This window comes from Cetorhinus maximus, chromosome 27 (genome assembly GCF_964194155.1).
Source record: "Cetorhinus maximus chromosome 27, sCetMax3.hap1.1, whole genome shotgun sequence".
NCBI classification, from domain to species: Eukaryota; Metazoa; Chordata; class Chondrichthyes; order Lamniformes; family Cetorhinidae; genus Cetorhinus; species Cetorhinus maximus.
This window is the reverse complement of record NC_135905.1, coordinates 8,553,140-8,696,845: the sequence shown is the minus strand read 5'-3', so window position 1 is coordinate 8,696,845 and position 143,706 is coordinate 8,553,140. Positions and strand designations below refer to the sequence as shown.

General features: G+C 43.4%; 3 protein-coding genes and 1 long non-coding RNA gene across 9 annotated transcripts; 2 read left to right on the top strand and 2 right to left on the bottom strand.

The window, feature by feature from the left end:
• Positions 1 to 19,528: 19,528 nt before the first annotated feature.
• On the top strand, positions 19,529 to 36,057 carry ncoa4 (nuclear receptor coactivator 4). The gene is made up of 11 exons (XM_078530677.1): positions 19,529 to 19,808; positions 19,980 to 20,120; positions 20,940 to 21,028; positions 22,614 to 22,722; positions 23,227 to 23,304; positions 24,367 to 24,480; positions 27,373 to 28,554; positions 30,420 to 30,500; positions 31,936 to 32,022; positions 32,508 to 32,594; positions 33,740 to 36,057. Exons 1-10 carry the CDS (start codon positions 19,659 to 19,661, stop codon positions 32,559 to 32,561), a joined length of 2,085 nt encoding a protein of 694 aa, XP_078386803.1. The 5' UTR covers positions 19,529 to 19,658; the 3' UTR covers positions 32,562 to 32,594; positions 33,740 to 36,057.
• Positions 36,058 to 40,642: 4,585 nt separating this feature from the next.
• Positions 40,643 to 74,382, bottom strand: timm23a (translocase of inner mitochondrial membrane 23 homolog a (yeast)). The gene is made up of 7 exons (XM_078530680.1): positions 73,658 to 74,382; positions 65,452 to 65,510; positions 57,239 to 57,332; positions 56,218 to 56,302; positions 47,798 to 47,856; positions 46,674 to 46,784; positions 40,643 to 42,205 (listed from the first exon to the last, which is right to left on the bottom strand). The coding sequence occupies exons 1-7, from the start codon at positions 73,776 to 73,778 to the stop codon at positions 42,090 to 42,092; spliced, it is 645 nt and encodes a 214-aa protein (XP_078386806.1). The 5' UTR covers positions 73,779 to 74,382; the 3' UTR covers positions 40,643 to 42,089.
• A 612-nt stretch (positions 74,383 to 74,994) lies between these two features.
• Positions 74,995 to 141,816, top strand: LOC144668532 (uncharacterized). Its single transcript, XR_013573516.1, has 6 exons — positions 74,995 to 75,119; positions 100,583 to 100,632; positions 110,583 to 110,618; positions 110,727 to 110,857; positions 135,527 to 135,630; positions 140,146 to 141,816. It is a non-coding gene; the product is annotated as an uncharacterized LOC144668532 (long non-coding RNA).
• On the bottom strand, positions 77,562 to 129,739 carry LOC144668530 (elastase-1). 6 transcript variants are annotated; one of them, XM_078530661.1, is made up of 6 exons: positions 129,598 to 129,739; positions 91,868 to 91,977; positions 85,677 to 85,771; positions 81,337 to 81,617; positions 78,375 to 78,538; positions 77,562 to 77,846 (listed from the first exon to the last, which is right to left on the bottom strand). In XM_078530661.1, the coding sequence occupies exons 1-6, from the start codon at positions 129,662 to 129,664 to the stop codon at positions 77,667 to 77,669; spliced, it is 897 nt and encodes a 298-aa protein (XP_078386787.1). In that variant the 5' UTR covers positions 129,665 to 129,739; the 3' UTR covers positions 77,562 to 77,666. The 6 variants fall into 6 exon arrangements, with proteins under 6 accessions (XP_078386787.1, XP_078386786.1, XP_078386789.1 ...); XM_078530660.1 differs by lacking the exon at positions 129,598 to 129,739 and adding an exon at positions 98,683 to 98,816; XM_078530663.1 differs by lacking the exons at positions 85,677 to 85,771; positions 91,868 to 91,977; positions 129,598 to 129,739 and adding an exon at positions 98,683 to 98,840.
• Positions 141,817 to 143,706: the final 1,890 nt, after the last annotated feature.

Here is a 143,706-nt window from a genome sequence, read left to right as displayed (position 1 = left end):
TGTTTAACATTACTTTTCATTTTAGTTTCTACATCAGGGATACTTTACATGTGACGTGAGTGTTTCCACTTGTTTAGACTGCAAACCACTATTGGAAAATTCAACCACCCACTCAGCCTAACTTGTATGTTACAATTGCCATGGGACTGACTGTTGCGTGTCAATTTATTCATGTTAATTTCAGACAATTAGAAGGACTGGTACCACCACACCCAACAACATCAGATGGCAAGACATTTCAGTTGCTTCAGTCTTTGGGATATTGCTAGAGATATAGGTAGACAGAAACAACTTAGATTTATGTAACACCTTAGGACATTCTAAAGCACTTTACAACCAATCAATAACTTTTAAAGTATTGTCACTGTTGTAAGGAAACATGACAGTCATTTTAAGTACAGTAAAATCCCATATTTGTTTATTAAGGTGACAGCAAGGCTTTTCTGGGACCTGTGAATACCTTCATTGCTGTCAATGTTTACACACAAAGAATAAACTGTATTCAGCAGACTTGTGTTACCAACCACTGGCCTTAGCTAATCTTGTGGGTTATCATCAGCTCGACCAGAACCACTTTTCAGGGACCTGAATTTTTAGCACCCCACAACTCCCAACATATAATCTGTATTTATACCAGATGTATCATTTAACATCATCATGTGGGATGTGAGGAAGCTGAGGTAGAGCATGAAAGCCAGCATGGACTGGCTGGAGTTGAATGACCTATTTCTGTGTTGCATGTTCTATGTAATAATCTCAACCCTAGTCAATTCAGCCTGGAATTGTCAGCTGCTAATTGAATCAAAGTGCTTTTCCTCATTCCTGTTGTGATGATGTAACCTGGTGTGGTCTGCTGATCCAAGCTAATATGAGCTTTGCGGGGATCAGAGTCTGTTTATAGTCTGGACTCTTCTATTTCCAAGACAATTTGCAGACACCACAGGCCATAGTTCAGGTCATGTCACTGACCACGATAAAGGATATCAGCATCTATTCAAGGCCACAAAACTGCATTGCAGTCGGTGATGTTTACAGTTGTAATGCAGTTTTTATTTTGTTATTTGTGTTTAATTTGTTTCGGAATTCCAGTTAAGGGGGCTTGTGGCTATAACCTCCCATTGAAGCTATATTTTTCAGGTCTTGTGTGCTGCTGTGACAAGTCAGTGGAAGTCTGTGTGTTGAAGACAAAATCCTACTTGATATTGTAAAAAAAAATAATGAAAGTTGGTTTTTGTAGGAATATTGTCTGTATTCCATGAACAATGTTCCCTTTTAATCTAGTTTAGCTCATATTGTTTGAATTGGGCAACAGTGCCAAGTGGCAGCTATTTTCGTTTTCATAAACCCCACTTTGCATCTATTAAGAGTGTACAATGGCGGCAAGCGAAAATTTATCTTACCAGATTATCTTAAAAAGTTGTAATAATAACATGAAATCGGTCTCTCAATCACCACTAACACTGTGAACAGTCTGGTTGCTGGTGAAATCTTTAATGCTTTTAATCCTTAGGAACATAGAACCACTGGCAATTGTTTGGTAAACTTCTGCAGTGAACAGTTTGTCAGTTTCAGTCACTGTCCAGTGTTTAATTATAAGCTGGAGTGAACCTTTATCTACTATATTCAAAAATGTGTATGCTGTCTGTGGAACTCCAGTGCTTCAAAAAGTGGGGTTGTGGCGTGAGCAGTTGGGTTTTTCCTTTATGGGCCATTTAGCCCAGTGAAAAGTTTCCGTGCCTCTAATGATTATCTAAACATCTTGTTTGGCTTCGTGCATTGGTCATTCTGGCTCCTGAGAATTGGACAAACACGTTGGTGGTTATCCAGTGAATGTGATCCAACTGTAGCATGATTCTGCTCTAGCTGCACAGTTAGCTGCCAGAGAATTCTTCTTGATACTTATTGAATGAAAATTAGAAGTTGCCACGCTGTAATCTTATTGAGGTTAATGTCGAGCATTAACCTCTTCAAACTTATGGACAACAGTACAGGGATTCCTTCATGGTTTTGTCAAATTTAACTTCCTGGTCTTGGGTGATTTATAAATTTCCAAAATGATTATGCATCTCGAAAATAGCTACCTTGACAAACAAGATTAACTTGCTCACCAGCATCATCAGATTGTGTGTCATTGAGTGCTTTTTACATTTAAGCAAGGGTGTCACAGAAGGACAGTGGAGACTGCGCACTGATATTTAACTTTGTTCGTACTGCCACTCCAGTCAAGGCTGTTGAGGTAGAAGTGAGTGGGGTTTAGATGATTGCCATCCATGGTTAAACCTCGGTAAAGGAAGAAGGAGGACATGTCAGAGGAACTGTTTTTGAAGGTAGCATCATCAGAACAGATGCGACGGAGGCGAAGGAACTGAGAGAATGGGATGGAGTCCTCCCACAACTCTTTCTCCGGTACATCGATGATTACTTCGGTGCGGCTTCATGCTCTCGTCGGGATCTGGAAAAATTAATTAATTTTGCTTCCAGTCTCCACCCCTCCATCATTTCCACATGGTCCATCTCTGACACTTCCCTTCCCTTCCTTGACCTCTGTCTCAATTTCTGATGATAGACTGTCCACCAATATCCATTACAAGCCTACCGACTCCCACAGCTACCTCGACTACAGCTCCTCACACCCCGCTTCCTGTAAGGACTCCATCCCATTCTCTCAGTTCCTTCGCCTCCGTCGCATCTGTTCTGATGACGCTACCTTCAAAAACAGTTCCTCTGACATGTCCTCCTTCTTCCTTAACCGAGGTTTTCCACCCACGGTGGTTGACAGGGCCGTCAACCGTGTCCGGCCCATCTCCCGCGCATCCGCCCTCACGCCTTCTCCCTCCCAGAAACATGATAGGGTCCCCCTTGTCCTCACTTATCACCCCACCAGCCTCCGCATTCAAAGGATCATCCTCCGCCATTTCCGCCAACTCCAGCATGATGCCACCACCAAACACATATTCCCTTCACCCCCTACCTGGCGGCATTCCGTAGGGATCATTCCCTCCGGGACACCCTGGTCCACTCCTCCATCGCCCCCTACTCCTCAACCCCAACCTATGGCACCTCCCCGTGCCCACGCAGAAGATGCAACACCTGCCCCTTCACTTCCTCTCTCCTCACCGTCCAAGGGCCCAAACACTCCTTTCAAGTGAAGCAGCATTTCACTTGCATTTCCCCTAACTTAGTCTACTGCATTCGTTGCTCCCAATGCGGTCTCCTCTACATTGGAGAGACCAAACGCAAACTGGGCGACCGCTTTGCGGAACACCTGCGGTCTGTCTGCAAGAAAGACCCAAACCTCCCTGTCGCTTGCCATTTTAACACGCCACCCTGCTCTCTTGCCCACATGTCTGTCCTTGTCTTGCTGCATTGTTCCAGTGAAGCCCAACGCAAACTGGGGGAACAGCACCTCATCTTCCGACTAGGCACTTTACAGCCTTCTGGGCCGAATATTGAATTCAACAACTTTAGATCTTAAACTCACTCCCCCATCCCCACCCCCTTCCCGTTTCTTCCCCCTCCCTTTTGTTTTTTCCAATAATTTATATAGATTTTTCTTTTCCTACCTATTTCCATTATTTTTAAATCTATAACTGTAATACCCTGTCGTCAGTCTTTCCACCCCACCCTCACTAGAGCTGTACCTTGAGTGTCCTGCCATTCATTCTTAATTAGCACCTTTTCTTAGATAATATCACCACCTTTAACACCCCTTTGTTCCTTTTGTCTGTGACATGTTTTGATTATCTGCTCCTATCACTGCTTGCTTGTCCCTACAACCACCCCCCCCACCCAACTTCTCTCCACCCCGCCCCACCCCATCAATAAATTTATCTGCAGGATAGAAGTGAAAAGGATCTTCCCAGTTGGCAAGTTCAGCAAATCAGATAACTTTATCCCACAGTTTCTTACCAGCTGTGTAAGAACAGCAGCACAAAAACTGCACTGACACCAATATAAGAATTAAAAACAAAGAACTACTGCGGATGCTGGAAATCCAAAACAAAAACAAAATTACCTGGAAAAACTCAGCAGGTCTGGCAGCATCGGCGGAGAAGAAAAGAGTTGACGTTTCTAGTCCTCATGACCCTTCAGCAGAACCAATATAAGAATTTCTGGTTCTGAGAACATCATCAAAACAATCTCTTCCTTGTGCTGCTGTTTACACTTTGCTTTCTTTGGCTTATTTGGTAAAAGGAGATTGGTCTTCCATGCAGAGGAGGAGAAGACGGGGATAGTACAGACAATACTCCAGTTTGAGAAGACAATGTTTGATATGCCTTTTTAAAGCAGTGGTGGGTTTGGGAGCATACCCTGTGCTGGTGCAGCATTTTCCACACACTCACTCACATTGTGCAATTTTTACATCCTGGTGCAAGCAGGCTTGGCTGATTGTACCACAGGCAGCTGGGAGTTTTGAGGGCAGACAGAGATTCAATAAGGTGTTGCTCATATGGAGGCCAATGAGGTGTAGGTAGTTGAAAATAGTGGATTAAGGTTTAATTACCTCTTAGCTTTGTGTGTCTATTAATAACAGAGCCTGTGTAAATGATATTTCTTGTAGTAACTAAATGGACCATTAGTATCTATTTTTGCTGGAGGAAGCTGCCTCAGAATATCTGATTAATGTCGGGCTGTTTTCTGTGACAGATTAAAACTGAACCGAGAATCGCTTTATAAAAGAATAAGTGCAGTCATAGTTAACTGGCGCTGCTGTAGTAAATTATTATTATTTCGAACCTGGAACAAGTGATGCTGTCAGTCTCTTGGAGTGATCAGATCATAAATTGCCTCAAACACAAAAGCAGCTTGTATTTAAAATATACTTTATTCCCAAGCTGCTTACAGGGGGAAGAATATCTTGACACTGGACAGAAGTTGAAAGTAGATCACAGAAGGTTTTCGAAAAGCACGGTATTGAGAAGCTTTAGGAAATGGAGAGAGGTGAAGTAAGGTGTGAAGGTGTTTTGGAGCATAATGGAGCAATTGGCATAGCAGATGGTGTGACCTATGACCAGGAACTGGGAGATCTGTTGGAGCTGGGGTGCTAATGGAGGTTGGTAAGTGAGACAGATCCAGTATATGTTGAGATGCAGGGAGCAGCATATTCGAGCAGTTGGATGTATAAGATCCCATGTCACCACTTTTGAAGAAGAGTAGTAGCTGTCTGTCTTGGGAGACAATGGACTGCGACAAGGATGATGTCACTTCTGGATTGAATGTTGTCCGTTGTGGCTGTAGAGGCTGACTCATGAGCGTCAGTCCCCTCCGTAGCTGGCGCAGATGAATAGTGGTGGCCAAGTTGACTTAAGTTTCCACCACCCCACCCCCGTGGTGCTCTTTTCCGCCACCTGGTCGTTTCTTTTGTCCTCTGCTTTTTCCACTTTGAAGAGGAACAGGGGAGTCACCCCGGGTATCCTGGCCAATGTTTACCTCTCAATAAAAGGAGGAAATATAAAAATAAATGTAGAGGTGTTCTGTTTATTAAATCATTAACATTTACAAAAATGGTGCAATAATTATTTAATATCCAGATAATTATTTTCACCGCATCAGTTGGAGTCTTTATCCCATTGGCCTCAAAGGAATGAAACACCTTTGTACACGTGGGGCTTCTCTGTTACACTAAAATCAACCTCTTTGTAATCCAGAACAGATTCACCGGTAGTTAAGTAGCAGGAATCAACAAGGCTCAAGACTGCTGTAAGTCTGTGCTTCCACATAACAGTAGTGTAAAACAAAAACAAAAATACCTGGAAAAACTCAGCAGGTCTGGCAGCATCTGTGGAGAGGAGCACAGTTAACGTTTCGAGTCCGCATGACTCTTCAACAGAACTAAGGAAAAATAGAAAAGGGGTGAAATATATATTTCCTTAGTTCTGTCGAAGAGTCATGCGGACTCGAAACGTTAACTGTGCTCCTCTCCACAGATGCTGCCAGACCTGCTGAGTTTTTCCAGGTATTTTTGTTTTTGTTTTGGATTTCCAGCATCCGCAGTTTTTTGCTTTTATAACAGTAGTGTAATACTTGACTGTGTGTCTCCACTGTTACTTGCTAAATGTAGAAGAAAAAGAGACTAAAATTTGGATGTAACAAACACTTGTGCTCCAACTGATGTAGACGCAACTAGTACAGAAATTGTAAATAAAACGGATGTTGGAAATCTGAAACAAATCTGACAAGAATACTGGAAATGCCTAGCAGGTCAGGCAGCACCTGTTGGGGTGCTGGGGAAAGAGTTAACTATTTAGGTATCAAACTCTTCACCTGAACCTTTTCTGACAAAAGATTATAGATTGAAATATTAACTGTCTTCCATTTTTTCACAAGTGTTGCCTGACCTGCTCAGTGTTGTTTAGTTTGAGTTGCACATTGGCCCTGAGATTTTGAAACGTGCTGAGTATAAGGGGATCAAAGGGGTGAATGAGTGGTGGTCGCATTTTCTCTCTGCTGCTTTTAGCAATGAGAAAGCAGGATCAGGCATCATGAAATAAAAGCAAAATGCTGCAGAAGCTGGAGGTGTGAAATAAAAACAGTGCTGGAGAAACTCAGCAGGTCTGGCAGTATCTGTGGGAGAGAGAAACAGAGTTAATCCAGTATGAATCCAATATGACTTCAGAACGTTCCAAAGAAGAGTCTTACTGGACTCAACATTAACTCTTAAGATAAAAGAAAAATATTGCGGATGCTGGAAATCTGAAACAAAAACAGAAAATGCTGGGAAAACTCAACAAGTCAAACAGCATCTGTGGAGTGAAAAACAGAGTTAATGTTTCGAGTCCGTATGACCCTTCAGCTCTGAAGAAGAGTCATATGGACTCGAAACGTTAACTTTGTTTTTCTCTCCACAGACGCTGTTTGACTTGTTGAGTTTTTCCAGCATTTTCTGTTTTTGTTTCAACATTTAACTCTGTTTCTCTCTCCACAGATGCTGCCAGACCTGCTGAGTTTTTCCAGAATTTTGTGTTTTTATTTCAGGGATCACTGGCCTTTGCTGAAATGTGGGCTTCTGAGAGGTCAGCACCAGTTTTAGTGCGAAATGGGACGTCCAGTTTCGCTTTGAAATTATGAAGAGTATGCAGGTCTGTTCTGACAAAGGACGGTTTAACTTGGTTGAAATGTGACCTCCCTTTTCCTCGAATTCTGAGTTTGGAATGCAGGCTAGAGCTTGTCAGTGCCAGGTCAGATGGCTGCATGTGTAGACTTGGCAGTGGATCTAAAGCCCTGAACTCAACAATTTCCTTGCTGCTTAATCCCTCTCTGCTGATAAACATGAATTAAATAACCAGTCTACTCACCTGGATTGATCACATCAGGTTTCTGTTTAAAGAAAATACATGACATGGTTTCAACAGCCTTATATCTAGGTTGTAATTGAGCTTTTACCGCTATCTAAACCACAATCCAAAACTTCTGATGCACTCGGTCTATGTTTCAGCAGAGGTGTGATGCTATCTAACTCTTTGCTTAAAAAAATTGAATTATCAGGTAATTTAAATAAAACAACTAAAATTAAGACTAAATAGATAAGAATTTTTGTGCGTATGTAGTACCAATGTTATTTGTATTGCAAAATGTGAACTGTTGGATAATTCATATATTTAGTGGATACAAACCTTTGAATTACCAGGAGTACGTTCTATAACTTTCTGTCAACATAAAATTATTTTTCCTCCCTTGGAGCAAACTTTGAAACTGATGATCTTTTGTATTGGTGCACTTCTTCGCAAAGGTTAAAATATGTTGCCAATATCAGTGTTTGTTTTGTAGAATATTAACTTGTGAACCTAATTAAATTGATGATTTGGGGCCAAAATCCAAGCAGTTTGCTGAGCTGTGCTTTTTAAGAGAAACCTTTACCTCCTGGGAGGTGGCTGTAAAGCGTTGTGTACCTTGTGATAGCTACTGAATTAATGTCACGTTACCTATTTTTGTTGAGAAACCTAGGTAAGGGGTCAAGGCAGGTGATGAATATTTTATCGTATTTAGCAGCAAAGCTATAGATATTGGCTTAGGGAAGCAGGTTCCGAGAAGGGTTGATGTGTCTATCCAAAAAGAAAGGTTGGAAGCTAAAGAGGAGAGGAATTACCTGTTAGATGACCAACAATTATTTGTATCTTGTTATACAAGAGAATATAAGAATGCATTACAGTTGTATTCAGGAAAGACTGAAGAAAGAGTCTGGTGCACTTTTCAGAGAAGACTGAGGTGTGACCTAATAAAGGTCTTTAAAATTATGAAGGGGTTTGATAGGGTCAATTATAAGATGGTTGCTGATAAATCCAATAAAAACTCTTTAGTGTGGAATGTGGAACTTGCTAATATTTGGAATGGTTGAAGTGAATAGCATAGATGCATTTAAGGCGAAGCCAGATAAAAAATGAGGGAGAAAAGAACAGAAGGATATGCTGATAGTTTGAGCTGAAGTAAAGTCGGAGGAGACTCCTGTAGGCCATAAATACTCCCTTAGAATGGTTGGGCCGAATGGCCTGTTTGCTGTCGATTCAATGGCATCCGTCCGTCTTGGGAGACGATGGACAGCGCCTGGGGTGTTTGTCACTTCTGGATTAAACATCGTCTGTTGTGACTGGAGAGGTCGATTGTGAGTGGAGGTCCCTTCCGCAGCTGGCACAAATGAATAGCGTTGGCCCGAGCCCAAACTGTGTCAACATAAACAACGAAGGTGTGTGCTCAATGATGTGATTAAAGCAGGAGTCTGCAAGAGGTTCTGACCTTTTGAGAAGCAAAGACTTTTGGAGAGAGTGTTAATGATGTGGAAAGATACATTTGGATAAAGAAGGAAGCTGAGCTGCCTGAATGAGCTATCTGGCTTTGAAATGACAAGATTGCTGGTATTTAAGGTGGAGTGGCTTGATTTTAGTTTGGAACTTTTCCTTACATGACATCATGACTGGGAGTGTCAACCTTAACCCAACAGTTCACACCATGATGTTGGAAGGAGTTCCATAGTTGCATAGAATTGTATAAGGAAAAGCCTTGCACAGCACAAACAGTACTGGTCGGCCTTGTACAGCCTGCTGGAATGCATTTTTGATAATGTCTAGTGTTATTTCAGAGGAATCTAGATTGGGGATGATTGTTTTAGATTGAAAGACATGGAATAATACTTGGGAATGATGCACATAAAGGGCTGCCTCTGTGTACCGCCTACATTGCTCACATTTTACACTGTTTTAGCCTGACAGCAGTATATTAGTATGGACTCAATGCTGCTTTCATATTGAGGGAAAGCTTTACTTGTCTGATGAAAATATCAGTTACTGTACGTGTTGGATGGCTGTTTTGATTCCCACAAACTCTGTTCTCTGGAGCAGGGGGATGTTGCAGTACAGTTTGGGTATTATATTCCGTATACATAGTTGGACTTTGCACAAACTTGTTGGGACCTACCCTGTAATGCAATCCAAGTGTAATGTTTTAAAGCAGCCGGTATTTCTTTTTCTGTGGTGCTTTTTGAGAATGTAACAAAGGGCGTGCAGGGGTATATACCGTGGATTTTTAAAGTCAGGTTCAAAGAGTTGACGCATACCTGGAAGCAGCTCACTCTTTTGGTTAAGCTGGTATGTGTAAGTTAGCCAGGTGTTCTAAAGCAGCAGCAGCAAGATTGGGCTTGGCTGTGATTTTTCCAACTCTTCCTCTTATCCTCCCTTTCTGTTGAATATACTGATTACAGCCCATCAGACTTGCACAAGGCACCACCAGACAGTTAATGCCCATAGAACAGTATCTTGTGGAGGCATCAATATTGTTAGGTTAGGAAATAAGCTCCCACTTAGGTCACCACAATATTCATGATGATTTAAATTTAAATAGTTAAGTATCTCAAGGTGCTTTACGGGAGCATTTTCAAACAAACGTTGACACTGAGCCACATGAAACGTTAAGACAGGTGACCAAAACTTGATCAAAGGGATGAGTTTTAAGGAGCATCTTGAAGAAGAGGAGTTTTAAGGGTGGGAATTCCATAGTTTGGGGCCTAGGCAGCTGAAGGAATGGCTGCCAATGATAGTGGTTTAAATCAATTAGCATTGGAGGAGTACAGATCTCTGGTTCTAGGTCTGGAGGAGGTTGAGAAATAGGGAAGAGGTGAGACCATTAAGAGTTTTGAAAATAATGGTGTAAATTTTAAAATTAAGGCATTGCCAGACTGGGGGTCAGTGTAAGTCAGTGAGGATGGGGGAATGGGACTTCTCCTTGGCATAGAGGATCATATTGTTACTTGCAGTTGTCCACAAAATGGCAACTTGCAGACTGTCTGTAACCAGAATTCCAAAGCATAAAAGATCGTGAAAAAGAATAAATAAAATGCAAAAGTACACATTTGTCCTTATGACACTTAGAATTGTGGGTCAGTTCAAAAGACTGGCTTCGTGAGCATCCCCTGTTTTAATCTATCCACCATTGATGGTAGCGCCTTCAGCGGTCAAGGCCCTAAACTCTGGAATGCTGTCCCTAATCCTATCTTTCTCTCTTTCCTCCTCCAAGATACTCTTTAAACTCAGCTCTTTGACTATCTGCCCAAAGATTGCCTGATGTAGCTCAGTCACCTTAAGTTTGATAATGCTACTGTGAAGCACTTTGGGATGTTTTACTAATTTAAAGGTGCTATATAAATACAAGCTGTTTTCCTTTCGTGGAACATTACAGCATCGAAGGAGAAAGGAAGGAACAATTGCATTTATATAGCATCTTCCAGGACATCCAAAAGTACTGGCTGAAGTACTTTTGAACTGTCGTCACTATTGGAAAGTAGGAAATGTGGCAACCAATTTTCACACAGTAAGCTCCCACAAACAGCGATATTATAATGACTAAATAATCTGTTGTTTAATAATAGGAGGACCTGCCCAGCAATTCTCAATCTCCCTGCCCTTTCCCCAAGCACCTTCAATTTTTTTCTTTCAAATATTTAAGATGCTTTGAAAGATTATTATGGACTCTGTTTCCACCACATTCTTATGCAATAATGAAACTGCTAACCACTTTCTGTAGTCCTTTTGGTGATGACCTTAATTTTATGCCCTCTGGTTACTGGCCCACCAATTTGTGGAAATTGTTTTCATGATTTACCTCATAATTAACATTCTCTGTGTGTGTGTGTGTGTGTGTGTGTGTGTGTGAAGGATTTTTCAGCATTAAAGATGCTCAAAGAAGGAAACATAGCTGAACTGGGCAGTGGCCATGCAAGAGCTGCATTAAAGTTTCAAGGCACAGGTTTTAATTCCTGTTAGCAAAGCATCTTATGCTGCTACAATTGGGAGTTGCATTGCAGAACTGCTCTAGCCTGTTGAGAATTAATGTGATGTTGAAAGACTAGTTTTAATACCTTTGGTAGTATTTAATTTTTGCCCTTGGGAGATTGACACAATGTCATCAGTAACTTTAATGCAGCTCTTGCATGGCCACTGCCCAGTTCAGCTATGTTTCCTCATTTGAGCATCTTTAATGCTGAAAAATCCTTCTCTCACATGCACACGGCATGTTAATTATCTGGGTGGGTTACCTTAAGGCATTTTTGACCGGCAAGAATCATGTGACTGCATCACTTTCTAAAATTCTTATTGGCTGGTCACATGTCCATTCTGTTCATTCCATATTTGATTTACAGGACTCTGGATAAGTGCTGGTAAAGGCAGTGCAGGAGATGGGGATTTAGTGGGTTAAACTTATATACAGTACTAGCAACCTACATAAATACTCATTCAAAAACCTAGTCCCAAGTTATTTTGCATGATCTTTGCACCAGGCTGTTCAGTGTTACCAATATCTTGCTATTGGTGAGTCTCAGCTGGTCTGCGTTGGGACTGGGTAAAGAGCTCACTACGATGAAACGTGAACCCAGCAATTTGAGAATATTAACATGCTTCCTTTGAATTAAGTCTGCAGAAATAACGCGAAATGTAAACGTGACAATTTTATAACTTTGCAATGCCAGAGTGGTGCCAAGTGAGGATCGATTTGGCCTATTGTGAAAGCTGTTGCCTTTGTTAAGCATCAGATCAAAACTTGGGGGAGGTATTATCATTTGAGTTGTTTTCTTTGCTGATAACTCATTGAAATCCATAATACTATAACTATTTGAAAAGCCACTATCTAATTTTGTTTCTCTCCAATCAGTCTTTTAAAAAAAAATCAAATGATGCTTTGCTGAGTAAATAGTATTCTTTCCTGAGTCAGAACGTTCCCAGCCCCAGATTTGAACCCCTGATCTAGGCTGGCACTTAAATGCAATACTGCATTGTCAGTGATGCCAAACCTGTGACCTTATGTTACCTGTTCAGGTGTATAGAACAGTTTGGAGTTGTGCTCTTTCTGCTACCATTCTTCCCATAACTGCATTCTGGTGAGGGCAGTAAAGTTGAAAGCAAGAACAGAAACTTTTGACAACATTCAGCGGTTCAGTTGGCATCTGTGGAGACAACCAATGAATTAAGGTTTTAGGCGTAATACCGTATTTTTGTTGGTTCAGAATCCCAGAATCTGCAGTTTTTTTTTAACACTTAAAATTAATTCTGACCAGAAATGTTAACCTTGCTGATGGAGATGCAGCTTGTTTCGAACATTTGCTCTGTTTGTAATTCAAAGAAAGTAATTGTGCATGAAAAAATTGGATATTTGAGAACCATGATAAAACATTTTATCTGATTTTGACTAATGGCTGAGTTTAAACCAGGCATTCCTTCAGTATTTGGGCGGGGAGTTACAAAATTTGACACTTTTTTTTTCATACTTGGGAGTATTTATAAACTTTTGATAACTTTGACCTTAACTCAGCCCCAGTTTGCGTTCTCCCCCTTGTTACACCATCCCCACCGCTCGAGCGGTCCTCTACCTGGGTAATGAAGAAAGCTGCAGCATTTAGTTGTTGCCCCACCCCGCCCCCGGCAGACCACTACCTCGGTATTGAATGCGGCAGCAATTGCCTGTGTTGCTCCACCCCCCTCACCCCCAAGGTGACTCTCTCTTTCTCCCCCCCGCCTCCCTGAGGTGTCTGCTCCCCCCCCACCCCCCCAAGGTGTCTGCTCCCCCCCCAAACGAGGTGTCTGCCCCCCCCCCACCCCCAAGGTGTCTGCCCCCCCCCCCCCCCCCCGAGGTGCCACCTGGGGGGTGGGGGTGCCACCTGGGGCATGGGGGTGGGGAGGGGGGGCAGACACCTTGGAGAGGGGGTGGCAGACACCTTGGGGGGGGGGTGCAGACACCTCGGATTGGGGTGCCACCTGGGGGGTGTGGGTGCCACCTGGGGGGTGGGGGTACCACCTGGGGCATGGGGGTGGGGGTGCCACCTGGGGAATGGGGGCGGGGAGCCACCCGGGGCAGTGGCACCCCCCCCTCCCCCCGAGGTGTCTGCTCCCCCCCTCAAGGTGTCTGTCCCCCTCCGCACCCCAGGTGGCACCCCCACCCCCATGCCCCAGGTGGCACCCCCACCCCCATGCCCCAGGTGGCACCCCCATGCCCCAGGTGGCACCCCCACCCCCCAGGTGGCACCCCCACCCCCCAGGTGGCACCCCCACCCCCCAGGTGGCACCCCCACCCCCCAGGTGGCACCCCCACCCCCCAGGTGGCACCCCCACCCCCCAGGTGGCACCCCCACCCCCCAGGTGGCACCCCCACCCCCCAGGTGGCACCCCCACCCCCCAGGTGGCACCCCCATCCCCCAGGTGGCACCCCCATCCCCCAGGTGGCACCCCCATCCCCCAGGTGGCACCCCCATCCCCCAGGTGGCACCCCCATCCCCCAGGTGGCACCCCCACCCCCATGCCCCAGGTGGCACCCCCACCCCCATGCCCCAGGTGGCACCCCCACCCCCATGCCCCAGGTGGCACCCCCACCCCCATGCCCCAGGTGGCACCCCCACCCCCATGCCCCAGGTGGCACCCCCACCCCCATGCCCCAGGTGGCACCCCCACCCCCATGCCCCAGGTGGCACCCCCACCCCCATGCCCCAGGTGGCACCCCCACCCCCATGCCCCAGGTGGCACCCCCACCCCCATGCCCCAGGTGGCACCCCCACCCCCATGCCCCAGGTGGCACCCCCACCCCCATGCCCCAGGTGGCACCCCCACCCCCATGCCCCAGGTGGCACCCCCACCCCCATGCCCCAGGTGGCACCCCCACCCCCATGCCCCAGGTGGCACCCCCACTCCCATGCCCCAGGTGGCACCCCCACTCCCATGCCCCAGGTGGCACCCCCACCCCCATGCCCCAGGTGGCACCCCCACCCCCATGCCCCAGGTGGCACCCCCATGCCCCAGGTGGCACCCCCATGCCCCAGGTGGCACCCCCACCCCCATGCCCCAGGTGGCACCCCCACCCCCCAGGTGGCACCCCCACCCCCCAGGTGGCACCCCCACCCCCCAGGTGGCACCCCCACCCCCCAGGTGGCACCCCCACCCCCCAGGTGGCACCCCCACCCCCCAGGTGGCACCCCCACCCCCCAGGTGGCACCCCCACCCCCAGGTGGCACCCCCACCCCCAGGTGGCACCCCCACCCCCAGGTGGCACCCCCACCCCCAGGTGGCACCCCCACGCCCCAGGTGGCACCCCCACCCCCACGCCCCAGGTGGCACCCCCACCCCCACGCCCCAGGTGGCACCCCCACCCCCACGCCCCAGGTGGCACCCCCACCCCCACGCCCCAGGTGGCACCCCCACCCCCACGCCCCAGGTGGCACCCCCACCCCCACGCCCCAGGTGGCACCCCCACCCCCACGCCCCAGGTGGCACCCCCACCCCCACGCCCCAGGTGGCACCCCCACCCCCACGCCCCAGGTGGCACCCCCACCCCCACGCCCCAGGTGGCACCCCCACCCCCACGCCCCAGGTGGCACCCCCACCCCCACGCCCCAGGTGGCACCCCCACCCCCACGCCCCAGGTGGCACCCCCACCCCCACGCCCCAGGTGGCACCCCCACCCCCACGCCCCAGGTGGCACCCCCACCCCCACGCCCCAGGTGGCACCCCCACCCCCCAGGTGGCACCCCCACCCCCACGCCCCAGGTGGCACCCCCACCCCCATGCCCCAGGTGGCACCCCCACCCCCATGCCCCAGGTGGCACCCCCACCCCCATGCCCCAGGTGGCACCCCCACCCCCATGCCCCAGGTGGCACCCCCACCCCCATGCCCCAGGTGGCACCCCCATGCCCCAGGTGTCACTCCCCCCCCCCCCCCCATGCCCCAGGTGTCACTCCCCCCCCCCGCCCCAGGTGTCACTCCCCCCCCCCCCCCATGCCCCAGGTGTCACTCCCCCCCCCCCCCCCATGCCCCAGGTGTCACTCCCCCCCCCCCCCATGCCCCAGGTGTCACTCCCCCCCCCCCCATGCCCCAGGTGTCACTCCCCCCCCCCCCATGCCCCAGGTGTCACTCCCCCCCCCCCCCCCCCCATGCCCCAGGTGTCACTCCCCCCCCCCCCCCCCCATGCCCCAGGTGTCACTCTCCCCCCCCCCCCCCCCCATGCCCCAGGTGTCACTCTCCCCCCCCCCCCCCCCCCATGCCCCAGGTGTCACTCTCCCCCCCCCCCCCCCATGCCCCAGGTGTCACTCTCCCCCCCCCCCCCCCCATGCCCCAGGTGTCACTCTCCCCCCCCCCATGCCCCAGGTGTCACTCTCCCCCCCCCCCCCCCCCCCCCATGCCCCAGGTGTCACTCCCCCCCCCCCCCCCCATGCCCCAGGTGTCACTCCCCCCCCCCCCCCCCCCCATGCCCCAGGTGTCACTCCCCCCCCCCCCCCCCATGCCCCAGGTGTCACTCCCCCCCCCCCCCATGCCCCAGGTGTCACTCCCCCCCCCCCCCCCCCCCCCCCCCATGCCCCAGGTGTCACCCCTCTCGTGTATGTCCGGCCGGACGAAGCGCTGGTGGCGGGACTGTCGATGCGCCGGCAGGCTGTGCGGATGACGTCAGCGCGCAGGGGGGGTGGGTGTGGGTGTTGGGGCGGGGGGCGGGGTTGGTGACGTGGCCGGCCTGATATAAGGAGCGGACCGGGTCGGCGGTCGGACGTTACTGGAGCCGGGCTGTTGTCAGGGTGCTGGTGGTGGTGGTAACGGTAGCGGTTCGGAGGCCCTTCACTTGAATCCACCTCGGAGGTACGGTTCTCAGTATCGGTTCCGGTGTGTGTGTGTGTACCGAATAATTGCTGTTGTTGCGCACTCGGTGTATTGACCTGGCACTGAGGCGGGATGATGGCGGCCAGAGAGCGCAGGCCTGGCAGCCATTGCTGCAACTTGCCGATTTGGAAGGCACCTTGGAGGGTCGATTCAACCCGAACATCCTTTATCTTAACGTAAACCCTCATTTTCGCACAGTTTCTGCTTCCTTCTTGTTGAAACTTTTTTTTTTCTGTTCCATCGACTCATTTGTGGGTTGGTGGGGAAAGATTGAAGGTTAATGGTTTCCATGTGGACGTAACCTACGTATGGCTTTGTTCAAATTGATCTGTCCATTTCTCTTTTTTTTTGTTTGTTTGGGTAGGATTATTTCGTTTTAAATTTTGTGGTGCTGGTGCGTGATAAATTTAATTAGACGATGCAAAATGGCAGCGGGTGTGAGAAATTCCCCCCCCTCCCCCCTCCGGATGTTAAATGTTATTCCAAAGATGTTTGTTTCGGTAACTGTTTGCATTATTTCCACTCCCACCAGACGAGCAATAAATAGTACCCAATTCCCCTCTTATCAATACCGCAATTTAGTGAGTGGGAGGGAAGCTTGAGGCTGAGAGAAAGGAAAATGAATGCAAGATGGGAGAAAATTATGCTGCAAGATTATGCAGCTCTTTTGAATTGAGTGATAGAATCTGCTGCTGTGGTTGTGACAGCTGATTTCGCATAACGAGCAGTGCATGTTTGTTTCTGGCACTTTGCAGGCTTTTCATATGAATAAGATGGGCAGAGCGCTGCTGCTCATAGTCAAGTGGATTTCAGGGATGGTGGGGGGTGTAAGTGAGGTGTAGAATGCATCGTATCCCTACCCTGCTGCAGCTGTCCAAGAAGGAATGAAAAGCATTATTCATTTTGTTCCCCGAGGCATTTGATTTTGCACCCATGGCCAAACCTCTCCTAAAGCTGGTTTATAATCCCTGCATTCTACTGAAGAGGGCTTGAGTTTCAGTGCTATGCAGTTTGTCTTCATAGCGTGAACCTATGGACAATCATATCACAAAGGACCAGAGTTGGGTGAATTGTAAGCATACCATCTGTGATGCCATAACATGAACTGAGCAGTACTGGAAATGGGTGAAGGATCAATTATGTGAGGAGTATGCACACTTAGGCAGGCTGTAGTTCCAAGTTTTATTTGTGCTGTGAACCCTCAAGGGATTTTAAAATACAATTTATCTATGTCTTGTATATTAAAGAGTTTGTAAGTCCTTTCAATATGGTAATCTTTAACATTGAAGCTTAACCAAAATTTCAGAACAACCTTTGCTGTTTAATAAATCCTAAACATATTTATTTACCCTCTACTTATACGGGACTTTATGCCAACTTAAAATTTGCAAGCCACGTTTAAACATCATTCTTATAATGAGGAAGACTTTTACTTACAGTAAGTCATCTACCAATTTGAGATAAGTTTGCTAAACAGGGAAATGCATTTTTTACTGCTGAGTGCAAATGCTGGAACAATAGTTCTCCACTTGGAGCTTTGCATCAGCTTTGTAATTTGCACGTTTTAACTTGAGCCTTGCTCTCAATGAGGAAGTCTTTACCTACAGTAAGTGACCTTATTTAAGATGGGGTTGCTAAACAAGGAAATGTTTAAATAAGGCATTCTTTACTGTGGCTGCAAATGTTGCTGCAGAAACAGAGTACAAGTTCCAGGCAGACACATGGACAGAATTAAAGGGATCTGATTGGAATGTATTTTGAGTCTCCGCTTTTCCTACGGTGTGATTTGTGATTTTCCATTTTAAAATAAAAACACTTCATGTAAAATACCGATGCCATATGCCTGTAAGATAGATTTGAATACAAAAAAAGAAGCTTCAGCCCTTTCGATCTCTGCCTTTCAGAATAATAACCACATCGTCTTCCCATTGTAAATTTAGCTGTCCGGCACTGTGGCTCAATGTTTTCCTTCTCTTCCTGCAGCTGTAAATCAACTTCTTTGAAAAACAAATTTCCTATGACTTTCCTAAATTTTGAGATCCACTTATGAAATGCACTAATTTGTTGTGTGAAATCTGGATTGTGTTTTTCTTTTTAAAAAAAAAGAAAGACTTGTAGCTGTACTAAAATAAAAATGTTAATTAAAATTGTAAAGCTATCTTTAATGTTGGTGACACCCCTTAAGGTCCAAATCAATGAAAATTATTCACTAGAAATCATATAATTGAGACACCTCATTTTGGCTCCATGCATTTCCCCTCATTCAGATGCTCCTATTCATCTCCTCAGATCTGGATTTAATAGCGTCAAATTGCCTGTTCTTTATCTACTCGTCTGTTCTATTGAAGAAACTATAATATGGGCTAACTAAAGCTTTTGTGAATTAATGGATACATTAAAACTCCTGAATGCAGCTTGCACCTCCTGGAAATGTTGCACTTCCTGCAATTCTTTGTTGATAATGCCCCTATTGTTATAAAACAATGTATTCTCAGCTTCACTCTGAACTGTGCAAAAAGATCTGCCGCATATAAATAACTCAGTCTCTCATTTTGTGTCCCGTGTAAATTCCTCTTGTGTTTGTACTTTGTTTAGTCAAATTATATTTTCTTAAATCTGGAAAATTGTAGCTGATGCAGCAGGGAACCTGCAGGTTAAATGCAAGCATAGAAAAACTTTGAGGACATGAAGCAAATCAAGTGAGAGCAGTGGGAAAAATCGACCAAAGAAGCAAATTTATCTGCCATTTTCCTTTCTCTGCTAAGCTGACCACTTGTTGCACGATATACATTTACAATCATTAAACTTACCTACGCATCAGGATCAACTTAAAGAATTTTCCTGAAAATAATGAAGGGTTTTGTCATAAATTAAAATTTAGAAGTGCAAGCTAAAATGATTAGAACAGTTGCCTTCCTAGGAGGAGTGTACCATATTCATAGAATCATAGAAAGCTTATGGTACAGAAAGAGGCCACTTGGCCTATTGTGTCTGCGTTGGCCAAAAAGCGAGCCACCCAAAACTTGGAGTATTCAAGTTTGAGAAACTTTTTGGCCATACTTGAATTTAAAGTAGTTTACCAATAGATTTTGCTTAAATATATTAAAAATAGTTTGTTTCCCTTCTTCCTTCATGGGAGGAAGGATGTATATTTTTCCCCCCCAGCTATACATTTCAGTTCTCCCTCCTCTGCAAAAGCAAAACCTCTGACTTGTCATGTGCAACACCAGAGGATCTCTGCTTTAATTTAAAATAAAATCCCCTTTTGGATTTACTTTAAATATGTTGTGGAATAGCCAAGTGCTTTGAGGATCTGAATTTAAAATGGTGCTCTTCGGGATGTTGGTGAGAGGTCAGGTTGATAAGTGAACTAAAGTAATGTAAAATCAGCCAGAATTTGAACAGTCGATGTTTGGTGTTCTTAATGTTAAGTTGCTTTTAAGTTAACGGCATTTATTGGGTGTTGAGTGTCAGCCCTGCTAATCTTGCATGTCCATGGCTATGTTTATCTTAACAACCTTCTTCTTTCAGCAGAGACCAAGATGAATCCAACACACAACCAGGGTGGGGAAAGTACCAACTTCCAACCCAAGGATTTGATAACGAATTGTATGCAGGCCAAACGAGATCTGGAGATGGCCATTAGCAGCATCATTAAGGCCGAACAGGAGATAAAAGCAAACAGTAAGGAGGTAAGCTTTGCTTGGACCATGTTGAGTGCTGGATGAAAACACTCAGGCCAATTTTAAGTAAAATGAGGATTTTGTTAACATGACAGCCTGTAGGCTATATTTGTTGTAGTATTGGTGCATAAAATTTCCTGGATAAGGAATGCCATTGCTTAGTTTCTTGATCTTTTGTAGGTAAAATTTCAAATTCACAGCTGCATCAGCCGTCACTTGGAGTGCCTGCGGAGTAGGGAGGTTTATCTCTTGGAGCAGATTGACCTTGTGCAACAGCTGAAGGAAGAAGCCCTGCAGCAACAGATTCAGCAGCTTTACTGGGTAAGGGAACGGTTGTACCATTAGAGCAACAATTCTAGAGGTTGGCCTTAGATTAGAAAAGCAACATATTTGGATCTTTGGGTGTGCATTTCATTAAAAGGATGATGCAATGTTTGTGCTTGTTTGTTGTGAGAATTTTGTGAATGATATGCTTTATAAGATGCCAAATTAGGTATGTTGATAAATTTTATATTAATTCCTGCTCACAAGTGCAGCTTATTAGTGATAAACTAAGCCAATGTATGAAATAATTCCTGGAGCTAGTGCATTTCAGAACTGAAACAACCAGTGTTTTGTCTTCATTGCCTATTCTGTTTCCCCAACATTGCCTGCCGTCAACCTATCTCTGCCCGTCTACCTCTAAAATCCTTAGCTTGATTTTTATAATGTCCAGACTTGATTTTACTATGATCTCTTATGCCCCATAGACACTGCATGACCTAAAACTGCTATGCATCCCCTGTCTACAGTAAGTCCCATTTGCTCATCATCATTGACCTACACCAGCTCCCAGTCCCTCCCCATCAAATGTGATGACTTTAGATCCTTATTCTCATTTTCAGATCCTTCCATGACCTAATTGCTCCCTATTTCTGCAGCCTCTTTACAACTTTATAAGCTTTTGAGTTTCTGGCTGTCCTGCATCTCTTTTTTGAGATTCCTCCTTTTAACGAGTGATTGATCTCTGGTATATGTAGGATACTGCTGGCGCAGAATGGCTGCCACTTTTGGCCATACAGGAGACTAATTGAATTGTACAAAGATTTTTTTGAGGTGTTCCATAATATAAGTATAAAGGCAATTTTTATTTTCCCCCAGCTGCTGGGTCAGTTCAACTGTCTTATTCATCAATTGGAACATCCCCAGAGTAACCTTCCAACTGATCAAATTATAACCTGCCTGGAGAGGTGAGACCTGCCACGCTTTTATGTTTTAAGAAAATGCTTTATACTCATTGCCAATATATATCATGAACTTGAAATCAAAATTCAGTTAGAGTAACTTCAATTCAGCAATGAAAGCCTTTCACTTTGTGCTTGTGATATGGAGGTCAAGTATCCTTTATCCGAAACCTGATTGCATTTCGGATTTCAGATAGTTTCAGTTTTCAGATGCTGCAGACAAACCTACATTATGATAGTCTAAGCCTAAGCTAGCTATGGTCTAAAGTGTATAAAATGACTAGCAAAGTAAGATGTATCACTGAATAATAAATACAGGGTACCTGAAATCATCATCTTGACATGTTCACCACAAAAATCACAAGATGAGCAATGCAGTCAAACAACTGGATGTGCTAAAGGCCGAGGGGGTTCAAAAACAGTGTGGTTTTTGGATGATATGTTCGGTGTTTGGATTTATGGATAAAGGATACTTAACCTGTAATAAATGGTCCTTAATGGGCTGTAATTTGTAGACCAGCTCTGTTCAGTGCATAGCTGCGTGTGACTGATTAGCAGGGGTGTGGGATTCTGTTACTGATTAGGAAGGGTGTTGGACTCAGCAACATTGTTCCAAATAATGCCACATTCATATTAAAGGTATTTGGAGTTAAGAAAGAGCAGCAGTGTTTTTGAAATTGGGTTATATGGATGTTGAGAGCTTACCTTACACCACTATCCCAACCTGCAGTGATCTCCATATAAACAATAGCCACTGTCGTTGGAGGGACAGGTGAGGAATATATAAAATGGCTGCTTGGTACTACGGAACTTGAGTATTGATTGAAAAAAAGAGACATACTGTCAAGGCTTCTCATCTTGCACTCATGACAGATTAGTTTTGAGATTTGGCATTCTTGTGATCTTGTCCTGATGAGTACAAGACAATGTATGTCCCTTTTTGTTTTCAGCAATACAGAATGGCCTGAAGCTCAACAGAAGCTTGGGGCAGCACCTCATTTTTTGATTAGGCACTTCATAGCCTTCTGAACTCAACATTAAGCTTAACAATGTCAACCACACGGTTGGTAATGACTCTGCTATTGCCATTTATACCACCTCAAGATCTGTCTTTTGTTTCTTTGGTTGTCCCGATAACATCTCCTTTTGCCTTGCACCATCACCCTTTTTGTCATTTAATATCTCCTGCTATCCTCTTTTTCTCTCTCTCTCTTTCTCTCTCTTCTCTCCCCCCCCCCCTCCACCCCCAAATCATAGACCTTCCCTTTTGTTCTTTCCTTTCCTGCTGTCATATACTTTTCCCTGCTTCTGTACAGCACTTGCTTAAAATCTGCTAGATCTTTACTGTTTCCAGTTCTGATGAAAGGCCATCGACTTGAGAAGTTAACTTTGTTTCTCTCCACAGACACTGCCTGTCTTGCTGAATGTTTCTAGCATTTTCCATGTTTATTTTAGATTTCCAGCATCCACTGTGTTTTGCTTTTATATAGAATGGCCTGCGTGTGTTAAGTGATGTTTCCACAGCTTTCCTCAACACTTAAATAGGAAAGCAGCACAGCATATTACTGATTTAGCACATGTCCCATTCCAGATTGAAGAGCCTGACTCTGAAACCAGAAGAATCTCCAACCCTGAATTTCGAGGCCGACATCCCTTCACTCCGCCGAGCCATTACAAGCTTTGGGGCCATCAAAACGCTGGTAAGAATCTTAGCCTATCTGTTAGTTCAAAGAAGGTTTATTTTTCATAAGCGTTTATGGAATGGAGCAATTAAAGTTCTTATTTATTGGTGGAAGGCTTGTAGCCATTTCAATAATGCAACTGAGAAGTATCATCTATGTCACAGGAAAGTTGCTTTAGTGACCATGGAGTTTGGCAAGAGGTCACCATTTCCTTATTGCCATGGTGGCGAAAGATTGATTGGAAGGATTTGGAAACTGCATTAGGTTTCAAATCTAGATTAGAAATAACCGGTTTCTTCCTCTGAAGGAAGGCCATCCTTATTTCTGGGCTAAATTTAAACCTCTGCTTTGAAGTAAGAAGGCAGGTGACTAACACAGCTCCAAGTTTTGGGATAGCAAATGAATTAGTATTTACACTGAGTGAGCGATAATGTGTGCAGGTGTATTTTGCTAAGTGTGATGCGTAGGACCCTGTGTATGTTGACTACAGGAATGATAAGAATTATGTCTGATCTGGTGTAGGTTTCAGAGACAGAGTGCACGAGTTCTTGCACCATGGCAGCTGATCTGGATTACTGCTTTGTACCACTGCTGACAAAGGTAAGCCTTTTTTACTTTTAAAATGTGGCTTATCACGTCCCTTGCAGTTGAAAGTGAAGTGATTTTAGGCCTGATGTACTGTGCTTTGTATTGTTTGAAAGCTGCACTATTTTACTACTTTCTGGAATATATGTATAAACCGGTAATAATGCCAATAGTTGCATGAAGACTCCACACAGCGCTGAGAAGTCATATGAATTGAAGTGAAATTCCAGCAAGGTTTGAGTATAAAATCAGGCTTTGTTGGTCTTTCGTACAACAATTGAAAGGCCGTTCCGCTTTTGGTGAAATTTGTAGTTCCCAAAGAGTCACACTTTAAACTTTCATCACCTGTACTGTTGCTAAATGTTTAGGAAGTTCTATGTGCCAATTTAAATCCAGATGTGACAGGTTTTCTGAAGTATTGGCTGCTTTGTAATAGTTCGTAGCAAGGACCTTTATTACCCGAATGACGATGAATTTATTTGCTGACTTTCATGTCAAAAGCCCTTGATTTTGGTCTTTTTCAATTGTGACTTTGATCTTTATAACACTGTATTAGCTCTCTGAAACTCATTGGCCTTAATTACATGTACAGTATTAATGTTTTGTAATTAAGCAGATGTTGCACAAAGCAAAATATGTAAATGCTTTCACCACTGAATTTTGGCTTTGCATGCGTGTAAAATTTGTGGCATTATAGAATTATGCAAAGTGATATTCAGCTTTACCCTTAGGGCTGTAATGTGTTCTTGGCACATTTGAGCATATTGTGGGGCTTATTTGGTGGCGTGTACACTATGGACTGAGTATATTGTGCACTTCATTCACCTTGTTGTAGGTCTCAGCTTGTGAGAAAAGTAGTGTCTGTTCTGCTCCCATGATAAATGACCAGTGGTCTCAATGTCCCATTCACATGTTGAGCCGTATATTTATTTTTCATTTGCATTTCTGCAGCATGCTGCATACATGACAGCCTGGAGCATTGGGCCATGCCATGAACCGTATGTTGTGCACTGCTGCTGTCTGACTTTATATCCTTCACTTAATGCAGTAGTACTAATGCTGGCTTTCTTCTTACAGAAATCATTCCCCAATGGGAAGGAATGCCCACTTGCTGACTGGTTGCGTACTCCACCTCCTGTGCGGATGCCAATCTTGAACATGCAAGATTGTCTGCTGAAACAGTCTGGCCAGGTGGGTATCGATAGACTGCCTGGAACTGTAAATTCTGAGTACTGATGATTTAGAGTTTTCCATTTAGGGTTAAGTGGTTCGTGTTCCCACTATTTCTACATAGTTTGCTAGTACTGTTAGTCAAGTGTCTGTCACTGCTAGGAACAACTTGAGATAATGAATTAAGAACTTTGCACAATACGAAAATGAGTTTGCCCCCTCCTGTCACAAATAGCACCGATTTGATTTATCGGTATGTGCAGATAGCATCCTGAACTTTAAGTTGTGACATTTGTGGAACTGTTTGTACTGAGGTCAGTGAAGACTGTAAGTCACATGCTTTTTTTTTTACATCTAATTCTATATAATCGACACTCTGAACTAACCTAATCCTTTTGAATTCAAGAGTAATTGTGATACAGATGGCTCCTTTTTTATTTAAAGGCACTAAAGCTTGAGTGAAAGAATCCATTTGTATTTCTGTCCAACTTTGTAGATTTTCTGGTGGACCATTGCAGGGTGATGTTTCACAGTGAAAATGTAGCGTATGGCTCTTGATCAGTTGTCCAGGACTTTGATATAAGATTTGCTGATAAGTGATTATACATCCTTGAACTCTGGTCCATCTAATCATTAATTAGCAGGATAATTTATCAAGCTATAATGCTCATCTTTGATATAAAATTTAATTAGATGTGCTTAAGAGAAAATATGAAAATGCCTCCAGTTCTGTGCTTCACACATGTTAGATTATAAAGTTAGAGGGTTACGGAAATGCTTGTTTAGTAGGTGGATATTCATTTACCAAATCAGGCAGCAGAAGACATCCTGTGAATCACAACTGTACAAATACCAGTTTCCACTCTTCTCTTTGGGATCCTTTCCCTGTCCAGAAGCAAAAACCCCTGTATGGGGCGGAAAACCTAGCTCTTAAGTACAGGCTTCAATGAGCATCACCTGCTCACAATTCATTCTGAAGCTTGCCCTGGTTTGCTGTTAAAGGGACCTGCATTTCTAACATTGTCAATGCTTGAAGGCAAGTGAAATAAAGCGAGTTTTATATTGCTTCTAATCCAGGGGTAACCTAAAAAGCTCACTGGTTTGAAATCAAAGACGTAACTGTTTGCTACAGTGCTTGAATTGGAAGTGCTGAAGAACATCAGTTAATATCGTTCTTTAGCTGCTGAGGCTAAAGCTGCTTTTAACTTGATGTAAATTTGCATGTTGCTGTTTTTTTTAGTATATAATTTTTTTTATTTGTTCATGGGATGTGGGCGTCGCTGGCAGGGCCAGCATTTATTGCCCATCCCTAATTGCCCTTGAGAACTGAGTGGCTTCCTAGGCCATTTCAGAGGGCATTTAAGAGTCAACCGCATTTGCTGTGAGTCACATGTAAGCCAGACCAGGTAAGGATGGCAGATTTCCTTCCCTAAAGGGCATTAGTGAACCAGGTGGGTTTTTACGGCAATTGACAATGGCTTCATTGTCATTTTTATTGAATTCAAATTTCACCATCTGCCATGGTGGGACTCAAACCCAGGTCCCCATTACCCTGGTTATCTACAGCAGTAGTCTAGTGACTCTGCCTCCCCCTCCCCTTGTTTTAATCTGTATTGCTTTAATAGTGAAATAAAATGGGATGAGATTCTGTAGGTGTTAAAGTACATTATTACGCAAATGTTTTTGCTTACTCAAAAGGTTTTCAAGTGCTGATATGTGATTATACATCCTTGAACTCTGGTCCATCTAATCATTAATTAGCAGGGCAGTTTATCAAGCTACAGTGCTCATTATTAGATACTTTTCTGTAACTAATTTAAAACTATAGATTTGACCCCAGGATGAACTTTCAACCACACATCCACATTATCACAGACCATCTATTTCCTCTTCAGTAACATCACCCAATTGCAACCCTGCCTCAGCTCATCTACTTCTGAAACCTTGATCCATGCTTTTTTGTTGCCTCTGGTGTTCACTATCTAATGCACTGCTGGCTAGCCTTCCATGTTCAACAACTGCGAAACTCGACTGCCTGTGTCCTTAACTCTTACCAAGTCCCATTAATCCATCAGCCCTGTGCACACTGTGCAATGTGAGCACCTGGTTAAGCAGTGCTTCGATTTTAATGTTCCTTTCCTTGTTTTCAAACCCCTCTCTGGCTTTGCCCCTCCTGTGCTTCTATAATTCTGGGCTTCAGCATCATCCCCAATTTTAATTGCCCCATCTTTGGTGGCTGTGCCTTCACCTGCTCTTGGAATTCACTCCATAAACACTGCCTCCCTACCTCGCTTTCCTCTTCTATGACACTACTTAAAACCTACCTCTTTGACCAAGCTTTTGTCATTTGCCCTACTATCTCCTTTTGTGGCTCAGTGTCGTTTTTAAAAAAATATAATGTCCCCTGTGGCGATCCTTGGAATGTTTTATTGCATTTATATAACACCTTTAATGTAATTTCTTGTTAATTCTACAATTGGGTGACAATCTTACACTTACTGATGTTTAAATGTGTGATGCAGTTGAGCATTAATGCTCACCCCTGTCGAATGGTCTGGAAGGTAAATTGACCCTGTTTATACTGCAGAATGGATTCAGCACCAACAGCATAACTTTGCATGTCATTAGCAAGTTATTTTTGCAAGCTGCTATTGATCCTGGTTGTGGAGCTGAGTAGGTGTTCAATAAGGCCTATCTGGGACTATAAGCCTGCTGAAGGAGGCAGCCCCATGAGATACATGGAAGATGGTTCATGGGTAATGGTAGTGCACAGGTGTACTTGGAATTCTATGCTTGGCTAATGTGTGTGCGGATCTCTGGAATGGATTAATGTTGGGATTCAGTGCTGAGGTCTGGGTGATATTCTGCATTGGAAATATCTGAAATTGACCGCTATGTTGAATTTTTCCATAGGGATCACCACCAAGTCCCAGTGCAAAGGATTCCGACCCCTACAAATTGCCAGCCTGGGGGCATCAACAGGGCCTTAAAAACTGGCTGCTTCCTAACAAGCAAAAGAATCAGCCAGCTGAGAACGTTGCTGCTCAACAATCTACTCAAACCTCCACCAGCTGTAACCTGAACCCAAAAGATCCAGACTACTATAGGATGCAGGCCTGGGGTCATCGGCAGGGCCTTGAGCACTGGCTGCTTTCCAGCAAGCAGAATGTTGACGTAACTGAGAAGACCACTCCACAGCAATGCCCTAATTCCACTCATGAGAATCCAGTCGATATGAATTACTATAAATTGCAAGCCTGGGGTCATCGTCAGGGTCTTGAGCACTGGCTACTTCCTGAGAAGCAGAAATCCAGGAGCGATACCCCTCCACGCAAGCATTCCGAGTCATCTGATGGTTCTTCCACTTTTGAGCTAATAGAAGAATTTGACATGGAAGTTGTGGACCAAGAAATGGAAGAAGTGAGCCCATCTTCTGGAAAAATGAGTGTCACTGAAGTGAAGAATGCACATTCTGAAAAAGCAAGTAGCGGCAACACCAATGAAGACAAATGGAAATCCATAACTCAGCCTTTCAGAGAAAAGTATACCACCAGTGAGTGGCTTTTGAAGCCTAGCAAGGCTGAATCCTGTGGTAGCTGCTGTAATGTTCAGAAGAAAGCAGTAGAGATTGAAAACCTTGGCAAGCTTAAGTGCCTGAGTGAGCACCATAGTGCCAAGAAACCATTGCCTGCTTCACCAAACAATTCCCGCTGCCTTCAGCCACCAATCCGAGTGGCAGACGTGTGTAAAGCCAACGAGCAGTGTAGCAGCTTCTCGGAGTGCGTGTGCGGCCGGAGTTGTGAAAAAGAGGCGGTCAACGAGTGGCTACTTAAACAAGCAGGGAGAGACAAGAATGGCGTGCAGACAGGCCAGCCAAGCAAACGCGATACAGAGCAGCAGAAGACCGATTTAGTCCAGTGGTTGCTGCATCCCCAATCGAAGTCCACAAAAGAGCCAGAGCTCCCTGTCGACAATCCTGTGAAGTCAGATGAAGCCCTGAAGTCAGAAACTCCTGTCAACACTGCATCCGAGGGCATAGAGAAAGGAGCTGAGCACGAAATAGAGAATAAATTTTTGTTGCGCAAGAAAGCACATGTAAGAATCTCCATCTCTTCCTCAGAACTGTACTTTTAATTCTATTGCTTAGTATATCTGTTATTTTAACCATTCAACATATCTTTGTCATTTGACGATGTGGGCAGATAATGAACTAATTCCATTCAGATAAAAGCAAAATACTGCAGATGCTGGAAATCTGAAACAAAAACAAATTGCTGGAAAAACTCAGGTCTGACAGCATCTGTGGAGAGAAAGACAGTTAACGTTTCGAGTCCGTATGACTCCTCAGAACTCTGAAGAAGTCATATGGACTCGAAACGTTAACTCTGTCTTTCTCTCCACAGAAGCTGTCAGACCTGAGTTTTTCCAGCAATGTTTGTGTTGAACTAATTCCATTCCCCAGGTTGCTCAACTCACTTCTCAAACTGGCCATATTGGTTTTTTTCAACCACTGAGCATTCATAACAAGAGAGATAGAGCTTTCTTTGAAATGTAAGTAGCTATAAATATCCTTGCTGGGTAGCTGAAGGCACATTGCCTAGGATGTAAACAAGAACCAAATTTTTTCAGACCCCGCTCCACTGCTTCCTAAGCCACTGGAATCAAATGTCTGAAAACAATTCCCAGTAGTGGTTCACAGGTTACAGTTTTACCCCTATGGTTTTGTGTGTTATTTATGTACTGTTTAATATGCAGTCTAGTGTTTCATTTGTGAGCATAGGAAGGCTTTATAGCTCATTAGCCATGTGCACGTTGCTTCAAAATCATTTAAATCGGTAAACGATCTTCAGTAATGAATCCAAAGGTCTCTGTTTTATTAGGTCAGTGATTAGAAAGCTGCGCTCTCACCTCGATTGTGGTTCTAAGCTAACAACCAGAAACTCAAGGTTGTACACTCTCGTGAGCTCTCAGGTTTAGCCTCTCCATTCCAATGGGCTAAAAGCCACCCGTCCTTTTGGGAATGCCATGGTTACAAGTTGTTCTACCCTTGCCCATTGTTGGACAGTGTCTACCTCAGACTTCAATTTCCCATTAACCCTGTCAAATCTATTACTGTATAGAAGTTTTGATTATCTGGTTTAGTCACTTACATCCCACTCACAGCATTTTGAGGATGTGCATTTAAATATTGAAGCTATTAAGACGAGTTCAAAACAGCAAGACAGCTCAAAAGAGCATTAAACGAGCCCCAGGTGGTTATTAACCGATGGCATTGATCATAGTAGTTTTTGTGGTTAAAAAAAGAGCTATTTGTATGTCTGTCGTTTGTAATCTCTGGGAGATTTTTGATGTAGTTTTAGAGCTTTCTCGCCAACAAATTCATTGCGCCAAAGAATAGGGCAAAGATCACATGGGATTGAATTGGATATATCTATCTAGGTTAGGGGCTTACAGGTTACAATAGAGTATGTGCATTTTGGTCAAACTTATCCAGTAGGAGCTGCAGCTCTTCAGTGTAAACTCTGAAACTGTATTCACTTGGATGCCTTGAATCTAAAGTGGATTCTTGAAAATTGACAGTGGTGATGTAAATTGATTCTGAATTTGAGCCCTGTGTCATGTGGCACTTATCAGTAATCTGCCATTTTGCTCCGTGATTGGGGTTGGTCTTGGGTGTGGCTGACTCCCCAGCCTGTCCAGGAACCAGCTGTTAATGTACAGGAGACATCTAGTTATAGGTGTCACTAATTGTTTAACCATTTTGCAGAAGTTTAGTTAGCAATTTCACCTATTGTATATGGGCAAAACTTCTTTTGTACAGTATTGCCAGTCTTCCCTGTACTCAGCTAAAGCTGAGGCTAGTGAGGTGCAGCTTTAGTGACAAAGTGGGAATTACTTTGCAAAGTTCAAAGCCTACAAACTTTGTTGCCCAAAACAGTGAATTGTCTGTTTGTCCTCAGGAGCTAAATGGTATACCCGAAGTGTCCAGTCTTCTCTCTAACCTGAACCTTGCTGTTGATCGAGAGAAGCTTCCTGCAAAGGTCAGTATCTGTGCAATGTGGTGTTGCCAGTCTAAGTAGGTTATCTGACTCTCTATTGTATAGGTAAACTGGTTACCGTGCAGCTAATCTTTCATTGAAAGCGCCTTTCCAACAAGTTTTGGGAGGTTCCAATTCTGCCCTGGTCTGGCCTGTTGTTCACAGAAACACCTTGTGGCGGGGATCACTGGCATTTATATTAATTTATGTATTGGTATAGATGCATTAAATTTGAGGATGATGGTTTCACTTGTTGACAAATTCACATGACCAAACATTTGTTGCTAGGGACCGTGACAAAGTATATGAGCAGTTTATCACTTCAGTTTGAAACCGTCCCGGGCTGATGTTTATGTTTGATTCCAATTCCACACCCTCTTTCGCCCCCCCACCTCCAACCCCACCATCTCTACTTTTAACATTAAATTATTGTAGTCGGAGAGACAGATTTAGCTGCTAAGGGAAATTGGTTTGTTACGTTTTTCAAATGAAATCAAAGCATGTTTAATGTTCCACCTGATTTGAGACTGATCTATGCCGAGTAGGAAGACACCAGGTTTGATTCTGAGCTAACAGTGAGACCAGAAATTGATCTTGGTGCTAGGGAGGTCAAAGGTTGATGAACTGTTCCCCACTCCTGATTTGTTGTGTGTCGAGTTCAGGTTGGTTGTGATGCTGCCTCCCTGTTCCCCTATGTGGCTACATCGCCTGCTATCTGACCTCGAGTAAAAAGTCAGCTGCTTGATTGTTTGCACCACAGGAGATGACATGAGAGAACTTTGGGTATTTATCTGGGAAAATAAAGCTTTATCCTGAATCTGATCTATATGGTCAAGAGCTCTGGGTGCTTGCTCCTTATATAAAATTGAGGATGTTCCTTTCTACAGCATAGAAATCTCTTTTTGACACTGCTTCCCATAAGACCATAACACATAGGAGCAGGAATTAGGCCATTTGGTCCATCGAGTCTACTCCACCATTCAATCATGGCTGATAAGTTTCTCAACCCCATTCTCCCGCCTTCTCCCCGTAACCTTTGATCCCCTTACCAATCAAGAACCTATCTATCTCGGTCTTAAATACACTCAATGACCTGGCCTCCATAGCCTTCTGTGGCAATGAATTCCAAAGATTTACCACTCTCTAGCTAAAGAAGTTTCTCCTCATCTCTGTTCTGAAAGGTTTTCCCTTTACTCTGAGGCTGTGCCCTCGGGTCCTAGTCTCTCCTACTAATGGAAACATCTTCCCCATGTCCACTCTATCAAAAGATCTTGTTTTCATTGTGAAAGGGAGGGATCAGATTTGTTGCAGTTAAAGCTGCCGTCTTTTAAGGGTTAGAATAAAGCCTTGGTAAAGTAAACTGCATAAATATTTACAGTGCTATTTCTGACTGCTGCCAGATCTCTCATCCATGAATTCTTTCCTTTTCCCATTGTAGGAGCAACCCGTGTCATTTGGCAACCTATTTGCTCATTTCAAGGAGCCCTTTGACAGAGAGAAGTGGCTGTACAAAGGTCCTCGTCGGGTCAGTATTGGATTTGGACTAAGGAGGGGTAAATTGGGTCATATATAAGCTGCATGCATGAAGGCACTTCCCTCCCCACGCCCAGGATTATTGGCGTCACAGGTTTTAGTATCCTGCTGCTTTGAGGTGGAAACTGAAACTGGTCTGTCCAGGCAGCAGCTAAAGAGTTTGTGCAGTGACTGCGTGCAACATCGATAAAGAACTTGGTTCTGTATAGCCAAATAAAGGCATATTGGGGAATTTCTGGCATGTTGGAGAGGAAATGTCCTGACTGAGCAGTTTTAAAAACTTTTTATCATTTGAAGATTTTTGTTTGGCATGGGTATGAAGGGTGGATAAAGAGTTAATACAGAACAACCATGATTTAGTTGAATGGTGGGGAAGGTTTATGGGCTGATTGACCTACTCGCTTCCCTGGTACTCTGTCTTTCTGAATGGTGAAGGAATAGGTTAAATCTTTATCTAATGATTTGTCTTCAATGTAGATTGAACAAGGCCCACAAGGAGCCTATATCCCAAAGATCAGTGCAGACTGTTGATCAGAAGCGATTGGACAAGAACCCTCAAATTAGGTTAGTAACACGGACAATATTTCTCTGTAATACCAACTAGAGAAGTAGAGTGTACAAGGACTTCTAGCCATTTGCAACATTGCAAGTGGAGTCTTGTGTATTAGTGTTCCTGGTGTTAAAATAAAAGGTAGGAATTGGGACTCTGTCTATTTTATACATTTTTTTTGTACATAATTTTAGGGTATTTTTGTGTTGAGATACGTGTGTGTGTGTGTGTGTGTGTGTCACAGCACAGACACAGTATTGAGACTGATTCCAGCAAACTCCCCTACCAGGAGGTTACTTTCTCAGTCAAGGAATGGAGCAAGACTCCATTTACTCACGCTTGCTAATGTCCAGATCATGAATTTCAGAGACCTTGGGTATCAATTTGTCTAAACACACATCTGAAGGGGGAAGGTGAAGCAGGTAAAGAATGAAGGACCTTAGGGGAAGAACTACGTGCTACTTAATATCTTTGTACAACTTATCAGTTACTTTTACTTTTCAGCTGAAGTGAGGGATCATCAATAAATGATCTTCCTTTAAAGTCACCTATTGTGTTCCACACTGTTTACACAATTTCCCACCCTCCATACCCTGCCCCACAATATCAGACTTATCGATTAATCTGATTTGCAGCATCTTTCTTTCTACATGCCTATCTGATTTTCTGTCTTATGGTTTTGACTTATGGTTCTATAAATCTGCTATAATGAGTACCGGATCTTACACTCAGAACACATTTCTCCAAAAGAATTATCTGGTATTCCAGACTAACTGACAATGTCCTTAACTCAGGAACCATTGCTCAGCAATGGATCTGCCATTTTCTATAGAAGTGTAGGGCCTAATATTTATGTGATACATTGCGTTTAGGTAAACGTTGTACAAAGCAGCCCAACAACTTTCCCTTCAGCCTCTGGTTGCAACTGTCTACCTCAACCTGTTTTAATGTCAGTTTCTGTAACATTGGCACTTGGGGTATTTGTTCAGAACTATTTGTATTGTGGAGCAGTTGACTGACTCGTGCGAAGGTAACAACAATGGAAAAGCTTTCCACTTGTGAAGCGAGGATGCTGACTATTTTTCCTGAAATACAAGACCTTGCATCTGATGAATGATCTTTTACCTTTGTTTTAAATGTATCTTTTATCTCTTTGTAGCTTTGAACCACCAGCGCTAAAGATGAATTGGCTGACTTGCCTTTATTCTGGAACTACATCAGACGCACACTCATCCCCTCTGATGAGATTCTGCTGAATCAATTTCTCGCTTCTGCCTTGAAGACAACTGTGTTCAAATTTTTTCTGGTGTGTGTGTGTGAGTTGTCCTGTGAAATTGGGTAGAGTCAACAAGATAGGGAAATCTATGTAATCAGAAGTGTTTCCTCCTCCCCCTTAAAACGAGATCATTTTCATCTTGGGTGATCTGTAGCTTATCCCACTGCTAAGACCCTCCAGGGCAGGGTGTGGGGTGCCTTTGGGTTATGTTGTCTCACCTACTGTGTGTGTTAACTTGTATTCAGGGCACTCTAGTTAATTTGATTAGCAGTTAGAACACTGTTAGAACAAGGAGTCCAGAATGCAAGAGGATGAAATTGGTGCATTAATAATCTGCTCCTAGATGCCTTTAGTGGTATTTGCTATTATGTAATACTTGGAATAGTATACGTGCCTCAAATTGCCTCACTAGGGTACTAGGCATATAGACACAGTAAATGTTCATCGCAGAACATTGATAGGTACCAGTCTTCATATTGTTGGGCCAAGTACAAAACCCTTGTTGAGGTGGCTCGGTGAAATACCAGCAGAATGTCTCTTAGTGCATAATATAGCCAAACGCCTCGATCATAAAGAGATAATTCAATCCAGTGATTGAACTGTAAACTGCTGCAATACAAGCCAGAGTAAATATTTGCTCCAGAGCAAATGAGTACTCTGATCATTGTCCTGAATCTAGGTATGTTTATATTGAATCTGCCGGTATTCCCAGCTCCTGGCGGGTAGTTGTGGGGTGGGGGGCGCTGGGGGGGCGGGGTGGAATGGTTGCATTTCCATATACCTGCTTACCTGTTTTCCCCATGCTGTTCGTGTGCCAATGTTAAGGTCTGGGACAGAACATTTTAATTTTGGATCTCTCGTTTTGATATGTTGAAATTCAAGTGCTTCAGGATTTGATTTCCTTACCAAAAAAAATAATTTTTTTCCCGAAGGGAGCTGCTTGCAAAGAGTCCAGCCCAGTTACCAACTAAGTTTTAATAGTGTGTGTGCAAGAGAAGAATGCAGGGTAGTTATCCAAATCCCTTTATTTGGGGTGAGAGATAACCTATCTTGCTTGTTTTATTGTTAACCTTTCAATTTAATCCTTAACTGAAGTTCTAATTAGTCCTAATTAGATAACTATTGACCCAAATGGGATGATCCATTTGAAAGTGCATCAGTTGATCCTTGAGCCAGGGGATGATGTTTTGGGGTCGATTGTTTCGATTATAGTAATTGGGATGTTTCAATACAACAATTGTAATGTAACAATAACATGAATGGAACAATTGGAGCAAAATTCAATCCAGCGGTTCTCATAGTATTTTAATGGACTTTGATTTGATTAGAAGATGCTTGTTACCATTGTTGTGATTCTAAATATGTAATTGACCGTGGGAGGAAGGAGGAAGAATCTCTTGCTGTCAAGTCAATGTTGGAAACCCGCCAGTTTCAGTATTGTCTCTTCTGTCACTTACACTGAATGTGGAAGATGACATTGAGCTAACTACATGTTGGGTCGTTCTGCAACAGTTGACAACACCAGCTCCAGTGTGTGACCTTTTGCATTCTGTTGATGCTGTTCAGTTCTGGTGAATGGTTGGATCAGGACTGTTCATTTAAGGGACTGACAATGCTATGGCTGGATCTGTCAATATCCTATGGAGCTGAAGGGCAGATATGCCTGGCAGTGACCCAAAGATGATGGAAGCCACCGTACTGTCACTTTGCACAGGTTGTGGCAGCATCTTACTTTCCAGTAAGTGCATGTTCTGAGTGTACAACATTTTACATTTAATTGACAGATATCTGATTTTTGCCAATTTCAGTATCTAAGTCCTTTTTTCTTTCACCCATTCCCATATCTGCTGTTGGTCAAATTGTGTTTGAGGACTTAACCTTTTACAGAGTCTGATTAATAACCCACTGCCAAGTCTTTGAAGTATGGTGGTGTGATTTTAGAGGGTTACACAAGTCCTTCTGGTGCAACATTGAACCTATATAAGGTCTTAGCTATTATCTGTTTCATTAATGTAGCCACTACTGCTATTTTATAATCAAAAGTAAATGGAAGCTACTGTGAACGAAATTACATTTCTTCTCTTCCTCTTAATTAAAAACCTACCAGGACATTGCTTCCTCAGTTATCCTTATTTATGGATATTGTTTTGATGGTGACCTTAAAATATTTAATCGTCTCAATAAATTGCAGCAAAACTCTGTTTCTCTTGTGTTTGTAATGGATGATTTCTGGATATATTATACAAGCCAGTTTTCTACAATGCAGCTCATTCAAACAGAGTTGTACATAATCATGCCCTGTATATACAATAGATCAGACAGTGTTGCTCACAGTTAAAATTGTCTTTTTCTGTCTCTCCATTGTTGATCGCTCACCTCCATTAGCGACCCAGTCACGCCTCTTCAACAATGCACCTGTTGGGGTGTGTAAGTTCTCAGAATGATAAGGTTCACAACATTCGTGCCAAATGTGTACAGATTTATTCAACAAATAGCTGACTAATTGTGGAGGTAAGACAAAGGTCTTGTGAGTTTTAGCCAGAAAATTCAAACCTGTTACAGCTCTGAACTCGGTATGTTTGGCATGTTGAACCTTCAAATTCCAAAGTATGTTTTAATGCCAACTTTTTAACCTTTTTCCCCTCCAACCTGCTATATGACAATTCCCATATTCCCTAGCATAGTGCATTTGGCTGAATGGCTAGTGTGTTGCAGAATGATGCCAACAGCACAGGTCCAATTCCTATATCAGCTGTGGTAGTTCATGGAAGCCTGCCTCCTTGTCTTGCCCCATGATGATGTGGAGGGATGCCCCTCAAGTTATATATCCTCTAGTCCCCCTCTGACGGACAGGGATGTCTATAATTTTTTGTGGACTATGGCTAATTATCAACCTATTTCATTTAATACTGATTTCATTATTCTGTCCTTGCAACAGACAGATCATACCCCTAATCTGGGTATCACTAACTTTCCAGATGTATGGCCTTAGACAGGTGTTTCTTTCAAAACTAGAGTGGACAAAGCAAACTCTCCTATGTGCAATGTGTTTTAGTCAAGTTTGCTGTCCAAACTTACACTTGCCCTTCATAATACATTAAAATAAATCCTTATTACTTCAACAGTGTAACTGTTTCCCTGCAGGTTCATGCTGACCTGCAAGTTACAGCCTCCAACTGCCTCTATGTTGCTTTGTGTAAGCCTAGCATATGGAAGCTGCCATTGAATTGATGGGATTCCTGGGGCAGCTGACCAGTGCTTTCAGTATTTGTAGTCAGTGACATCGGTTGTGTAATAATTTGGCTGTTCACCCTTGGCTTGAATAGATTACTGATCTATTGGCATTTGCATTGTTAACCAACAAAGCACCTTAGTACCATGACACTCCAGCCTTGCTTGAATGGGTACTTTGACCCTGTAGATATAACACCCATTCACACCAGCATCATTGTACACCATATCTTACTAGATAAATGTAGGATTTACACCACATTTGAGTGCGTGGTGTCAATCTTGTGTCTTCCAGCAACAGCATCTTTATTTATTCTTCCATGGGATGTGGGTGTTGCCAGCAAGGCCATCATTTGTTGCCTATCCCTAATTGTCCTTGAACCGAGTGGTTTGCTATTTCAGAGGGCAGTTAAGAGTCAGCCACATTGCTGTGGGTCTGGAGTCATATGTAGGCTAGGCCAGACCAAGTAAGGACAGATTTCCTTCTCGAAAGGACGTTCTTAGACCTTTTTACAATTGACAATGGTTTCGTGGTCACCATTATGTAGACTAGGTTTTAAATTTTGGATTATTCATCAAATTTATGTTCCATCAGCTGCTGTGGTGGGATTTGAACCCTCTGGCCCCAGAACCTTAACCTAGACTCTGGTTTACAAGTCCAGTGACGCCACCATCTCCCCAACACCCCTACCGCCCCCGCCCTGCTGTTCGAGATTCCCCTTCTCACATTGTAAGTTGCTTGCTATCTTGTCCTTCATTAGCATTCATTACTAGAATTACCCTTTTGGGTTAATTGAGTCTGGGTTCTGTTAAATAGCTTGCTGTTTCAATAATTCCCATCTGCGCAATGGCTCCTTAATTCTGAGGCTACAGTTATTTTCTCCCTCAGTCTTCCAATGTGGAGTGCTGAGTTCAATATCTAAGGAACTAATCTGTTGAATTATTGGAACAACTTCCAGAAAGTGCTAATTAACTCCTATGTTCATTAAATCTTTGTACAATTTCCATGCGCACTCAGACTGAGTTATAACTGCTTCACTTTTGCCACCATGAGTTGCAGTTTGGGTGGGTGGGGTTCCCCTAATGCCAGGCAAAAAGTCACTTCCGTAGGCAGACTTAACTTTTCTAAGCTCTTGGAAACATGACAGTTCCAATTATACAGGGTTAATGGTGGTCAGTGATCATGTCAGATCCCCACTACATTATCCTTTCTCCCAATGGGCAGAAAATAGCAACACACTGGGCAAAGTATACAGACTAAACTATGTGTGTACATTAATGTAGAGAAGAAATAATAGAATATGCTTGTATAGCTCCTTCAATAATGTAAAATTTAGCAAAGCACTTCACAGGAGTGTTATCAAATAAATTTGGGGCACAAGTCCTAGTATCTCATGTAGCTCAGTGGTTTGGGTTTTTAGGGCCTGAGGTAACAGTAAGGGAATGCCAGTGGTGGAATGATTAAAATTAGGATGTGCAAGAGCCAGAATTGGAGGAATGGAGACCTTAGCAGGTTGAAGGAGGGGTGAACATGGCACTTAAAAACAAGGCTTCAAATGCACTTTTTAAAACTTATTTTTTAATGAGTCCTCACTCGCTCACTTTTTTCAGAACCACTTCATCCAATTCAGGGTTGTGGGGAGTCAGCCTATCCTGAAAAGGTAATGGGTGCTAGGTGGGGTATACCCATGACAGGACACCAGTCCATCAGAGGGCACACACTCACCTCACACTAGGGCACAATTTCTCTTAGCCAATCCACCTAACCAGCATGCCTTTGTCAGTAGGAGGAAACCAGAGAACCTGGTAGAAACCCACAGACATGGGGAGAACATACAAATTCCAGAGACACCCATGGTCAGGATCAAACAGTCCCTGCAGCTCCAAGGCAGCAGCACTAACTACTGCAACACCATGCCACTCCCTTAATGAGGTCTAAGGGGGTGAATTCTCTAGCCCCTCTGTCTACTTTCACCAGAGTCTCAAAATCCCCAGGCAAAGCCTTTCATATGGTCACAAATTCAAGTTCCACTCCAGAGATTTGAGCATACGATGTAGTCTTACACTTTAGTGCATAGTCAGAACATGCTGCATGGCCTTTGAGATATGCATTAAACCATATCTTGCTTGACTGTTCACCTAGATGCAAAATATCCAGCGTCACTATTCAAAGAAGAACAGGAGTTCTCTTGCTAGGAAGTGCTCTGGGACATCAGAGGGTACAAAAGGCACTTTATAAATGCAAATTCTGACCTGTAACATTTAGAAAAAATACAATTGTATCTGGAATTGGCTTCTTCATCCAAGATAGCGACTAACAAAAATTGTATCACAGCCCTCTTTCTTGATTGATAACTGGAGGGATGTGTTTCCAACTGGACCATTCAATAGTTACCTTAATACATGGTAACTATGGAAGAAAGATTAATTAGCTATTTGGTTTTTACCCAGGGACCCTGAAAACTTAGATGTGTGGAAATGGAGACAGGAACACTTCAATCGTGAAGGAATGTGCTGCCCCTCAGGAATAAGCCTATTCATAAAGTCACTACATTTTCTCAGCTTGCCTTCCTTGTATAGGCTTTCCAATGCTCTCACCCATTCCCCTTGTTGATTGATCAACTTGTCAATAAATGCTCATGTGTTACATAAGTTTTCCTTATTCACTATTATACTTACATGATTTGAGGTCTCATATCTGCCACACCCATTTTGTTCAATGTTATAGGGCCCATATGACTCATGACTCCAGATGACTTAAAAAAAATACCAGGAAGCACAGAGAATTTCAGACATGTTTCTAAATGGAAAAAAGTAGTTTATACATAGTTTGGTTATCAGGTCATTGGATTCTTATTCAGTTTTAAATCCTCAGTATTTTGACCCTCTTAATGGTTTTTAAACAAGGAATATTACAGAGGCTTGTGCTGGTCAGAATTCAAAGTTACAAAAAAAAACCTCTGCAAAAGTTTTGCTCATTTAATATTAAGGAAAATATTACCTTGAGCTTAATGAGAAAGTAGATACCAGTAGAGTGGAACAAAGATAGTAAAGGAAACATTCCCCATTTCTCTCTTGTGTTTGCTCCTGCCAAAATGGTAGCTCACTTCAAGACTGAAGGCCACTGTCATGGAGGTTTAGGCAGCAGAAGGCAAGTAGATGTTAAACACAGAGATAAAAACAAAAACAGAAATACTTGTTTCGCCCCTCTCCTATTTTTACTTAGTTCTGTTGAAGGGTCATGAGGACTCGAAACGTCAACTTTGTTCTTCTCCGCCGATGCTGCCAGACCTGCTGAGTTTTTCCAGGTATTTCTGTTTTTGTTTTGTCAAAAAGATAACTCATCATTTCACTGCTGTTTGCAGAAGCCTGCTGATAAGCGCAATTGTCATGTTTGCCTATATGACAATCAGTATCCCCAATAAAACAAGATGCTGTGAGATAGTTTAACCTGGTGTTAAAATGAATGTAATTCTTTGAATCTTGTAAACATGAAGTGGTTTTTATTAAGCTCAAAATGTGCAACAATCAGTCCAAAAAAATTCAGAACATCAGTTTATTAAACAATAAATAGCATTTCTTTATTCTGTGCTATGCTTGTCCATACAGTGTGACCAGATTCCTCTAACAGAATAACTTGGAAAAGACAAAACTTCATAAAAACATCACATGGTTAAAGGGCTGTACAATTCTGCCTAAATAATTTGGGTAGCATACAGAGCAACATGTTCTTTCTGCATCCATGGTTTCTGTGCCTTTTCCAGGCACTCCTGCAATGTTAAGCACTCACATAGCTCAGGTCAGCTGTGGGGCTTTGTCCATGTTGGGGTAATCTGCTCAGGGCCCCAATCTCAACATCTGTCTATTCTTAGTTCTCAATCTTGGTTCTCATACCTCAGGTCGCAGTTTTATTCTTTTCTTCAATGCCAAGTTCACATGTACATAATTACTTTTCAGTACTCATAACAGCTCTAATAATAAAGAGAAGTACATCAGTAAAACAGGTGGCAATGCAGGATTTCTCTCCTTTTTGGAAAGAATTTGATGATCATGGTGATGAGTGATGATCGCAAATTAAACAAGCAGGTTGGGACCAGCAACGTCCCCCTCCCTGCCAAACCCCAGAATACAAATATAAACACTGACTATGGCATATAACAATCCACACTCACCGGCAACCCAGGGGGAAGTGCTGGATTTTATTGCACAAATCATGAGGTTAGCCATTTCATTCTCAGCAAGTGCTACAGGATACAGAGAATGAGAGGAAACCATTCAGTTCATATGATCAGTTCCTTTGTCATAATTATTTGCCAGATCATTTAAATGAAAAAATATTTTTCTGCACTGGAGGCCAGCAGAACAATTAGTGTGCAACCAGTCTAATTCCCAAGGTTGTTGTATGTGGATACACAGATCAGGGACACTTTTCTCTGGGGCTCGGGTGGGGAGAACACTGTAGTTCATCACAGAGGTTGAGATATTACCTATCGTCAGAATTTAATATACAATAGATAGCAACTACAGCTCATGGTATATTATCACTATCGAGTTCAGACTTAGAATTGAGAGCAATATTAGCCATTTAAAATAAGTTAACAGGGGTCTTTAACCCATATGACTGGAATCCAATCCAAAATCTGACTGCATTGCTCCAATGTTGCTGCAGCATTTCAGTTCCTGCTAATGGAGGTTGTGACTAATTAGTTTGCAACTGCTCTAGTAAAATCATTGGTTTATTCTGCACTGATCCATCAGAATTATAATTGTTGATCTCACTCCTGCAACTAATGGCATCTCCAACCTCTGCCGACTCTGCTCATCTGCAACGTTATCCACTCATAACATCTGCAAGTGACCTTCAAATCATCACTAAATTTAGGGATAAAGTGGTAGTTAGGAATTTTTTTTTAAAATTCAGATGCGACTCTGGATTCAGGTCTCATTCACTGTACGACACACCTATTCAAATGTTCCCGATGGTTCTTCCCACACTGCAGCCTCAGAGGGAATGCCGCACTGACACACCCTTTATATGGTCCCAGTTGTTGTAGAGAGCGTACAGTCCAGTCAGCACAAAGCCAGCAAATCCTCCCCGTGCTGCCCCACGAAGTCCAGCTGAGGAAAAGGGGGGAAAAAAAAAAATTACATTGGATGTGGACTGCAAGCCTCTTGCTGTTGAGTCACACTCCTTTCTGATACACAATGCTCTCCAGAACTCCAGTAAAGCAGGTCCATGAGGTCACCTGTGGGGGATGGTTATCTTAGTTGGATAGACCTCAGTAGCACACAATGAGTTAAAGTTAGGAGCACTGGCCCAGATGCAGTCCCACTGTGAGATGAATTGTCTTTTGCCAGTAGCACTGCATCTTTGGGCACAACTGGAAAAAGTGTCCAATTATGTGCCCTCCTCACCAGCACCTTGTCAACACTGCCCGGACTTCAACTTTATAGTGTATCCCAAAGTTATTCTCCTTTTGTCCTTTTAATTTAACACTGATTGGGACAGCATACACTACCTTGCAAATGAGAGTCCCTATCACTACTGGATGGGGATCCCTCCAATCTTTGATTGTATTTTTGGCATTATATAACCACAGAATTATTTGGTTGGGAAGAGGGCATGAGTGACCACATGACTGTGCCCCAGTGCTAAAGCATTTTGTTCGCAAGTGCTGGAAGGTGTACTGATGGTGCAGGTACTCAAAACTATGCCATTTCCTCCTTATACATTGCTGTTGCAGAGAGCTGGCACATACACAGTAGGCCAAATAGCCTCTTTCTAAGCTGTGATCCTTAGATTCCATGTTTCTTCAGTCTGCCAGTTGACAGTAATGTTTCTTCCACATACAAGATCAAACACAAGTGATTATCACTGTGGAATTATGATGCTTCTCACTTTATGTTTAAACAAAGGTCCAGCATTCTCCATGGACAGTCACTTCACTGATTCCCCAACCCAAATGGGCAAAAACAAACAGGAACAAACTGCAGTGACCCTGACAAAATGGCTCCTGAGTCAGCACCTCCGGTAGTTTCACTTCCAGCTGTCGAACAGCTGATAGACAAGGTGACGCCTGCCCTTTATCAGAGGAGCATCAAGTAATCAAACCATTTGCCGCTCAGCGTGCCCAAGCTCCTGTCTGACCCACACAATGCGCCATGTTTAAATACGGTTACTTTTCCACAACATACTACAACAGAGATGGTAAAGATCCTACTTTCACCCTTCAAACTTAAGTGCCTTGGTGTGAGGGACCCTTTGTCACTGGACTTGCTGGTGTGAAGGTTGCAGCCAGTGTAATGTTCCTCAACACCCCCCGCCCCACCCCACCCGCGTGCAGGGCAGCAGGAATGACTGGAATTGCATTCTGTTGTACTCTGCCTTCTAAAAATGATAAATGGTATGATTCCTACTTCCTATCACCAGCCAGCAGCCCCTACAGGGAGCACACACGGGAGTGGCAGATGAGGACAGGGCTAGTTGTGATGTTCCCACAGTTGACATCCATACAAAATACCATACACAGTACTGGAGAGTGACCAGCACCTGTGTACAACAGCAAGAAATCAAAGGCTTCTGTTCAGGGGACAAGAGAAAAAAACAACGGGAAGATGTTTTCAGGGCACAGACAGGATGATAGTGAAAAGAACAGAGAACATAAACAGGAGCAGGGATAGCCCAGACAACTCAAACCTGCTCCTCCATTGAATAAGATCACACCGATCACTTGCATTAATTCCACTTTCCCACCCTGTTCGCATATCCCTCAACTCCCTTAGTGCCCAAAAAAAAAGTCTCCCTTGGCCTAGAACATACATTAGCACCAAGATTCCCGATTCTAGTCACATCATGCAGAAAGGCAGTGTGTGGAGGTTGATCACCTCCCTGCCTAGCTTCAAAGAAAGGGGTGGAAAAACAGGGTCACATATGATGATCAAGTCCCATCTCAGACTACAGGGCAGGTTATTTAGGTGCAGTCTGAGAACCCCCTCAGCAATGGGAGGTGGACTGAAAATGGGGGGGGTGGGGTTGTGGGGGTGGAACCAATTTTCAAATGGAATAAAAGATGCTTTGCCACAGAAACATTGAGGGCAACTGATAAATTCTTAACAGGATCACAGAATGCAATCCATTCACCACCTCTACATTTGTACTGCTATGGTGTGGTATACTTCCAGGAACAAAAAGGTAGAGACAAGTTTAAAATTTCAATGTAAAAGAACATATCCTCACCCTTGGCCCCTCTCACTCTGCCTGTTACTGATATGTAATCAGATACAAACAAGCCTGTGCGTGCATGTATCTCTGTTGATAGCTCAGCCAGCAAGGTCAGCAGTTTGCTGTGCAGGGTTGAGATAGATTGTACACACAGCTGTGTATACATCGAGTTACACAAAAATTATCCTTGTATCATAAACGGTGCAGTCTATCTGATGGTGACATCACAAGCAGTGGCAGTTAAGGGCACATTGAAGCATCCAGGTGCTGTCCTCACATAGCCGCACAAAAATTCCACAGCACGGTTAACTAGATGGTGACCGGGAACAGGAACCCTAACTAGTTTATTCCCTCGCTTATCCCAAAAGCATGAAAATAAACTGTAGCAACCGCTTTGCCACACTGGCCGAGATCAGTTAACACAGCACAGGCTGGAGAAAGAATCCTGAACTTGCTGACAAACTGCTCTATCTTCTTTAACATGGCCATGACACTATTGCACTGGGAGCCTAGGAAAATGCTGGAAGTATTTCTCCAGATCTATGCAATACTAAAGTATTCACTAACTCATCTGATAGACATTTGCTAAATTTCATTGTTGCTCTTCAATGCATCAGAAAGCTTCTTCACAACAATCAGTGTGTCTGTTAGAAGACAGCCCCACAGGAAACCTGATTGAGAGCTATCAGATTTGGAAAAGGTTAGTCCCAGATGAATACAGCTATTTAAAATTGGGTTAAAGTCTGAAAATGGCTGGAAATGAATTAACACCAACTGTAAATATGTATTCCCTTAATGGGTCCTTTGGATTTTGGCAGCTTTGAGCAGAGATCTCAATGCCTCTCAAGCTCGCTGCATGTGCTTTGGTGTCCTGATTAACCTAATGTCCTTACTGAAGCTACAAATTATTTTGTCCCCACCTAAATAGTTTTATTTTAAATTTGCCATTCTAAAGAATAGATCAGACTAGAGACTAGGTCAATTAACAATTTCTAAACTGAGATTGATACCTTAACCTAATAAAAAAATCTATCAATTGTTATGGAACCAAAGATGGAGTCAAGATACAAATCAGTCATGATCTAAAGGAATGGGATAACTGGATTGAGCGGATGATAGGTCTCTCCTGTCTGTGTCTTTATGTATGAAAGCAATGGATCATTTTCCTCATGTCGGAGCCCACTCAGACCAGTTATCTTGACACGTGTGAAAGATTCACCCTTCATGGGCTGCATTCCTCCTGACCATCCCACACCCCCCAACCCCACACCACCCCCAGGAGAATACTAACAGGTAAACGTTTGCAGATTTCTAGATCATTCCTAACCTGCAGCAAATCAGGATTGGTCCTGTGAGCAAAATATTGATCAAAGTGAGCAGCTTTCTTTGGTTTGATATCACTTTTCATCAGTCCTTCACTTGACACAGCATTTGAATATTTCACAAGAGGGAGAGGTGAGCACTTAAGGGTGAAGGAAAGTTCGTTTCAGAAAAAAATCCCTGAACAAAATTTGGATTAGAACAGGTGTGCAGCTCGCACCAGCACTGATGCAGCTGTAAGATCCATGAAAAACGCACACCCATCATTGTCCTGTGATATCGTTTTGACCCATCAGCCTTTTTTTTGATGTATAAATGCTGATACGTATAAAGTTTGATGCATGCACCAGTTTCAAATTTTGTGGCTGAAAATCTAAAAACAAACATCAGGACGCAATCACCTGAAGGGTTACTGCAGAGAAAGATCCAATATTCCACAATACCTGAATATCTATGTAAATGCTGCCCATATGGGGTATCAGATCAATTTTTGCAATACCCCTTAATGTCTCAAAAGTACCTAATTAGATTATCAGTAGACCACCCCACAAGAAGGGATTTTGCAAACCTAATAAATTTCCTGAATTACAAAAAGCTTCATTTCATCTGGAGATTAGACCTTGACCAGTTAATGATTGTATTCATTTCTTATTGCTTCTTTTTAAACAGCAGCATAATGACAATTGCTAAACAAAGATAAATGTTACACAACAAACATGGCACGTTTGAGGACAGCCTTGATGGTCAGAATCAATGAGATTTCAGAGCTTCTTGCAGTCAACACTATAAAAGGATCTCTGTTTCTTTTTACACAATTTTAGAATTCTGATTTGTAAAGTTATTTTTCAAACCAAAAATACTGCAACAATTTGCAGATTAGGGAAGTAGACTCTACAACAAACTGGCATACATCACCTTTCTTCCAACGTATACACACGTAGCTCCAATTCTGTAATAGTTTTGGAGCGCTAACTAACCAGACACAACTCAATGAGCAAACTGAGTCCCAGATTATTGAGACCGTGGATGCCAACACTTACTTACCTGTGGATTTGTAGAGTAGGCCAGTCAAGGACCCCGCTGCCACTGTGTTCAGATCATCCTCTGCACCTCGAACCTTTTCAATGACAACACCGAACGTGCTGTACAACAGAGCTGCATAAAGACACAGTTAGGTATAAGTGTTAGAGCCAGACAGTACTGTACAAACAAAGATGCCAGTGCAGCTTCGAGTACAGCACACAGTGAATGAGTCATGAATATACATGTAGACGATGAAAACATGAAGCAGGACACCACACCATACAGGTACAGCAATGTAATAATTATGGTACTGACTAGTAATTCAAAGACCTGGGCTAATAAATTAAAGGAATGAGAATTCTCAGGCATCGGACTATATTACACAGTCTAGAAGATCTTAAAAGCAATGAAGATTTCTGCCTTTACCACTCTTTCCGGCAGTGAGTTCCAAACACCCTACCACCCTTGGGGGAAAAACATTTCTCAACTGCCCTCTAATCCTCCTAGCAACTACTTTACACCCCCTGGTTGTTGACCTCTCTGCTACGGGAAATGGATACTTCCTATCCACTCTATCTAGGCCCCTGAACTTCATACACCTCAATTAAATCTCCCCTCAGTCTCCTCTGTTCCAAAGAAAACAAACCCAGTCTATCCAATCTTTCCATTAACTAAAATTCTCCATTCCTACTAACATTCTAAAGCTCCCCTATACCCTCTCTGGTGCCATCACATCCTTTCTGTAATGCACTGATCAGGCTATATGCAATAGTCCAACTCCAGTCTAAATAATGTTCTATACAGCCCTAGCATAACCTCCCCAATCTTACATTCAATGCTTAGGCTAATAAAATTTCCTGTATGCCATCTTGAGCACTTGATCTACCTGTCCTGCTACCTTTAGGGATCTGTGGACATGCACTCCAAGGCCCCTCTGTTCCTCTACCGGTCTCAGTATCCTACCATTTATTGCATATTCCCTTGCCCTTGTTTACCCTCCCCAAATGCATTACCTCACATTTCTCCGGATTTAATTCCATTTGCATCCGTAGAGTACAGAATTATCAAAAATAACAAAGCAATTTTTAATCATTTCAGACATTGTGAATTATTCTAATCAGAAAAACAAATGCTTGAACGCTTACCCAAGGAACCAAGTGTGTTGGCCCACAGAGCTCCCTGCCTTGTGACCATGTTCAGAATTCTGCAAAACAAAACATTTTAGATTGAGGCCTTTAAACAATCAAACAAGCTTGCAATGTGCAAATTTATAATTTTTTGAATTATCCTTCTACAAGCACCCTTAAACTAAGCAAGACCTTCCAAAAATGGAGGGGCAGGCCAGCTGAGGGGAGGAGTTAGGGGGCATAATGGGAGGTGTAGCCAGGTTGGTTTTAATAGCTCCTAATGATTTGGATATGAGGCAGGGGTTTGGGCAGAAAATTCCAGGGTTTGATAGTGAGATGGCTGCCAGGATGAGAGAAAAGCAGGATGTATGGAGGAGGAATATTCGCTGTAATTGGAAGGAAAAGGTGGAGTTAAGTCTGAGAGAGGGATTTAAACAAGGGTGAGGATTTTGAAATGAATATCCTGGGACATGGGTTGCTGGTGGACACTAGGCCTCATAGAGCAGAGCTTAGTGAGGGGTTGGACCTGGGCAGCATAGCTCATTGAAAATAATGTAATGCCACTGTTGAAGTCCACAAAAAGGATAAAGCAGGGATGTATCTCGCAAGGTTCCATGAACAGTGATTTCAAAATCATTCTAAAGGAAGCTGCAAAACTCCCAGCAATCATCAGCCTGAAAGGCTGAGTACTCCAAACTGCCCAGGTTAGGCATTTGTACAATCAATGGTAGGCATAGCATAGCATTTAATAAAGCTGATACACACAGATCATGTTAATAAAGAGTTGAACCATTTCAAAAATTAGGTGTACTTGGAGAATTGAGGCAGGAATATTTTACACAAGGTTAACAGATAAATGGAAGTTATTCGAGGAACACCACTGAAGCAAACAGTAAAAATGAGTTCGAGAGGCAACGAAATAGGATTCTGGAGAAAGTGGGGGTACAGTGGGAAGCTTGGGCTAAACTTAATGACAAAAGGGACAGTCTTATTGGGATCAATTTCAGTTACAATCAACTGCAGTGTTTCAGGAACAATTCTACCCACAGCTCAATAGGCCACATATTATTAAGGCACTCCAGCCTATGACAAGAACGTTCTCCAAAGTAAACTCACTGAACCATTATATTTTTCACCAACAGCAGATTCCGTTAACAGTTACATATCTCAAAATGATAAGTTAAAAGTGTGACTACAAATATGGAAACATAATTGCATCACTTTTGTTTAAATAATCAGCGTTTGATAGCAAGACTTAATAATTTATTAAACAAAATTAAAATCAGTAGCTACAGTCAATAAAATCATTCATTTTACCACAGTTAAATAAATGTCAAGGACCAGGTAAACAAAGACAAGGTTCTCAATCGACTTTAAAAGAAACACAAGAATGGCCTCCTACAGTGATAAGGGAACTCCTTTACATTTGGAGCCAAGGTATGGCAGGGATTTCAAGTTATTAACCCAGCCACCTCACACTGTCAGACTCCACAGCAGGCTGCCGATCGTTGACTATCCTGGTTGTTGCTACTGAGGGGATTAGCATCAACTTCAAAGACACGGAGTTAGGCCTTTTTACATCAGTCGGAACAAGCGGTTCCCACTTGTACTTCCCAAAAAGAGAACATTTAATGCACAGTGATTTACTCTTTCAGCATTACTGAAAGCCCAGTTGCACTAGTACCATAAACCTGAAGCACAGATATATTGTATTCAATGGGAGGATGTTCAGGGGTTTAAAGGCCTCAAACACCAGTCTAGGGTTGGTTAAGAGCCTTTTGTTGAGAGTCGTTTTAGAAGATTTTTCTAAAGTTAACCGCAACCCTGGATGTGCATAGCTCAGGGTCACTTTGAACCAAGGGATAATGATTGAGAGTTTTTTTTCTAATGTGCAGCAACCAAAAGTAGCGAGGCAGCTGTGTATGGGTTTTCAACTTAATCTCACTGGCCCTGGGACAGGGGATGATGGGGAGAAAGGTATGGGGTGAGGAGGCAGTGTTGGGATCAGGACAAACACACTAAAAATGAAGTTATGATCCAGAAACAGGTCATCTGGCCCAATGGATATATACACTAGAGATTGACATGTGTAATGGTACACTTATTAGAACAGCTGCACAAACACAGATAATCCTCTGACACAGGACCAGTCTGATAACCCTCTGACACTCATAACCCTCTGACACAGAACCAGGCGACCTTTGAAAAAACAACATTTCTTCCTGATTTTCAGTTTCAGAAATTCTAGGAAGTAAACGCAATTGGACTATAAGCATCAATATTTGCCTTCAGAACCCATTTTACAAAGCACTGACGTGTGAAACATTTACAATCTTCGGCTTTGAGCAAGTGACCAATTTTAAAGTTTGAAGGAAAAGTGACAAACACATTTTAATTCTAGTGGTGTTAACACACTCCACAAGAAAATAGGACCATAATTATCCACTTAATTTAGCCAATGGGTTTTTTTTGGGATAATAGAAATTTTAAAAAGTGTTTACGGGATATTAGATCTCCAATGGGCAGTTTGGCGGAGCACTGAAACGTGACAGCAACCATGTGCTGCTCTCAAGATTTGTAATCGATCAACAGCAGACCTCCTGTGACGATGCTCACAGTGAGTCAGTGGAGACAGTACACAGAACTTCCAGCAAAGAAACAGGCCAATCAGTCCAACTGGTCTGTGTTTATACTCCACATGTACCTCCTTGCCCCTTACTACACTGCACACTCAACTTATCCTTTTATTCCTTTCTCCTTCATTTTCTTATGCAGCTTCCCCTTAAATAAAGCTATGCTATTTATGTCAACTATTTCATGTGGTAGCAAGTTACACATGTTAATCACTCCCTGGGTAAAGAAATTTCTCTAGTATTCCTCATTGGACTTACTAGTGACAATCTTAGATTTACAGTCCCTGGTTTGGACTCCCCACAAGTGGAAACACCTCCAGTATTGAATCCCATCATAATTTTAAAGATGTGTCAATTCATCTGATTCCTTTCTAAAATGTAAGCACTGAAGTGCAGCAGAAAGCAAGTGCAACGCCCACAAGAAATCATACTCATTTTATATAGGAGATTAATTACATGTTCTTCATCCAGCCTCTTCCCTTTATTTCCTTAGACAGCAATTTCAAAAATTAAAAACCATATAAAATCAGATGTCTGCGTTTGGGAGTACAGTGCATTTTGAGAATTGGATTACAACTTCAAAAATTAAATGCTCGTCCCTGCAGTTCCATTACGCTCACTTTCTAGATTATCCAACAATGAGGAAGAAATTTAGTTCGGAGAGGAGAAAGATACAATCAGAAAGGGGATGCTCGGATACAATGAAGTGTTCCTGTAATTGTTATTTTGAGGAAAAGGGCAGGAGTTACTGTCCTGGGTTTGGTGCATCAAATGGATAACAAACTCACTGCATGGTCTGAAGCAGCCTCCCAATGACCAATAACACCTGGTATAAGGTTTGACAACCTTAGGAAAATTATATTGCCTTGCATATTGAATAGCAATGATCTAATTGCTAAGAAATTCTAGGAAGTGATCATTTAACTAGTTGCCAACATTTGCTTTGATAGTTGGATGACCCAGTTCCCAAAGTGCTGTATTCCCAAAACCGTAATGATAGTGGGGACTCTTAAGATATTCCCACCTACAATTGGTACATTATAGACACCAGCAGCCCTCTAGCATCTTGTCCAGGAGGAGGGGAGAAAATAATAAAGCAAGTCTGAGTGGAGCCTAATCCTGTCCTTAACCAGCATCCCACAAGTTCTTTCCAATTAGAACTGCTGAAAAGGGACAAATAGTTTTGGAATCATCACTAATTCTTCCGCACATTAGCCCGAGGCTAACCCCTTAGCTAATAATCAGCTAAATCAGTCCAGAACAAACCAACAATCTTCCTAATCTGTGTAGCCTAACAGTAAAATCTTGTTAACGATGGCCTAAGTGTGACCACAGATCTACAAACATACACATTATGTCCATTTGAACTGTGAAACCAATTTCTAAATAGCATGTGCGCTCATGCGTGCGTGCAAATGTGCACACGTGTATATGTATGTGCGTTTGAGTTTGAGAGATTTTTTTTTAAAAATTCATTAACGGGACGTGGGCTTCGCTGGCTGGGCCAGCATTTATTGCCCATCCCTAGTCGCCCTTGAGGTGGTGGTGATGAGCTGCCTTCTTGAACCGCTGCAGTCTGTGTGGCATAGGTACAACCACAGTGCTGTTAGGAAGAGAGTTCCAGGATTTTGACCCAGCGACAGTGAAGGAACGGTGATATATTTTCAAGGCAGGATGGTGGGTGGCTTGGAGGGGAACTTCCAGATGGTGGTGTTCTCATCTATCTGCTGCCCTTGTCCTTCTAGATGGGATTGGAAGGTGTTGTCTAAAGAACCTTGGTGAATTCCTGCAGTGCATATTATAGATGGTACACACTGCTGCTACTGTGCGTCAGGGGTGGAGGGAGTGAATGTTTGTGCATGTGGTGCCAATCAAGCGGGCTACTTTGTCCTGGACGGTGTCAAGCTTCTTGGGTGTTGTGAGAACTGCACTCATCCAGGCAATTGGAGAATATTCCATCACACTCCTAACTTGTGCCTTGTAGATGGTAGACAGGCTTTCGGGAGTCAGGAGGTGAGTTCTCATCGCAGGATTCCTAGCCTCAGACCTGCTCTTGTAGCCAGAGTATTTATATGGCTAGTCCGGTTCGGTTTCTGGTCAATGGCAACCTCGAGGATGTTGGTAGTGGGGGATTGAGTGATGGTAATGCCATTGAATGTCAAGGGGTGATGGTTAGATTGTCTCTTGTTGGTCAATGGTCTAGATGGTCAATGCCTGGTACATGTGTGGCGTGAATGTTACTTGCTACTTGTTAGCCCAAGCCTGGATATTGTCCAGGTCTTGGTGCATTTGGACATGGACTGCTTCAGTATCTGAGGAGCCACGAATGGTGAACACTGTACAATCATTAGTGAACATCCTCACTTCTAACCTTATGATGGAAGGAAGGTCATTGATGAAGCAGCTGAAGATGGTTGGGCTGAAGACACTACCCTGAGGAACTCCTGCAGTGATGTCCTGGAGCTGAGATGACTGACCTCCAACAACCACAACCATCTTCCTTTGTGTTAGGCATGACTCCAACCAGTGGAGAGATCCCCCCCCCCGCCCCGATTCCCATTGACTCCAGTTTTGCAAGGGCTCCTTGATGCCACACTCAGTCAAATGTGGCCTTGATATCAAGGGCAGTCACTCTCACCTCACCTCGGAGTTCAGCTCTTTTGTTCATGTTTGAACCAAGGCCAATGAAGTCAGTAGCTGAATAGCCCTTGTGGAACCCAAACTGGGCATCAGTGAGCAGGTTATTGCTAAGCAAGTGCTGTTTGATAACATTGTTGATGGCCCGTTACATTACTTCACTGATGATGGAGAGTAGACTGATTAGGCAGTAATTGGCCAGGTTGGATTGGTCCTGCTTTTTGTGGACAGGACATACCCGGGCAATTTTCCACATAGCCGGGTAGATGCCAGTGTTGTAGCTGGAACAGCTTGGCTAGGGGCGCAGCAAGTTCTGGAGCACGTCTTCGGTACTATTGCCGGAATATTGACAGGGCCCATAGCTTTTGCACTATCCAGTGCCGTCAGCTATTTCTTGATATCATGTGGAGTGAATCGAGTTGGCACCTGTGATGCTGGGGACCTCCAGAGGAGGCCGAGATGGAGCAGCCACTCAGTACGCTTCAGTCTTAGATCTGATCCGTTGGTTGTGGGATCGCTTAGCTCTGTCTATCACTTGCTGCTTATGCTCTTTGGCATGCAAGTAGGCCTGTGTTGTAGCTTCACCAGGTTGACACCTCATTTTTAGGTATGCCTGGTGCTGCACCTAGCATGCCCTCCTGCACTCTTCAATGAACCAGGGTTGATCCCCTGGCTTGATGACAGAATGGGGGATATGCCGGGCCATGAGGTTACAGATTGTGGTTGAGTACAATTTTGCTCATGCTGATGGCCCAGATGTTTTAATGAATTCAAATTCCACCATCTGCCGTGGTGGGATTCGAACCCGGGCCCCCAGAGCATTACCCCGGGTCTCTGGATTACTAGTCCAGCGACAATGCCACTCCGCTATCGCCTCCCATTAAAATTCTAAATGGTAATTCTACCATTTAGTTTGATTGCCTCTCCTCATTCTTCCAAAATGCATCACTAACGCTTCTCTGCATTAAATTTTAACTGTCATGTATCTGCCCATTTCACCAGTCTATCTCCTCCTGCAGTCTGCTACATTCCTCCTCACTGTTTACTATATTTCCAAGTGTGTCATAAGTAGTCGGTCAGGACCAACATTTTCTCCAGGTCTCAGTATTTGGAATGAGCAAAGTTAATGTAATTTACTTTTAACTTTAAAAGGATGATTTAAACATCTTGTGCCCACGGTGTCAGCAATAAAACATAGATCCAACTGATAAAGAAACTACCAACTCAGCAACACTGCAAGAACACGAGAACAAGGGGTGAAAACAAGCCCTGCCACAACTTCCTTCTGTTTTGGACAAAAGCTAAAGCTCTCAAAATTCATTTGCTCCTTCCTCATGTTTATTGTTCCCAAATGGGAGTCACAGCCACAATACATATACTGCTTCACCCCTTCAACACAAGGGCATGCAGGCAAATAGCTTATGTTTTCTGCTTCACAGCTGGCCCACAGAATGTGAAATGCAAATAAGCTCAACCTCACTCTTTTCTTCACTCAGGATTCTGTACTGTGGCGATGCCAGAATGCTATACCGTGTAGGATCTCAGTTCCGTCTTCGACTGGAATAAACAAAAGCTGAAGTACTAAAATAAAGGCTAAACATCTCAATTACCGGTCTTACACAACCTGTGAAAATGGACAGGAAACACAAGTTATTTTAAAATGTGGAAAACCAGGGTTAGTTTGGCTCAGTTGATAAAACACTCAGCCGTTTTGGTAATAGGGATTAGCAAACACAATTGGAGGAACAAGAACCTGATTAAATATCAGAAAAACTGTTGCAAGTACACACACAGACCTCAGAGTCAGAAGGCTGGGGGTGGGGCGTTCAACAGATTTGCATCACAAACCAGACTAATTCTGTTCAGTAATGAGAGTGTACCGCATTGCCAAAGATGTTATCTTTTAGATTGAGATGTTAAAGAAGACAAGCTTCCCTGTTCCTGTGGTTTAAGTGGACATTAGAGATCTCATGGCACTACTGGAAGAGTGGTGAGTTCTTCCCCTGTCCTAGCCAACATTCCCCCTTTAACTGACATTAAATGCCCAGTTATCACTTTGGTCTTTGTGGGATATTGCTGTAACACATTACAGAAGTAATTCAACAGCTGTGCAGTACTTAGGACTTCCCATGCATAATAAAATGCTATATAAATACAAGTTCCATAAAGGTGACTCCTGTGTTTTTATGCTGCAAAATATTTGGGCAATTAAGTTTGCAACGTTACTAGGCGGAGGTAGAAAAAGATAGGGTGAGTATGCATTTATCAAGACTGACATATTACACGAGCAAGCAAAAGCAGAAGCCAGATAAACATATAGTTGTGCTCCATAGCATTAGGGTTTTGCTCCAATGAAATGATAATTGCACACCCTTGCCTCACAGATACCTGTGCTTTGCTTGTGGAACTTACGTCCTTGCAAGTCATTCTCGGCACATCTTTCTCATCTGCTCAGAGCAGGCAAAACTGTTTCTCCATCATTTGCTGATCAAACCCATGTCAACATCTTGTAGTTGGACATAATTCAATAGCCACCCTTCATTCAACCAACCACTAAACAGTGTCTATTTTGGTTATGCCAAAAGTCAAAAAATTTCCCAAGAAAAAAATCAAGGGTATATTAATGCAAGAGATTTTCCACACGACCCCCGAGGGATCCCAGATTCTATAGCTGCTAAAAGGTTACCACATAAAAACAGTGGAATTCTCTCCTTCACTGGAGGAAATCAGAACAGACACCAAAATGATACTTTCCAGGCCAACATCAGGGGCATTTTCACCTAGGTTCAGGTTGCTCGCTCTCTTGTCAAGGATGCTGCATGGTACAAGTTATTAAACAGGGTGGTAGAGCAGATACATAGTAGTTTTTAAATAAGCCAATCATCCCAGCTATAAGACAGTGGGGGATATAGCAACTCCAGAACAATTTCAGAATTTAACACTGACGAACAAACAAGTGCTCCTTCCAGCATGAGAGAAATATTACGAGGGTTTCAAACTTCCTCTATATATTGCAAATTCAGCCTGTATCGAGTTAGCTTCACACTGATCTACATACGAACTAGGAGCAGATGTAGCGCAGTAGAAGCAGTACAGTCCACACTCTTGCAGCCTTCCCTCTCCATTACAGACACGAGGGCAGGCAGTCTCACATGAATGGGTACTCACTGAACATTTCTGGGTTTTGACCAAGCCATATCACGAGTCTCCTTCAATCCCAGACGCAGGCCATTTACTGCACCTATAGCAGCACCTGATGAAACAGAGAAGAGCTATAAACTATTACACAGAGGCAACTTCCAGGTTTATAACCAAATGTCAAACTCAGTTTCCCAGAGAAACATTTCAGAGCTGGTACTAAATGCGCAAGAAGTTACCCATTCTCAAAGTGAGCTACTATGGGTATGGGCATGTCCTCTGAGCTGTATTCCCAGGTCAGTTAAAGCACTATCAGATTCAGTGAAAAGCACCCATCTACTGCATCCATCAACGACAAGGGTTCTGTTTGCGAACCTACCAACTCAGAATATCAGGAGCTCTTCTGAAATATGGCATGATTATCACTGCAAACTGGATTGGGATTAAATTAATGCAAGAAGAATCAGAAATTTGGGAGGCTCCTCCTCTTTAGAAAGAAAGTCCATCTTGCTGCTAACCAGAGAATAATGCAGATCTCTTCTCAACTTTCACCTGGAACTGCAAACACTTCCTTCCACTTACAAAATCTTTCCTTTCCTGCCAAACCTGCTATTATGTGGCAGGAATGCAGTGAAATAGTTATCTGTACAGGTTACCACAAGGCGTGTTTTTTTTTTGGGAAAGGTAATAGATTAAATGAGACAGTATAACAAGGTAAAGTCAGCAGCTGCCATGCAATCCCAGGGGAGGGTAGCACAGCCTTGCTGGAGGCCAAGGCTCTCTCATCACAGTGCCCTGAAGTACTCTCATTTAGACATACGCCAGATTTGATGCAAAGTTGTTGCTCAAACCCAACCCAATTCTTGTCCCAGTTTTAAAAGGCTGTCCCTCTTTTAGATCTGCATTATTGTTCCTTCAGTCTTCTTTAGAGCCTCACTTAACGACAACTTGCAGGCAGGACTCAGATCGTTGTTGGGTCCTAGAGACCTTAATTTGTTGTTTGTAGCAGGAATGACTGATCTAATCACAAAAATCTCAACCCCAAACGTACCAGTCATACAGCAGCCACCAATTGTGAAAAAAGCTAGCTCAAATCTTCCTCGAGTCTTATTGGCTCCAGTTGGTAATATAAACTCTTCTGTGTCCTAAAAGAGAAGCAGGGTAAAAGTCAGAATCTGCAGTCTTTACAGTGTAATTTGATCTCTAAAATTTTTGCGAAATCCCAGGATTTAAGGCCCCACTCAAAACCTTTCAGGGTAACCATAACTATTGAAAATGCCACTGATTTCTCCTATCACCTCTTTCAATATGCCAGAGCATCTTTATGCACTTAAGATACCAGAATCACATTGAATAAATCTAACAGAAAAACAATACAGGAATCGCATTGAATAAATCTACTAACAACAGATGTGAAAACACATTTACGAAATGGTTTATCTTGGTTATCAACCTGGACACGCACACAGCAAAGGGAACGGAATATGGTAAAGATAAAGAACTACATATTGATCAAGATAAAATAGGATATAAGCTTAGGACATAAGCATGGGGATGCTTGAAAGTGAGCTGCAATAGCATATATCAAAGCAACTTAAAAAAGCTAATGGAGTGCTGTTAGAGAAGGAGTAAATTTACAAAGTCAAGTACAGTAAGGCTTTATGATGTACTAGTGAAACCATACTCTTGGTCACTTCACAAAATATTAGAAAGGGTACAGAAAGAGTCTGAGCCGATCTCAAGTGATGAGATTAGATAAAAGGTTAGAGAAACAGAAGCTGCAAGACCTGAAAAGAAAGTTGTAAATGATGTGAATAAGGGACCTCATGAGGTACATAAAATATCAAGTGTCTTGATAAAATAAAGATAATTGCTTTTAAAGTAAGAAGTGAAAATTAGTAAGAAATTTAAAACAGATCTAAGAAAAATAATACTGTTTAAAAATGTAGAGCACAATTTAAGAGCTAAGCTAAGGGAGGTAAAATATTGAGCTTAATTAAAATATACTTAGACGCCATGATGGGAAAGTTAATGTATCGTAGGGATGAACTGCTGCACTCAGCTAAGTGATCACTTCTCATCTCTTTTAATCCAAAAACTGACAGATAGCCAGTAGTTGCAGTTCTGATTTTCAGACACCAGATGGCATGGTATGTCAGGCACTCATTGTACAGTGAACCCTGTAAAAATGGACGCCTGCAAACAGACTCTTACTGACTGTCACAAATAACTTGCATCATAATAGGTACAAATTGCCTCTTGAAACCTTTAATAGACAACCTTCAATGAATCGAGTCCATTTACAGATTAAAATATTGGACGTGCATGCAAGCGTTAGGAAGTAGTGGGTAAGAAACAAAATGGCTTTTGGGTAATAGGAATATTTCTACTCAACATGCATCGTGCCAGAGAAATCTGTCTATCTTTGGAAGTGAATGCTTACACAGTTTTACCATACAGAGGGGCTTCTCTGTTGCTATAGATGCTGGGTAAAGAGACCTCCATTACACAAAAGCCAGGAACTGCCCGTGTGTGTGTGTGTGTGTGTGTGTGTGTGTGTGGGGCAGGGGGTGGAATACTACTTTGGGAGACTGCGGAATGGGGGCCAGACTGCAGAGAGATTGGTTTTGCCTTTTCTCTGTTTCTCCTCACTCAGGTGGCTTCCTGGTTTTGGAACTTCTCACAACAGCTACTGCTGCCAAGCTGCAAATAAAGATTCTCAAATACAGAGGTCGCAGCCACCATACCGTAAATTCGAGTGTGTGGAGGTCATGTGATCTGACATCACATGATCAAATCTCAGGAATGTCTTCAACCAGAGTTGGCAGCCCGACTCCACCAGTACATCAGGTGCTGCCGAACATCGAATAGCCCCCTACCCACCCCAAACCCCAACGTGTCAAACGTGAGCAGCTGCAGCACGCAACGGGAGAAGGTTCCAAAGATCCGCAGGACATTTGATCCCTTCCAATATGGTTGGGATCTCCGAGGCACTCCAGCCCTACAGAAGCCACCCCGGTCTGTACAGACTGCCAATGTAGCAGATGCAAGTATCAGGGCAAAAGGATGGAATGGCAATGAACTAGGAAATCCAACTGAAATTACATCTTGCTGGGAGGGTTCATATTTGGAGACAATCCCAGATAAGGGCTAAAATAATTGGCATGTTGGAGGAGATACGGCCATTCCTAGAATATTGGCTTATTTGGTTTTATTGTAAACAAGAACATTAGAAATGAGGAGGAGGAGAGCCATTTTACCCGTCATACCAGCTCCGCTATTCAATAAGATCATAGCTGAGCTGACTGGGGTCTCAACTCCACTTCTTGCCTGTCTGTCCCAAATAGCCCTCGACTCCCTTGTAGATCAAAAATCTAACTCAGCCTTGAATATATTCAATGCCCCAGTGTCAAGAAATTGTAATATTTTTCTTCTGTTAACAACCCTGATATATTTCTTCTGTGCTGGAATACAGGCTGTTGGGGGTATAAATATGGCAATTGGAGTAAGAGCCCGTGTGACTGCAAGAGTTTAAAGCCAACAGTAAAAAGTGGTTTTGCTATGTTAATGAACCAAGAGGAACTTCATTCAGAATTTTGCATAAAACAATAACAAGAGTAGTTTTAAATTGAGCTGTTTAAGTTCAAAAGGGGATACATGCAGGTTGTAAAAATGGTTATGAGGGGAATACATGCAGGTTGTAAGTAAATAAGGTAATGATAGGGCAAGTATACTTTTTTAAAAAGCCTAAGAGTTAAAGTAGGGTCTAATTAAATCTGGGAAGAAAGCATTTTTAAAAAGAGACTGGTTGAGACAATAGAGAAATCAAAGAGAAGGAACGCATTTAAGGGAATACTAAAGCCTATGTGAAGGGGTAGCTGTTTAGATCTCCCAGAAGACAGCAGGATAGCTGGTCACACCTCCCCAGAAAACAATGTGAACAAGGCAGACTGGGAAAACCAGTTGCTGTCAGCCTCAGAGGACACCCCAAGGAAAAAAGCACTGTGTGGTAAAAATTACTGGAATTCTATAGATTTTAAAATCTATAAAGGATATGGATAAATCTAAAAGGATTGCTGAACAGAAAAGGGGAAGGTTAACTGAGGGTAGTTCAGGCAAGACCTTGTGGAACTGTTTTAAAGTACTATATGCTGTGTGAAGCCATTCTTGTGTTTAAGTGTAATTGTGGGTTTTTTTTTTGCTTTATTCTTTTAATAAACGTTTACTCTACTATAAAATCATCACAAGTAGTCTGGGACATCATTTCCTGATTTCAGAACCTCTCCTCATACCGTACAAATTGCAAAAACTGTTTCAAGTTTCCCTTTGGGATTTGGGCAGCTCGGCATTTATCATCAGCCTCCACTGCTCACTGGGGTAAATAATTCCAAGACTAATGACCCTCAAAGAAATTCCTCCTCATCTCCATCTTAAATGGGAGACCCTTGTTTTGAAATTGTGCCCCCCTAGTTCTAGATTCCCCCATAAGGGGAAACATTTCCTCAGCATCCACCCGGTCAAGCCTCCATCAGAATCTTATATATTTCAATAAGATCACCTCTCCTTCTAAACTACAATGACTATAGGCCCAACCTGTTCAACCTTTCCTCATAAGACAAACCCCTTCATCCCAGGAATCAGCCTAGTAAACCTTCTATGCAAGTACATCCCACCTTAAATAAGGAGACCAAAACTGTACACACTATTCCAGGTGTGGCCTCATGCCCTGTATAGTTGTAGCAAGACTCCCCTACCTTTACTACAAGGAGGATGGAGTATACAGGCCAATCTCTTTCTAATTACTTGCTGTACCTGCATGCTAAATCTTAGTGATACATGTACAAGGACACTCAGATCCCTCTGTACTGCAACATTCGGCAGACCATTTTAATAATACTTTGTTTTTCTATTCTTCCTACCACAGTAGAAAGTATCAACCTCACATTTCCCCACATTGTACTCCATCTGCCAAATTTCTGCCCACTCACTTAACCTGTATCTGTTTGAAGATTCCATGTTCTCCTCAAAAACTTGCTTTCCTACCTATCTTGTATCGTCAGAAAATTTGGCTACAATACAGTCTGCCCTTCAAAGTCATTAATATAGATGGTAAATAGTTGAGGGCCCATCACTGATCTCTGTGCTATCCCACTAGTTACAGTTTGCCAACCTGAAAATGACCCATGTATCCCAACTGTTTCCTGTTAGTTAGCCAATCCTCTATCCATGCTAATATATTATGCCAACACCATCAACTCTTATTTTGTCTAGTAACCTTATGTGGCACCTTATCAAATGCCTTTTGGAAATCCAAATACACTGGTTCCCCTTTATCCACCCTGCTTGTTACATCCTCAAAGAACTCCTATAAATTTGTTAAACATGATTTCCCTTTCACAAAACCATGTTGACTCTGCCCGATTGTATTGTGATTTAAGTATTCTGCTACTACTTCCTTAATAATGGATTCTAACATTTTCCCAATGACAGATGTTAGGCTAACTGACCTATAGTTTCCTGCCTCTGTCTGCCTCATTTCTTGAATAGGGGCTTGATTAAAAATCAAAATTTTGCAGCCCCCTCTTTTCCTGACACCCTGCAGCAGTTGAAAATCTGTAAACATAAAATGCTTGAAATACGTAGCGCTGAACAGAATTTGGCAGCTTCCACGAAATGTCACCAGTAATGCTCAATGTTGTGGCAATTGAAGATGACTTGCATGTAGGAAATGGGACACATTTTGTTTTGTTTACCAACATCAAGTATTTGCAGCTCAGAAAGCACAATTTAACAGCAAAAGGAAAGATTCAGGTGCAGAAATTGGCTATTTGGCCTGCTTTCACACTAACCAGAAGTCTAGGGTTGGCTGCTAATTGCTGCCAATATCTGTCACACTTCCAGAGACAGCTCGACCATTTCAGCAGGATTGATTTCAGCTGGCTTGCCCTGCCGACAACAGTCCTTAGACAGGACTCAGGGCGGGGGTCTAAGGAGGATAACAGGAGGTCACTGATCTCAGGCTGGCAATGGGCCTAGAGAGTAACATGGAGCAGAGTGGAGCATTCTTGCTATTCTGCTGCACATTAAACTTGGGAAAAAAGGTGGCAGCCACATGCATGTAATGGAAACCTGGGCAGAACAGGCCCAGCATGAGTTTCAATTTGGGTATTCCAATTTGGCAGAGGGTGGTAAACAGGAGCTACGACCCTCATTAAGGTATGCAAGGTGCCTAATGCCAGCTTTAGGTGGCTGCCAGGGATGTTTAAAAAAATGGATCTTGAATTTAGCACATTTCAGATGCAGGTTGTCCTACAGCTAAATTTGGCAGTGTTGTGTCATGTTTTACACCTCTGAAACAGATTCAACGTATACCAACTTCTGCCTTCCAATCCTTTCACGCAGTCAGCTCAGATATAGCACAGATCAGATGTACAAAGTTATTTCTTTGCTGCCTTTGCAAGCACTAATAAGTCAGACATACAGTAACAGTCCCCAATAACTGCCTACACTAGGATGGCATCTCTCATCAGTTATCCTGTTGAAAAGCAACATGGAGCTCTCTTACAGTGGAATTCTGGACAGTTTGTGGCCTGATAGAAACCAGATTAAAGCTGCCCCACAAATTTCTTCACATCATAACCATACACACAGGCAGATTACAATTCTGCTCCTATAAGTGTTGTCAGGACTGTCCATTCTCATGCTTTCATAAGCCACATAGGTGCATTTTATGAAGCTTAAGAAACCATATATGAAGTTTAAACCCTTTCCCCCCACTAATGTACATATACTTCAAGTTACCAATATTGGTAAATCTTAATCAAAACACCAAATGAGGCAACGGCACTCAGAATACCCCTTCCCAAACCTCCACAGATTCAACAAAACAAACCAGGGAATAAAGAAATATGAACACAGTAGGATCGAGTTGCCTGGGCTTTGAAAGCCAGTTTGCCAGAGTTTCGGAGCTGCACGTGGCCCTAGTTTGTAACTACCGAGCCACCCATATCTACAATCCTAATATTTAAGAAACAGACTGCCACTTTATATCGACTCTAACAGGACAGGCTTTGAAAAAGTATCAGCACAAATTCGTGTCACAAAAAAAAAATACACGGATAACATCCAAGTCTGAAAAAGACAGTGAAAGTCAGTGCCAAATGCTACATAAAGCACATACCGTAGGTCATAGAGTCAGATATTTATGGCAAAGGAAGAGGTCATTTGGCCCATCGAGACCATGCTGGCTCCTTGCAGAGCAACCCAATCAAACCCATTCCCATGCTCCACCCCCAGATCCCTGCAAATTTATTTCCTTCAAGTGTCCATCCAGTTCCCTTTTGAAATCATCAGTTGTCTCTGCTTCCACCACCCTCATAGACAGAGTGTTCCAGGTCATTACCGCTTGCTGTGTAAAAAATGTTCTACCTCACACCCCCACCCTGCGCCTCTTGCCCAAAATATGTTTTTTTTTTAAATTCATTCATGGGATGTGGGCATTGCTGGTTAGGCCAGCATTTATTGCCCATCCATAATTGCCCTTGAGAAGGTGGTGGTGAACTGCCTTCTTGAACCACTGCAGTCCAAGTGGTGTAGCTATATCCACAGTATTGTCAGGGAAGGAGTTCCAGGATTTTGACCCAGCGACGGTGAAGAAATGGCGACATATTCCCAAGTCAGGATGGTGAGTTACTTGGAGGGGAACATCAAGGTGGTGGTGTTCCCATGTGACTGCTGCTTGTCCTTCTAGGTGGTATTGGTCGTGGGTTTGGAAGGTGCTGTCTAAGGAGGCTTGGTGAGTTCCTGCAGTGCATCTTGTAGATGGTACGCACTGCTGCCACTGTGTGTTGGTGGTGGAGGGAGTGAATGTCTGTGCATAGGGTACCAAACAAGTGGGCTGCTTTGTCCTGGACGGTGTCAAGCTTCTTGAGTGTTGTTGGAGCTGCACTCATCCAGGCAAGTGGAGAGTATTCCATCACCCCTGACCTGTACCTTGTAGATGAAGACAGGCTTTGGGGAGTCAGGAGGTGAGTTACTCGTCGCAGGATTCCCAGCCTCTGACCTGCTCTTGTAGCCACAGTATTTATGTAGCTAGTCCCATTCAGTTTCTGGTCAATGGTAACCCCCAGGAATAGTGGGGGATTCACGATGGTAATGCCATCAAGGGGTGATGGTTAGATTCTCTCTTGTTGGGGATGGTCATTGCCTGGCACTTGTGTGGCATGAATGTCATTTGCCACTTCTCAGCCCAAGCCTGGATATTGTCTAGGTCTTGCTGCATTTGGACATGTCTGCATGGACTGCATCTTAAATCTGTGTCCCTTAGTTCTTGTAACATCAGCTTATGGGAACAGTTTTTCTTTGTCTACCTTACCTAAACCTGTCATAACTCTTGCACACCTCTATCAAATATCCCCTCAATCTTCCTTATTCCAAGAACAACTACTCCAGCTTCTCCAACCTAAACTTAAGAACATAAAGAACATAAGAAATAGGAGCAGGAGTAGGCCATTCGGCACCTCAAGCCTGCCCCACCATTCAATAAGATCACGGTTGATCAGCATTAGGCCTCAACTCCTCTTTAATGCCTGCTTCTCATAGCCCCGATATTTTAACTCCCGATATTTCAAAAATCTATCTACTTCCTCTTTAAATACTTTGAGATTTAGCCTCCATAACTCTCTGGGGTAGAGAATTCTAAACATTCACTACCCTCAGAGAAGAAATTGCTTCGCATCTCAGTTTCAAATGAGTGTCCCCTTATTCTGTAACTATGTCCCCTAGTTCAAGATTCCCCACTAGTGGAAACATCTTCTCAACATCTACCCTGTCAAGCCTCCTCAGAATCTTGTACGTTTCAATAAGATCACCCCTCATTCTTCTAAACTCCAATGAATAAAGGCCTAAACTGTTTACATCTTCTTCATAAGTCAACCCCTTCATCCCAGGAATCAGCCTAGTGAACCTCTTTTGAACAGGCATTGGAGGCAGTAGATCCTTTCTTAAATCTTGTAGCTAAGATTTCCCCATCCCTGGAACCATTCTGGTAAATCTCCTCTGCACCCTCTCAAGGACCCTTACATCCTTGTTACACTGTATAGCCAGTTGATTGATCTGATTAACTTGATCGAACGTTATCCCCCCACTGCATTAAAAACATCAGAAGGTCGTCCATCTCAGCTATGAAAGATTATACCCAGTCTTATTCCAACTACCTATGCAGAGCTCTGAATATTTTAAACAAGAAAAATATTTTCTACTCACCTGGATCAAATATCGAGGATCAAGGTTCAGATACGGAGACAAGGGGCTCATTCCAGTCACTGAAAACAACAAAGATGAAAGTTAGCACCAGTAGCATCCTTTGTCTTATTTACATCTTATAGCAGCCCCCAGCATGCTAGTTTCTTTCTTTCACACAACATTCCCAGTTATCCACTTTAGCCAGACCGTCACAACAGGTGTTTACCTAAAGGGAAGGAGAGGAAGATGAGAACTGTGGGATTCAGTGATGTTGCAGTTTAGCACTGACCTTTCACCTCTGGGACTTGGGTTTCAAATCGAACTCAGGCCAATGGGATAAAAGTCTCCTCTTTTGCACTGTCTACTACTTGCCTGAGTGAGGAACGTGGAGCAGTCCTGGTGAGTGGTCAAGAGTCCGCAACAAAAAAATAACATTCATAATATGGCAATCACAGATCACAAGAAGAGCTGCTACAGAAAGAAGAAACAGTGATGCAGTAGGTGGTGGGTTGCACTGTTCAGACAACAGTATTAAAAGGCACTGTTGGCACAATGCAAAGGGAGTTTTATGCTGCACCTTATCCATACTACACTTGACTTGGGAGTCTTCTAATGTGTCCCATTCCCAGATCTCATTTTAGCTTGGAAAGAAATTCACCAGAAATATATTAAATACACAGGAAATGAGGCACCCTCAGGTAGCAACGTGTGGCCTGGTTCAGAAACAGCATTCATGAAGTAGTGGAAATAGGTCAGGACTGAGTGCCAGCCTCGAAAGGCAGACATGAGGGGGAAAAAAGAAAAATTAAATAATGATATAAGATAAAGCTCTGTCAATTCTCACGAGGCACTATTTTGATTATTAGTGAGAGTACGTTACTTGCTACAAAAAGCTATTGAAGTGAAGCAGCATTAACAAGGATTAGAGCTGCACTCAAGAAGCTTTAACAGCCAGTCAACCCAGCAAGGATAAAGGAGTCGTGGGAGTAGATTGCTGCACTGCACAGCATTTGAAACTGGACAGATGGCAGGCTCAGCACCAAATGGACACTTTCTCCTGCAGCATGGGAGGTGCACACAAATTCAGAAGGGGTGACTGTTGTGCACCACTTGCCATTGCCAGCACTGAAAACAATAGCGCAAGGGTCAATTACATGCCACATTTGGAGCTTTCTAGAAATTGAGAGAGAGCGGAAACCATTTCTTTATCCTCTTATTAAAAGATGCATTTCAGAATTCAGTGATAATCATTAAGAAGCAAATAAGCTGCAAAAAGCAGCTCCTTCCCCAATGGGCAGATCAGTGCGTTTGGGAATTAGGAGATTTTCATTTCATTAGTTTGCTTTCAGGATTCAGCTCGAAGCACATTAATGAGAATGGATGGCAATGCAAATCAGTGTCCACAGGGAGCATAGAAAGACTTGACAAAATTAACATGTCACACAGATTTCTTCGAGTCAAATCCTCATCAGTAACAATAGCTAATGGGGTACGTACTTCTGCGTAATTTGGAGTACTTCCAAGCAACAAGACTGAGGAAAAATATTTACAGCCAGTCAAGATAGCGCACATTACTATTGTACTATTGTTATACTATTATAAAACATACATGGTCAGATGACCCTGATGACAAACCAAAGTACCTGCCACTACTGGTGGCAATAGGCATCAAAAGCACCAGCACTAACAACAAACCAAGCCTGGGCTGGCAGCAGTGGAGCATGCTTTTCTTGGGCGCCAGCAAAGTGTGTGAAGCAGTTTCCTGCTTGCCAACCTATACAGATCTTCCAAAGTCACTGGTGTCCGGTTTTTATTTGACCTTGTGATGTTAACGTTGCTGGCAAGGCCAGCGTGTATTGCCCATCCCCAATCGCCCTTGAGAAGGTGTTAGTGAGCTGCCTTCTTGAGTCGCTTCAGTCCCTTTGGTGTAGGTACACCCACAACAGTGCTGTTAGGGAGGGAGTTCCAGGATTCTGACCCAGCGAGACAGTGAAGGAATATAGTTCCAATTCTGGATGGAGTGTGGTTTGGAGGGGAACTTGCAGGTGGTGGTGTTCCATTCATCTGCTGCCTTGTCTTTCTAAGTAGTAGAGGTTCTGGGTTTGGAAGGTGCTGTTGAAGGAGTCTTGACGATTTGCTGCAGTGGATCTTTTAGATGGTATACATAGCTGCCACCGTACGCCAATAAAGTAGTAAGTGAATGTTTAAGAAAGTGGACGGGATGCCAATCAAACAGGCACTTTGTCTTGGATCGTGCCAAGCTTGAGTGTTGTTGGAGCTGCACTCATCCAAGCAGGTGGAAAGTATTTTAGACACTTCTGTCTTGTCGATGGAGGAGGGTCTTTGGGGAGTCAGGTGGTGAGCTACTTGCCACAGAGTTCCCAGTCTCTGACCTGCTCTTATAGTCACAGTATTTATGTGACTGGTCCAGTTCAGTTTCTGGTCAATAGTAACCTCCAAGATGTTGATAGTGATGGATTCAGCGTTGGTAATGCCATTGAACATCAAAGGGGGGACAGTGAGATTCTCCCTTAGGAACATAGGAGGAGTAGGCCATTCAGCCTATCGAGCCTGCTCCACCTGCAATACAATCATGGCTGATCATCCACTTCGATGCCTTTCCCCCACACTAACCCCATATCCCTTTATGGTCATGGATAGTTAGAAATCTGTCAATCTCTGCTTTAAACATACTCAATGACTGAGCTTCCACAGCCCTCTGGAGGAGCAAATTCCAAAGATTCACAACCCTCCAAGAAAAAAAAAAATCTCTCCTCATCTCAGTCCTGAGTGGCTTCCCCCAATTTTGAAATGGTGTCCCCTCGTTCTATACTCCCCAACCAGGGGAAACATCTTACCTGCATCTACCCTGTCTATCCCTTTAAGTATTTTGTAGGTTTCAATAAGATCACCTCTCATTCTTCGAAACTCTAGAGAATACAGGCCCAGTTTCCCCAATCTTTCTTCAAAGTCCTGCCATCCCAGAACAAGTCTGGTGCACCCTTGTTGCACTCTATGGCAATAATATCCTTCCTAAGGTAAGGGGATAGAAACTACACACAGCACTCCAGGTGCAGTCTAACCAAAGTTCTATGCAATTGAAACAAGACTTCGCTACTCCTGAATTCAAATCCTCTTGCAATAAAGGCTTCATTACCATTAGCCTTCATAATTGCTTGCTGCACCTACATGTCCATAAGTCACTGAAAGCTAACAAGGACACCCAGGTCCCTTTGTACATCAACACTTTCTAATCTCTTACCATTTAGGAAATACTCCGCACATCTGTTCCTCCTCCCAAAGTTGATAACCTCACATTTTTCCACATTATATTCCATTTGCCATGTTCTTGCCCACTAAGTCTGTCCAAATCCCCTTGAAGCCTCTTTGCATCTTCCTCACAACCCAAATTCCCACATAGCTTTGTGTCATCCACGAACTTGGAAATATTACATTTGGTCCCCACATCCAAAATCATTGATATATATTGTGGACAGCTGGGACCCAAGTGCTGACCCTTTATGTACCCCACTAGTCACAGCCTGCCAATGCCAAAATGAGCCATCTATTCCTACTCTGTTTTCTGCCTGTTAACCAATCCTTAACCCATGCCAGTATATTACCTCCTATCTCATGTGCTTTAATTTTGCTAACCAACCTCCTGTGGGGGGCTTTATCAAAAGCCTTCTGAAAATCCAAGTATACTACCTCCAACAACTCCCCTTTATCAAGTCTTAACATCCTCAAAAAACACCAACAGGCTTGTCAAACATGATTCTACATTCATAAATCCATGCTGACTGTGCCCAATCAGATCATTATTATCCAATTATCCATTTATCACATCCTTTATAATAGATTCTAGCATTTTCCCTACTACTGATGTAAGGCTGACAAGGCCTGTAGTTCCCCATTTTCTCTCCCCCTCCCTTCTTAATTAGTGGGGTGACATTTGCTACCTTCCAACCTGTAGGAACCATTCCAAAGATGATTACCAATGCATCCACTATCCCCATAGCTACCTCTTTCAACACTCTGGGGTGTAGAATATCAAGTCCCGGGGACATATCAACCTTCAGTCCCATTAATTTCTCCAATACAATCTTCGTAGTAATAAAAATTTCCTTCAATTCCTCATTCTCCCTCGTCCCATAGATCTCCAATTCCAGGAGATTTCTTCCATCTTCCTCAGCGAAGACAGACACAAAGAAATCATTTAGGATCTCTGCCATTTCGCTATTTCCCATTATGAATTCTCCTGACTCTGCCTGTAATGGACCCACATTTGTCTTAGCCAAATGTTTCCTTTTTACGAACCTACAGATGCTTTTAAAGTCTGTTTTTGTGTTTTTGGCTACTTTGCATTCATATTCTATTCTCCCTTTATCAGTTTCTTGATCCTCTTTTGCTGTATTCTAAAGTCCTCCCAATCCTCAGGTTTACTACTGCTACTGGCAACTTTATAGGTCTTTTCTTTCAATCTTATGCAATCCTTAACTTCGTTAGCCATGGTTGACTGACTTTTCATTTTGGGTTTTTGTGCCTTGAAGGAATGCATAATTTCTGTAAACTGTGTAATAATTCTTTAATGACTATCCATTGTCTGTGTACCGTCATGCCTTTTAATGTATTTTCCCAATCCACCTCAGCCAATTTGCTCCTCATACCTTCATAATTTCCATTGTTCAAACCCTGGCTTCAGACTGAACTACCTCACTTTCAAACAATGTAAAATTCTATCATATTATGGTCACTCATCCCTAAAGATCCTTTTACAATAAGATTAGTAATTAGGTCTTTCTCATTACATAACTTAGATCTAAAATAGGCTGTTCTGTAGTCAGTTCCTCAATATACTGATCTAGAAAACCATCCCTAACACACTCCAGAATCTTGTCCTCCACAGCATTGGTGCTCATTCAGTTTACCCATTCTATATGCAGATTCAAGTCACCCATGATTACTGTATTACCCATGCTATGCTTATCCAATCTCCTGATTAATACCATGCCCCACACGACCACAAAGTTTGGTGGCCTATAAACAACTCCTACCAATGTTTGTTGCCCCTTGCTGTTTCTTAGCTCCACCCAAACAGATTCCACATTTTGTTCTTCCAATCTGCGATCCTCCCTTATTAATGTACTGATCCCATCCCGTATTATCAGCACAATACCACCTCCTTTTCCTTTTTGCCAGTCCTTCCTAAATATCAAATATCCTTGAATATTCAGTTCCCAGTCTTGCTCACTCTGTAGTCTTGTTTCCGTAATGGCAATTAGATCATAGACATCTACCTCTATTTGTGCCTTTTAATCATCTACTTTGTTGTGAATGCTGCGTGCGTTCAGGTAGAGCACCCTTAAATTTGTTTTTTTTTTGACATTATTCCACATTCTAAGCCTAGTTGATGCTCACCTGTGTTTTGTCTGCCATCTAATTTCACATACTACACTACTGATGAACTCCAGCAGTGATATATTGGGACTGTGATGATTGTGGTTGTTGAAGGCTGACCACCTCTGTTTGTGCTAGGTATGACTCCAACCAGTGGAGAGTTTCCACCCCCCCCACCCCCGTCGATCCCTCCCACCCCACGTCACACACACACACACACACACACACCCCCCCCCTCCCCCCGCCCCACCCACCCACCATTCTCACTGGCTTCAATTTTGCTAGGGTTCCTTGATGCCACACTCGGTCAACTGCTGCCTTGGTGTCAAGAACAGTCATTCTCACCTCACCTCTGGCAGCCAGCATATGGCAGTTATTTAGACAATTTCAGCCCAAAAGCAACTGCAAGTAATGGGTTATGGAGCTTGTCTGAGAGCGAGCGTGAGAGTGAGCCTCAGCCTGAAGAAGTGACCTTTTGTGAGTTTGAAAATACAGCCAGTGGAGCCAACTCAATGACATAACATTGTAGCATTCCTTTCAACTGACCACATACAATATTTTTTACTCCACCTCTGCACAGTGGAATTCCTTTAGAGCCAGTACAGCATTTACTTACCTGTAACTGCATATTAGTGTATAAAAAACCTAAGTCATTCCTGCAGATTAAAATTTCTCCAGTTTCAAGTTAGAAAGCCATCCTTCTCTGCTCCAGCATCAACTCCATCTCCCTTGATGGCTGCCACCTCAGACTGATTCCATAGGAACAGAACCTTGGTGCTTTACTCAACCTCGGTTTTCTCTCTCATATCCAACCATTCACCAAAACTGTTTCAGTAGAGACCTTAAACTATTTTTTTGTATTTAGGATACATAAAGGCAAGTGGCTGTTCGGTAACAAAAACCATCGCTGCCCCAACACGTAAAAACTCAGTGCACACACTAATCACTTTGCAGCTAGATATCCAAATGCTCTCCTTGTCAACTACGAGAAGCATAACTGAGACTTGATAGCTTTGTGACTTTTTGATAAGACCTTAAACCAACATCTGCTTGCTTGAATGGATGTAAAAGATCCCATGGCACTATGCTGCAGAGGAACAGAGATGTTATACCCAGCATCCTGGCCAATAATTATCCCTCAATCAACAAATACACGAAAAAAATTCTGGTCATTATCACATTGCTGCTGTGGGAGTCTGCTGAGCACAACTGGCTGCTGCATTTCCTACATTACAACAATGACTGAACTTCAAAAAAATTCATTGGCTGTACAGCATTTGAGACATCCAGTGGTTATGGAATGCAAATCTATCTATCTTCCTACTTTGCTTTCTGTCTTTTTAAAATTATTTTACAGGATGTGGGCATCACTGGCTAGGCCAGTATTTATCACCCATGTCTAACTGCCCTCAAAGTGGTGGTGAGCCACCTTCTTGAACTGCTGCAGTCCACGTAGGTACACCCACAATGCTGTTAGGGAGGAAGTTCCAGGATTTTGACCCAGCAAGAGAAGCGGATGATATAGTTCCCAATCTGCTGACCAATCCTTAATCCATGTGAATAAAACACACAACTCCATGAATCCTAATATAAAGGCAAAATACTGCAGATGCTGGAAATCTGATACAAAAACAAAAATGCTGGAAAAGCTCAGCAGGTCCTCTACATTGGGGAGACCAAACACAGACTAGGCGACCACTTTGTGGAATGCCTTCGGTTTGTCCGCAAGCATGACCCAGACCTTCCTGTCGCTTGCCATTTCAAAACACCATCCTGCTCTCATGCCCATATGTCCATCCTTGGCCTGCTGCAATGTTCCAGTGAAGCTCAATGCAAACTGAAGGAACAGCACCTCATCTTCCGATTAGGCACTTTACAGCCTTCTGGCTGTAACATTGAGTTCAACAACTTCAGATCATCCCCACCCCCTTTATCTTATTCATTTTTATTTTTTAAATTTAAATTTATTTTTTTCCCCACTTATTTTCATTATTATATTTAAAATTTATTTCCATTTTTATTCATTGTTTTATCCCCAGCTTTTAACCTTTTCGATCTTTTTTCCCACCCCATCCCCTCTCTCCCCCCCCCCCCCCCCCACCACAAGGCCCATCTGTCACTTTCCAGAGTGCTTACCCTGTTCCTGCCATTATCACATTCTGCTTTCCATTCTTAATGTCACCATTAGCACCTCCTTTAGCCAGTATCACCACTATTAACAACCCTTTGACCTTTTGTTTATGACATCTTTCACAATCTCTCCTTTGCCTCCACCTATCACTGGCCTTCTATCCAGCTTCAACTGTTCCATGCCCCTTAAAAGGTATATATTTCACCACATTTTCTACTGCCCTTTAGCTCTAAAGGAGTCGTCTTTTGGACTCGAAACGTTAACTCTGTCTCTCTCCACAGATGCTGTCGGACCTGCTGAGCTTTTCCAGCATTTTCTGATTTTGTTTGTGGTCCATGAATCCTAATGTTGCATAATAGCCTCGTGTGGCACCTCATCAATTAAAGGCTTTTTGAAAATCCATATACCCACTGATACATCCATCTTACACCCTGAGAAAACTCTTAAAACATTGTTATACCAGAGTATCACAAGTTATACTAGTTTTACTTCTACAATGTAACAAGTTAACTAGATGGAGTATCACAAGTTATACTGGACAGTAATACAAGTTATACGTTATCCTACTAGAATATAACAAGTCAACTAGTTACAGTATAACGGGTTTATGATAACTAGTTCTAACGCTAGTTAGTTGTGTGTCTGGTCGGTGCCAGGTGCTTTGTGGCCTACTCGGCCAGGCTTCGTTCTCTTACTCACAGGGGACACGGGAAAGGTCGGGCTGGGAATAATCCGGGACCGAGCCGCCGCCGCCGGCTCCTCCGCCGCTGAAAAGTCCAAAACCGGCGCGTAACCCTCCCCCGGTTCCCGAGTTGTCCATATCTGAGTGTGTGTGTGTGGGTCTGCTTTCCTGAGGAAGTTGGAGTTTAAAAGGAACCGCAGACGAATCACCGTCACCTCCTGCCGGACCCCACACTCACCGACCGCGTGGAAACCATAGCAACCGCGCGACACTTTACAGCGGCCTGGCCACTTCACTTCACGGCGGCTGCCGTCACGTGACGGTGCCGCCGCCGCCGCCGCCGCCATGATGGTGAGGACGCCGCATTTGGTGATTCCCGTCAGCGCCAGAAGCGGGAAGTCAGTAAAGCGCATTCGCGCGTTTTATTTGTTTTCCTTCAAAAGAGACATTTTAAACTTGTTATGTGATTAGAAACTCAATCGCTGTTTAAGCAGCTTCCAGTCCCGGTCCGCAGGAAAACCCGGCGAAATGGAGACGGACTCTCCCGGGGCCTCTCTGGAGGTCGATCCCTCACTGGACACTGCCTCTGGACGTTAACCCCTCTCGCTGGACACTGTCTCCGGACATTGACTCCACTCTATGGGCGTTGACCCTTCTCCCTGGACACTGACAGTGGACGTTGACCCCTCTCTCTGGTCGCTGTCTCTGGACATTGATGCCACTCTCTGGACCCTGACCCCTCTCAACAAACACTTTCCCTGCACATTGACCCTCCTCCCTGGACTCTCTCTGCACATTGTACCCTCTCTGTGGACACTGTCTCTAGACATTGACCCCTCTCTATGGACTTTCCACACACTCTCCATGGACATTTTCTCTGGACATTGTTCCTTCTCTCTAGTGTATGAACATTGTACCTCTCTTGACACTGACCCTTGTCTCAATGAACACTGTCAGTGGACATTTTACCTTTTCCCTGTGGACATGGCTCTGGACTTTGCACCCTTTCTCTCTGGTCACTGGCTCTGGACATTGTCCCCTCTTTCTAAGGACACTATCTCTGAACATTACACCCTTTCTCCATGGTCATTGTCTCTTGACATTGCATCCTATCTCAATGGATTTGCACCCCCTCTCTCAGGAAACTGTCTCTGGACATTGACCCTTTTCCCAATGGACACTGGGTCTCTGGACACCACACCTCTCTGGACTCTGCCTCAATGTACATTGTGCCTCTCACTCTGACACTGGACATTGCCTATCTGGACACTGCTTGGCTTCTCTCTGGACACTGTACCGCTGAACATTGTGCCTCTAACTGCGTCATGGAGCACCCTTTTTTTTTAAGGTGCCACGCAATCACATAAGGATCGAAAACGGGGCCCAAGATGTGTGCTCACACGACCGAAGGGAAGTGCAAAGGATACAACCTTGGTAAAGGGATTTGTGAGTGCACAACTGGTGATTGCACATGTTATGGTGAGATAATGGCACAAATCCGTGTGCAATGCTGATTTGACATCACTGCTTCCATTTTCAAACCCCACAATCCAGTCACTGCCCTGTATTGACTTCCCGAAGCTGAGCACAACATTAAAAGGAACAAATTATTCCTCTACCGGTGCTATTTAAAGGGATCATGAATGGCTAGCAGGTTAGTTGCTGGATTATTTCTTCCAGCGGCTGGAGCTTTCCTAAAGTTTGTGTAGTCTTCCGGGATTGGTCTAGCAGGCCTTGAAGTAGTTTTTTTGTCATTTATTCATGGATCTATCTTTGGTCCCCCCTCCTATTTTTCATCTGCATGCTGCCCAACGGTGAATCATCTGAAAACAGTGTTAGTTCCTACATGTACGTCCAGTTCTCCCTCGCCACCAGCTGAATTCCTCCAGTATCTACTGTGGATAAGGGATGTTACTCCTTTCCGTGTGTAACGTTAAGACCTCTAGTGCATTTCCAGAAAACTTTGGTGCATGGTCCCTTGCATGTTCAGCCATTTCTCTAAGCATCACAGCATGCTGTCGCTTTTCAGAGGACTTCACCACTTCTTGCAGCTACCCTGTTAAGAAGTGTGGTCTGCCTTTAAATAGCTTTGGTTACTTGTGGTATTGAGCCCCCTGCTGATGTATACAGCCAGTGAACAGTATGGGTAGCGCTGACTGGACATAGCAGTTATGTAAGACAGGAACACAATGAACAGTGAGGATTAATTGCCTACTGTGATCCCTGTGCCCATTTTTGTGGGTTAGCTAATTTAACCCCCAGCTCTTCTCTCTCGAATACTGGGGTTAGCCAACTCAGGTTGGAGAAACCGGGGGTTTCATCCTAAAACTTTCATTTCAAACCAAATCTGTTGGTTCCAACCAACACAGATAAATAAATGAGTGCCCATTGTAAGCAATTAATTTATTGCTGAACTCATAGGTTCATCTTCCAATTTGAGGTCTTAACTGTTGTGGTTGTTTTATCACACCCGGTGTCCAAATGGAACTGAGTGTGAGGCAATGGCAGATTTTATGTTGCAGACTCAACACTTAGGAATTGTGTTCACTACAACCACTCCTTTAGAATCCTAGAATATTACAGTATAGAAGGAGGCCATTTGGCCCATTGTGTCTGGGCAGGATCTCTAAGAGCTACTCAGCTAGTTCCACTCCCTCCTTTTCCCTGTAGCCCTGAATATTTTTTCTCTTCAGATAATTATCCAATTCCTTTTTGAAAGCCATAATTGAATCTGCCTCCACTACACTTTCAAACAGTGCATTGCAGATCCTAACCGCTTGCCCTCTGGTTCTCAATTCTTTCACCAATGGGAATAGTTTCCCCCTATTTATTCTGTCCAGACCATTCATGATGTCGAACACCTCAATCAAATCTCCTCTCAACCTTTATGGGAACAGTCCCAGCTTTGCCAATCTATCTTCGTAATTGAAGTCCCTCACCATGGAACCATTCTCATTAATCTTTTCTGCATTCTCTTCAATGCCTTCACATCCTTCCTAAAGGGTGGTGTCTGGAATTGAACATAATGCTCCAGTTGAGGCAGAAGCAGAGTTTTATGAAGGTTCACCATAACTTCCTTGCTTTTGTGCTCTATGCCTCTATTTGTAAAGCCCAGGATCTGGTATGCCTTATTGCTTTCTCAACATGTCCTGCCACCTTCAACAATTTGTGCACACATACAGTAGTGTTTCCAACATTATAATGGTGACAACACTTAAGTATTTTGTTGGCTGTACAGTGCCTGGATGAGAGCAACATTCAAGAAGCTCGACACCATCCAGGACAATGCACTTGACTGGCATTCTATCCACCACCTTCAACATTCACTCCCTCCACCACCAACGCACAGTGGCAGTCGTGTGTACCATCTACAAGATGCACTGCAGCAACTCACCAAGGCTCCTTCGACAGCACCTTCAAAACCCATGACCTCTACCACCTAGAAAGGTAAGGGCAGCAGATGCATCACCTGCAAGTTCCCCTCCAAGCCACACACCATCCTGTCTTGGAACTATATCGCTGTTACTTCACTTCACAAAATCCTGGAATTCCCTCCCTAACAGCACTGTGGGTCTACCTCCACCACATGGACTGCAGCGGTTCAAGAAGGCAGCTCACCACCACCTTCTCAAGGGCAATTATGGATGGGCAATAAATGCTGTCCTAACCAGTGACACCCATATCCCATGAATGAATAAACAATTTAAAAAAGTGCTTTGGGATGTCCTGAAGTTGTGAAAGGTGCTACAAGTTATTTCTTTCTCTCTCATTCTATTATTCTCTTTCTTGCGTTCCCTTCTTTCCTTTTGAAACATGTGTGACATTGCCTGTCCCTTACATTGAATGTTGAAATAAATACCTCTGAGGGGCTTTGGTGGGTTGGGTCATTCGCACAGCAGTTTGAATAAACACAGGCAGCAGTTTTTCCTTCAAAAGCTTTTATTTTTATGGAAGAATTAACACATCACAGCACTTACTGTTTGCCTAAAATTCATTTCTGAGCTGGGGATGCAGCCAGCATTAACTTTAGTCAAAGAAATAATCCCGTATTCTTGTCTTCTCAATCCAGGGGAAGTAGGCAGTAGTTCTGGTAAACACACTGGGCTTGTTCTCAACTGTGCAGCCAATGGGTCCGAAACTGACCACTCCATGGACTTCCCACTTGTGTGAGCCAAGCTGACAGAGGAGAGGACCACCAGAGTCTCCCTGAAACACAAGATACGGCACAATGGATCCCAGTAACACACCATTAAACACAGTGGATCCCAGTAACATGCCAGTAAACACAGTGGATCGCAGTAACACAACATTAAACACAGTGGATCCCCATAACACACCATTAAACACAGTGGATCCTCACAACACATCATTAAACACTGAATCCCAGTAAACACAGTAGATCCCAGTAACACATCATTAATGCAGTCGATCCCACACTATCAGATGTAGTGAATAAGCACATTGGCCGATTTCCACCTGCATAAAAGTGCTGAAGCCACCTACGCTTTCTACTGCTCCTCCAATGGTGATCCGCAGATTCAAGACAGATGGTGATCCTTCTGGTCCTAGAAGCTCAGGGTGGAGCATTTACTGTAAGCTACCTGAAGGGTCTCTGAAATGTAATTCTGCCTGTCATATGAAACTTCGAAACTTAAAGTTAAATTGTCCCTGACTTTTTAAAGGGGTGAAATGGGGAGGAAGATGTTAAAATCCAACCTATTTCCTTCCAGTTACCTGGCAGGCAGCAGGAGGTCCCTCTGTATCTTTGTAACCAGCACATATCATCGTGTCCCGCACTCGGTCCCCCCAGAATTTCTTCAGTTTGCAGGTTTGGTGATCAATGACTGGCAACCTGGCTTGGTTCAGCACTTCAGACAATGTGACATTTTCCTTTTGTCCTGTTTTATAAAAGGAAAAAGACTTCCATGTTACTTGGTTGGCTTAATTCTTCGCTCCTACTCAGGGCTGGAATGACTTTGTTTAGTTTTACCGCGCTGTGTGTTACTTAAGCTTGGAATTGCTGAAGTATGAATATATATCCAACCATAGCTCAGCTGGAGCCCTCTTGACTTTGAGTCAGATAGGTGTGAGCTCCAGAGCCCTCAGTCAGGGCAACATTCCAGTGCAGTACCTACGGAGGTGCCTTCTTTTGGATGAGGTGTTAAACTGAGGTCCTGTCTGCCCTCTCAGGTGGATATAAAAGATCCCATGCACTATTTCGAAGAAGAGCAGGGGAGTTATCCCCAATGCCATGGCTAATATCTAGCCCTCAATCAACATCACTAAAACAAGAATCATTTTTGTTTGTGGGAACTTGTTGTACATTAATTGGCTGTGGTGTTACTTACACTAGCGAATACACTTCGGAAGCCCTTTATTCCCTTAATCCCCTTTCCCAGGCCTCATTCATCCTTAGAAGCTGTTCATTTGTGACATCATTCTAGTTCTGTCGAAAGGTCATCAAACTGAAACGTTAACCCTATCTTCCTCTCTCCACCAATGCTGCCTGACCTGCTGAGCTTTACCAGCATTTTCTGTTTTCATTTACGATATCCAGGGGAAGTTGCTGGTGTAGTGGTAATGTCACTGGACTAGTAATCCAGAACTTAAATTCAATCAATAAATCTGGAATATTTAGTTTTTTAACTAAAGTTAGTCTCTCTCAGTAATGGCGACCATGAAATTATCATCAATTGTTGTCCTTTAGAGAAGGAAATCTGCTGTCTTTACCCAGTCTGGCTTAAATGTGACTCCAGACTCTCAAAAATGTGATTGACTCTCAGCTACCCTCTAAAATGGCCTAGCAAGCCACTCAGTTCAATGGCAATTAGGAATGAGCAACAAATGAGCCCACATCCCAAGAAAGGATAAAGAAAAAAAAACTTGACCACAGCAGCTGTGGGATCACAGAAAGGCCTGAGAGTAGGTAGTGGGCCATCAACATGCCAGATATTCAGCAAGTGATGTCAGCAATTGAACATCTGTACACAGTCAGAATTCAAGGGGTCTGGGAGAGAGGCCCACTTACAATAGAATAGGTGCATGGAAGATTCCTTATGGAACATTCTTTTTGAATTGATGCAGAGATTTAAATTGGTAAAAAGGAACAAATTTAGAGCTGAGATTAGCAAGTTCATTGTCACACAAGGAATGATCTGGACACAGAACAGATATATCTGGATAGACCCTGAAATCAATTGGGTTGGGGGATCTTCAGGGTGGATAAATGAAGATCAGCTGAATAGCGATATAGCTGTGCCAGTTCTTGTGCTTCTAATACACACTGAGAGATCTGATCAATGTAATTATGGCCCTTGTGGGGCTGATGCAGTCATGCTGGACCTTGTGCTTTGTGGAGAATGAACAGTCACATCCATATCTCCCTGATGCACAGTAGTGCGATGTAAGAACATCAGATCATAAAAAATAGGAGTAGGCCATCCAATCTGTTCTGCTATTCAATAAGATCATGACTAATCTGATTTTGGCCTTAACTCCACTTTTCTGCCTGCCCCATATAACCCTTGACTCCCTTGTAGATCAAAAATCTGTCTAACTCAGCCTTGAATATATTCAATGCCCCAGTTAGCCCATCCTCATGTCCACTTGTCTGTACAACTTCAGTCTGCATCCAGCAATAGGAAATGGGAATTCTCTGTATTCCTGAAAAAACAGAAAGAAATGCAGGACTTGTGGCCCATGGAGCTTATGCGGACAAGTAGGCCTGAACTTCCTTGAGGGCTCTCACACAAGTGTTTACAACCACCTTTTCTCTACAATTACCCAGAGTAACTCAGATGGGAAGACAATGAGCTTAGGCACCTTTGTAGCGTAGAAGTGAGTGACCAACTACATCGTCAGTCCTTTCCTGTGATGTTGTGACCAAGGTTCCACAGCTGCCCAATTCTGTCCAAACTCTATTGTGGTTTGGTTGCAAGTCAATCAGATGGATAGCTGGGCATTCTGCACAAGGGATGTCTTATCATTTTGATTGTTTTCAAAACAACGTGAGAAGGGCCACTTTACACCAATTTCTTTGCAAAGTAGATGATAAAGGAAACAATAATTGTCAAAGATAATGTGTGGCAAATATTTTTGAAAGCTTTGGAAGACCTCAAGGGTGACTTCTAGCCCATGGTACAGTATTCTTTCTTTTGAAGGAATCTTCATTTTCATACAGAAACAAAGAATAGGAAAAGACTAATGGGTCCAACAAGCCTGGACCCATCCTGTCGTGTTGTAATGTTGGCATTCCTGACCCCAATTCCCTCCTCCACCAAGCCAGGTGCCCAGACCCTGAAAGAGGCGAAACAAAACACAGAAAAATAAAACTGGTCAATTTAGGTGGAGGCAACTTCCATGAAATTTCTTTCAGACTCTCAAAGATCATCAACCCAGTTCCCGGAGACCATGGTGACTGGACGACACAGTACAGACTAGAATGATAGATTGGTTACAGCATAGAAGGAGGCCATTTGGCATGTTGTGTCAATGCGAGCTCTCTGTAAATGCAAATGCTAGCCCCTGCCTTTTCCCTGTAGCCCTACAATTTTTTTCTCTTCAGATAATTATCCAATTCCCTTTTGAAAGCCAGACCCCTCCCTGTTTTCGATTTGGACTTATGCTCGAGAGGCAATAGAAAAGTATCACAATGCTTTCACCCACTGAATCCTGGTTCCTCAAGCTGTTCCCTTACCTCTGGTGGCGCCCCAGCCTGTGGCCCAGCACAGGTGCCCAGGACGCAGTTGGCTGGTCTTCCCAGGCATGCAGGCATATCGGACATAACTGGTTTGTGGAATCTCCACTGCTGATCTGACCATGGCGATATCATAGTCAATTTCATTGAGGAGTGGATAGCGGAAGCGTTCATGTCTGTAGATTTTTTTCACACGATAGACCTTCTCTGTCCGTTCAGTACGATTCAGGTTGTGTTTACCGAGGACAATACGCCAATTCGCAGCATCCTCCGCTTTGCCTCTGGAATGGACAATGGTTTGGGTCAAGGGTTAAGCTTCCAAGATAAATGGTTTCATGCTGGAATTGCTGAATTGTCATGGGCCGTAACTTCTGAGATCTAGGGCATCGTATCTCGGGGGTACCCCAAAGATGCGCTGGGGGACCCCCATCCCCAGAGATTCCCAGGTAAGATTTGCATGACAATTGCCTGGGAAATGCAAACTTCCCATGGGCGATTGCCTTGCACTGGGGATCATCCGAAAATTGTGATTTATTTATTGCCCATCCCTAATTGCCCTTGCTCAGAGAGCATTTAAGGATCAACGATATTGCTGTGGCTCTGGAGTCACATGTAGGTCAAACCAGGTAAGGACAGCATATTTCCTACCCTAAAGAACATTAGTGAACCAGATAGGTTTTTACGACAAACAGCAATGGTTTCATGGTCATCATTGGACTTTAATTCCAGATTTTTTTATTGAATTCAAATTCCACCATCTGCTGGGCAGGAATCGAAACCCATGTCCCTAGAGCATTACCCTGGGTCTCTGAATTACTAGTCCAGCAACAATACCACTACGCCATCGCCTCCCCTTAAATCGCAAACTTCGGATTGTTCCAACTGTGTTACATCAATATTTACGCAGAAAAGGTTAGAAGAATTAAAACCAATTTTAACTTCTGGGTAACCATTGTGCAGACCCACACTGACCGCTCCCCACCCCACTCCATGACTCCCCTCACATCCAGAAACCCGAGGGTCTCCCAAACTCCTCGACTACTCCCCCCACCAAAGGACTCTCCCAGTCACCCCCTCCGGGACTCCCACCTCCATGAAACATGGAACTCCAACACCCGCCTCTCCACGGTTCCCCACGGGACTTTCCCAAACCCCCAACCACCACCATCACCCCCCCCCCCCGACTCGACCTGACCCAACCCAACCGGAGCTCCCACTGGCAAGGCCCGACCCATCCCCTCCCAAAGCCCGACTCAACCCAACTCCCCCCCCCTCCCCCCTCCTAATAAGGCCCAATCTGACTTCCCCCCTCCCCAAGGCGCAGCGCAACCTCTCCCACCAGCAAATCCTACCCACTTTATATGCTTACTATGTCAAAGACCTTTAAGCCTGGCTGGACCTTTAAACTTACCTGGCTTAAGGCAGGCAGTGCTGCAAAAAAGGGGGCATAGCTTACTAACCTTCGACTCCACAGCACCTGACACACTGCACTGCCCAGATCTCGCCCAACCTGAGTCGGAAGGTTGGGTGAGATAGGATCGGCTGGAATTTTAGATAAGAGCATTTGAGTGAAGTGGCAATCTGACTCAATTGCCACTCCATTAGAAGTTACAGCTCCTTTTTAAACATAAGTGGAGGTGTCTGTACACTGACCAGTGTCTCCATCACCTCCTGGTGCTTTGTTACACTTTAGTATTGATCCTTAAGGTAGTGTAGGGACAGACATGGAGCCCTTCCCACACCCCTGCCCCAACCATCCCCCCACCCCCTCACAAAGAATGGTATGAGTCACTGAAATTGCAAGAGTCACAAGCTTCATGGCCTGTGGCATTGACCCTGCTGGAGTACATTGAATGGGCATCCCAGGGTCCAATGGGTACCCATGCCACTTAGGAGCATTGTGGCACCTTCCAGCTCTACCACTGATGGAAATTCTGGCACCTACTGTCTGCGGGAGTGGAGTTCCTGGTGTCTCAAGACCATGCCTCCCTCCAAAAAATAAGGTCCATGCCTCTTCTGCCACCTCTACAAAGAGGCCAATAATATTTTTTTAAAAGGATATTTGACCCCCAGGAGTCCAAGAATCTAGGCTGGCTTGGACCAAGTGGGGCACATGCAGGTCTTCGACCTTGTGCAAGGCCCCAGTTGGCTCAGGGAAGCAAGAACTCATAGGATAGGGAGTCCCTGCCCTGGCCATGCCCCCAGCTCAGGCCTAAGATGCATTTGTATGGAGTAAGGCTAAACATCTCAGGGTCTTGGCCTATATCTGGGTTCTTCTGCCTCAGTCCCACTGGAATTATGCCTGAAGGGACAAACAAATTTGATTTCCTTTGCTTTCATTGATATGTAAAAAAACATAATGGACATTCTGGAGGTGCTGGCCAGAATCTTCCAATTCTCCTCAGAAACGGGGTGGTGCCAGAGGACTGGAGAATTGCAAGTGTTAACCCTTGTTCAAAAAAGGATAAGCCAAGCAACTACAGGCCAGTTAGCTTAACCTCAGCGGTGGGAAAACATTTAGAAACAATAATTCAGGACAAAATTAAGAGTCGCTTGGACAAATGTTGGTTAAAGAAAGCCAGCATGGATTTATTAAGAGCCAATTGTGTTTAACTAACTTGCTTGAGATTTTTGATGAAGTAACAGAGAGGGTTGATGAAAGTATTGTGACTGATGTGGTGTATATGGACTTTCAAAAGGCATTTGATAAAGTGCTGCATAACAGGTATGTAAGCAAAGCTGAAGCTCATGGAGTAAATGGAAGAGTATCAGCATGGATATGAAATTGGGTGAGTGAGAGAGAATGGTGGTGAACGTTGTTTTTTGGGCTGTGTCAGTATTAGGACCGCTGCTTTTCTTGATTTATATTAATGACCTAAACGTGGGCATACAGGGTGCAATTTCAAAATTTGCTGATGACACAAAACTTGGAAGTATTGTGAACTGTGAGGGGGATAATGATAGTGTTCCTTCAGCAGCTCGTAATAGGCAGAGCTCATAATGTGACTCATTTATGCTTGCTAGAAGCGACATATATTCATACACAGGTGCCCATTCTCTGCAAGCTAAAGGAATATGTTCAAGCCTTGCGCCTTTTTTGAATTATCCAGAAGCATGGGGTGCCTATAGTTTCCTGTTGTTTTCTCCATGGCAATGCCTTGGCCAATCATGTTGACTTGCTGACCAATCAGCACCCCTTTTCTTCTGTAGTATAAATTGTGATCGTTTGAAATCTGGCATTCTTGCGTTTGTCCTGATGAGTGCAAGATGAAAAGCTTTGGCGACATGTCTCTCTTTTCAGCAAGATTCACATTCTGTACGACCAAGCAACTGATAGTGATAAACTTCAAGAGGACGTAGATAGACTAATTGACTAGAAAAATGGCAGATGAAATTTAATGCAGAGAAGTGTGAAGCGGTTCATGTTGGTAGGAAGTATGAGGAGAGGCAATATAAACTAAAGTGTACAATTCTAAAGGGGGTGCAGAATCCAGGTGACTTGGGAGTTTATATGCATAAATCGTTGAAGGTGGAAAGGCAGGTTGAAATAGCAGTTAATAAAGCATACGGGACCCTGGGCTTTATAAATAGGGGCATAGAGTACACAAGCAAGGAAGTTATGATAAACTTGTATAAAACACTGATTTGGCCTCAGCTGGAGTATAGCATCCAGTTCTGGGCACCACATTTGAGGAAGAATGTGAAGGTATTAGAGAGAGTGCAGGAATGATTCCAGGGATGAGGAACTCTAGCTACATGGATAGATTGATTGGAGATGCTGGGACTGTTCTCCCCAGAGAAAAGAGGATTAAGAGGAGATTTTATTGAGGTGTTCAAAATTGAAAGTTCTGGACAGAGTAGATAGGGAGAAACTAGGCTGAAGAATCAAAAACCAGAGGACATTGATTTAAGGTGATTGGCAAAAGAAGCAATGGCGACATAAGGAAAAACGCTTTTACACAGTGAGTGGTTAGGATCTGGAATGCACTACCTGAGAGTGTGGTGGAGGCAGATTCAATTGAAGCCTTCAAAAAGGAACTGGATAATTATCAGGAGAGCAACGATTTGCAGGACTATGGGGAAGAGGTGGGTGAGTGGGACTAAGTGTGTTGTTCTTGCAGGAAGCCAGCATAGACATGACCAGCCAAATGGTCTCCTAATGTGTTGCAACTATTCTATGATTCTATGTTAATGACAGATACCACCACCAATTGAATAATCCAGTCACATTATCACCAATTCTGTTTACAGATCCACTGGAACCTTAATACAGACACACTTCACTAGTCCTAATGCGATGTGTTATTCAAATACAGTGCCCCAAGCTTTTGTTCACTTACTTTTGAAAGCAATGTGCGGCAGTCAGGACCCAGCGTTTGTGAATGAGGGTCCCACCACATACATGGTTGTAGAACCTACTCCCCCTGGAGCGCACCTAGCAAGTGAGAAAGAAAAGTTACTCTACAGTCTTATGGCTAATGGTTACATATGACCCTCAGAGATTGGGTAATGGGTGTAGGAGACCACAATGGGGAGATCAAACAAAGATGGGTGACTGCTTTCCGGAACACCTAAGTTCAGTCTGCAAGCATGACTTTGAGTTTCTTGTCACTTGTCATTTTAATTCTCCACCTTAGTCCCATTCTTTCCTCTCCGTCCTTGGCCTGCTACAGTGTTCCAATGAAGCTCAATGTAAGCCCGAGGAACAGCATCTCATCTTTTGACTCGGCACTTTACAGCCATCTGGACTCAAAGTTGAGTTTCAACAATTTAGATCATAGCTGCTCCCTCCATTTTGTGCTTTTTTTGCTTTTCTTGGGTTCTCGTTTCCTTCTAATTCCTTCACTTTGCGTTCGGGCGGCTGCTAACCAGCCATCCACGCCTCATCTGGACACATCTTTTGTTTTTTTACTATTCTATACTAGGACCACCAAAACAACTTGTCATTTAATCTCTTCTGTTACCTGATCACAGACCTACCCTTTTGTTCTACCTCCCCTTCCCACTTGCGCTTACTCAAAACTTATTGCATTTCTATCTTTCCTCAGTTCTGATGAAGGGTCATCATCGACCTGAAACGTTAACTCTGTTTCTCTCCGCACATGCTGCTTGGCCTACTGGGTATTTCAAGTATTTTTGGTTTTTAGTTTCAGATTTCCAGCATCTGCAGGATTTTGCTTTTGTAACCAACTTTCATTATCCACCTGCCTGGAAGAAACAAATTAAAACATTTTTCACTTCTTTCATGGGATGTCAGCATCACTGGCAAGGCTAGTATTTGTTACTCATCCCTAATTGTCCTTGAGAAGGTGGTGGTGAGCTGCCATCTTGAACCGCTGCAGTCCATGTGGTGTAGGTACACCCACTGTGCTGTTAGGGAGGGAGTTCCAGGATTTTAACCCAGCGATAGTAAAAGAATGATGATATAGTTCCAAGTCAGGTTGGTGAGTGGCTTGGAGGGGAACTTGCAGGTGGCGTTGCTCCCATGTATCCGCTGCCCTTGTCCTTCTGAGTGGTGGAGGTCACGGGTTTGGAAGATGCTGTCAAAGGGGCCTTGGTAAGTTGCTGCAGAACATCTTGTTGATGGAACACAGTGCTGCCACTGTGCTTCAGTGGTGGAGGGAGTTTAATGTTTAAGGTGGCGAATGGGGTGCCAATCAAGCGGGCTGCTTTACCCCTGAATGGTGTCAAGCTTCTTGAGTGTTGTTGGAGGTGCACTCACCAAGGCAAGTGGAGAGTATTCCATCACACTCCTGAATTGCGCCTTATAGATGGTGGACAGGTTTTGGGGAGTCAGGAGGTGTGTTCCTTGCTGTAGGATTCCAGGTCTCTGACCAGCTCTTGTAGCCGTAATATTTATATGGCTAGTCCAGTTCAGTTTCTGGTCAGTAGTAACCCAAGATGTTGATGGTGGGAGATTCAAAGGTGGTAATGCTGTTGAATGTCAAGGGGAGATGATTATATTCTCTCTTGTTGAGAGGGTCATTGCTTGGCATTTGTGTGGCACAAATGTTACTTGCTACTTATCGGCCCAAGCCTGAATGTTGTCCAAGTCTTGCTGAATATGGACATGGTCTGCTTTGGTGTCCGAGGAGTTGTGAATTGTGCTGAGCACTGTACAATCATCCGCAAAAATCCCCACTTCTGAACTTATGATAGACGGGAGGTCATTGATGAAGCAGCTGAAAATGGTTAGACCATAAGACATAGGAGCAGAAATTAGGCCATTCGGCCCATCGAGTCTGCTCCGCCATTCAGTCATGGCTGATAAGTTTCTCAACCCCATTCTCCCGCCTTCGCCCGGTAACCTTTGATCCCCTTACCAATCAAGAACCTATCTATCTCGGTCTTAAATACACTCAATGACCTGGCCTCCACAGCCTTCTGTGACAATGAATTCCATAGATTCACCACTCTCTGGCTAAAGAAGTTTCTCCTCATCTCTGTTCTAAAAGGTCTTCCCTTTACTCTGAGGCTGTACACTTGGGTCCTAGTCTTTCCTACTAATGGAAACATCTTCCCCATGTCCACTCTATCCAGGCCTTTTAGTATTCTGTAAGTTTCAATCAAATCCCCCCTCATCCTTCTAAACTCCATTGAGTATAGACCCAGAGTCCTCAAACGTTCCTCATAGGTTAAGCCTTTCATTCCTGGGATCGTTCTCGTGAACCTCCTCTGGACCCCCTCCAGGGCCAGAACATCCTTCCTGAGGTACGGGGCCCAAAATTGCTCACTATGTTCTAAATGTGGTCTGACCAGTGCCTTATAAAGCCTCAGCAGCACATCCCTGCTTTTATATTCTAGTCCTCTCGAAATAAATGCCAACATTGCATTTGCCTTCCTAACTACCGACTCAACCTGCAAGTTAACCTGAAGAGAATACTGGACTAGGACTCTCAAGTCCCTTTGCACTCCAGATTTCTGAATTCTCTCCCCATTTAGAAAATAGTCTATGCTTCTATTCTTCCTACCAAAGTGCATGACCTCACATTTCCCCACCTTGTATTCCATGTGCCACTTCTTTGCCCATTCTCCTAACCTGTCCAAATCCTTCTGCAGCCTCCCCGCCTCCTCAATACTACCTGTCCCTCCACATATCTTTGTATCATCTGCAAACTTAGCCAGGATGCCCTCAGTTCCTTCATCTAGATCATTAATGTATAAAGTGAAAAGTTGTGGTCCCAATACTGACCCCTGCGGAACTCCACTAGTCACCGGCCGCCATCCTGAGAAGGACCCCCTTATCCTCACTCTCTGCCTCCTGCTAGACAGCCAATCTTCTATCCATGCTAGTACCTTGCCTCTAACACCATGGGCTCTTATCTTACTGAGCAGCCTCCTGTGTGGCACCTTGTCGAAGGCCTTCTGGAAGTTCAAGTAGATAACATCCATTGGCTCTCCTTTGTCTAACCTACTCGTTACCTCCTCAAAGAATTCTAACAGATTTGTCAGGCATGACCTCCCCTTGATGAAACCATGCTGACTTTGCCCTATTTTACCATGCACTTCCAAGTATTCTGAAATCTCATCCTTAATAATGGACTCTAAAATCTTACCAACAACTGAGGTCAGGCTAATCGGCCTGTAGTTTCCCGTCTTTTGCCTCACTCCCTTCTTAAACAGGGGGGTTACATTAGCGATTTTCCAGTCCTCTGGGACCCTCCCTGACTCCAGTGATTCCTGAAAGATCACCACTAACACCTCCACTATCTCTTCAGCTATCTCCTTCAGAACTCTGGGGTGTAATCCATCTGGCCCAGGTGATTTATCCACCTTCAGACCTTTCAGTTTTCCTAGCACCTTCTCCTTGGTAATGGCCACCATACTCACCTCTGCCCCCCCGACCCTCTTGAACTTTGGGGATGTTACTCGTGTCTTCCACCGTGAAGACTGACGCAAAGTACCCGTTCAGTTCCTCCGCCATTTCTTTGTTCCCCACTACTACTTCTCCAGCGTCATTTTCCAGCGGCCCAATGTCCACTTTTTCCTCCCTCTTACCCTTTATATATCTAAAAAAAAGGCCTTCTGGAAGTTCAAGTAGATAACATCCATTGGCTCTCCTTTGTCTAACCTACTCGTTACCTCCTCAAAGAATTCTAACAGATTTGTCAGGCATGACCTCCCCTTGATGAAACCATGCTGACTTTGCCCTATTTCACCATGCACTTCCAAGTATTCTGAAATCTCATCCTTAATAATGGACTCTAAAATCTTACCAACGACTGAGGTCAGACTAATCGGCCTGTAATTTCCCGTCTTTTGCCTCACTCCCTTCTTAAACGGGGGTTACATTAGCGATTTTCCATAAAAAAATTTTACATTAGCATAAGACCCTGAGGAACTCCTGCAGCAATGTCCTGGGCTGAGATGATTGGCCTCCAACAATCACAACCATCTCCTTTTGTGTTCTGTATGACTTCAACCAGTGGAGAGTTTTCCCCCTGATTCCCAATGACTTCAATTTTGCTAGGGCTTGTTGATGCCACATTCGGTCAAATGCTGCCTTAATGTCAGTGGTAGTCACTCTCTCCTCGTCTCTTGACCTTTGTTCATGTTTGGACTGAGGCTGTAATCAGGAGCTGAGTGGTGCAAACTGAGCATTGGTGAGCAGGTTATAACTGAGTAAGTGTTGTCTGATAGTACTATCAGCGACACCATCTGTCATTTTGCTGATGATCAAAAGTACAGTGTCAGGGCAGTAATTTGTCCTGCTTTTTGTGGACAATTTTCCACATTGTCAGGTAGTTGCCAGTGTTGTAAGTGTATTGGAACAGCTTAATTAGGCAAACAGCTAGTTCTGGAGCACAAGTCTTCATTCTACAACTGGGATGTGGTCAGAGCCCATTGCTTTTGTTGTATCCAGTGCCTTCAACCATTTCTTGAGATCATGTGTATAAACGTTTTTGAAAAGGCAATGCAGGCTTCTCTACAGTTTTTATTTCTTTACTTATTGGGCAAAGGGGCCTGTACACAGCAGAGATGTTTTTTCTGCAATCCCATGTTTCCTGTTATCTTGATTTTTCTCAAAGTAGGAAAATTATTGTCAACTGTGAACTGAATTCTTTGCATCACAGATGCCTCCCCTGATCTTAACCTAACACGCCCAGCAGGGCAAACGGTGGGTTTGGATCAGGTGTTCGCTTTACTCCCTTCTGCCCTTCTCAATTTTACACTGCATAGACTTGAATGTCAAATGGGTGTCTGACCATAAGTTGCCTAGTTCCTGCCAATTCATTTAAAATTGGGGCCGTGGTGGAAGAGTTAATTATCATGCAACTCATTTTACCAGGCAGCAGGCTCATGGGAAGGACAAGAGCAGCAGGCGCATGGTAACACCATCATCTTCAAGTTCCACACCCAAGTCACTTGCCATCCTGATTTAGAACTATATTGCCATTCCTTCATCATCACTGAGCCAAAATCCTGGAACTCCCTCCCTAACACCACACAGACTGTAGTGGTCCAAGAGGGCGCCTCACCACCACATTCTCAAGGGCAATTAGGGATGGGAATAAATTCTGGCCTTGCCAGCAATGTTCACACCCCCCCAAGAAGGAATTCAAAATAGGAGGGCACCCTACCCAACGGAATTGGTGTGAGTCCCTGAATCATTTTGACAGTCGGGTGTTCAATTGTATAATCTTGACAGCGACTGTGCAACTTGCCGATCAGAGAGGGGTGGGAAGGGGTGAGTGGGGAATCCAGTGGTGGTTCCTCAGAGCCGGTTGCAAGTGGAGGTTTAGAGTCAGAGACAAACCCAGAGAGAGGCATGGAGAGAACAGTAGCTGGCAGAAAGATTTCGATCACATTGTGGCAGCATTGCTCTCAATGTATGCGTGCTGTGCACACGTATGTGAGTTGCAAATCGGAGCCAAACCATGTTGTCTGCAGACAGTACTTGTTACCAAGTAGCAACTCTTTGGTTTGCCATGTGGCTGACACGCAGCTGGCACAGTGGACTCCCGCAGATTGAAGGCATCATGACTGCTGCCAGTATACCAGGCATTGACCTGTATGATGCACTGCTTATGCTCACATCAGCTGGATGTTGAGGGAGTGGAATCCTTTTTGGTTCTGGTACATGGCAGAGTTAGCATGCGGCATCTGCAAAGCAATGCAGTCAATGGGACCAAACACTTGTAGAATTGTGCCAACAGCTATAAGGAGTCAACCGGGAATTGATGGGTAGGTAGCTAATGAACCCTTTAAATTTCACTGCTGAGGCTGTCCTTCAAGATAATGAAAACAGAAAATGCTGGAAAAATTCAGCAGGTCTGGCAGCATCTGTGGAGAGAGAAACAAAGTTAACATTTCGAGTCCATATGACTCTTCTTCAGATAATACTTGAAAAAAGATAAATGTTAAAGGAGCAAGGGAATGTGACGGACTGGATAGCTCTTCCAAACAGCTGACACTGGAGCGATGGGCTGACCATGGTGTTCTCTATTCCAGAATACCCTCTTGCAGCAGATGTTTTCGATCCCAGACCGATGTATTGTTGTATATCAGTGCTCCCCATTGAGCCGTTTACCTGTAAAGAGACTTGCCATGGCCAGGAATGTGGACGTGCCTCATTACCGGATACGATCCTCCCAACAACGTTCGGCAAAAATTGGGGGATACCACAGTCCCTCGGCCAGTCTGAAAACCCAATAAATATAGATGTCAGCATGGACTGCTCTCAATATATAGCTGTCTGTCTCACACTCTATTGACCTGTTGGTCTATCTATGTAGGTTATACCTATCAGGAAAGATCAAACAGGCTGGAACTCCTTTCTCTTGAAAAAAACAAGGGTAGGAGGTAATCTGATTGAGCTCTTTAAGATTATGGAAGGGTTTGACAGAAGAGATGGAGAAAAGATGTTGTCACTTGTGGAGGGAACCTAAACAAGGGGCCATAAGTATAGGATGGTCACCAACAATTCTAATAGGGAATTCAGGAGAAACTTCTTCACCCAGAGAATGGTTAGAATACCACAAGAAGTATTTACGGTGAATAGCATAATACATTTAAGGGGAAGATGATAAAGTAAGAAACAGAAGGATATTCTGGTACAGTGAGATGAAAAGGGGTAGGAAGAAGCTGATTTGGGGTGTGAACACCAGCATAGATTAGATGGGATGATTGTCCTTTATTATTGTTGTAGGGTGGCTGAGTTGTATTATTAATGATAGAGTTGATCAGCAGACATTTCTTGGGTGGAAACTTTAAGTTTATTTACAATATACTCAGCAGTAACTACATGTGTGCTTTCAACTCCAACTTTATCTTTGCACTGATTGCTGAGGTAGCCTGTGCTACTCTCCTATTGGTTACTACAGATCATGTAATCTTGCCTAACAAGTATTATTCTTAAAGGTACATTACACATGAAATAAAACCATAATTACTGCATTCCTCCTCCTTTAACTCAGCTATACATATATTTACATGTACATATTTTTCAAGACAAAAGAATATATACACTGGGTAAGGAATTTACAAGTTCAGTCTTTCAGGTGGTTTCCTGGTACGTGTGGAAGGTCACATGTCCACAACTTCAGATTCTTTGTTAGGAACCTCCTTTTCCGGAGTTGCCTGAACATCAGGTGCTTCGTTGGGCACTTGCAGTTCTGTATCCTCAACTCTTACAGGAACATCAAACATGTCAGTTCTGGGTTGAGTAGCCTCAACAGGGAAACGCAGACCCGGTCATGATCATTGATGGAATCAAATCTTGGTGATTTGTCTCTCTCTTCCTTAAATGGTCCACATGTTTATGGATGACCTGGCCTTCCACCTCCATGTGGTAAGACAGAGGCCCAGTCACCACACTTGTTTCACCCGGTAATCATTTTGGTCCTTCCCTGAAGCTTTTCACATATACCGGCTCTCCCATGGTAAATTTCCTCTCGCAACTATGCCAGTGTGGTTTAGTTTTCTGGCTTCCCTGACTCCTTTCCACCTTCCCCTCTAAGTTCAGCATTTTTAAGCTCAGTCTCGTCCTGAGATGGTGTTTCAACAATAACTTCGTAGGTGTGACACCTGTTGTTGTATGAGGGCTGGTCCTGTAATGAAAAAGAAAGCGAGCTAGCTTGGTTGCCAAGGAATTGCCAGTTAGCTTTTTCATGCCTGTTCTGAACGTTTGAACCACCTTTTCAGCCAGTCTGTTTGAGGAAGGGTGGTACGGTGCAGTTTTCACGAGCGCTATCAAGCGGCACTTGCTTAGCAATAACTTGCTCATCGACATCCAGTTTGGGTTCCGCCAGGGCCACTCAGCTCCTGACTTCATTACAGCCTTGGTTCAAATATGGACAAAAGAGCTGAACTCCCGAGGTGAGGTGAGAGTGACTGCCCTTGACATCAAGGCTGCATTTGACAGAGTGTGGCATCAAGGAGCCCTAGCAAAACTGGAGTCAGTGGGAATCGGGGAAAACTCTTGGCTGCTTGGAGTCATACCTAGCACAAAGGAAGATGGTTGTGGTTGTTGGAGGTCAGTCATCTCAGCTGCAGAACATCACTGCAGGAGTTCCTCAGGGTAGTGTCCTCGACCCAACTATCTTCAGCTGCTTCATCAATGACCTTCCTTCCATCATAAGGTCAGAAGTGGGGATGTTCGCTGATGATTGCACAATCATCACGACTTCTCAGATACTGAAGCAGTCCATGTCCAAATGCAGCAACCATAATTACTACAACTATCTATCTAATTGTCTGCCTATCTACTTCTAGTATAAATCCTACTACTTTCTCTCAGATTTTCCTTTCTAGCAGACTGACTGGTCTTGCCAGTTATTGCACGTGAGCAACTAGGAAATGACTCTTCATCCCCCCTCCAAGAGGACGATCCTGGCCATTGCTTAAGGTTTCTCAACAATAACACAGTTGTGTTCGGCTCTAAACCAAAAGGACATTTACCCCACAATCCCTCCCTTAGCGACTCAGTGTCCTGCACCAATACAATCACCATTTCCATTGCCTATTGATTGAAAACAAGGAACATGTTTGAAGTAGTAACAGTGTGTTGTGAAGAAGCTGTTGAAAATCTTTACAAGGGAAATGAAGCCAATATCTTTGATGCAACGCTCAACCTTATGCAACAGACAGAGCAATGGTTTAGAGTCACTGTTAATGAGAAATTACATTTTCTGGGCTGCACTCATAAGCAAACATTTATATGTTGACATTAATCATTGAATCATAGAATGAATCATAGAAGGAAACCATCTAGCCCATTGTTCCTGTGCTGGCTCTTTGGTAGAGCTATCCAATTATCCCACTACCTTGCTCTTTTCCCATAACCATGTGTTTTTTTTCCATTCAAGTGTTTATCCAATTCTCTCTTGAATGTTACTATTGAATCTGCTTCCATCCCCCTTTCTGACAGGACACCGCAGATCGCAACAAGTCGCTACATCAAAAAATGTTTTCCCATTTTGTCTCTGGTTCTTTGCCAATCACCTTAAATCAGTGTGCTCTGGTTACTGCTCCTTTGACCACTGGAAATAGTTTCTCCTTATTTAATCTAACAAAATTCTTTATGATTTTGAACACCTCTATCAAATCTATTCTTAATCTTCTCTGCCAAAAGGAGAGAAGCTATGGTATTTGTGGGATGGGGGAGGGATTGTAGATTAAATGTCCCTATGGCTTAGTGACTAATGCAACTGTGCTATTGTTGAGAAGCATCAAGCAATGCCCAGGTTTGTCCTCTTGGAGGAAGGATGGAGAGTTATTCCCCTAGTTACTGATGTGCAATAACTGGCACGGCCATATGCTACCATTAACAGTCAATCGGCTAGAAAGGAAAACCTGAGGGAAAATAGTAGGATTTACAATTGACATAGATGAGTAGACAATTGCATCTTCTCTGGTCTCTCCACCTAACTGAATCTTTCATCCCTGTACCATTCTTGTAATATCATTAGCATATGGCTAATACAAGGGTGCAATTTCAACTTTCATTGTTGCAATCTGGCACCAAAAAGTTAATAAAAAGGGAAAAAAAATACGAGAACGAACTAGCCAGGAATATAAAAACAGATTGTAAGATCTTTCAAAAACATATAAAAAGGAGGAGAGTAGCTAAAGTAAATGTTGATTCTTTGGAGGCAAAGACAGGAGAAATTATTATGGGGAATGTGAATATCACAGAGACATTAAACAAATACTTTGTGTCTGCCTTTGTAATCAAAGCCACAAGTTACATACCCGAAATAGAGGTTAATTAAGATAATTAATATCAGCAGAGAAAAAAGTACTGGAGAGGGACTAAAATCCAACAGCTCTCCAGGAACTGATGACCTACATTCTAGAGTTATAAAAGAGGTAGCTACAGAGATAGGGGATGCACCGGTGATGATTTTGCAAAATTCTCTAGATTCTAGAATTGTCTCAGTGGATTGGAAATTAGTAAATGTAATTCTCTTCCATCCTACAGGAATGTAAGCTGTGACAGTTTGAGCAGGCAACAAGATGGCAGATGAAGTATAATGTTGGAAGTGTGAGGTTATTCACTTTGGTTGGAAGAATAGAAAAGAAGAATATTTTTAAAGGACATGGAATTTGTAAATGTTGTTCAGAGAAAGTTGGGTGTTCTCGTACAAGGGACATGGAAGGTTAGCATGCAGGTACAGCAAGCAATTAGGAAGGCAAATGGCATGTTGACCTTTATTGCTAAGGGAATGGAGTACAAGAACAAGGAAGTCTTGCTACAATTGCCTATGGCTTTGGTGAGACCACACCTGGAGTACTAGGCATTGTTTTGGTTGCCATACCTAAGGAAGGATATGCTTGCATTGGAGACGGTACAGTGAAAGTTCACTAGATTGGTACCTGGGGTGAGAAGGTTGTCCTATGATGAGAGGCTGAGCAAATTGGATCCAAAGTCCAAAGTGACCTCATGAAATACACAAGATTCTGAAGGGGCCTGAAAGGTTAAGACACTGAGTGAACAATAAGGGGCTAATCATTTAGAATTGAGATGAGTAGACATTTCTTTACTCAGAGGTTTGTGAATCTTTAGAACTGTCTACCCCAGAAGGTTGTGGATGCTCATCATGGAATCTGTTCAAGGCTGAGATAGGCAGATTTTTGGTCTCTTGGAATTAAGGGAGCGGGCAGTGGAGTTGAAGCCCAAAATCAGCCATGATCGTATTGAATAGTGGAGCAGACTTGATGGGCCATATAATCTACCCCTGGTCCTATTTCTTATGTTTTTATGTAGGTGCCTGTATGCTCAGATGCAATTTAAAGATTCCAGAGCCAACATTCTCCTCTCAATCAACACCACCAAAGAAACAGACTAACCAATTATTAATCTCAATGTTGTGTGTAAGGTCCCACAGGATTTTCCTGCATTATGAATGACTGCACACCAAAGTAATTTAGATGAGGTGGTTGGGGATGTTGCTGACATTGATAAGTCAGGCAATACAGGCCTTTCAGTGGAACCATTGACACATTTAACACTATGTATACAGTTAGGTGCAGTGTATCACAGAATTTGTGATGGCACTATAAACCCATTTATCCCTGAGTACAATGGGCTTCCTAGCAAAACATCACCACTGTTTTTAACGGCAATAACAGTAGCTCATAAAGCATTATTCTGTTACCATGCTTTTTCACTTGCTCTCCTTATATTAACGTCGCTGGCAAGGCTGGCATTTATTGCCTATCCCTCATTGCCCCAAGAAGGCGACAATGGGTCTTCTCCTTGAACGATGCGGCATGAGTGCCTCCATGCTGCTTTTCATATTATTGTAGGAAGAGACAGAGCCATCAAAGACTATTGTGGTCCACCTGACTGCCTCCATTGTCAAAATCCTATGACAGTTTGAATGCTTTCAATAATATTAGGATGAGTTCTTCTGTTCGCAAAGTGTTGATTTGCTAAGGTGAGGAAAATTGGGGCTTAATTTATTGGGTCACCAACAGTCCTGTTGACAATTGCTCGGGGGGGTTGATTTCAGAATTAAACAGCTCACCTTGTGAGTTGAAAACATGGTAGCAAAAAAAAAATCAATCCAATACCCCACTGGCTGAATTCACTCCCTGGTCTTAGAACAGAAGATAGCAAGAGGAAGAGAAACCAATCAATCATCTTTAAAAAAAAACATAGAAACTCAAATGAATGGCCAGTATAAATTATTCTGGTATGAAGCTGGTGAGTTCAGTTGGACTCTTGGGTGACTCGAGCTCCCAGGAGCTTTGTGTTTCCTGACAAAGCCAGCCCAGTGTTTGCAGAGACTAAAACTATCAGGAATTTGATTAATTGTTTCCAAAATACTATAGAACAAGCTGAATAATGAAAGTCCGGCTTTTGAAATATAAACCCATGGGGTGGGGGGTGGGCCAAATTTGTAGCATAAAATCATAGCCTCATTTTACACCCTGACCATGTTCTTTTCCATTGACTTTAAGATGCCCAGTCTTTACATTTTTAATTGTAAGTTTTTTTTTTGTGAAGCTGCCCTTCCTAAAAATTAATTGGGGGTCTCCCGCTCAACCCCCCATAACTTTAGTGGGAGATGAATGATGGACAGAGACTCCATTTACTGTAAGGGGCCCACCCTCCTGAAGAAATTCACCTCTGCCCCATTCTCTCTCCAGGAAACTGAACTCTCCAAATCCTCAGCAGGGATATATTGGCCTTGGAGGGGTGCAGTGCAGATTCACCAGTTAAAAGGTTAAATTATGAAGACAGGTTGAATAGATTAGGGCTTATTAAGGGGTGATCTAACTGAGGTGTTTAAGGATGATTAAAGTATTTGATAAAATAGAGGGAAACTATTTCCCTTCATGGGGGAACAAGGTGAGGTACTTGTGACCTTAAAATTAGAGCTAGGCAACCAAGGAATTATGTCAGGAAGCCTTTCTACACAAGAGAATTGTGAAAATCTGGAACTCTTTCCCATCCTTACACAATCTGGCCTACATGTGCGCCCAACCCTCATCAAAGTGGCTGACTGTTAACAAGTTGACTCTGAACTGCATTCTGAAGTGGCCTAACAAGGTACTGAGTTGCATCAAAACTGCTGCCAGTGGTTCAAGACAACTACAATTTTTAAAAAACTAGTCCAACCAACACCATCAGGGGAGCACTGTTGCCCACAAGGGCTGCAGGGGAAAGTCCACCATCATCTTCCTTGGGAAACTTGGGATGGGCAATAAACACAGCCGTGTCAACATCACTCACATTAAAATATCAAATAAAAAGAAACTTATCTGTATTTTGATTGTCTCTGTTCCATGCTCACAGTATTTTTATGGTCGCTGATCCACGCCAACATTATTTAGGTTGTTAGTAAATGTTTTTTGACTTTTTGTTTTCCATTCAGAAGGCAATTTCAACTCGCTTACCTAAATGTGTAACTTTGCGTTGAAGGCCATTGCCAATATACAAGGCCTGTGTTAGAGACAGTACAAAGGCAATAAGAGGCACACTCTGTCCCAGCATCTTCAGCAGCATTCCATTGTGTGATTCTAAACATTCCTCCCTCCATTCCCTTATTTATATAAGTGATGGGCATGCAGGGGCCTTCATGTGACTCGATGTCACTATTGTCCCTGGATTAACCTGCTCTGCTGTACAATAATAAAACCCAAGCTAAACAGAGGGACACAGATGCTTCTGGGTGCCTTGTCCCTCTGTGTGCATCTGCTTGTCAGCCAATCCCATGGTGAGTCAAATCAGTTGTTTCAATAATGGGTTGACTGACCATGCACAAACAACTGCATCAGTGACTACACATCACGTTCTAGAAAGTATTGTTTTGGGAAAACTGGTATGATTTGGGAGCAGGAACAAGGCCTCCTTAACAAACTGTAACTCCTGCCATCGTGCTGAATTTAGCTATGATCATGTCATTTATGGGCGTGGGTTTATTAGCTCCTTTTAAAAATTGTGGCATGGATTGAGGTACACCACACTCTTAGAAGAGTGCCTGTAGCGAATCATTAGAAAAACATGCCTACTGTACACTTAGAAAAGCATCTCCAACTGCATCCTTAGAAGAGCATTCATATTTGTCAGTCACTCTGTCCCTAATAACAGATTCTATTAACTTCCACACAACAGACCATAGATTAACATTTCTGTAATTTCTCACTTCCATCCTTCTTAAACAATGGAGTGACATTTGCAATTTTACAATCCAATTGGACAATTCCAGAGTCAAAAGAAATTTGGACGATAATGACTAAAACAACTGCAATCTCTTCATCTACTTCTTTTCATATACTAGTGTGACAACCATCAAGTCCTGAAGATTTGCCAGTCTTTAGTCCATTGAAATTTAATTTACTTATATTAAATCTAATAAATTCCTCCCCTTCACTTATTTTCAGTTTTCACAAATCTCTTCAAAGTGATCATTTAACAACTCTGCCACTTCTTTATTTTCAATTATAATTTCACAAATGCCTATTTTTAAGAGACCCATGTTACCCTTCTCTATCCTCTTAATATATTTGAACATATGTGATTTGGTGTCAAGTTTTGTTGATAACACCCCTGTTAAGTGGCTTTGGAACTTACAGGAGCTATATAAATGCAACTTGTCATAATTTTCTGTTATGCTTCATATCCTTCAGAAGTTTTGTCTCGTAATCTTTTTTGCAGCTCATTTATTTCTTTTATCCTTTTGCTGTTCTTTCTATCTTTCCCAGTTTGCAAGATCTCCGCTACCCTTTTCATTTGTGTAAGTTATTTTAGTTTTCTCCTACCTCTCGCCTCTCTTGCTGTCTGCAGTTGTTTAGTAGAGCTCTTACCTTTCAGGATTATGCACAGGATTTGTTTAACGTTAAACACTTCTTTGAACACCCCCACTGTTCATCTATGGTTTTACCTGTTAAATTTCCCCTTGGTTTATTGTGGCTAATTTCTGATTATCCCTTCAAAGTCAGCCTTACCTGAATTTAATACCTTGGTTGTGACTCACCCTTCTTCCCTCTCAAATCTGGTATTGAATCCAGTCATGTTATGGCCACTGTTGGCAAGGTTAACAAATTCTGGCTTATCATTTTGTGCTGACTTGGTTTAGTTTTAGTTGGACAGCTTTAGACCTGGCACTGTCCTACATCCGCTTCTACAATTTCTTGCCTTCTCATTGTAATCCTCAATCCTCTCTCATTTCACAAAGTTAGTTGTCAATTAAATCTATTGATACTCCTGTTTTAATGACTTTCCCTAGCAACTTATGCCATATGTTCATTGGCTGTCATATGAATTCCTGATTTTATGTTAATTTCTGAATTTTAGGTGACATTAATCGGTTGCTGATTAGTTTAAAAGATCCCATGTTGTAAAAGGTAAGTAAAATACCAAGTACTATGATCTGTGTAGTGCCCTAGACTAGTTTCAATCAGCTAAGAGGATCAATGAGCAATTTACCAGATTTATTTTTCCTTGATTGGCCTTGTTTATTTTTCAAACAGCTATGTGGGTGGGTTCCATCAGGAACACTCAGCTCCAGACCCTCTGGCGGAATTTTCCGGTTCTGCCAGCGACGGGAGCAGAAAATTTGGAGAGAGGCCAAAAATCGGAATCCCGCCAGTGGGAAATCAGTTCAGAATTTTCCCCTCACCACTTTTATAGTGAGCTGATGGCAGGTCAGCTTTCCCGCTGATCGATGTTGGGAATGCCATTAGACTGGCCTGAATCATGTTCAGATAGACGTGGCGTGCAGCTGTTGGCCCTCACTTTGCTCGTGACTTCGAGCTGAGTGCAAATTCAAAGCCTTCCTGCAACAGTGCTGCTCCGGTTTCTCGCCAATGCCAGTGAGACATCACACTGGAAGGGGCGGAGGGTTGGTCTGCTCACTGGCTTCCTCCGTACTCCGGGAGGCTCTGTTCTTTGGGTCTCATGCAGGGCTGGACCCTGAAACAGAGACTGGCATTGCAACTGAAGGTGTTGGGGGAGGGAAGGAGGATGGAGACAGGGGGACAATGGGCTATGCTAGGGTTGGAGAGGGGGTGAGGGTAAGAAGGACGGAGACATGGGGGACAATGGGCTATGGTGGGGTTGGAAAGGGGGGTGAGGGTAAGGCAGATGGAGACAGGGGGACAGTGGGCTATGGTGGGGTTGGAGAGGGGGTGAGGTAAGGAGGACGGAGACATGGGGGACAATGGGCTATGGTGGGGTTGGAGAGGGGATGGGGGTAAGGAGGATGAGACATGGGGGACAATGGGCTATGGTGGGATTGGAGAGGGGGTGAGGGTAAGGAGGACAGAGACATGGGGGACAATGGGCTATGGTGGGGTTGGAGAGGGGGTGAGGGTAAGGCAGATGAAGACAGGGGGACAGTGGGCTATGGTGGGGTTGGAGAGGGGGTGAGGTAAGGAGGACGGAGACGTGGGGGACAATGGGCTATGGTGGGGTTGGAGAGGGGGTGAGGGTAAGGCAGATGGAGACAGGGGGATAGTGGGCTATCGTGGGGTTGGAGAGGGGGTGAGGTAAGGAGGACGGAGACATGGGGGACAATGGGCTATGGTGGGGTTGGAGAGGGGGTGAAGGTAAGGAGGATGGAGACAGGGGGACAATGGGCTATGGTGGGGTTGGAGAGGGGGTGAGGTAAGGAGGACGGAGACATGGGAGACAATGGGCTATGGTGGGGTTGGAGAGGCGGTTGGGTAAGGAGGACAGAACTTGGAGGGCTATGGTGGGGTTGGAGAGGAGGTGGGGGTAAGGAGAACAGAGACATGGAGGACAGTGGGCTATGTTGGGGTTGGAGAGGGGATGGGGTAAGGAGGACGGAAACATGGGGGACAATGGGCTATGGTGGGATTGGAGAAGCGGTTGGGTAAGGAGGATAGAATTTGGAGGATAACGGACTATGGTGGGGTTGGAGAGGGGGTGGGGGTAAGGAGAACAGAGACATGGAGGACTGGGCTATGGTGGGGTTGGAGAGGGGATGGGGGTAAGGAGGATGGAGACATGGGGTAACAATAGGCTATGGTGGGGTTGCAGAATGGGGGTATGATGGCAGGCAGCGGGGAAACCAAAGGTAGGGAAGCTGGAGCCCAACATGGAAGACTAGAATGCAGACACAGAAGGGGGTGGGTGGGAATCGAACTGAATGAATGGGAGGGGATGCACGCAGACTCCAGACTGGGAGGGGAGTGTGGTTTGTGTTAGTGTGGCACATGAGTGATGGATTGCACAGAGATTCATGGAGGTGGGGGAGGGGAAAGGCTAGCACAACTCATGAATGGGGCAAACCTCTTCCAGCCTCTGTGTGATTGAGATGACAAGTATCAGGGTTGGCATCTTGGTCACCTAGATCTGTGACTTTGTGCCTCAGCTGCAAGACTGTATCAGTGAAAATCTAGTAGCGCAGATGCAGTTCTAGAGCATGACATTGGCTTTCTGTTTGCGAGTGGGAGGTCTACTTTATTTGCCCAGTATTCATTAATCTGTTACATCCATCAGTCCACAGGGAGAAGGAGGAGGGAAAGGGCCTGGAGCCACCTAGCACAGCTTCAAGAGGAGGCCCGGCCTGTAGCCCATGGTCCAGCAGAACCCCAGTAATACCTAGAGGAGGTTAGACCTATCCCATGGAGGTGACTCGCATGACCAATGGTCAACCAAAGAAGACCTTCCTGTCTGGAGATAAGCGAAAGACAAGGCTGAGCACATCTGCACTTGTCAAGAGATGTGGTGGATCATATCTGCCATACCCTGCAGGAGGGTCTAATGTCCCATGAACTGGGAGACTATCCCCTGCCAGTGCCTCTGAAGATCACCACTGCTCTCCATTTTTTTCCTGCAGATCATTATAGGGATCCACAAGAGACCTATACAGCATCTCACGTACCTCAGCACATAAATGTATCAAGGAGGTGACAGATGCCCTCTACAGTAAGGCTCATCGTAATGTGAAGTTCACACGCAATGAAGCTAGCCAGGCTGCTAGACTTCTGGGGTTTGCAGATATCTCAGGTTTCCCTAGAGTACAGGGTGAAATTGATTGCACACATGTGGCATTGAGAGCTCCATGGCGGCAGCCCCTGATGTTCATTAATAGGAACACTCAACTGGTGTGCGATCATCAGAAGCACATCATACACATTTGTGCCAGGTATCCTGGGAGCTCCCGTGACTCATACATCCTGACTCACTACCAGGCGCCTCACATATTCAAAGGATCTCAGTGATTACAGGGCTGGCTGCTACAGGATAAGGGGTACCCACTTAAGCGATGGCTCATGATATGCCAACACGATCCATCATCGAGCAGATATTGGTATTCTGAAGATGCGCTTCTGCTGTTTGGACCACTCAGGTGGGGCTTTGCAGTACTTTCCACAAGGGTGTCCCGCATCATCATGGTCTCTTGCACCCTTCACAACCTGGCACTTAAAAGGGGTCCCTTGCCAGAGGGGGACATGGAGGAGGCTGAGAGCTTTTTGGATGATGAACAGCAGAAAGGGCAGGAACTTGAAGAGGGAGATGAGGGTCAGCTTCCACGTGAGGATGTCATCGAAGAAGCATGACGTAGAAGATGTGCCTGTGCCACACTGACAGCCACAAGATTCCAGGGGGAGTAAGGTGCAGGCAACAGGACACAGCCACATTCCTTCTGCCCCTTAGTGCCAGGCCAGTGCACTGAAAGGCCTTTACAACCAGTAACATCGAGAGCAAGTTCAGCATTCGGACTTGCACCTTCAACCCTCATGATTCACCAGGCCCTAATCCTTGGAAAATTCAGTGGCGAACCCTATATCCCTGCATTCTGGGAAGTGAAAGTCACACAACAGCCCAAACACAGCGTCAAAAGACTTGATGCAGTCGTCGTCACCTTAATGAGAAACTTTTAACGGACACTGAGTTGTGCGAGTGGTTGGAGAGACCATCATGGCTGCAGCCTTGTGCATTAGCACTACCAATGAAGGCAGCCATCTCATTTTGAGAGATAATAACAGCTAACCCTCCAAGTCTATTGAGCACGCCTAACTCCATGTTGCCTTGTAAGGAGTAGAGGTTGCTAATGCATTTGGCAGACACTTCCAGAGAGTTTGACACATCTGCCTGACATAACACAAGGGTTGAGTAACTATCATGAGTCATCTACACATCACTTGAATGTGAGGCTCACAAAGGGAGGCGAGCCCTGAGTGGGAGCATGGCTCACCCTCGCAATAAGAAGGCACAGAGATGTATATGCATGGCGCTTTCAAATGACGAGACCGTTCTCATGAGCAGAAAATATATTTACAAAGGTGCATGATAGATACAGCGATTGAACACCCATCACCCAGAATTGATGTCAAAGTTTCTTAATTTTTCTAACCCTACTGCTGCGTCCAGGTTCATCCCCGACATCTACAGTAGAGGTGGAGGCATCTTGCTATCTGCTATGCCCAGATGTCTTTGATGATTTTGGCAGGCATCCTGTGGAGGGCCAAGACCTGAAGGGCTCAAGCCTGCTTTGGGTCTCCTGCTGTGGGGATGATGCACCCTCCTCAGCTTGTACAGCAGGAGGTGATGGTGTCACAGGCAGAGGGGATTGTGATTGGCTGGACACTCTCAGAGTCACCTGGGCGGATTGTCCCGGGAGTCTCCAGTTGCCGTTCCTCCTGCCTGTGGGTGCCCGAGGGCCTCTGTCTGACCCCTTGAGAAAAAGGGGCTCAAGAGAGGTTAAGGTGCCCCGACCTCCTCTCACCCAGCCACTGATGGATCCCACCAATGCCTATAGAGTCCGAGCGCAAATCTCGCAGGACCTGCTGAACCAAGGTCTCCAAGGCAGCCACCACCCCTCCCATGGAAACCTCAAAGCGCTTGCATGTCAGAGCAGTAGATCCTGCCAGATTTGCACTAGGACTGCATTCTGTTGCTATAGGCATTGGTGGGATCCATCAGTGGTTAGGCAAGGGAGGGGGGTGGTGGAGCACTTTAACTTCTCGCCAGGAGCCCCTTCTCCTAAAGGAGTCAGACACAGAGGGACTCCTCCATCCATTGCCCTGGTCTTTGGCTACCTCTTGCGACCCTACCTGATTTTCCACCGTCTGTTGTTGGATCTCCAGCATGTCAGAGATGACCGCTTGCAGAGGCTCATCATCTGACTCAGACTCAGTGAATGCCTGATCTCCAGGCTGTCACTGCCTCCGACTGCTGCGGAGATGTGTCAGTGAGATGTTCTCCAGAATGTGACCCTGAACCTAATCTAGATCCATGACCCACTGCTGATGGAAGCTGCAGGTGAATGGAGTGACAGTTCTTCCTCTGATGCATCCTCAGCATCCTCCTCTGAAGTGGCCTGGGGGATGGGGCTTATGGTTGCTCTGGTGGTCTGTCTGGGCCTCTAGTACCTGTAAGAGAGAGAAGATAGATTTAGTTCATAGGCAGGCAGAATACAACATTGCCTGTCACTCACTGTGATTATCAGAATGTGATCAACTCATGGATAGCTCATCCATACTGGCTTGCTGGGAGAGGCCGATCTCACCTTCCCGATCTCTTCCTCATCCACCAACTCAGCGGCATCCTCCTTAAAGTGGGTCAGCTCATGGACGTCTGCTGACCCTCTTCCTGTCCTGGATATGACCCGGTGGTTGTGGATGAGCTTGGCTTCCATGAAGTTAAGTGGAATGGAACGTGATGAGAAGAGATGTAGGAGAGGTTGGCCAGCATGCGTGCCTGCTGTGTATGCTGAGCCCTCCCCAGTAAGGGCTTAGGATGGAGTTTGTACAGGATGATGAGATGCTGGTGATGTTAAAGTGTCCATGAGACAATCAGTGCCGATGTGTCCCCTACTAATGTTGTGTAAGAGCAGTGTAACCCTTTGAGTGCATGATGCCATAATGAGAGTGTGAGATTGGAGTGAGCTGAAGGTTGACTCTTACCCTGGCGGAGTGGATGAGATCATTTATCCTCTACCTCCACTGGATTGTGTTTCTTGGGCGGGTGCGCAATGAGCTGACCTCCCTTGCAATCACCTCCCAGGCCGGCGTGGTGAGGCTGGGGGGGTTTCCTGGAGCCATCCCTCGGGTAGAGGGCATCCTGGTGCTGGCGGACTCCACAGATGAGGGCCTCAAGAGAGTTATTGCTGAACCTTAGTGCAGCTTTCTTCTTCGGTGCAGACGTTCCAAGACATTTCCTTTCGGCCAGCTGACCTGTTGAGAGTAATGTGTGTGTTCGGTGGGCGTTTAAATATGGCGCCTGGACCTTCAACCCCATTCAACCTCATTAGGTAATGGCAGGGTGGATGAAGCAGTGCCCACCCCCATGTGATTCAGACAGCTACTCGCCGATGCATAATTAGCTTCCGAGCGTGAGTTGCCACCCGGCGGGAAATGCACAGCGAAACCCACCCACCACCACACTTAGACTCCGGAAGGAAAATTTCTGTCCCTCATTACAGTCTTGGCCCTAACATGGACAAAAGGGCAGGATTCCAGAGGTGAGGTGAGAGTGACTGCCCTTGACATCAAAGCAGCATTTGACTGAGTGTGATATCAAGGAGCTCTAGCAAAATTGAAGTAAGTGGGTATCAGGGAAAACTCTCTCCTGGTTGAAGTCATACCTAGCATAAAGGAAGATGACTGTGGTTGTTGGAAACCAATCATTTCAGTCCCTGGAGATTGCTGCAAGAGTTCCTCAGGGCAGTGTGCTAGGCCCAACCCCACCTTCAGCTGCTTACTCAATGACCCTCCCTCCATCATAAGGTCAGAAGTGGGGTTTTCACTTATGTCTGCACATTGTTCAGTTCCATTCACAACTCCTCAGATAGTGAAGCTTTCTGTGCACAGATGCAGCAAGACCTGGATAACATTCAGGCATGGGTTGATAAGTGGCAAGTAACATTCGCACCACACAAGTGCCAAACAATGACCATCTCCACAAGAGAGAATCTAATCATCTCTCCTTGGGATTCAACAGCATTACCATTGCTGAATGCCCCACCATCAACATCCTGGGAGTTACCATTGACCAGAAACATAACTGGATCAGCCGTACGTACTGTGGCTACAAGAGCAGGCCAGAGGCTGGGAATTCTGCAGAGAGTGGATCACCTCCTGACTCTTCAAAGCCTTTCCACCATCTACAAGGCACAAGTCAGGAGTGTGATGGAATACTCTCCACTTGCCTGGATGAGTGCAGTTCCAACAACACACGAGAAGCTCGATAGATTCCAGGACAAAGCAATTCACGTGATCAGCATCTCACCACACAAACCTAAACATTCACTGCATCCACCACTGACACACAATGGCAGCAGTGTGCATCATCTACAGGATGCACTTCAGCAACTCGTCAAGTTTCCTTCAGCAGCTCCTTCTAAACTTGTGACCCCTACCACTTTGAAGGAAAAGGGCAGCAGTTGCATGGGAACACCACCCCTCGAAGCCACGCACCACCCAGGCTTGAAACTATATCATGTTCCTTCACTGTCACTGGGTTAAATATCTGGAACTCTGTCTCGAACAGCACTCAGGATGTATCCACATCAGTTGGACTGCAGCAGTTTAAGGCGGTGGCTGACCACCACCTCAAGGGCAATTAGGGATGGGCTTTGCCAGCAATGTTCACATCCCATGAAAGAATAAAAAAAAGGCCATGAAAGGTGCTATTTAATGCAAGTCTTTCTATCAAATTGAAAGAAAAAGCATACATACTGCAAAGATTAGTGGTAGGTCAGAAGATTGGACAGACTTTAGAAATCAGCAAAGAATGACGAAAAAAAAAGCAGGGAGAAATTAAGAGTATGAGAGAAAGCTAGCTAGAAATATAAAAATAGATAGAAATAGTTTCTCTAAGTATTTAAAAAGGAAAAGGGTAACTAAAGTGAGAGTTGGTTGCTTAGAAAGCGAGTGTGGGGAAATAATACTGGGAAACATGAAAATGGCGGAAGCGTAAACAGGTATTTTGTGTCTGTCTCCACTGTAGAAAAAACAAAAAACATACCAAGAATACTTGAAAAGCAAGAGGTAAAAGGGAGGGAGGAACTTAAAACAATCACAATCACTAGGGAAAAGGTACTGGGAAAACTATTAGAACTGAAGGTTGACAAGTTCCCCTGGATCTAATGACTCTCATCCAAGGATCTTAAAAGAAGTTGCTGCAGAAATAGTAGATACATTGGTTGTAATCTTGCAAAATTCCTTTGATTCTGGAAAGCTCCAGGTGGTTTGGAAAATTACTGATGTAACAACTTTATTCAAGAAAGGAGGGAGATAGAGAGGAAGAAGCTATAGGACATTTAGCCTAACGTCTGTCATTGGGAAAATGCAAGAATCCATTATTAAGGAGGTAATAGCAGGACATTTAGAAAATCATAATACATTCACATAGAGACAACATGATTTTGTGTAAAGGGAATCATGTTTGACAAATCTATTAGAGTTCTTTGAAGAAATAAGAAGCAAGGTGGATAAAGGGGAACCTGTAGATGTGGTGTATTTGGATTTCCAAAAGGCATTGACAAGGTATCACATCAAAGGTTACTTCACAAAATAAGAGTTAATGGTGTAGAGGGTAATATATAGTATGAACAGAGGATTTGTTAGCTAACAGGAAGAAGAGAGTAGGGATGAATGAGTCATTTTCAGGTTGGCAATTTGTTACTAGTAGAATGCCACAGGGATCAGTGCTGGGGTCTCAACTATTTACAATCTATATCAATGATTTGGATGAAGGGATTGAATGTACGGTAGCTAAATGTGCTGATATGGTAGGAAGTAAGAGGGCTTAAAAGACTCCACAGCAAGATTTAGATAGGTTAAGTGTGTGGGCAAAAATTTGGCAGATAGAGTTTAATGTGGGAAAATGTGAACCTGTCCACTTTGGCAGGAATAATGGAAAAGCAGAATATTATTTTAATGGAGAGAGACTACAGAACTCTATGGTACAGAGGGATCTGGATGTTCTGGAACATGAATCACAAAAAGTTGGTATGCAGGTACAGCAAGTGACTAGGAAGGCAAATGGAATATTGGTGTTTATTGAAAGGGGAATCAAGTGTAAAATTAGGTGAAGTGTTGCTGCAGCCGTACAGGGCCTTAGACACATCTGGAGTACTGTGTACAGTTTTGGTCTCTGTACTTAAGAAAGGATATAATTGCATTAGAAGCAGTTCAGAGGTGGTTCACTTGACTGATTTCTGGGATGAAGGGGTTATCCAATGAGGAAAGATTGAACAGGTTGGGCTTATATCCATTGGAGTTTGGAAGAATAAGAGGTGATCTTATTGAAACATATAAGATCCTGAGGGGACTTGACAGGCTGGATGCTGGGCAGTCTAGAACTAGGGGACACAGTTTAAAAATTGGGGGGTATCCCATTTAAGACTGAGATAAGGAGAAATTTTTTCTCTCAGAGGGTCATTAGTCTGTGGAATTCACTTCCCAGGAGCACTGGAGGCTGGATTATTGAATATATTCAAGGCTGTGTCAGACCGATTTTTGATTGACAAAGGGAGTCAAGGGTTATGGAGCGGACAGATAGGAAATGCAGCTGGGGACCAGTCAGATCAACCATGACCTTATCAAATGGTGGTCAGGCTCGAAGGATCGAAAGGCCTACTCCTCTTCCTAATTCTTGTGTCCGTGTGTTCCTTTCTTTGTTCTATGAATACTGAGGTAGCCACGCCACCTGCTCCTGGCAAGATTCTATTCCTTTTTCTCAATGGACGGTAGAAGAGAATGAGCAATGCTGAATTCTAGGTGACATCCACAGCTGACAGATCCAGTAGAGACCCATGGTCACAAGGTGCAGTGGGTCTCTTGAAGGTCACAGGTAAAGAAGAGATGATCTACAAGTAACCTCCAGGCTGTGTTGTAATACTCCGATACATACATTTGCACAGTGTAATGGATCCAGATTTAATGAGAAAAATGGTAATCAATGATTCATTTATTGAAAATCACATCAAACAAATGCTGATGCATTATATTAATAACAATTAGAATACAGAGATGAAAAGCATTTTATCCATTGATATACAGACAGAGTTCACAATTGAGTTGGTACCATCTCAGGTTGTGTAACTGTTTCATTGTCCTCTGATAGCTGAGTAAACCTCTAACTGTTTGGGTCTCCACCGGTTCCTCAGCACCAAGTTTAAGGCAGGTTGATTATTATATAGTCACCTAACCAGATCCTCACAAGACCCTCCATGGTTATAAAGATCTGTCCATAGAGATTTGCAAAGTTATCATTTCATAAAATCCCATGTGATCATTTCTCCCCAGAATTAATATTCTAGTTGTCTCAACATAGTTTTGCTCCTGTTATTGGCTTAAGATATTTTGGCTGCCTCTAGTATCGAGCTGTCTCATCTTAACTCGTGTGTTATAAGGTTAGTAACTTTTAGCAAAAAAAAAATGCATCACAGCCTTTCAAGAATGATAGTTAAAAGCTTTAAGCAAAATATGTCAATTTGTCACTATCCCCAATATTCTTACAGGTTCCCCACCTTGATGGACAGAAGACCACGTCTTTGATCTCCTCACCTGTGTAATCAATTTGATCTAAATGAGGGCTGTTTGGCATGACACATTTGATTTTAACGTGGAAACAAACCTGAGGACCCAGCAGGTAGAAATTTATGGTGGGGGGGGCGGGGGGGGGGCAGGGGTGCGGGGTGCTGCATGGGGACGGTGCTAATGTCACTGGACTGGTAATCAAGAGGGTCAGGTTAATGTTCTGGGGACAAGGATTCAAATCCCACCACAACAGCTGATGGAATTTAAATTCAATTAATAATCTGGAATTGAAAAGCTAGATGATTGTCATAAAAACCTATCTGGTTCAGTAATGTCCTTTAGGGAAGGATATTTGCTGACCTTACCTGGCCTGGCCTACATGTGATTCCAGACCCACAGTACTGTGGTTGACTCATAACTGCCCTCTGCGATGTCTAGCATTTAGGAATGGGCAACAAATGCTGGCCTTGCCAGCAATGCCCACATCCCATGAAATAATAAATAAATAAATACCAATGATGTGGTGACCAGGACTTGTATGATCAGAAATTTATATAATACTGAATATGCCCATGGGGGTTCACCTGCATTCTAAGCATCCATTCACTAGAATTTAGCCCCAAGATATTATATGCCTTTCTCTATTTCCATGTTAATCTGCTGCATCTTTACTAGGTGGTTCTGAAAGGTAGCACTTCTATCCAATATGCATGTAAAACTGAGCAATAAAGTAGGAATGGTGTACCTGAGTTGCATAACAGCCTGTAATGCTTCTTCCATCAAGTCCCCATGGATCTGCAGGCTGGTGATGTCATGATCAACCAGTTACCCAGGCAACCCAATAAGACCCTAGCGCAAACTCATGAGGGGGTGGGAGGGGGGAGGGTGTGCGGGTGATGGTGTCGGTTACACGTGTTCTGGGCTGTGTTAGTAGACATTCCCTGGCCCAGTGTATGAAGCAGCATTTTCCATTTTCATATTCACTGAGCATTCATTCTGTTAATTAAAGATGACAGCACAATAGTACCCGCATCTACAAAGCACAAGTCAGGAGTCAAAATCAGATCAGCCATGACCTTATCCAATGGCGGAACAGGTTTGAGGGGCCGAATATCCTACTCCTGCTCCTAGTTCTTGTGTACTTGGCAAGCAATATTGGTTCCATGCCAGTGAGATTACACCTGCATGTCACAGAATAGTGATTCATTGGCCAACATATATTCACATCACTGCTGGTCCTGTGTGTAATTACTTTCAGAAACAAAAGCATCACCTTATTAAACGCAATTGAAGGTTCACTGCTCACCTCATCCCAAATAGGTCGGTGGTTAATGAAATTTAGTCAAAGCAATTCCTTTTTACTGGTCCCACTGATAGTGCAGCAAATAGAGGTTGGCTAGATTAGTTCCCCAGTCTGCGGAGCTCAATCAATAGTGTCATTATTCTCCCTCCTCCTCATTCGTGGGAGTGCGTAATCATTGACATTGCCTTGGTCGGTCTGGTCCACTGTTGAGTTGTCAGAAAGTTTATTATTTTATCTTATTTCTTTTCAACTCCTGCTGGTTTTTGAATGCAGGTAACAGCAAGTGAATAGGAACACAAATGGAAAATTAGCTTTTATTTGAATATAAGAGTAGGGATATTTTGATACAGTTGTGCAGGGCATTGGTGAGACCACATCTAGAGTACTGTGTACAGCTTTGGTCTCTTTATTTAAGAAAGGACATAATTGCATGAAGTGATTCAGAGAGGTGGTCTTATTAAAACATTTAAGATCCCGAGGGGAATTGACAGAGTGGATGCTTAGATGATGTTTGTTGAGGCCAAACTCAGACCAGCCTTGATAATTCTTGTTTTCGCAGTCCCCATTGTCTCTAAAATCCTCCTCATTTTCCCTATCCTCTTCCAAGGCATCCCATTGAGGTTGATTAGTGAAGAAATCCCTCCTCACCTCACTCTTAAATGGCCTACCCTTTATCCTGAGATCATGTCCCCTGGTTTTAGATTCACCAGCCAGGGGAAACATCTTATCTACATCTACCCTGGCATGCCCTGTAAGAATTTTGTAAGTTTCAAAGAGGTCACCCCTCATTCTTTGAAACTCTAGGGAATATGGACCCAGTCTCCTCAATCACTCCTCAAAAGACAATCCCGCCATCCCAGAGATTAACCTGGTGAACCTCTGTTGCACTCCTTCTATGGCAAGTAAATCCCTCCTTGGATAAGGGGACCAAAACTGTACACAATACTCCAGGTGAGGTCTCACCAAGGCTCTATACAACTGCAGCAAGACATCTTTACTCCTGTACTCAAATCCCCTTGTGATGAAGGCCACCATACCATTTGCCTTCCTTATTGCTAGCTGTACCTGCATGCTAACTTTTAGTGACTCACGAACAAGGACACCCAGGTCTCTTTGGACACCCGCACTACCCAACCTCTCATCATATAAGAAATATTCTGCATTTCTGTTTTTTCTACCAAAGTGAATAACTTCACACTTATTCACATCATATTCCATCTGCCATGTTCTCGCCCATTCACTTAGCCTGTCCAAGTCCTCATGAAGCCTCCTTGCATCCTCCTTACAGCTTACGTTCCCACCCAGTTTGGTGTCATCAGCAAATTTGGAAATATTACAATTGGTTCCCACATCCAAATCATTTGTGTAGATTGTGAACAGCTGTGGTCCTAGCACTGATCCTTGCGGTATCCCACTAGTAATAGCCTGCCATCCTGAGAATGATCCATTTATTCCTACTCTCTGCTTTCTGTCTGTTAACCAATTCTCAATTTCCCCCAACCCCATGCACTCTAATTTTATTTACTAGCCTCCTGTATGGGACCTTATCAAAAGTCTTCTGAAAATCCAAATACACCACATCTATTGGTTCTCCTTTATCAATGCTACAAGTAAGATCTTCAAAAAACTCTAAAAAGGTCATCTAAACATCATTTCCCTTTCATAAATCCATGTTGGCTCTGCTTAATTTTACCATTCTTTTCTAAATGTCCAGTTATCACATCCTTCATATTAGATTCTAACAATTTCCCTACTACTGACGTCAAACTAACAGGTCTGTAGTTCTCCATTCTCTGTGTTCCTCCCTTCTTAAATGGTGGGGTTACATTTACTACTTTCCAGTCTGCAGAAACCTTTCCAGAATCTATAGAACTCTGAAAGATAACCACCGATGCATCCACCATCTATCTAGCCACCTCCTTCAACACTGGGATTTTAGCTCATTTGGTCCAGGGGATTTATCAACCTTAAATCCAGTTAACTTTTCAAGTACTACCTCTACTAATACTAATTTCTTTTAGCTCCTCAGTTTCACAAATCCCTTTATTGCCTAGTATTACTAGGAGATTTTCTGTATCTTCTTCCCTGGATATAGATGCAGAGGCCTGGATTTTTCCTATGGCAGGCGGGCTGGGCAGGAGTGGGTGGGTGCGGAGCCAATCGCTGCCTGCGATCGGCTGTGCGCCGCCATTTTATGTAGGCGGGCCAATTAAGGACTGCCCAGCGTGACGCTCGGCCGGTAGTGCTCAGCACTACCTGTGCGGGTGGGGGGAGGAGGGAGAGTCAGGGCCTGCGCTCTTTCGCACATGTGTGCCAAAGAGCGCAGTAATCTCCCTGAGGCACGGATCTGCCTCAGGGAGATTGAATAGACAATAAAAAAGTTCAATAAATGATGTAAAAATTTATTTAAACGTGTCCCTTCATGTGACAGTGTCACATGAGTTGGGACATGTTTGTAAAGGTGGGAAAATTAATTAATTTATTTTATAAAAGCTTCAGGAAACCTCTCCCAGCCCATGGATGAAAAACACGCCCGATGTCATCGCGCGTCATTTTACACGTCGGCGTGTCAGGCCTGCCCCTGTATGCCGACTGGAAGATTCTGCCCAAAGTAACTGTTTAGTTTCTCCGCCATTTCCCTGTTCTCTATTATAAATTCTTCTGTCCCCACCAGTAATGAGCCCACATATCAGCCCATGGATGAGATTTCCTGAAAAACGCAAAGGCCGCTTGGGCTTTTCGCCTGCCCGCCAGCCTTAAGGTTGGATGGGCAGCGTTCTTACATACTTTAATTAATCCCTTAATGGCCTTAATAGGCTCTTAACATTTCGGTGGGCGCGCAGCTGACTCCAGCACGCACCCGCTGAACGAAATATCGGGATGACGTCAGGATGCACGCCCAACATCATCGCACATGATTTTATGTGCCGGTGTGTCAAGCCCGCCCCTGCATGCCGACTGGAAGATTCTGCGCAAAGTAACTGTTTAGTTTTACCGCCATTTACCTGTTCTCCATTATGAATTCTTCTGTCCCCACCCGTAATGAGCCCACATATGTCCTAGCTAATCTTTTACTTTTCACATACCTGAAGAAGCTTTTACCTTTATGTTCCTCGCTTATTTGCATTCACGTTCTCTTCTCCCTTTTTATAATCAGTTTCTTGGTTCTCCTTTGCTGGATTCTAAATTGCTCCCAATCCTCAGACTTATCACTTTTTCTGGCATCCTTATAAGCCACTTCCTTTAATCTAACGCAATCTTTAACTCCTGTCATTACCCATGGTTGATTTACCTTTCCCTTTGGGTGTTTGTGCCTTAGAGGAATGTATATCTGTTGTAGACAGTTTAGTATTTCTTTAAATACCAGCCATTGCCTGGCTACCGTCAAACCTTTTAGTGTATTTTCCCAATCCACTGTAGCCAACTTATCCCTCATATCTTCATTATTTCCTTTCTTCAAATTTAAGACCCTAGTTTCAGAATGAACTATATTGCATTCAAACTCAATGCAAGGTTCTATCATATCTTGGTCACAATTTCCCAAAAGCTCCTTTACAGCAAGGTTATTAATTAGCCCTTTCTCATTACACAACATTAAATCCAAATTAGCCTGATCCCTATTTGGCTTCTAAACGTACTGCTCCAGAAACTCATCTCGTTACACAATCTGTTAATTCCTCCTCCACAACATTAGTGCTGATTTGGTTAACCTAGTCTATGTGTAAATTGAAGTCGCCCATTATTACTGTATTACCCACTTCACATGCATCTTTAATTTACAAAACATAAGAAATAGGAACAGGAGTAGACTATTTGGCCCTTCGAGTCTGCTTCGCCATTCAATAAGATCATGACTGATCATCTTGTGTTTCGATTTCCACATTTCCATCTACCCCTGGTAACCTTTGATTCCCTTGCCTAACAAGAATCTATCTTAAAAATATCTGCCTTAAAAATATTCAATGACCCCACTTCCACCACCTTCTGAGGCAGAGAGTTCCAAAATCGTACAACCCTCTGAGAGAAAAATATTCTCCTCATCTCTGTCCTAAAAGGACAACCCCTAATTTTAAAACATTGCCCCCTAGTTCTGGACTCACCCACAAGAGGAAACTTCCTTTCAACGTCCATCTTGTCAATACCGTTCAGGATCTTGTATACTTCAATCAAATCACCCCTCATTCTTCTAAACTCCAGTGGAAACAAGCCCAAACTGTCCAACCTTTCATCATAAGACAACCCACTCATTCCAGGTATCAATCTAGTAAACCTCCTCTGAACCCCCTCCAATGCATTTACATCCTTCCTTAAATAAGGAGACCAAAACTTCGAGGTGCCGTCTCACCAATGCCCTGTATAACTGAAGCATAACATCCTTACTTTAATGTTCAATCCCTCTCGTAATAAAGGATAACATTCCATTAGCCTTATTAATTACTTGCTGTACCTGCATACTAACTTTTTGTGACTCATGTACTAGAATACCTAGATCCCTCTGCACCTCAGAATTACGCAGCCGTTCTCCATTTAAGTAATATTCTGCTTTTTTGTTCTTCCTGCCTAAGTGAACAACTTCACATTTTCCCACATTAAACTCCATTTGCCATATCTTTGCCCACTCACTCAACCTATCTATATCCATCTGCAACCTCCTCATGTCCTCTTCACAACATACTTTCCTACCTATTTTTGTGTCATTTGCAAATTTAGCTACTATGTCTTCGGTCCCCTCAAAAAAGTTATTAATGTAAATCGGAAAAAGTTGAGGCCCCAGAAAAGACCCTCCACTCATCACATCCTGCCAATCAGAAAAAGACCCATTTATACATACTCTCTGCTTTCTGCCAGTCAGCCAATCTTCTATCCATGCTAATATGTTACCCCCTAAACCATGTGCTTTTATTTTCCATAATTTCCTGATTTATACCGTGCCCAACATTAGCACTACAGTTTGATGCCCTATAAACAACTCCCACCAATGTTTGCTGCCCCTGCTGTTTCTTAGCTCCACCCAAACTGTTTCTACATCTTGATCCTTCAATCTAAGATCCTCTCATTAATGTACTGATCTCATCCCTTATTAAAGTGCTATTCCACCTCCTTTTATTTTTGCATTCCTTCTAAATGCCAAATATCCTTGGATATTCAGATCCCAATCTTGGTCATGCTATAGCCATATCTCCTGAATGGTAATTAAATCATACCCTTCTACCTCAATTCGTGCATTCAAATCATTATCTGAATGCACATAGCATTTGCAAAAAGGTTGAGTGCCTTTAATTCTGCTTTTTTAACATTATTCTCTATTCTGATCCTATTTGATGCTTGTCTATGCTTTGTCTGCCTTCTATTTTTGCTTTCTACTTTTCTACTTCCTTTTACCAGTTTTGCTTCCCTTGAATCTGTGCTTCCTCTCAGGTTCCCACCCCCCTGCCAATCTAATTTATATCTTCCCCAACAGCACTAGCGAATCTCCCTGCAAGGATATTAGTTCCAGTCCAGCTAAGATGTAGCCCATCCATCTTTTACAGGTTCCACCTGCCCCAAAACCGGTCCCAATGCCTCAGAAATCTGATGCCCTCACTCCTACACCCGTTCTCCAGCCTTTCACTCAATTCTCCAATTCTATGCTCACTAGCACGGAGGGCTGGAAGTAATTCTGAGATTACTACTTTAGATGTCCTGCTTTTCAACCTCCTTCCTAGTTCTCTGTAATCTGCTTTCAGGACCTCATCCCCCTTCCTACCCAAGTCACTGGTACCAACCCGGACCATGACCTGCCTGTTCACCCTTCCCCAGAAGAATGTTCTGCAGCCGCTCCGCGACAGCTTGACCCTGGCACCAGGGAGGCAACATACCATCCTGGAGTCAAGTCTATGGCCACAGAAATGCCTATCTGTTCCTCTAACTAATGAATCCTCTATCACTACTGCTCTTCCCCTCTTCTTCCTCCCCTCCTGTACAGCTGAGCTGCCCATGTTGCCACAAACTTGGTATCTAACTGCACTCCTCTGATGAGCCAATGACCTCACCAGTATCCAAAACAGAAAACCGATTAGCGAGCAGGACCTCAGGGGACTCCTGCACTACCTGCGTGGTTCTCTTGGACTGCCTGGTGGTCACCCATTCCCTTTCTGTCTCCATGCTCCTAGGCTGTAGTATGACCACCTCTCTAAATGTGCTATCCATGTGGCTGTCAGCCTCTCAGATGCGCCAGTGACTCACGCTGCTGCTCGAGCTCCAAAACCCAGAGCTCGAGTTTCTGCAGCTGGTGACACTTCCTGCACATGTGGTCATCCAGGTCACCGGTAGCATCCACAACGTCCCACATACTATAGGACACGTATTCCACATGACCGAGCTGCCCTGCCGTGTCTTAACTTCACTTACGTTAACTTTATTTTACTTATATTAATTGTATTTGGCCTTAACTTAATAAACATTACAACTATTGATAAACTTTACTAGTACTGATAAATCTGGCTATTACTTAACACACTTCACGAGTTACAATAAATCTCACTTAAAGCATCTCTTACCCCATGCACCGAATTCCCACGTGAACCTAATTTGCTACTCACTTGGTCTACATTTCCTGACCATGCACCCCTTACTGACCTTACTTTTGCTCAGTACCTCTGTCTCTCTTGTGACATTTTTTGACTCTGTAGTCCATGTACTATCAACTGTAAACTCTAAGGACATCAGCCAGACCTTCTTTCAGTCTCTGTTTTTCATCCAATTGCCTCTTAATTTTCCTGTCATTTTTCACCTGTTTCTTATTTTGCTGATTTCTATTTTCCTCTTTTAATTCTTTAATAAATTCCTCACTTTTAATTTGCAGACAAATTGGTCACCTATATAAGAATCCTTCCATTAACTTCTTCCATCATCTTTTTATTTTGTATATACTCAACAACCCATTCTATTGCCATCTTATAACCTCCATCATTCTCTACAATCTTAGAGGCCAAATCTAATAGTTCCTCAAGCCCTGTTAGTTTATGCTTCAGTTTCTTTTACAAAATTGTTTGAATATTTGCCATAATTCCCCCTATTTAAAAAAAAAATGCTTGCTACTAAAATTCAAACAATTTATGTCTTTATGTAACCAATTTAAGTCTGTCGACTTCTAAACATATTATTTTAGATGTTTGGTATCATATCAATACAACACATTGATTAGTCACATCCCATCTGTCTGTCCACCAGCATGACCCAGACATTCCTGTCGCTTGCCATTTCAATACACCACCCTGCTCTCATACCCACATGTCCACCCTTGGCCTGCTGCAATGTTCCAGTGAAGCCCAACACAAACTGGAGGAACAGCACCTCATCTTCCAATTAGGCGCTTTACAGCCTTTTGGACTTAACATTGAGTTCAACAACTTCAGACCATGAACTCTCTCCTCTATCCTCACCCCCCTTTTTTAATCCCTTTTTTCTACATTAATTTTTTTTATCCATTTATTTTTATTTCTATTTTTATTCATTTATCTATGGTTTTATCCCCCCTTCTATCCCATTTTCCATCTTTTTCCCCCTCCCCCACCCCATCCCCTAAAGGACCATCTGTCACTTGTTCCATATTGTTCTTTCACACAATGCTATCCTTGTTCTGCTATTATCACATTCTGCTTTCTTACCTTTATGCCACTATCAGCACCTTTTTTTTAGCACTAACCACTACCATTAACACTCCCTTTGTCCTTCAGTTCATGACATCTTTGTCAATCCCACCTTTGTCCCCACCTTCTATCCAGCTTTACCCCACCCCACCCCCCTTAAACAGTATAAATTTCATCACATTTCCACTTCTCTTCAGCTCTGAAGAAAGGCCATATGGACTCAAAACGTTAACCCTGTTTCTCTCTCCACAGATGCTGCTAGACCTACTGAGTTTTTCCAGCATTTTCTGATTCTGTTTCATTTTCCAGCATCCGCAGTATTTTGCTTTTATTTTAGTGGGTCATAATGGATTTGGACCTGACAGCAAAAAATAGTAATCAATGATTTGTTTATTGAAAATCACATCAAACACATGCTGACACATAATATTAATAACAATAAGAATACAGTGATGAAAAGCATTTTGCCTACTGATCTCTGGGCATTATTTGTAATTAAATTGGTAGTGTGGCCATCTCGAGTTCTCTGTTGGATTGCTCTCTGATAGTTTGATAGACTTAAACTGTTTAGTGGTCTTCACCACTTCCACAGCACTGAATTTGAGAGAGGTTGGTTATTGTAGTCCCCTAACCAGATCCTCACACCATAGAAAGTAGAGAGCAGCTCTAAAAAAGGAGATAAAAGTGGCAAAGATGAGAGTGGATTAGTGGCTAATGCAAAAGGGAAACCAAAAGTCTTTTATAAACACAGAAATAGTGAAGGGGTAATCAAAGAAAGAGCGGGGCCAATTAGAGATCACAAAGGAGATATTAATGCGGAAGCAAAGGAGATGGTTGAGATACTAAGTGAGTACTTTGCATTCATCTTCACACAGCCTCCTTAAAAGGTTACAACAACAGACCGCCTCTTGAGAGTGGAATGGTCACCCGCAATCCCCCATCCCACCCATGTCATGTCCCTGTTAAAAGCAGCAATGGCAGGTTCAAGCCAGGTTGGGTTCCTGTTTCAGAGTTTTTACTTTTTAACCACCCACCCAAAACAAACCCACCTGTTTTGGGGGTTAAAATGGACCCCTATAATCAAGGGCTGAATTAATTGGAAAGGTATCACTAATAAATGAAAGTCAGCATGGAATTGTTAAAGGCAAGTTGTATTTGACTTACTTAATAGAAAGGGTGGACGAAGCAGGGTTGATGTTGTATATGTGAACTTTCAAAAAGCATTTGACAAATACCGTTTAATAAACCTGTTTGTAAAATTAAAGCCCATAGGATTAGAGGGATAGTGGCAACATGGATATAAAACTGGCATTCCCCAGTGTAGGTATTAAGAACATTGCTGTTTTTGATTATATATACTAATGACCTGGACTTGGGTATACAAGGCATAACTTCAAAGTTTGCAGATGACACGAAACTTGGAAATGCAGTAAATAATGAGGATGATTGTCACAGACTGCAGGAGGCATAGCTAGACAGGTGAAATGGGCAGACACATGGCAGATGAAATTTAACATATAGAAGTGTGAAGTGATACATTTGGTAGTTAATGAGAAGTATAAACTATACGGTGCGATTTTAAAGGGAGCAGGGACACCTGGGGGTACACAAGTTTTTGAAGGTGGCGGGAGGAGCTGAGAAGGCTGTTAAAAAGCATAGGGAATCATTGGCTTTCTTAATAGAGGAATAGAGTGCAAAAGCAATAAACCAATGTAAACCTTTATAAGACACAAGTTAAGGCTCAGTTGGAGTTTTATGTTCAAATCTGGGTCCACACCTTAGGATGGTGTCAGGAAGATATAATAAGTCTCATAATGCTATTGGAATTTATTGTAACATAGTGGTATCTGTGTGTGTGTGAGTGAGAAACTTAATTGGATTAAAGGCAGCTGGTCTGAAGGCTTTGATGTAAACATGGAGGAAGTTTAGAATATAAGTTGTAAAAGGACATTGCATTTTTAAATAAACCAGACTAGATTGTTTTCAAAAGATGGAATGAAATATTACACCTAGCCAAGTGAAGTTAAGAAACAGCGTGTTTATTTTTCCCAAAGATTACAGGTAAAATTAGTACTATGATAATCTTTTATGGTCAGGGAGATAAAGTTCAAAAACAGAGTGAAACAATGGGTATTTGCATTCAAAGGGGAAAATATGTATAAAGGAGTGAAGGCTTTGTAAGGGTAGGCATTTTTAAGATTAACAAGTATGAAAAACCTTCAGCATCTATGCCTCAAGCTGCTGTTTTCAAAGAACTGAAGTTAAAACTCACTTGGAATTCAACTGGTTCAAGGTAGTGTGTGTCACCTTGCCTGGGTCTTTTAAAATCTATGTGTCTTACTGTTGCCTTAACAAAAGTGTAACTGGGAGTCAGATTAAGTAGCGGATTTAGAAGTTATCATAGTAGTAATTTGTAAATCTGTGTATGTGTGTAAAATCATTCCTCTTATTAATAAATGTTTAATCTAGTTTTGTAAAAACCTATAAGACTTGGTGGTCTGATTACTACTGAATTCAAGGCACACATCTTGAAATTTATACAAATTGCAAAGCAAGTTGTGGCAATTGTTTCAAGTTTCCCTTTGGGATTTGAACAACTCAGCATTTACCATCGGCTGAACCATAACAATGGGCATCAAGACTTCAGACCGCTTGTAGAAAAGAATGGTACCAAAGAGGAGACACTTCATTTATGTGGAGGGACTGGGGAAGCTGAGGTTGTTCTCCTTAGGGCAGAGAAGATTAAGAGGAGATTGGATAGAGGTGTTCAGTATCATGAACAGTTTTGACTGACTACATATGGAGAAACAATTTCCACTGGCAGAATGGTCAGTAACCAGGAGCACAGCTTTAAGATGATTGGCAAAAGAACCAGAGGTGATCTGAGGAAACTTTTTTTTTTACACAGCAAGTTGTTGTGATCTGAAATGCACTGCATGAAAAGATGGTGGAAGCAGATTCAGTGGTAAGATTAGAAGAGAATTGGATAAATATTCAAAGGGAAACGTTTTATGAGGCTATGCGGAAATAGCAAGGGAGTGAGACTAATTGGATAACCCTATTAAACAGCCAGCACAGGCCTGATGGACTGAATCTCCTGCTTTGGTGCTGTAACATTCTATAATTCTATGACTCTATGGGCCATTCACAAGATCCTCCAGATGACCAGCTCGACCCAGAAATTAACATTAATTATCTAGCTGTTTTGCCTCAACTTTTATCATTATCTTAGAATCATCATTACATTTTCAATTAATTGTTTAACGTCACCATGTGTTTGACAAGGTTCACCAATTTGTCGAAGATTATATTCTTTCACTGCAGTGAAAAATAGCATGAAAGTTAAAAGCATAAAGCAAAATATGTCACTGTCCCTATCCCCAATATTTTTGTACCAGCATTGTCTTCATCTTCCCTGACATGAGCACCCTGTAACTGCACCCACACGTGTACCCAAATCTCCACCTTTTATATCAGCAGCTTATAATTTTCTGGAAAACATATCTTAGATTTTATGAAGACCCTACCCTCGCCATAACATCTCATTTAGCTACCCTGGTAAGTATCTTGAAAGAACAGTTTATTAAAAATATACACTTACGAAATAGTGATTTCTGACATTTATGAATCAACTTTAAGTTAGGGAGAAGCCAGAACTGGGTTTATGTTTTGGGAATACAACTGAAACATCGGTCAATGATGTGATCTACACTTTTGCAGTGGCTAAAGCTATTCAGTCTATTGCTGCACTGGAACGCACACAACATGTAGGATGCCTTAGAGTGGACATCATATTCCTAAAACCTGGCAAATGTCTCTTCTCTTTCACTGGCTGTTCCATCACACATGTTCCGTCAGCATGAGTACCTAGTTGCTTCACTGTTTTTTCAGCTATGGACATCTTGTCCTTTTCGTGCTGTTCTATCTGAATCTCCAGATGTTTCTGTATAGCCAGCCCAAGGACTTCAGGATCTACAGAGGCCCCATAGACTTCCCACGTCATCCCTTTGTCATCCCATTTCACTTCTCGGACCGGGGACTCCTGAATCAGCTGGTTCTCTTCAAGGTTAACCTCTGGGAACATATGAACCAGGCGACTATCAGTTGGAGACATGGGGCTGGTGCCTACTGACCTGCAGTTAACTGCCAATGAGGTCTGTACCTCTGCATCTTTATGTTCCAGCTGATGGCGATATCTAAGGGTCAGGTCTGTTACAGAAGTCATAGTCCATGTGTCTCGTGTTCTCACACCCACATTACTGTTTGAATTGTTCTGCAGCAAAGAGTGAGAAAACTTTTCCAGTTCTGCTTTTTCCCCATCTGAGGTGTTCTGAGAATTCCTGTCAATTGCAGTGTGGACATCTTCATTTTCCATATTTCCGTGGCATTTCAGAAGATGCCTTGCATCCAACCCAGATTCACTCACTGAAGACACCAACCTTGGGAATGTTAGAATCCCTGAAACCGGCAGTGGATGGCAACATGCATTGACAACAGTTCCTCTTCCAGATTCACTAACAGAACTGACTAGCCTTGGAAAGAGATGGATAGCAGGGATTGGCAGTGAATGGCAATAAGCAGGAGTGGTGTCTTGTATCCTCAGACCAGATATCAAGTGGCTTTGGAGTCCAGTACAAGTGTGGTTGCCCATTAAACTGTTTTGGTGAGTGGCAACTCCTTCCCTATATGTCGCACTACCCTGATCCGTAGCAATCATCTCATTTCTTGTCACCCTATTGCCTTGATATTGTCTACCAGATTCCTGGACAACCGTGACACTTGGATAATTGAGAGAACTCTCTGTAAACATGAGATGGCCCCGATGCATGGGACTACACAAATCATTGGCTATACAATTGTCTTGATGTTCAGCAATGGCTGCACTTTCGCTCACATTTTCCTGATACCCAGTGTCAGTTTCACTCCCTGAAATATTGATCACAATCTTTTGACTACATTCTTTAGTCACCATTTCATCTTGAGGAATTATACCATAGCCTCTGTCAGGCACAGCAGCTTGATGTGCGGTAGTAGTCTTACTATGCACAACACTGCCTCGATAGCAGTTCTCTTTATAACCATGAATAATGTCTGAGCAACTCCTGTGCATCATCTTGGCCTGCAATTTTCCCAAGTTTGAGTCTGCGTATAACATTGTGTCTGTGTCCTTTCCCATGGAGGAATTGGTGTTCATGTGGCTGTTGGTGTGAATTTTTGAATCATCCTGAAATATTGGGAATTGGGAGACATGATTGGGATCAGGGATAGTTCCCATATGGAAGCAGCGACACAGGGGGATCACAGTGAAATTATCTTGTGGTGTGAAACACGATGGATGATAAGGGCATCTCATGTCCATTTCAACTGAGTTCCTTGGAGAGACAACGCTACTGAGGGTCTTCCTCAGTTCTTGTTTAGTTGTTTGTCTTTCCTCCATGCTGTCTCTTCTGGGGAATAAGGTGGCAGAAGAGCTTTTTGAAAGTGGGAAACAATCTGGCTCCAGAGTGTTATGACACACTGTGTTCTGGGTTTCCTGGAAGGAATAGTCAGATAGTCTTCGACTGTAGGTAGCCATTCTGAAATGACACTCTGTCGTGATGAGAACCAATATAAAGAAGGAATAGTAAGTCAAGGGTATACATGTTATTCCTCCTTCCCCACTTCCCTCCCACCAAAAAGTTTTCTCTCACCTGTCTTGAAGGAAAAGACATGCTGGAGTACATTTCCACTGAATCATGGAAATTTACAGACAGAAAGAGGCCATTCAGCCCATCGTGTCTGCACTGGCCAACAACAAGCCATCCAGTCGAATCCCACTCTCCAGCTCTTGATTTGTAGCCATGAGGCTGGGGCACTTAAAGTGCATACCCGAGTACTTTTTAAAGGCATTGAGAGACCCCACCTCCACCCCCTGCTCAGACAGTGAATTTCAGATCTCCACCATCCTCTGGGTGAAAACATTTCCCCTCTAAACCTCCCAGCTCTTACCCTAAATCTATGTTCCCTCGTTATGCACCCCTCACAAAGGAAAATGGGGCCTTTCTATCCACTCTCTCTAGACCCCTCATAATTTTATACACTTCACTAGGTCTCCAGTTATGGCTCCTAAGTCATGCTAGAGTGTCTTCAAGTCATTTGTGGCCTTACCCACCGCCCAGCCAAGTAGGGTTATTGAACAGCAAGCAATTTCAATTACTCATCTTTTTTTCTTCCCTTCCCTAACCCAGGGGCAATGAAACAATTGCAGTTAGCCCTACTCCCATCTCAGCTCATACCAACAAACCTAACACAGACCAGCGACGTAACCTGGGATGTTAAAATCCAAATGGCTCAGTTTCAGTGTTTCATTTTGTCATGCAAGTCAAGGAGTTAAAGAGGCCATGAATTTAGAGCCATGAAATATTTAAGCTGAGGAAAACCATCTTGTCTATTCAGGTTTTACATGCAGAAATATCCTGCAGTCTCCCCTTCAAAGATTTTCACTTATGTTACCCTATCTCAACACCCATCCTATGTGTTCATTGGGCTCTGTCCAAAATTTGCCTTTAACTGATTTGAACATCTTACAATCAGGGTCCTGTTTGAAGTTTCTTGCAGCATTGCTTGTGGGTCAGGAGGAGCAGGAGTGCTACAACTTTGCCCATCAAGCTCCACTGCCATTGTGTTCCCTTCCCCTATACAAGTACCTTTTGGAGTTGGGAATTGGATTTACCTATTCCTGTAGCCTATTCCAGAGTTAAAATCCAGATTTCCAGATTTTCCATTTTAAGTTCTGCCCACCCTACCCCACTGCCATGTATCATGGCCCTGTTAGTATCTAGATCAAAGTGTCAGGAGAGCTATTTGACCAGGGACGGGAATAGGGCTCACTGCAATTGGTTTCATTACCCTGGGTTAGGGAAGGGAAGCAAAAACTAACTTATAAACAAACCACTATGAAGTCCCCTCTCAGTTGCTGCTTTCAAGACTCTTCCTCACTGTCATTCTGAACTCAAATTTGTTGATAAGCTATCTCAATAGAAGCACTGTTTGGCTTAGGAATGAACCTTCCAGACCATAGCTTACCAGATTCCATCTCCCTGGTAAATGCTGATCTCAACTGGAACAGCAGTTCAGGTGCCACCTTGGTCACAGTGCTATTGGGCTAGTGAGAAAAATCAGCTTGAGTTCTCACTCCTGATCACTACCACTCATTAATGATGGGAAGTTCATATTTAGGGACTTTGGGTGGACTCAAAAGAAATAGGTAAGCACTTGCAATTACTCATGTCTTTTTTTCTTCCCTTCCCTAACCCAGGGGTAATGAAACCATTTACAGAGAGTCCTAAACAAAAACAAAAATACCTGGAAAAACTCAGCAGGTCTGGCAGCATCTGCGGAGAGGTGCACAGTTAACGTTTCGAGTCCGAATGACCCTTCAACAGAACAGAGAGTCCTATCCCGATCCATGGTCAAATAGCTCTCCTGACATTTTGATCTCGATGTTAACAGGGCCAAGATACACGGCAATGGGGTGGGCAAAATTTAAGATAGAAAATCTGGATTTTAACTCCAGAGCAGGCTACAGGAGCAGGTAGGTCCAATTCCCAACTCCAAGAGGTATTTGTATAAGGGAAGGGAACACAATGGTGGTGGATATTGATGGGCCGAGTGGTAGCACTCCTGCTCCTCCCGGCCCACAAGCAGTACTGCAAAAAACTTACCTTCGCTCCAAAGTTGTCCTTGCCTCCTTTCAGCCATCAGCTGCCGGGTTTCCCAGGGCTTAAGAAACTCAGCCAGCCACTGTTGAACCTGCCAGCCTCATTAAAATATTTAAATTGCCAACTTCTTGTCCTGCATTCATTAAACCCAAATGGATTTGGATGGGTTTGGATTGAGTTTGAGATTTTTAAAATTTTAACATCTGACCCGATCCCAACACACCATTTGGGGGGGTTTCAAATCCAGCTCTTACTGTCAAGGTCCTTTAACAAATAATGGCCACCTGGGCAAAGGGCCACAGCACTGATTGCATTCACAAGACAAGAGCCAGATGGGAGAAAGGGAGAGAAAGTGGGAAAGTGGGTGCAGCTAAAGGCTTAATTTTGTACACAAACCCTTTAATTATACTTAAAGAAATGAAATATGCTGATAGGTTGGAAAAATCACATTGAAGTTAACTGTGTTTTGCAGAGTACAATGGACAGCACTGAGTTCAACAGAGAATACTGGGCACAGAGCATACTGGACACACAGGGTATTCTGGGCACACAGGATACTCTGGACACAGGGTACGTTGGACACACAGGGTACTCTGGACACACAGGGTATTCTGGGCACACAGGGTACTCTGGACACACAGGGTACTCTGGACACACAGGGTATTCTGGACACACAGGGTATTCTGGGCACACAGGGTACTCTGGACACACAGGGTACTCTGGACACATGCATGGTGTGAACAATTAGCACGGGTATTTGTATGACATCACTGTGTTGATGTATGTCTGTATGGTGTGTGTGTGTCCATACGTGTCTGTGTGCTGGCGTGTATTAGAATGGTGTGTTGTTAGGGTGGTGCTGTGTATCAGTATTTTGTGTGTGGCCATATTGTATGTGTCAGCATGGCGTGTGTTTCAGTCTGGCGATGTGTGTCATGTTATGGTGCGTGTCAGTGTGGAAGCCAATGTGACGGGGCGGGGGGGGGCAGAAGAATTACGATCAGATGGTTACTGTACTCACGCGGCAGAGACTAGGGAAGAGAATGCAATGAAGATGTGGATCTGTGTATATGAAAGAGAAAATTGGGTCAAGATAGAATACAACCAGTGTCGGGGCGCAGTGTCGAATAGTGTCAGGGAAAGGGATGGAGCATTCTCAGAGAGAGAATTACAGCGAGGGAGAGGCACATATAGCACATGAGGCCAGTGAGGCTGGAAAGGGGTATTCGGAGGCTGGACGCTGAGGGACAACCCTGCCAGGCAGAGGGAAGGGATTTGGGAGACAGCAACAGATTCAGATTCATTAAATGGAGATTCCATGTCCCGGGCAGCCAGGGATTGTGTTTTATAAAAGCAGACCCCAATTCTCTATCTAATGCACCCGGCTGGTGTCTCCCGGCCCCACATCCTGAAAAAAAAACCAGACTAGCAGAAAATTATTATTTTTATATATATTCTATCTGTGCACAGCCATTTAAAGAGGCGTCGCCCTAACACGCTGAGATAAGCCGGAGCTATTCCGAAGGGTTTTGTTTTTTAAAAACAATATTTTGTTTTTAAAAAAGCTAAACATACCTCCCAGCCGAATGATTTGTACAAGCAACAGGGCTGGGTACCTGCTGGTAGCATCTCTGCACACAGCACACCTCCCTCGCCCCCCTCCACAAGCTGCAGCTCAGGTCAAAACAAGCATTAATTATTGTGATTATTGCACTCTTACAAAGCCAAGAACTGGGAGAGGAAATCGGAGTGTCTAAAAAATACTTCGCCATTCGCCGGCGTCTACAGCCCCCAACTGACAGCTTCTCAACAATAACGGAATAAAATAATAACAATAATAATAATATAAAATGATCAAAGGAACAATTCGCATTGCTGAAAAAAAATCCCCTCTGGAGCATTCTGCCAGGCAATAGCACTCACCGTTTAAGGAGCAAGGAGGGAGGGAGATCCAGGATATCCACAGCTTAAATTAAATAATAAATACACCTTCTGCTATTTATTATTAATTATTATTATTGTGTCTGCTTTCTCCACACCCCAAGGAGTATATTAGAATTGAGAAGTTTGTGAAAGGACAGCAGCAGCTCAGGCGGGTTTAAGCCACACAGCCCTCGTCTTCCTCCACAGCTCACACGGTTGCCGGCGAAATGAAGAGAGGAGATTAATACATCAAGGTTTTTCATCCGATTAAGGAAGATAGTGCCGCGCTCCTCACCTAATGCTCCCCTCCGGCGTGACAGGAGCTTCGAGCAATCAGCAATTTTCACTCCAAAGTGATTCATGTCAACTGGTTCTCAATTCTTCCTCAACCACCCATTCCTACCCATCCTTTATCCTTGGATCATCATGTGTCTGCCTTTGTGGTATCTCTGTTTGCTCCTTTGTATCTGTCTCTTTGAGTCACTTTTTTTCTCTCTCTGTGCAACTATCAGGCTTATATTTATTTAATTTGATGGTTGAAACACCTGCCCGTGAAATGAGTGCTGTGGAGACGGTGTTGCTACTTTGGGAATGGGAAGTGGGAATTGGGAATGCCCCTGCGTGTATTGTTGTGGCAGTTTAAATCCTGCATTTTGGGCACTCCAAACATTTTTGTGTGAGATACCAAGGTGAACAGCCAAGGGTGCAAGGAACCATCAGAGTGGAAGCAAAGATGAGATGGATCATTCTTACATAGAATTTAGAACTCGGAAATAGGCTATTCAGGGTTTATATTCCACAGAAGTCTCCTTTCGCTTTATTAATTTATCCTTCTATTCCTTCCTTCCTCCCTCCCTCCCTCATCTATCTTTTCCTTAAATCCATCCATGCAATCCACCTCACTGCTGCTTGCTGTAGCGAGTTTACACTTTCTAATTACTCTCTGGGTAACAAAGTTTCTTCTGAATTCCTTGCTGGACTTATTTGTTATATTTAAGGTTCCCCTCCACGAGTGAAAACATCTTCTCTACATCTACCTAATCAAATTCCACCATAATTTTATAGTTCTTTATCAGGTCACCCTCTTAATCTTTCCTTTTCTGGAGCAGAGTCCCAGATTGTTCAGCACTTCACAGATATTCTTGACAGTTCTGGTTACCATTTAGTGCAGATTGAACTCTGGCTTTGAGTTGGGAAGGAAGTTTGAGATTAGAGGTTCAGAAGATGGCAGCATTGGGGCTGAGGATAAGGATGACATTTTTGCCATTTAGATATTACCTGTTGATCAGTTAGTAGCTCTCTTAACAACAACTTTGATTTATATACTGTCTTTAACATAATAAAATGTCCCAAAGTGATTCACAGGAGCATTATCAAACACAATTTGACATCAAGACATATAAGGAGATATTAGGACAGGTGACCAAAAACTTGGTCAAAGAGGTAGGTTTTCAGGAGCATCTTAAAGGAGAGAGAAGCAGAGCAGTTTAGGGAAGGATTTCCAAAGCTTAGGTTTAGGCAAAGAAGGCCTGGGCATAAGTGCTAGAGCGACTAAAGTTAGAAATATGCAAGTGGCCAGAATTGGAAGAGCGCAAAGTGTTGTAGAGCTGGAGGAAGTTACAAAGATGTGGAAGGGGGAAGCCATGCAGGAGGTGGGGGGCGGCCTGAATAGAAAGGTCAGAATTTTAAGATCCAAGTGTTGCTGGACCAGGAGCCAATCTAAGTGAGTAAGCACAGGGATGATGGTAATTGGGATTTTGGTGTAAATTAGAATATGTGGATGAGTAAATGTCTGTCTATGAAGGGTGGAATATTGAGCCTGCCTGGAGAGTAATGGAATAGTCGAGTCTAGAGGTAACAAAGGCATGGATGAGAGTCTCAGAAGCAGATGAGCAGTTAGGGTCTCTATTAGAAAATTTTTGGTCCAAGGCCCATGCTAGACACCTGAGTACATTGTCCAGGTTTACATTCCAAGTGCAGTACTGAGTGAGAGCTGCACTGCCAGAAGTATGTCTTTCAGATGAGATGTTAAAATAGGACCCTTCTGACTTCTAAGGTGGATATGACAGATCCCATGACATTATTTGAAGAAGAACAGGTAATATATCTTCCAGGCCAATATTTATCCCTCAATCAATATTATTAAAACATAATCACATCGCAACTTGCTGTACCGCAATTCCTGGATTACAATATTGACTACAATTCAAAAGTATTGGCTGAAAAATGCTATGGTGGTGCTGAGATTGTGAAAGGTACTGGAAATTCTGGATTTCTGCCCATCTCTTGAGTGTTTGGCTATCTTCTTGAACTGCTGCAGTCAGTTGTTGAAGTTGCTTTCACATAGGTGGGGAGGTTCAGTATTTTGGCCCAGTGAGGATCATGGAATGGTGATATTTAAGTTCAAGTTGGGATGGTGAGTGGTTTGGAGGGGATGGTATTCCAGTGCATCTGGAAGTCACGGATTTGGGAAGTGCTGCCGAAGAAGCCTTGATGACTTGCTGTACACGGTACACATTGGTACCACAATATGTTGGTGATAGAGGGAGTTGATGTAGAACCCTGTTACAAAAATGCCAGGTATTTCAGCCAACAATCCAACTTGCTGGCTTCCCCCAATGATTGCAGGCAGGACCAGCCAATGACAGCAGCATCGGATAGAGGGCAACACTTTCTACAGGAGCATTTCACAATCCAGTACAGGACCAACTCAATATCAAGAGCCTCCCATTGACACACATTCATTACCACCCCAGCCTGCTGCCTCATCTTCCCCTTCCAGTAATCAGAACGTGTGTGTAAGTTTAAAATATGGGATGCACAATGCGCACAATGACACCAAAAGGAAACACCAGAGCTATGGAAATCAGCTATTTTTAAGTAGACCTTTTCCATACTAAAATAAACTTTCTCACACTGAACAATTTCTCCTTTAACTCCTCTCACTTCCTCCAAATAAAAGGTGTGGCTATGGGTACCCGCATGGGCCCCAGCTATGCCTGTCTCTTTATGGGGTATGTGGAACATTCCTTGTTCCAGTCCTACTCCAGCCCTCTCCCACAAATCTTTCTCTGGTACATCGATGATTACTTCGGTGCTGCTTCATGCTCTCGTCGGGACCTGGAAAAATTTATTAATTTTGCTTCCAATCTCCACCCCTCCATCATTTTCACATGGTCCATCTCTGACACTTCTCTTCCCTTCCTTGACCTCTCTGTCTCAATTTCTGATGATAGACTGTCCACCAATATCCATTACAAGCCTACCGACTCCCACAGCTACCTCGACTACAGCTCCTCACACCCCGCTTCCTGTAAGGACTCCATCCCATTCTCTCAGTTCCTTCGCCTCCGTCGCATCTGTTCTGATGACGCTACCTTCAAAAACAGTTCCTCTCACATGTCCTCCTTCTTCTTTAACCGAGGTTTTCCACCCACGGTCGTTGACAGGGCCCTCAACCGTGTCCGGCCCATCTCCCACGCATTTGCCCTCACGCCTTCTCCTCCCTCCAGAAATATGATAGGGTCCCCCTTGTCCTCACTTATCACCCCACCAGCCTCCGCATTCAAAGGATCATCCTCCGCCATTTCCACCAACTCCAGCATGATGCCACCACCAAACACATCTTCCCTTCACTCCCCCTGGCGGCATTCCATAGGGATCGTTCCCTCCGGGACACCCTGGTCCACTCCTCCATCACCCCATACTCCTCAACCCCCACCTATGGCACCTCCCCATGCCCACGCAGAAGATGCAACACCTGCCCCTTCACTTCCTCTCTCCTCACCGTCCAAGGGCCCAAACACTCCTTTCAAGTGAAGCAGCATTTCACTTGCATCTCCCCTAACTTAGTCTACTGCATTTGTTGCTCCCAATGCGGTCTCCTCTACATTGGAGAGACCAAACGCAAACTGGGCGACTGCTTTGCAGAACACCTGCGGTCTGTCCACAAGAAAGACCCAACCTCCCTGTCGCTTGCCATTTTAACACTCCACCCTGCTCTCTTGCCCACATGTCTGTCCTTGGCTTGCTGTATTGTTCCAGTGAAGCCCAACGCAAACTAGAGGAACAGCACCTCATCTTCCGACTAGGCACTTAACAGCCTTCCGGGCTGAATATTGAATTCAACAACTTTAGATCTTAAACTCCCTCCCCCCATCCCCACCCCGTTTCTTCCCCCTCCCTTTTGTTTTTTTCAATAATTTATATAGATTTTTCTTTTCCCACCTATTTCCATTTATTTTTAAATTTACAACTAATACCTTGTCAGTCTTTCCACCCCATCCCACTAGAGCTGTACCTTGAGTATCCTGCCATCCATTCTTAATTAGCACTTTTCTTAGATAATATCACCACCTTCAACACCTCTTTGATCCTTTTGTCTGTGACATCTTTTGATTATCTGCTCCTATCACTGCTTGCTTGTCCCTACAACCACCCCCACCCCCCTCAACTTCTCCCCCCCCGCCCCCCACCTTAAACCAGCTTATATTTCACCCCTCTCCTAACTACACTCAGTTCTGTTGAAGGGTCATGTAGACTCGAAACGTCAACTCTTTTCTTCTCCACCGATGCTGCCAGACCTGCTGAGTTTTTCCAGGTAATTCTGTTTTTAAACTAGTTAATGTCTGTTTAAAAATAATGTACAGTGATATGAACAGCAATTGTCATAATGCCCCCTTGTGGCCAAACACTCCTCCGACTATCATTCCCAAGGCTAACAAATTAAACATTAGTCACTTGGGCAAAATATTGGGGTTAACTGTACCTGTGTCATTGTAGCCCAGTGAGATGCCAGCAGAAGAGGGAAAAGGAGAGAAAAAAACTGGCTGAGAATTTAAAAAATCAGTAAATGAATAATGGACAAAAGAATGACTGAATAAATTACAGATGAGAGAAAAAGAATATTCCTTGTACAACCTTTAAGCTGTGCAATGGATATTATACTGTACTTGAAAAATGTGCCCTACTGGTACAGATCTGCATGTCAGGGCTGGGGCGTGAAAATTGTGAGTGAGCAGAGGATATCTGCAGGAGTGTGTACTCCTCACTCATGCACATATTGGACTGCTTCCAACCTTGGCTGTGGAGGCAAAGCGGTCAGAAGAGACTGTGATTTCCCATGGGAAAGAGCGAGGTAACTTTAGCTGGTGACCTCGCCTTCTAAACTTTATTCATAACATCTACTGACACCACTATGTCAGCCAAAGAAATGGAGGTGGGGTGGGACTTATGGCAGGACTCACAATGAACAGTGTTTTTTACAGCAAACAAGATTTATTTACTCAGCAACAGAGTCTGTTTAAACAGAATACTACAGGAAACAGTCTACAGAATCTATTTATAAAGAGTCTCTATGAACTATAGCAAACAAAACTCATGACTGAAACTGCAGCAATGTCTGCCAAAAAAAGCAGGGTGATTTCGCCAACAAAATGCAGTCAGTGGAGGGTAGTTACATAAGAACTTTGAATTTAAGAACTAAGAGCAGGAGTATTTCATGTGGCTCCTCACGCCTGCTCTGCCATTCACTAAGATCATAGCTGGACTTCTACATTAACTCCAATTTCCTGACCTATTTGCATATTCCTTGACTCCCTGAGTGCCCAAAAATCTATCAATCTTGAATATACACATTGATTGAGCACCTACAGCCTCCTGGGGTAGAAAATTCCAAAGATTTACAACATTCTGAGTAAAGAAATTTCTCCTCATCTCAATCTAAATGGACTTCCATTGGATTGGTCCATGATAAAGCTTGGCAAAGTACTGCAGTGGTTTGCCGTTGCCTTCTGCAGTATGGCTGACCAGGAAACTCTCCTGCTTTTACTGCCTGCCAACAGGTGCATTGGAAAGATTTACAGGCTGATAATCAACCTGTTTGGCCATGTTATGAACACACGTCCTGTGGCCACCAAGTCCTGAAGTGGGACTTCACCTTGGAGCTTCTGGCCCAGAGGTAGGGACACTATTGCTGCACCACAAGACTTCCTACCTGTTCCATTCATGTGCTGTTAAACCAGGTACAGACTTTGGAGAAAGCTGAACTCTTCCCAACACCCAGTGAGAACCCACTCAGTTTGTTCAATTTCAGATAGTTTTGTGAATTCACTCATGTGCCAGTCTCCTCTTCTCTTTGGGTTTTGGGGGATGGCTGTTGATAGTATTTTAGAGCTAATAATTATTAGTTATCTATTAATTACTTATATTAATTGTTATTACAGCTTCTGCTGCTGTCAGCCTGTGTTATAAACACAGCAGGGCTCAACAATATTTGCAACATGGGATTGTGATTTAATCACTCACGACAGGGAATCAACAATTCAAGGTGAAGAAAAGGTTGATGACTGTTATTAAAGTTTCTGAATTGTTATGCTCATAACCGGAGAACCTTAATACTGTTGTAATTTTGGAGTTGTTCCCCTTCGAGCAAAGGAGGTTGAGGGGAGATGTAATAGAGGTGTAGAAGATTATCACAGGCTTAGATAAGGTAGATAAAGAAAGGCTGTTCCCTTTAGCTGATGGTACAAGGACTAAGAGACACAGATTTAAGGTTTTGGGCATCAGATGCAAGGGGAATGTGAGAAGGAACTTTTTTTATGCAGCGAGTGGTAATGACCTGGAACCCATTGCCTACGAGGTTGGTGGATGCGGAGGTGATGGTTGATTTCAAAAGAAAATTGGATGGGAAGATGAGGGAAATAAACTTGCAGGGCTATGAGGATAAAGCGGTGGAGTGGGACTGACTGGGTTGGTCTACAGACAGTTGGTATGGTCTCAGTGGGCTGAATAACCTCCTTCTGTGCCCTCATGACTATATGATTAATACAGAACATTAACTTTGACTTAATGTAGTGCCTCCAAAATCTTGGGAGATTTGGGTTGTTCTAATTCATCGCATTCATTTTGATAATTATTTTAAAAGAAATGACAACAGTTAATTCAACCTGGGGTAGTAGAATAGAGGATATTGAACATCTCTCAACACCAAATGGAAATGAACAATTTAACAAAAATTATGGTTGTTTTTTTTTAAATGAGATGATTGAATTAAAATTTTGTCTTCTTCAACAGGTTGTGTTTCCAAGAAATCTGAAAGTTATCATTTGACGAATAATTGTTGCTTGTTTCAAAGATTTTTCATTTCTTAAATATTTGGGGAGGTGATGGCGTAGTGGTATTGTTGCTGGACTAGTAATCCAGGGTAATGCTCTGGGGACCCAGGTTTGAATCCCGCCACAGTAGATGGTGGAATTTGAATTCAATAAAAATGTGAAATTAAAAGTCTAATGATGACCATGAATCCATTGTCAATTGTTGTAAAAACCCATCTGGATCTCTAATGTCCTTTAGGGAAGGAAATCTGCCCTTACCTGGTCTGGCCTATATGTGATTCCAGACCCACAGAAATGTGGTTGACTCTTAAATGCTCCCTGAACAAGGGCAATTAGGGATAGACAATAAATGCCGGCCTAACTAGTGACACCCACTTCCCATGAATGAATACAAAAAAATATACAATTTCTTTATAATTATTCAGCAACCCTGCGGTATTGCCACTTAAAGTAACAAGGAGGAAGCTTGGGAAAACATTATCCCCCTTCATGGATTAACGTTTAGAAAATTGCAAATCCTTATTAGGATGAAGTTATCAGAATTTATATGTATTTATTTGGGAAAATCATATCTATGATTAATATTTATTATATTATTGTGCGCATTGTATTTTGTTATTCACAAATACAGACTGAATAATTAAAACAATTTTATTCTTAAAAATCCAAAAAAGAAGTAGCAACTATTCCTCAATTAATAACATCTCTGTTGTTACCTTTCACATTTCTGGGAAACACAATCCTGTATTAGAAAGACAGAATTTGAATTCATTCATTTCACTGTGGAAGATTATTAAACTCCAATTTTGTTAAATAATTTATTTAAGTTTGGTAGTTGACTTATGTGTGTTTTTTTTTATTCATTCAGGGGATGTGGGCTTTGCTAGCTGGTCCAGCATTTATTCAGTACCCATTTTTAAAATTATTTGGTAGCCAGTACAATGCAATTACAAGATGCCTCCAGTTGCCCCCATAAAATTAGCAGTAGACCATCCAACATTTTTCTGGTTATGGTCCACTTTTTGACCACTCAACCACAGTGTGAAAAGATGTTCTCAGTTTCCTGACAGCCATTCACTGCTAAACATAATGCAATACAACGACGCTGAACTAACTATTGTAATTCCTTCAAAAAATCAGAAGAAATGAGACAAAACAGAATCATCTAAATCTGCCAAGATTTTTGAGGCACTAGGTTAAATCAAAAACTATGTCTTGTACTGAATTAGTTTTCTTAAATATCAACAGTGCCCAAGTTCTCCTATAGTTAACATAAATCAAAGAACCTTAATTACACGTTAACATTAAGTCCTTATCCACCTTAAATCATTCATTTTCTGTTATGGATGACAAAATCGTGTCACAAACCCATGTCACGAACTGCAGATTGCTTGAGAACATAACAACATAAGAAATAGGAACAGTAGGCCATTTGGCCCCTCGAGCCTGTTCTGCCATTCATTACGATCATGGCTGATCTTCTTGGCCAGGATTTTTCATTGGTCGGGCGGGCTCAGTGAGAGCGGTTGGGGGCAGTTGTGGAGTCGACCGCCGCCTGTGATCAGCTCTGCACCGCGATTTCACACGGGCGGGCCCTTTAAGGCCCACCCAGCGTGGAACGTGAGTGGTAGCACTGAGCGCTACCTGTGCGGGCGGGAGGAGGAGGGAGAGTCAAAGAAAGTTTTTATTTAAGTTGTAATAGCTTTAGGAAATCTCAAACCCGCTCATGGATGAGGTTTCCTAAAAAAACGTAAAGGCTGCTTGGCCTTTTTGCCTGCCTGCCAACCGTTAGGTTGGATGGGCAGCGTAAATGTGAAATTAATTAGTTCGTTAATGGTCTCAATAGGCCTTTCTACTATCGGCGGGCGTGCAGCCGACTCTGGCACACGCCCGCCGAACGGAATATCGCGAGACTGCGTGATGACGTTGGGACACAGGCCCGATGTCATCACGCGTCATTTTACGTTCCGTGTGTTGGGCCCGCCCCCGCACACCAAATGTAAAATTCTGCCCCTTGTGTTTCGATTTCCACATTCCCATCTACCCCAGATAACCTTGGATTCCCTTGCCTAACAAGAATCTATCTACCTCTGCCTTAAAAATATTTAATGACCCCACTTCCACCACCTTCTGAGGCAGAGAGTTCCAAAGTCGTACAACCCTCTGAGAGAAAAATATTCTCCTCATCTCTGTCCTAAAAGGACGACCCCTAATTTTAAAACATTGCCCCCTAGTTCTGGACTCACCCACAAGAGGAAACTTCCTTTCAACGTCCACCTTGTCAGGTCGTTCAGGATCTTGTATACTTCAATCAAATCACCCCTCACTCTTCTAAACTCCTGTGGAAACAAGCCCAGTCTATCCGACCTTTCCTCATAAGACACCCCACTCATTCCAGGTATCAATTTAGTAAACCTCTGAACTACCTCCAATGCATTTACATCCTTCCTTAAATAAGGAGACCAAAACTGCACACAGTATTTGAGGTGCGGTCTCAACAGTGCCCTTTATAACTGAAGCATAACATCCTTTTATGTTCAATCTCTCCCGTATGCCTTATTAACTGCTTCCTTTCCTGCCCTGTCACCTTCAATAATTTGTACACCTATACCCCCAGGTCCATTTGCTCTGTCACCGCTCCCCCACCAATCCCCCACAACCCCTTTAGAATTATATCCTTGACGTTATATTACCCTTCCTCATTCTTCCTACCAAAATGTATCACCTCATGCTTCTCTGCATCAAATTTCATCTGCCACGTCTGGCCATTCCACCACTCTGTGTCCCCTTGCAGTCTATCATGATCCTCACAGTTCACCATACATTGAAACTTGAGACAATGAAATAATGTGAGGCTCCAGATTCCAGGCGTAGAATTCTACCCCTGATTTTCTAGCTATTGAAATCCGTACCACCCACACATTCCCCTGACCCAACTGTATTCAGGGCCGAAGTGCGGTTGTAAAGAGTGCTGGGCGATCTGAAAACTAATCTGATTCTTTAATGTATTAGTTATTCAGAATGTGCTCGGGCCACACACTGTGGTGTTGCAACCCATCATTCAAAACACTTTTCAGAAATTAGGGATATTCAGAGTCAAAAAAAAAAGGCTGAAAGCAGAAGTAGATTTAAAATCCCAGGTGTGCCACAGGGATCAATGCTGGGAACTCAACTGTTTACAATTTGTATACATTACTTGGATGAAGGGATGGATGGGATGGTTGCCAAATTTGCTATGACACAAAAATAGGTAGGAAAGTAAGTTGTGAAGAGGACGTAAGGAGGCTACAAAAGGATATGGTTATGTTAGGCTTGTATCCGCTGGAGTTTAGAAGAATAAGAGGTTTCTTGATTGAAAGGTATAAGATTCTGAGGGATCTTGACGGGGTGGATGTTGAGATGATGTTTTCTTTTGTGAGAGATTCTAGAACTAGGGGTCACTGTTTTAAAATAAGCGATCGCCCATTTGAAACAGAGATGAGGCAAAATTTTTTCACTCAGAGGGTCGTGAGTCTTTGGAATTCTCTTCCTGAAAAGGTGGTGGAATCAGAATCTTTGAATCAGATCAGCCATGATCTTATTAAGTGGTGGAGCAGGCTCGAGGGGCCGAATGGCCTACTGCTCCTTGTTTATATGTTTGTTTTTAAAAAAAAGGAATTTTGAAATATATTTGATATAATGACAAAAGTACTGGAATATTGCATAACCCTAATGTTTTTCTGTTTCAGCTGCTGATTAATTTTGTATGATGCTGAACATAGGAACATAGAAAATAGGAGCAAGAGTAGGTCATTAGGTCCCTCGAGCCTGCTTCACCATTCAACTAGATCAAGGCAGATCTTTTATGTCAATGCCATTTTCCCACATTGTCCCCATATTCCTTGATATCAGAAGTCTACTTTTATTCTGTTTTTACACCAAGCTTGTCCATTGTTGTATGCCCCCAGGGCAGGTTCCAACAAAAGTCTCCCAACGTGAGATATTTGAGAATCTCATTGGGGGAGGTTTCCCGTTGCCTTCACTGACCCTTTAGAGAGTCGATGGACACCCAGACCCAGCAGACATGAGCAACATCGCAAGGCTGTTTGCCAAATATTGAAGATCTGGTGCACTATTCACCCTGGGGCTACCTGAAGGAGGTCCAAAACCTTCTCCTTTTGACTCAAGAGGGAATACTGGCAACAGAGCCACTGGTCAGATTAACTGAAGTGGAAACGTTTAATGAGTGTGTTACATAATAGTATAATAAAATGCGGTTATCCCATGTTAAACATTTCATGGAAAGTTTTAGCCTACCCGAGGCTTGAACTCTCATCACTACCTCTTGCTCTTGTCCATGCCTTGACAAGGTATTGGTGACCACAGACTTCTGTGATTGGTCCATGCCATCAGGCATATTGGAAAGATTTACAGACTGATAATCAACCTGTTTGGCCACATTTTGAATGCACTTTCCATGGCCGCCAAGTCCTGGCGGGGACTTGAACCCAGAGCTTCTAGCCCAGAGGTAGGGATGCTACCACTGCTTGACAAGACCTCCACCCCCATCAATATATTGTCACGACCATAAATCATCATCCCGAATTACTTATGGACATATTGAGCTTTTAAGTAAGATATGCGTTTTTTTTTAAAAGGGGCATACAAGCAAAAGCTGGCTGAAATTGTAAAGTAATCACTTGCTGGAAAATTCCTATGTGGATTACACTTGACCAACTAGTCTAGAGAACAGAATGTCGTACCTAAAAAGGTGTCAAGGCCTACCTCAGAGAAAGACACTTCAAAGGAAAAGATGCAATACAAAAAGCTGAACTGTAATCTTCTGTGGTTGTGGAGATAATGAAGGTTGATTATCATCTCAGCAGAAACCATCTCCTGTGAGTTATATTCCAGACTATGGACATGATATGAGTTGAAAAGAAGGCAGATCTGGGCAAAAGACAAAAGAAAAGCCAACTGCAATCCTAGTTGTGTGTGCTAGTTTTGGTGTTCCAGGCCTGGTGTGCAAGGGTGTTCTGTGAAGGTCACAGCTGAAGAACATCAACTAGCAATCCTTGTGCTAGCAGGTAAAAAGGTCCTCTCTTTCTGATTGCTGGAAGCAAGACATAAGTCAGCAAAACCACAGTCAAAAAGGAAACAGGACAACTTCTTTCAGCTAACCTGCAGAACCAAGAATCCCCAAACCAATTGCTCATCTGCCCAAAGTCAGCTCTACCAGAATCGTCCAAATTAACGGCCGCAACATTTCGTCATCTACTGCTCATGGACCAGCCAAAGACTGATTCGCATATTTTTTTAACTTTTATTTCTGGACTCACCTCTCATTTCTAATCTGTGTGCTGCATTTTTATTATTTTTTTTCTCACGTTTTAGTAACTAATAAACTCGCTCTTTCTTCACCTCAAAGTCTGGTTAAATTGGCTCCTTTTAAAACATAAATACATTTGGACTTGGAAAAGGTATCCTCGAGGGAAGGGATCCTTTTTAAATTAACCTTGTTGCAACCAACCGAGGGGGTTGAATAAAAAAGGGAGCCAGTTCATTCCTCCTCACCTGGGAGCATAACAATTTGGGGTACCTCGTCCGGGATCATAACAAACTGGGGGAACCTCGTCTGGGGACCAGTTGTAACAATATATTCCATTTTTGTAAAGAAATGATGTCTGGGCTAGGATTGTTTTTAAGTCAGAGACCGGAGTGGCCACAGTTACTTTCAAAGGTAATTCCCATGTCTCTGGAATCAAATTAAAATGCGTGCAAAGATCCCGATACAATTCAAGTCTTGGACATGATTTGCAAAAATTTGGGGTTTCCTCCAATTTTAAGTGAGATCAATGAATTAAAATTCTGTCTTCTCCAACAAGATTGTGTTTCCCAGAAATATGACAGTTAATGGCAGAAATGTTATCAATTACGAATGGTTGCTGCTTATTTTAGCGGATTTGCAATTCTTAAGGATACGATTTCATTATAATTATTCAATGTGTCCGTGGTATCGTTATTTAAAGTGGCAATGGTAAAGATTTGAAAAACCTTTGTCCTTTTACAGATAATTGCCCCAAAGACAAACATCCTCTCATAGTTTTCAACTGAACTCCCTCCCTAACTCCAACCAGTATTCAGAGTGAAAGTGGAACCTGTACAAAGAGTTCAGGGACCTGAGAACTACCTGCTTGCTGATTCATTGATGTGTCAATTACTCAGAATGTGCTCAGGCCGCGCACTGTGGGGGTGCAGCCTGACATTTAAACCCTTTGCAGAAATTAAGAGCATTGGGCAGTAAAAGAGGAAAGCAGAAGGCAAATTTAAAGGCGCAATGCTTGAAAAATTTTGAAATAATGAAAAGAAGTTCAAAATCACAAGTGTGGTGGAGGCAGGTCAATTGAAGCATTCAAAAGGGAATTAGACTGTTATCTGAAAAGGATGAATGTGCAGGTTTCCAGGGAGAAGGCAGGAGAATGGAACTAAGTGAGTTGCTCATTTAGAGAGCCTGTGCAGACATGATGGGCCAAATGGCCTCCTTCTGCACTATCGCAATTCTGTCTTTGATTCTGTGAAGTCCTGGAACACACATAAGAATAACCCCTGGTGTTTTTTTTTTACTTTCAATCACTGACTGATTTGTGTCCTGACAACACTGATTTCTTTTACATCAGTTTTATCCATTGTGTTCTGCCCTCAGGGCAGGTTTCAACTCAAGACTCACACACAAGATATCTGAACCTCGCGTTAGGAAGTAAGGGATGTGGTTTCCTGTTCCCTTCAGGAGTACAGTGAACGCCCTGACCCAGCAGGCACAAACACCGCTGTGGGCTTTTAACCAATATTCAGAGTCTGCTGTCAGCAGTGGAACTCAAACCCTTTTTCTATTGGCACCAAGGCGGGCATACTGTATTATCAACTGGGCTATTGGTCAGCTTACCAATCAATTCTTTTACCAATATGAAATTGAAGAGTTTAGTAAGTGAACAGTATTGTACAGGAACCACTTGCATTTTTTTTTGTAATAAGATGTGATTATCCCATGTTAAACTCTTAAGGTAAAGTTTTACTCTACCCAAGTGCTTGAACTCCCATCAATATATATCCCATTTTTGTAAACAGATGGGCCAGCATCTTCCAGTCGGTGAGCAGGGGCGGGGCCCACTCGCCAACGCATAAAATGGCACAGGCGTGCATCCCGACATCACCCCGCATCATTTAGATTGTCAGTTCAGCGACCTGTTAACAGCCTATTAAGGCCATTAAAAAACCAGTTGAACTCATTAGTGGACTTGCCCGTCTAACCT

Coding starts and splice junctions, on each gene's coding strand:
- timm23a (XM_078530680.1), bottom strand. CDS start 73,778: ATGGACAACTCGGGAACCGGGGGAGGGTTACGCGCCGGTTTTGGACTT. Junction 47,857..56,217: donor TCAAAACCCAGAAATGTTCA/GTGAGTACCCAT, acceptor TTTGTTTTGCAG/AATTCTGAACATGGTCACAA. Junction 42,206..46,673: donor CCTACTCTACAAATCCACAG/GTAAGTAAGTGT, acceptor CCTTTTCCTCAG/CTGGACTTCGTGGGGCAGCA.
- ncoa4 (XM_078530677.1), top strand. CDS start 19,659: ATGAATCCAACACACAACCAGGGTGGGGAAAGTACCAACTTCCAACCC. Junction 20,121..20,939: donor AGATTCAGCAGCTTTACTGG/GTAAGGGAACGG, acceptor ATTTTCCCCCAG/CTGCTGGGTCAGTTCAACTG. Junction 24,481..27,372: donor TGCTGAAACAGTCTGGCCAG/GTGGGTATCGAT, acceptor ATTTTTCCATAG/GGATCACCACCAAGTCCCAG.
- LOC144668530 (XM_078530657.1), bottom strand. CDS start 129,664: ATGAATCACTTTGGAGTGAAAATTGCTGATTGCTCGAAGCTCCTGTCA. Junction 125,269..129,597: donor ACGCCGGAGGGGAGCATTAG/GTGAGGAGCGCG, acceptor TCATCACGACAG/AGTGTCATTTCAGAATGGCT.